At 37.7% G+C, this 127,755-nt stretch overlaps 5 protein-coding genes and 1 long non-coding RNA gene across 11 annotated transcripts in view; 3 read left to right on the top strand and 3 right to left on the bottom strand.

Annotated features, from left to right (window-relative positions):
* Window positions 1-16,649: 16,649 nt before the first annotated feature.
* On the bottom strand, window positions 16,650-30,840 carry spns3 (SPNS lysolipid transporter 3, sphingosine-1-phosphate (putative)). 2 transcript variants are annotated; one of them, XM_058775176.1, is made up of 14 exons: window positions 30,802-30,840; window positions 27,966-28,080; window positions 26,340-26,563; window positions 26,182-26,247; window positions 25,188-25,324; window positions 24,834-24,985; window positions 24,238-24,304; window positions 23,546-23,688; window positions 22,800-22,952; window positions 22,280-22,469; window positions 21,707-21,772; window positions 21,319-21,417; window positions 20,935-21,106; window positions 16,650-17,368 (listed from the first exon to the last, which is right to left on the bottom strand). In XM_058775176.1, the coding sequence occupies exons 3-14, from the start codon at window positions 26,545-26,547 to the stop codon at window positions 17,325-17,327; spliced, it is 1,497 nt and encodes a 498-aa protein (XP_058631159.1). In that variant the 5' UTR covers window positions 26,548-26,563; window positions 27,966-28,080; window positions 30,802-30,840; the 3' UTR covers window positions 16,650-17,324. The 2 variants fall into 2 exon arrangements, with proteins under 2 accessions (XP_058631159.1, XP_058631160.1); XM_058775177.1 differs by lacking the exons at window positions 27,966-28,080; window positions 30,802-30,840 and having other exon boundaries at window positions 25,188-25,311; window positions 26,340-26,410.
* On the top strand, window positions 30,248-36,933 carry ube2g1a (ubiquitin-conjugating enzyme E2G 1a (UBC7 homolog, yeast)). Its single transcript, XM_058775179.1, has 6 exons — window positions 30,248-30,450; window positions 32,627-32,729; window positions 33,020-33,117; window positions 33,505-33,683; window positions 33,896-34,019; window positions 35,251-36,933. Exons 1-5 carry the CDS (start codon window positions 30,405-30,407, stop codon window positions 33,980-33,982), a joined length of 513 nt encoding a protein of 170 aa, XP_058631162.1. The 5' UTR covers window positions 30,248-30,404; the 3' UTR covers window positions 33,983-34,019; window positions 35,251-36,933.
* A 591-nt stretch (window positions 36,934-37,524) lies between these two features.
* ankfy1 (ankyrin repeat and FYVE domain containing 1) lies at window positions 37,525-54,617 on the top strand. 2 transcript variants are annotated; one of them, XM_058775174.1, is made up of 25 exons: window positions 37,525-37,616; window positions 39,571-39,775; window positions 40,982-41,100; window positions 41,264-41,399; window positions 43,975-44,098; window positions 44,700-44,849; window positions 45,279-45,444; window positions 45,625-45,829; window positions 45,929-45,997; window positions 46,440-46,639; window positions 46,733-46,830; window positions 47,780-47,990; window positions 48,073-48,171; window positions 48,259-48,412; window positions 50,187-50,355; window positions 50,457-50,575; window positions 51,092-51,248; window positions 51,395-51,595; window positions 51,686-51,862; window positions 51,966-52,113; window positions 52,257-52,347; window positions 52,463-52,587; window positions 52,696-52,842; window positions 52,936-53,026; window positions 53,161-54,617. In XM_058775174.1, the coding sequence occupies exons 1-25, from the start codon at window positions 37,607-37,609 to the stop codon at window positions 53,291-53,293; spliced, it is 3,504 nt and encodes a 1,167-aa protein (XP_058631157.1). In that variant the 5' UTR covers window positions 37,525-37,606; the 3' UTR covers window positions 53,294-54,617. The 2 variants fall into 2 exon arrangements, with proteins under 2 accessions (XP_058631157.1, XP_058631158.1); XM_058775175.1 differs by lacking the exon at window positions 37,525-37,616 and adding an exon at window positions 38,429-39,085.
* Window positions 54,618-54,764: 147 nt separating this feature from the next.
* Window positions 54,765-58,071, bottom strand: LOC131540407 (neuferricin). Its single transcript, XM_058775178.1, has 4 exons — window positions 57,644-58,071; window positions 57,422-57,562; window positions 55,318-55,504; window positions 54,765-55,219 (listed from the first exon to the last, which is right to left on the bottom strand). The coding sequence occupies exons 1-4, from the start codon at window positions 57,939-57,941 to the stop codon at window positions 55,042-55,044; spliced, it is 804 nt and encodes a 267-aa protein (XP_058631161.1). The 5' UTR covers window positions 57,942-58,071; the 3' UTR covers window positions 54,765-55,041.
* A 1,111-nt stretch (window positions 58,072-59,182) lies between these two features.
* On the top strand, window positions 59,183-99,236 carry zzef1 (zinc finger, ZZ-type with EF hand domain 1). 2 transcript variants are annotated; one of them, XM_058775841.1, is made up of 54 exons: window positions 59,183-59,934; window positions 61,241-61,385; window positions 61,537-61,731; window positions 62,690-62,873; window positions 62,991-63,190; window positions 64,009-64,219; window positions 64,612-64,728; window positions 64,989-65,167; window positions 65,300-65,398; window positions 65,611-65,702; window positions 65,874-66,019; window positions 66,301-66,406; window positions 66,871-67,089; window positions 67,244-67,314; window positions 68,162-68,355; window positions 69,530-69,663; window positions 69,747-69,817; window positions 69,913-70,027; window positions 70,265-70,424; window positions 70,919-71,040; window positions 71,126-71,248; window positions 71,448-71,617; window positions 71,768-71,849; window positions 72,015-72,216; window positions 72,687-72,829; window positions 72,922-73,165; window positions 73,830-73,909; window positions 73,993-74,083; window positions 74,175-74,682; window positions 76,244-76,408; window positions 76,713-76,832; window positions 76,992-77,153; window positions 77,709-77,838; window positions 78,294-78,432; window positions 78,632-78,797; window positions 79,250-79,512; window positions 79,636-79,805; window positions 79,959-80,097; window positions 80,295-80,467; window positions 80,853-81,133; window positions 81,610-81,784; window positions 81,923-82,055; window positions 82,658-82,890; window positions 84,915-85,232; window positions 85,379-85,479; window positions 85,742-85,877; window positions 85,961-86,320; window positions 86,547-86,690; window positions 86,780-86,948; window positions 87,440-87,538; window positions 88,966-89,131; window positions 89,818-89,968; window positions 94,034-94,105; window positions 95,973-99,236. In XM_058775841.1, the coding sequence occupies exons 1-54, from the start codon at window positions 59,446-59,448 to the stop codon at window positions 96,051-96,053; spliced, it is 9,138 nt and encodes a 3,045-aa protein (XP_058631824.1). In that variant the 5' UTR covers window positions 59,183-59,445; the 3' UTR covers window positions 96,054-99,236. The 2 variants fall into 2 exon arrangements, with proteins under 2 accessions (XP_058631824.1, XP_058631823.1); XM_058775840.1 differs by having other exon boundaries at window positions 59,185-59,934; window positions 67,223-67,314; window positions 95,973-99,235.
* A 13,179-nt stretch (window positions 99,237-112,415) lies between these two features.
* LOC131540380 (uncharacterized) overlaps window positions 112,416-127,755 on the bottom strand; it is a 16,558-nt gene continuing 1,218 nt past the window's right edge. Inside the window, exons 2-5 of one of the 3 annotated variants that reach the window (XR_009271266.1) lie at window positions 125,227-125,361; window positions 120,601-120,704; window positions 115,758-116,216; window positions 112,416-113,307 (exon numbers count right to left, since the gene is read on the bottom strand). This is a non-coding gene — a long non-coding RNA (uncharacterized LOC131540380). Of the gene's footprint in view, window positions 116,217-120,600; window positions 120,705-125,226; window positions 125,362-127,755 lie in introns of all 3 variants that reach the window. The other 2 variants (XR_009271265.1, XR_009271264.1) reach the window with 2 other exon arrangements.

Here is a 127,755-nt window from a genome sequence, read left to right as displayed (position 1 = left end):
AGACTCGAGACGGGCTGTGACGGAGGCTTTTGGGAGGTCTGACCCTCCCTACTAACCTTAAGCCCCCCACAGAATGACAGAACAAATTTGAAAAGTACATTAAATAGGTTTAATATTATAACCTATTATCACCTGTCGCCAAATAGAGAAATGTTGTTCGCCTAGGAGGGTAACCACAGCAGCAGAACACCGCTAGAGGACTATTCGTTAGGATCAGTACAGTACCAAAATATGTACCGTGATGTTTATCAATTTATTGTAGATTTACAGATAACACGTTTAGCACGTGAGATGTATAATGAGTTGTATAATTTAAGAGTACTGTATACATAAAATAATTACAGTGTGAGCTTCGATGTCCTGGATATAGCCTATCAAAATGAGTGATGCTGACGTTAATGATATGAAACTAACTATTCATATGACATCATCGAAGACTGAAAAAGTACTTGGTTCGTGCACGTGAAATTGCTTCTTTAATACAAAACACATAAGCTACTGAAATACCCGTTAGTTTATGAGTGCAATGAAGTCAAATCCCACAGTGCTTGATTACACTGTGGTTCAAAGTATTTAGGATACAATATTTTAGTAATTCGTGTGAAAGAGCTGGCGTGGTTTAACGCTGTACACTCTTAAAAATAAAGGTGCTTAAAAGGTTCTTCACAGCGATGCTATAGAAGAACCATTTTTGGTTCCACAAAGAGCCATTCAGTCAAAGGTTCTATAAAGAACCATCTCTTTCTTACCTTTTTATAATCTGAAGAACCTTCTTTCGCCACAAAGAACCTTTTGTGAAACAGAAAGGTTCTTCAGATATTAAAGGTTCTTTATGGAACCATTTAGACAAAAATGATCTTCTAATCTATGGCATCGTGAAGCACCTTTATTTTTAAGAGTGTACTTAAATAGTACGACGAAGCAGTCACCTCATCTGAAAGCGATACGTGGTCTTCAGCACTCTGGACAGCTCATTATCTCTATCTGCAGCCACACAGAATTACAGAATAAACACCGTTTCACCTGTGACTTATAAAACTCAATGCATTTGCTTATTAATATCTTGCAGATTATTTACTGGGAAACGTGACATTGCAGTTTGTGGTTGGATATTTGATTGAGGTAAACATGCGGTTACTGTTTTATTTAGGCTACTTCCATATAGCCTATGTTGGATTAATTCTTTAAGGATAGGCTACTATTGATCACTTTTTGGCTCATCTTATTGTCCGCTTTTCACCGAAACCCATCAATTAGCGAAGATTGAATCAAATCGCGTCATTAAGTACATCTTAGTTTTCCTCTCCTTTTGTTAAAGCGATGATCATTTATTTGACAGCGCGAAACACATTGTGAAACTCTGGAGGACAGACAGCAAACGTGTCTGACGCCTATCTTTAAAATAAACAGTTTTCACAAGACTCTGAATGTCCTTTGGGAAATGTCAAAAGTGAGAGGGATTTTACTGTAGTTAAGATTTATCTTGAGTCTTTTAGGAAGTGCGCGGGTCATCCTCATGAGAGAAGGCTGAAAGATGCTAGACAAATTATTGTCGAGGAAAGTTATTCGTTTGTTATTTTTCCCTTCATCTTAATTCCTAGAGGGTATGCTACTTATCAGAACAAATCAAACTAAACTAGCGAATATGATGCTTTTTCTGCCCTGCCACTTGAGTGCTTTTCAACACGAACTTGTCTTAATACTTTAACAAAATTAAGACAGTAAAGGTAAGAAAAATATTTTCTTAAAACGTTTTAAAAAGACTTGCTAATTAATTAATTCATCTATATAAAATGTAGTTCATAGCGCTTTAAGAAACAGAAGTCAAAAATATTTATGGCTTTTCTGAGCTGAATTAATCTACATAATTATTCTAAGTATATCCACCCCCATTAAGGTACTAAGAACTGATATGTACACTTTAGGTACCAATATAAATAGGTAGCCTATCTTTAAAGGTGCCATAGAATGCATTGATACAGTATTTTAAATTGTTCTCTGATATCTACATATCCAGAAATGCTTTTACATGTCCATTTACAACCCTAGGATCTGCTCTGATTGGCTGTTTCACAGTGCGGCTCAATGTTGAGCTCTGCTCTGATTGGCTGTTTCACAGTGCGGCTCATTTCAGTAGCTCACACGGCAGGAAGGAAACACAGGAAAATATATATATTTCAATACTTTCTCTCGCAGTTATATCATTGGGTAATTACACTGTATATAAAATGAGAGCATCAGGGAGCCACTATTAATATGCGGGGCATTGAAACTGCTTTCGAATGCACTATTGCTTTTTAGTTTCACTTTCACTGTCGAGATTTGCAATTGCGCATGCTCTGTGTAAACTACAGCTGCACATTTTACAAGATCAGATGCTTGTCAGTGGTGCTCAGGATGCAAATCATTCGCCATCATCCTCAGTCATCTCTCCTTACTCTGTTTATGTGGTAAGTGAAATCTTATGCACTGTAATGTAACAGGCTACCTCTAGCAAGAATCTAACCATATCCATATTTTATTAGAATGCGTTATTTGTTTTCCATGCCTTTCTGAATACAGACACCAACCCATCCCTGCATATCATCCCCTGCACAGCCCGGAACATAACATTTATTTCCATGATCTGCCATTTTTCGCTATTATCCTCGCTTGTTTCTTCACAATACCTGCAGAACTTCTAATGATTCGGCTGTGCAGGTTCGGCTGGCGGCTGGCATAGAACATGGGCGGGTATATGCAAATGTTGGGGGCGTAACTATTAGTGATCCCGACTGTAACGTCACAGTCAGTGTTATGTTCTGATTCGCCTATTTTCAGTGGTCTTTTGCATTTACGAGATTTACATAAGAAGGAGGAAACAATGGTGTTTGAGGCTCGCGGTATGTCATTTCCATGTACAGAACTCTTATTATTCAACTATTCCAAGGTAAATACAGTTTTCCATTCTATGGCACCTTTAAGGTAATAAATGTACCATTAGAAGTAAATATGGTTCAAAGATATTCCATAAAAGTCGTCATGACTTTATTAAGAAAACTAGCATAATTGTATCAACTGCCTACATAAGATTTCTTAAAAATGAAATGTTCTATTCAAATTTACATGGTTTTAAACAGATCAAACTGATCAAATCTTAACACCACAACATAAGTTAAGAAATGTGACAACAAAATCAAAAGTAATGTTGATTGATGCGAACATAATTATTCATGTCCACAGACACAAAAGTTTGTTTTTCTTGTGATACTTCCGTTTTTGATACTTTCTAACACAGAGTCAGTATTCTATCAGTACACTGCCTGCAGTTTAAATGACCTTGTGGTATTCAGTAACCTTCCCGAGTGATCTGCATGCCAGCAAATCTCACATCCTATTTACTGGTCACAGGCTGTGCAGTAAGGAACCAAGCATCTTTATCTGTCTCCTGCTGTATATCAGCTGCTCTCTAGCCAAGGCTGGATCACAGATAACTAAAACAAACCAAATACCTAAAGATTGTCATCCATAAATCCTTAATTCCTTCTGGTTGGCTGGTTGGTTCTACACTGCATAGGCTATCGGTATCAGTATATGTATGCCTAAACTGATAAATTAAAGAAACACAATCAGAGGAAAATAATAGGTATTTGTGTTGGAATGTGCATTTGTATTCTGTTTTTGTTGTTCATATCATTTACTATCACTAAAGGAAGCCTCCGTAACTCCTGTCCCTCAAATAATGATGTGATAAGCACTATGAAATGGAAGGTGAAAGGGACTAGTCCTGTTTGACTTCCACAATATCATTTATCTTCCTTCACATTCCTCACTGTTAAGCAGCTGCACTTCTGACTTACGGATCAAAGTACAGAGAAAAGTGTACGCTTGAAAAACATGTTTAAAGACATTTCTTTCATAATACACTAAAAATTTCACTCAATCACTGTTTTTAGATAAAGATGATAGAAGCCAGCTGTTGTAGACTGATTTCGTCAAAACAGAGACAAAGTCTTGTTAGGCAGACTTTTGAAGGTGATGAACCCACTTTTTTCTCTAGGTTTTGCATGCTTGAGGATGGAGTGAGTATCAGTCTCATCAGACTGAGGAGATCACACTTCAGCTGTTTAGTTTGAATTTCCCTAACACAGGAACAAACAGAACAAGCTTGAAATAGCAGTGCAATGCATGCAATGTTATGATCAACTGCAGAGGGAGAAAGATAAACAGAGAGAAGAAAAACTGATTGTGGAGTAGAATAGAATATTAAGCAAGAGCACTTAAGAGCAATACACTAAATAACAGTGCTGTGGCAAGCAGTCAGAAAGGAAAAATAAATGAATAAATGAACATGGAGAAAGAGGAGGACACTGAAAGAGTGGGACTAAGAGAGACAGATGGGGAAGTGTTATGACCTGCTGGTCTATGTTGTAGGAAAGCTGTTAGAAACCAAGCAAGAAGGACTGCCAGAGAAGATGTGGGGAGAGAGCGGCGAGGTCAAAACAATAGTTTTAATTAATGTAAATGTAACCCCCCTAAACAAACATTACTGAATAAAGATTCCTTGTGTAACTGTAGAAATAAAGCTTCTTGACTGTATTATGTTGAAATTTGGTTATGAAAAGCACTGTAATGGGCATAACAACGCTGTAATGCATTCATCTCAAAGGAAAACACAATCTTTTGTGTTTACACTTCAGAAAAGCATATAACCATTCCTAATCCCCCTTTTTCTTTCCTTTTCAGAGGGTTACACATCTGTGCACTGCAGAGGACATGCGTTTTGGGTTGTAATGTAAGGCAATGGGCATTTAAATAGTGGGTAAGCAAAGTATTTGAATATTTTAAAACCAGTAAATTGCTATAATCATTCCGAATTTATAAAACAACACACAAAATTCAAAACGGAATAAAGATTGCAGGTGTACAGCCAACTTCCTGTCACCACACTGAATGAAATTATATTGCTCAAATAAACACATATGGTCACCACTATTTCAGTCAATTAAATGCAAACTACAACAAATATGTGGAAAATATGTGTTTTTATCAGTCTGGGTGTCCTGGAACAAAAATAAAGGCAATGCTTCACCACTTTTGTTGTAAAAAAAAAAATGACAATGACAGATACGAAATTATGGCTTTCAAAATGGCTTTTAAAGAACTATTCATAGCATACTGAAAACTGAAAATTCGTATTGATCTGTTCGTCATGGAATTACAGCCAGGGCATAATTTGTATTTGTCACAGACTTAGCTTACATTAACGCAAGTTAATAGGAATCCCAGAATATTCCAGTTGGTCACAGTAAATCAAATGATTGTTTTATGCTTGTATCAGTAAGTTAAATGTGATATGCTCCTCACAGCAGTCATCAAAAAATTGCAAAATGGCACAAAGCCAGATTGTGGTTTTGATGGTGTATATCTACATCTGCCAGAACCACAGAATGCTATGTGTCATTGTACAGGAAGTGTTTATACAATCAAACCTCCCTGAATTTAGGTTGTGGTACTGGTGCTTTCACCGTCTGCATAAAGGGCTGTTAGATTTCATGGTCACACTTTATTTTAAGGTCCAATTCCCGCTATTAACTAACCATTAACTACGACTTTTGCCTCAATAAACTCCTAATTTGCTGCTTAGTAATAGCTAGTAAGGTAGTTGTTAAGTTTAGGTATTGGGTAGGATTGTATATAGAATATGCGCATGCAGAATTTGTGCTTTATAAGTACTAATAAACAGCCAATATGCTAATAATAGGCATGCTAATAAGCAACTAGGTAATAGTGAGATTTGGTCCCTATAATAAAGTGTTACCGATTTCACAATATAGCTGCAATAACATTATTAGTATCAGCAGTAAAAATATCTCCAGTTGAGAACTTATAGTAGCACTAAAGTCTCCCAAAATCATAAAAATTGTCAGAAAGGGCCTCTGGTCATTTATAATGACAAAATGAAAAAAGGAAAAAGTTTAACTTGTGAAGTATTAATAAAAGTATTAGTATAAGATTTAAATTAGCCTCAAAGGAAATGAGCTAAATGTTCTCCCCATTAAGTTAAATTGCACAATTACTGCTGTGAGAAGATAAATGGGCTCCTGATAGCAATTAATACTACTCAACCTCATATTTCATTTTTTCCAACACAGAGATTTGGCCTTTGGTAGATCAATCATTTAAGGAATAATGTCAGAGTAGATTCTTTAATCCATTTCATTTAAAAGCACTGTAGTTTTAACATAGAATAGATGAAAGTTAATAGAGAGCACTCTTCTGTAATGCTGGGTCGAGTTGTGCAAAGCCCTGGCTGATGATGCTTGTTGGTGACTGTAGCCATGGCGAGAGCGACGGGAGCGACGGGGTCACACCAATGCAGTGAATAAGAGGATTCTGGCAGCCTGGAGACTACAGGCTTTTTAGCTGTCACAGGGCGTTATGGACCCAAGTGGTGAATGGCCTCTGACTCAGCTAACAGGGCCTGTGCATAAAACCAGGGAGAGAGAGAGAGAGAGAGAGAGAGACTGATTACCAGAAAAGGGAAATAAAAGGAATAGGTCACACCAGTGAAGGCAGAATGTGTTTACTTAAAGCTTTTATTCTACATGACCATGTGATCTAGCCCCCTCATATACAATTCTCTTTTGTTTTCATAAGTATTAGTATTACTTATTCACCATGTCATGTTTATTTGTTTGATCTTCTCTCTCTGTATCTTTTTCTCTCGTTGGCCATGTTTTCCCTCCTCTACTCTATCTGGTTCTGTTTATTATTTTCATTCTGATTCCGTGTTGACAGATCAAACTCAAGATCACAGAAAACTATCTAGTTTTCCTAGTCTGTTTTATGTCTTTGGTTGTTTTCGCCTACATTCCCTCTTTCTTACCCATTAAACTTTTATTTATTCCCTAACTTGCTTTATTGTTAGCTGTTTTGCATTATGAAAGCAGCCAAGACACAGCAGTAGATAATTCTATCTATCTTCAAAGTCGATCCCTCACAGCCTTGTTTTCTTCTGTGTTAAATTCAATATGGCATCTGAACTGATTAAGGACAGCATTGCCACGACAAGCCACAAATAAATGCCACAATTAACCAATCAAAAATCAAGTATTCCAAAGAATACCAAAGAATACAAAGAAGTCTTTCTGGGAGATGAGGTTTTTTGCACTCAAAAAAAAACAAAAAAACAGGTTACCTCTATTGAATTAATAAACAGAGACTTTAAAGCATGTCTATCTGGCTCCATACTGTCTCTGTGGACATCCTTTGCTTAGTTGGCCATCTTATTGATGCCTTCCTTCCTGTGTGGTGGAGCCACAGAGCTGTATGACAGATAATACATTATCATTTCTCCGGCCACAATGTGTTTTGAATGATAAATTGGGGCTCCTTTTAAACACATCCATGTATGAACCTGATAATGAGGCCCCTGGTGTGTTCCATCTACCACATTTAGATGGAAAAGCTCACTTGTGGGCAAATAAAATTCTATTACAATTAACAGTGTTTTAGCAGTTCTGATAACACTCTTACAACTGAAAACTTTTTATAGACATTTTTTATTCTCTCTTTATATACAGTCTTGACTGTATTACTGTCCCGCAGATGATCTTCAATTAGGAGCACATGTATTGGCTGAGGTTTCGGGAAGCACCTGCTCTGGTGGAAAGCATTCCATGAATTCCAATTTGAAGAGATCGAGAACATCCCTTTCAAAGCCAGTCGCTATAAGAGCTCATTCCAACTTGATGGATATACAGTCTCATTAGCCAATTTATTTAGTACTTGCCACGATACCCTACTGAAATTCTGTTCTACAAAGCTGAAGCCCACGTTTCATCTCTGGTTTTGCTGGCTCTGTGCTGTTACATTCTATCCAGAAGCACACACAGCTTTTGAGGAGTAGAATATATTGCGCCAACTGGAGTTATAGTTATGGTAAGATAGTTTGTATAGCCTAGTATTAGATTAAAACAAATGGGTTCAATCGAGATCATACTGACTCTAATTGGATTTAATACAATTCACCACAAAACAAAAAAGAATCAACTAAAAACAGTAAAACTGATATCATTACTTTTTACACATTACAAGAAATACATAAACATAAGAGCATGTGAAAACATTTAAAACTGTACTTAACTATTTTATAAAACAAATTTTGTTTTCAGAACTGTTAATATTATAAACAGTACTGTAACTATTTTTTATATCATTTTTTAAACAGAAGAAGTGTGGAAAAACCATACTTCTGTGTGCTTTCCTGAAGGTTAGTAAGGTGCTAACAATGCCAAGATCATGGGTTTGATTCCCAGTGAACTGAACATACATTAACTGATAAAAACTGTATACCTTTGGGAAAAAAAACCTTTTGTCAAAAGCATGAATGTAAATACCCTCAGCGAATAGTTGAGAAGCTGAAATAACAAAATACAGCCTTTATATTTTGTGTCTGTGCTGCTGCCTTTAACCGTGAAAAGTATGCAAGTCGAACTGACCAGCAAACATCATAATTGCAATAGAAATAATGTACACACAGTGCAAAAAACATCTGTGTGTAACACTTTGCAGGCATGTTCTTGACCCTAAATAAGAAAAAGTAACACAACTTCAAGAAGATCATCACAGGTTACCTAGAACTCTTCAAATCAGAATGAATCAAATTGACTAGCAACTAAATACGAGGGCAAAGGAACACATATTAAGTCCCAATTATCTCTGATCATCTATCTGGATGGTTCTTTAACTATACACTAGTTTGTACACTCAAACTGCTCAAACAGATAGAACCTGTCCTGTTCATGGCCTAAAAGAGGTCAGTATCATTACCGAGGCAGCTGATGTTCAATGACTTGTAGCTCTGTACTGCTGTAGCTCCATGCTCAACCGCTTCTTGTTCGTCATTCTGAGTGACTCCAGGACACGTAAACACAAGAAACCCCAAGCTGTTTTTCATTCCCACTACATCGTCACATTGTGGAGAGTTATTCTTGCCATTGACCATACAGATGAACGCGGTCACACAGATAAGTGACTGAATACAATATTCCGGCCAGCCTGGCCATTTTCAGACCACAAGGACGCAGAGTGGCAAATGAAAATAGAACTTTTGGCTGTAGGCTTCATAGCGTCAGTGTGATGTGGATTGAATATGCGAGGTCCCTTTGTCTCTTTTGCTTTCATTGCCCTGATCTCTTTTCAAGGGTTATGCAAAAATGAAAATTCTGTCATCATTTAATCATCCTTGTGTAGTTCCAAATGTGTACGATGTTCTATCTTTCCACACATATTTTGAAGAATGTTTCAACCCCCCCCAAATTTGTAAACAACATGAGAGTGAATAAATCATTTTCATTGTTGGCCTAACTATCCCTTTATCAAACTAATAATGCTTCTATCTTTTCTGTCCATAAAAATAAGCATGAGCATGTTTGAAGTCTGTTGAGTAGCTTGCAGCTATTTCCGCCTTTATAGCTGAAATATATAGAGCATACAAATATACGATCATGTCATTTGCAAGCTTCAGACAAAGGCTGGCATGGACAAACACATATGCACACACATGCATTTTTGTTATTGTTTTTGGAGCCAAGGAGACGTCTGGAGTGTGCCATGCAGGAAGGTAAAGACCATGTCACTGGTGACCTCCGTGACCTTTGACCCCCTCATCCCTGCTGTTTTAGGATGTAAGTGTGACCACATCAAGGGGGCACAATAGACAAGAATGTCAAACCACCAACATGCATCACAAAACAGCAGGATACTCACATAAAACACATTCATAGTCAAAGCAAATATGGACACACTCATACAAAAATGCATAAAAATGTAAAGATTCACACACGCACATATACGACTATTCAGAAGTTTGGGGTCAGTACGATATTTTTTTACAGTTACTTTTTTAGGATGCCTATAACATATTGGCTGTTTATTACTTATAAAGCACATATTCTGCATGACCATATTCTACATCTCTAATCCTACCCAATACTTAAACTTCACAACTACCTTACTAACTATTAATAAACAGCAAATTAGGAGTCTACAGATACAAAAGTCGTAGTTAATGGTTTGATAATAATGAGAATTGGACCTTAAAATAAAGTGTGACCCTTTTTTTGAAAGAAAGAAAGAAAGAAAGAAAACTTTTATTCAGGAAGGATGCACTAAGCAAAAGTGATAGTAAATACAGTTACAATGTTACAAAACATTTATATTTCAAATGCTGTTCTTTTGAAATTGCTATTCATCAAAAATCCAAGACAAAATGTATCCGTTTCCACAGAAAATATTAAGCTGCACAACTGCTTTCAACACTGAAGAAATGTTTCTTAAGCACCAAATCAGCATGTAAGAATGATTTCTATAGGATCATGTGATACTGAAGACTGGAGTAATGGCTAAATTACATTTTAAAATATATTAAAATAGAAACAGTTATTTTAAATTGTAATAATATTTTACAATATTACACAATATTAGCACATCTTACAACTTTATGAGAGTAAAAACATTGTAGTGCACCCTCAAAAATTAGTTTATATTGAGTACTGCGTGTTTTTTGCTTTCTTACTCACTACCATCACATTCTGTCTTAAAACACACATGAAAAACATGCAAACATTTACAAACTCTCATTGAATGTTTTCTCTGCTGCAAATCTGCTTAGTTCAGATATATCAGAGCTGACATCTCTCTCCCCAGACTCCCGTCTGGAGTATCCGCATTTTGTACTTGAACAAAGACACTAAATTTAGCCTGCAGAAGGCAAGAGATGCATAGATGATAGGAATAGAGAGTCTTTTATCACCGAGTTTAATAATGCATCAAGCATCTCCATCCTAGACAAGTCTCATTGCAGCTAGGCTGCTCAGTCATGGTAATGTGTCCGTCATTCCTTCCAGACTGCTTCAGCCTGCGTTTGCAGACAGAGACACTGTGACTGTCCTCCTCTAACCCTGCTCACCGCCACAATCACACTCGCAGCCTGTGCGATGAATTCTGATCTCTACCTCCAGATTTCAGTGAACCACAGATAGATAGATAGATAGTGACAAGCATATTTTATATTCCCTGTCTGTATCCTCATACTTTCTTCTCAGTTTTTGTTTCATGGTGCCTAGTAGAGGCACTGAGGGGTGCTATTTGAAGTCGTAATCCCTTGGACGAACAAGAGGGGGATGATCGATAAGGCTGTAATGAAAGTGTGTGCGCGCACAGGGAGTGCTTTGTGTGTGTTTGGGAAAGGATATTTCTAGATGCACACATGCTGGCAATGTGCGTGAGTGCAAGTCCCCTCTGTGTGACAAAGACTGCAGATACTGATTTAGAAATTGAAACAAATTGAGTCAGTGACTTAGTTCAGCATAAAACTATTTCAGTGTGATGTATAGTAAACTTTTCAAGATACTGTGTATTTCAGCCTCTGTAGTGCACACTTGGGCAATGCAGTTAGTTTTGGAATGGGGGCCCAGTGTAATCTGATCTCAATGCATCTCTTTGCAGTGCAGTTGTGTTCAATATTTTTAGTCGCTAAGTCCTTTGTAATTACCCTCCTGCATTTATGTGTTTGCTTTCTGGATGGTGGCAGAAACACACAGGGAAAAAGAAGAGGAACGCAGAAAAGCAACTTGCATGCAGGAATGCTAAATACATGGGAAAGCACACACCACAGATACACTGTGTGATTAAGAACCTGACCTCAGTTTTGGTCTCATTCTTTTGGGTTTCAGCTTTTTTTAATGTGCTCTGAGCTAAATGTGGGGGGACATGAAGACTGGCATTTGAAAAACTAAAGACTGACGAGATACAGCGTTCACACAAAATGTAAATAGGCTATAAATGAATTTGTATCACTTACATTGTAGTTGTTAGATAATTAAATGTAGTGGCATCCTACCTATCATTGTAGATGGTTGGATTGGAGGTTGGCAGGTTTTGAGGCAAACAATTATTGTTTCCAGTGCTTCCAGTGCCGCCTTTCGACGATGCTTAAAGGAATCACATTTGACCTTTTTCATAGTTGTGGATGTGAATTTGCAGTTGTAATTGAATGCAATCCAATAAAATGTTGTCAGGAACCGAACTTCTACTGAGACATCAGCATGAAGACAGAAACAGTATGCAAAAACAAACATAACACCATAAGTATAGTCTAAATGAAGTTTAAATGACTCAAACACACACGTCTGATTCACAAACAAATTAATCATTATGATCCGTTCCTTTTCGGTGAATCAAAAACATACAGATCAACCGATGATGTCTAAATTTCAAACAAATGACTCTTTTGAGCAGGTTAATGAATAGTTCAACAACATGAGTAACAGACCTGTTTAATTCTTCACTTAAGTCAGTCGATCAGAGCGCTGACAGAATCAACACCTGACTCACTTCATTATTTTCAGTGAAGTCTGTATCAAAATTAAGCATGTTTTGTGTCAGTGAACTTGCCAATTGATTGTCAATATTATAAGTAGATTTTTATAAGTCGATTAATCGCGATTAATCACATCCAATTTGTGTTTGCATAATATGTGTTTGTACTGTGTATATTTATATTTATATGTATATATATATATAAATGTGTGTGTATTTAGATATACATATACACAGTACGCACACATATATTATGTAAACACAAACTTTTATTTTGGATGTGATTGATCGCGATTAATTGATTTGACGGCACTAATTTTTGTTTTTTAACAATAAATGAAGATATATTGCATAGATATTTCCATGTATACTTTTTCTGCCAAACCTTGTACTGTATTGTATTTACTTCCAAGCTGTTTATTCACATATATAATTAAACAGTACCCCAAAAAGTTGGGATGTAACGATTCCCTTTTGCACGTTTTGTCAAAGCAATCAGTGAAGTAAACAGGAACAACCCTTCGTTCTGAGAACAGTTTTGTAAGCTGCTTCACTGCAGTGATAATAGGAATCCAAATGCTGAGGGCTGATCTCAGAGCCATGCTCTTTAGTGAATCCTGGCAGGAGTATTAGAGATCTGCAGTTCATTAGCAGACTGTAATCAACCCAATCAACACATTCACAACAGGTCAGTAGCAGAAGGGAAACTAACACGTGCATGCAGCAGAGGTAATAAATAGCTCACTACAAAACACTGAATATATTACACTGACTGGACTATTCATACTGTATGTCTATATAGTACAACTTCAAATCCAAGGCATCATTGTGCCAATGAATCACTCAAACATGACCACAAATGTGCATTCAAATGTAACTAGGGTTAGTTTTCATGTCATGTTGACCATTTGAATCTGTGTAATGCTTGTTTTTTATTGCATGTGCATAAAGAAATACAAACTTTTCTTGTGTTTCAGCCCATGTGTGTGTCCTCCTGAACGATTTACACAAGTTATAAAAATAGATACTGAAATTGGCATTGGCATAACTCCATCCATGTCCTCTGCTCTGAACAGACAGGACAGTGCGATGAGTCAGTATTATGAAGTCACATTAGTAATCAGATGCATGTAGGGCCCACTGTGATGTCATGGACCCCTCAGGTCATGTGTGATAAGACAGGGAGTGGCCTCTTACTCCCAGACACGAGAGACACTGATAACAAGTCTTTCATCTTGTGCCATCTGGGGCCTAGCTAGACACAGTATAGCTTCAAACTTATGTAACTCTCTGAATGAACCGATTCACTACAATCAATCTGAATTTTCCAACGATGCATATGAGTTGACTTGAATTTTACAACGCTACAAATGAGAGAGCTGACCATTAAGTACACGGCAATTCACTAGAATGAATCCTTCTTAATAATGCTAAGAGAGAGAGAAGAGACGACATAAGATAAGTGAGTTTTATTCCCTAAGCTTAGACATTTAAAGCAGCGACATAGCTTTTGCTACACCACCACTCATTGGAAAAAGTAGCTGATTAATGGAATAGTGGAAAAGTTTACTGAAAAACGTCGCTGATTTACATTTATGTGTAGTCATTTGGCTGATGCTTTTATCCGACAACAGAAACAATCAGTTAGAATACAAATAGAATAGAGAGTGCAAGTGTTAGAAGGTCAAATTTTTAAAATAAATAAATAAAAAAGAAAACAAGTAGATAAAATAGAAATAGAATAGAGAGTGCTAGTGTTAATTTTAGCTAGTTATTCCCCAACACCATGACCCAGCATGATGCTGTAGAGCAGCACAGCAAAATGCAATTCAACAATAATTGCAGCATTGTAAAGCAGAACTTGAGTTGTGCAGGCCATAGCATCATCATAATTCAACATATGCAAAAGCTAAGGGCATTTGAATACACAGCACAGCAAATTACACAGGAAAATATAGCACATCTCAAGTTCACCCGAAGAGTTACTGCAGGGCACTTTGTTCTTTTGTATTGTTCGGATGACAGATAAAGCAAAGCGCATCAATAATTGACTGTTTATGAAAGTATGAGTCTGTTTGTGCATAGAACATTGTGTGTTTAAACTGCATGCTTTCTTCTCATGCTCACGTGTATGCTTATGAATCACTGTACATGTACACTTTCTCTCTCTCTCTCTCTCTCTCTCTCTCTCCTCTTGGCTCACTGTAACTCTTCTCATTGATCGCCTTGTAAATTTATTAGCCATTGTGACAGCATCCTGCTAGGTTCAGCAGGCTATCAGGGGAAACACGCAACTGCTCAGATAAAGGGAGGGCACACAATACCTATTGTGTCCTAATTGCGGGTCAAACTATTACCCGAATGGAATGTTTTCAGGTATGCGTGTATGTTTGTGTCTATGTACGTGTGTCCATGTTTTCTCAGCGTGGTTAGGCATGTACCTCCTTATTCAAGCTGAAGTATGAAGATTGTCGCTAAAAAGGCTTACAAATTCCGACCGCAAGGTCAGAAAAACAAGAAAGCGCGGATGAGAAGAACAAAACAGGCTAGAGGAAATGGATTCTAGCCAAAGGCAAACAAACGAGCGACAATGGCTTTAAATGAATTACCTTGACCTTCTGCGGTCAATAACACTCCGAGTTTTAGTTCAGTGTTATGAGGAAAGTATTTGAAAGGGTGTGCACTGGACTACTAGCTACATAAATGGAAAACAATATTATCTGTCCTTTCAATACTGCCAAACAGCAAGAATATCTTGACATTTATTAAGCTCACGACTAATTTTAAACCCTGGGAATGAGCTTCGAGTGGAGTTTGTCCCAGGTCTATTTGTATGAGTGATGACAAAATGACTGCCTATCGGAATCAAGCGGCTCCGTTTAGGTTTGGAGGTCTGTGTTCGGGTATCTGCATTATTTTTATACGTTTTATGGTTTATATGATATGTGTGTGAGGGTTTGGATGTGTTAGGTCTTGTTTGTATGTGAGCTCACGTGTAATGACACTGACACTGGGTTTAGCTGGATGATTGACAGTTCCCTTTTTCAAAACAGGCAGCGTGTCTTACAGGCATCGAATAAACAGATGCACAGACTGAGACATAAATAGGATTGGCCGATTTATTTCCTAACCCTAAGGGACAGCAAGTGCTAAGGTTCATGCATCTTGTTAAATATCAGCAACAGTTATTCAGCTCCATTAAAGCAATAATCAATAAATGAACTTTCCGGACTGTATTGATAGAATATGTCGTGATAAGTGTACAGGTAGATCATAATGCTGCACTACAGGACTTGGCTAATACCTGCAATAGATTTTTAATTACCTTCATCAGGTGGGCTAATGAGCCTTAGGATCTCTTAGGACCACCAAAACAATTACCACAGGTTCAACAGTAATGGCACATCATGCACTTTGGTGACTCTTGGCGCAAATACAATGGTTTTTTGGGGGTTTAGGTAAGTTTGATAAACTATTTGTCTAGCATTACATTCACCTCGCATAAAAAGAATCTAGTTTTAATTTGCTTGTTTCACCTTAGAGGTCCTTTCTCTTTGTCTTCTTTGCTATTAATTGTAGTAAAAGCATGTTTAATCATTAACTAAATATAATTACAAAAAGCATTTAGGTCGGCATCGAAGGCTCTGTGTGCAGCGTCCCGAGTTCAAATCCCGGCTCCTGGATCTTTCCAGATCTCGCCCGCCCCCTCTCTCTCCCCAGCATCACTGTCTACACAAACTAGGCTACTTTAAAAAAAAAAAAAAAAAAAAAAAAGCATTTAGCCGTGTCCTACACTTATGCAACCTATTACTGTATGATCACAGAAATGTAACAATTTTTAAAACTGATACAACTAAGAAGTGTTTTTTTATTGTTAAAAAAATGACAGTTGGCAACCCATTCTGCCATATTTTTTGTTGTGTTTAAACTGCTATTTTGTAAACAAACTATTCATTTGTATTTACAATGTATCATACATTTTGAATTTTGAACAGGTTTTTAATACTGAAACGCAATAGAAAATGAATAGAATTATTATTCTGAGGTGCCTTATCCGAAAATAGAAATAACCATATTTAGAAACTGTAACTATCACATTTGACACTTCCTCCTCTGTAATAGAGAATTCAGGATATGGCTCAGTAATACTCCATACGTTCAGGTCTAAATGTTTTGCGGTGGTTTAAACGTAAGTGTATTCTGCCACCTACTGTTTCTTAGGGGTATGACAGGATTTAACAGCTAGTGTATATGGAAATTATATTGCAGGCAAGCCATGAAAATAAAAAGCATATGCATTTATTTAAATGCTTTTTGTACAAAAAAGGAAAAAGGTCAATAGTACAATGAAATAAAACAGTACAATAAAAATAATAATGACATTTAAATAGCCTATTAATTTGCCACACCTTTCAAGTCTCAGATTGTACACTGGAGATCTAATTTGGTACATACAGTATTTCAAGCTTTCAGTTTTAGTCCAGAAGAGGATGTTCTCCCCTTGTTCCCCTGAGGCTCTCATTAGTAGCACACAGCTGCCAAGAGAAAAAAGCAGGACGAAAGCTTCTAATGACAAGTACATGGTATCCTGAGCTTTGTCAACATTTTGTTTAACATAAATGGGTAAAAATGATAAAACTATATCTAAAAAAAAATTACATCAGGCAGTTTATTTTCCCACAAGAGAAATGTGTAAGCAAGACAATGTTAAGTCACAAGTGTAAGTAAGGCATTACAATTACAAAAATGTTTCAAACATAAAAATGCAATGCCTGAAATGTTTTTTTTTTCATAGTAAGATTGCAGTCCAGTGCTTATGTGTTGTAAACCTGTACATGTTTCTCATGTAATCAAAGATTCTAAAATATGTCCATTAATCTGTGTCTCATTTCATGCAATCACAAGTGTCTGCTTGATGAAGCAAAGCTCATCCAAGGTCTTGGTTGGTGTTTAAAAGGTCACACTGACTCTGTGGATGTCTCTGGTGGTTCAGGAGCTTGTCCTGAATTGAAGAAGACGGAAAGGAAGAAAATTATTCAAATATATGTATTTATGTACCGCTATGGAGTAACACCCAAAACCAGCTCCAAAATTGCATTCTTGACAGCCTTTTACATTTCCAAACGGGTGCTTTGGACTGTGATATTATTAGATTTCGGCCCTCAATAAATCAGAAATTTGACAAGTACAGAAAGAGCTGCAGTAAACACTATCTTCTTTTCTTTCTAAACAAAGAACCAGCCGATATGAAGACAGAGGAAGCCACTGGTGGCACTGGTTTACATCTAATCTCTTTTTCCTTCTTTATAGATATAAGAGAGGAGAAGAAATCTTCAGGATTTATAAGTTTAAAACAAAGAAACGTTATGCCATAAAATTAATAAGGAATAGTTTAGATTCTACACACAAGATTCTCTATGGATAATCTGAAATCATGTTTGTGCTGCTGTCATTAAAGGGATAGTTCACCCAAAATGAAAATTCTGTCATCATTTACTCACCCTCAAGTAGTTCCAAACCTGTATGAATTTCTTTGTTCTGCCGAACACAAAGGAAGATATTCTGAAGAAAGTTTGTAACCAGGCTGTTTTGGGGAACCATTGACTTCCATAGTAGGTACTATGGAAGTCAATCAGTCCTTCCAGTTTTTCGCGATTCCGCGATCGCTGAATACAATGCAAAATAAACAAAATGTCGCATTTTTTTGTGATCCTGCATAATTCGTCATTTAACCGCAAAATAATCGCAAAATGTTGTTGTTCACGTGATGACATCTGTGTATGTGAGCGGTCTGTCAAGAAACAATGGCGGCAAATTTGTCTCACCTGCCTCCTCACATCAGGGCCAAGGACCAGGCTAAGCAATACCCCGATATACTGCACGAGCAGGGCGGCGTTTCCGTATGGCAGAGTATGCAGTTGCCATACCCTAGCCCAGTCAGGTGTGCCGTGGAAAATTATCCAAACTTCATATCTCTATTATAATTCGTTATTATTATTTTAAATCAGAGGGTTTTAAAAATGTTTAACCAATGATAAGCATTAAAAAGAGCTTGTCAGTAAAACCTCGTAATGCCATTGGATCATCTCTCAGCGAAACCTTGTAACTTCACCCCGCCTCAGATTGACGCGCCGCGCACAGCCTGGAAACAGATCTCCGCTTTTTCGCAATGAAAGGGTGAATAAATAATTGATGTTTGAATAGTACAGCGTTTTCCTTACTCAAACACAATGTCTGTAAAGGCTAATGTTTTTGTGTGCTTGAAGAGCGGAGAAGAAGTAGGTTATTTGCCGTCTATCCAATATACTTTTGTACGTTTTAAATATCCTGTGCATAAGCGCTTAATTTGAGATTTTGACCAAGTGTATTAAACAACAAGAAAAACTAAGCGCCCATATAGCTACAATAAACGTTATATAACCTGTAAAAGTTGATGAAAGCATATATTGCGATGCACTTACTGCCTCAGATAACAGTTAATAATGTCTAATGACACTCCATCTCCGTCATTCGCTGGTCAAAAACTTTGTTAACTCCATTTGAACTTGAATTTCATATAATGTTAAGTGCATTAAGTGCACACTGATCAGTAAAGTCTGATACAATACCAACGCTGACTACGCAGTGTTGTTTAATTATTAATTTGTTCCTTCTATTTTTATATATCAATATATATATATATATCAATATATCAGAATTTATTAAGAGACCAAAATACCAAATGTATGAATTGGATTTACAAGCAGTATGTACAGCTACAATACTTCTTTGTTAATGTTTACATAGGTAAGGTGGAAAAAGGGTCCTAAGGTTGTTTTAAAAGTTCAAATGTTTCAGAATTGACTAAGAGACCAAAATAAACCAGCTTTATGCATTTTGTTTGTTATTTGTGAATATTGCTCATCTAACATAATACATAATCTGCACGTTTAATAAACTCCAGCTGGTTCAAAATCGCATGGGATTAATCGTGCAGCCCTGTGGGGACACTTAATTTCCAGTGATATCCTCGAATTGATTGCACAAATACTATTAGAACTGAACTGAGCTGGGGTGCGTTTCCAATAGAGTTCAATGGAACTAACGACCATAGTTAGCTAAAGATGCTTTTGGGAAACGCACCCCTGGATGATGACATCACTGAATTCAATAATGAAATACCTTTAACTGAAAATTGAGTGTTTACTATTGTCCTTCTGCACTACTGACACACTGTTTTCCTATTTGATACTGTAAAGCTGCTTTGACACAATCTGTATTGTTAAAAGCACTATATAAATAAAGGTGACTTCACTTGAGTTAATTTGGTAAATGTGATATAATTTAAAAGAAAAAAAAAATCTCAAATTTGTCACAAATTTATGGAAATTACCACCACAAAATCAGTCATTTTGATCGCAAAAATCACACAAAAAAATCGTGAAATCCTGGAGGGACTGGTCAATGGTGCCCCAGAACTGCTCTGTTTCCCACATTCTTCAGAATATCTTCCTTTGTGTTCAGCAAAACAAAGAAATTCATACAGGTTTGGAACTACTTGAGGGTGAGTAAATTATGACAGAATTTTCATTTTTAGGTGAACTATCCCTTTAATACCGCCATAATTTCAATATCAAGACATTCTTAAAATGATGAATGTTTTATTGTTGATTGATAAATCATTTATATACTGTACCAATTTATATACTGTACAATACATACACAAGATTTTTTTTAAATATTTTTTAAAAGATGTCTCTTATGCTTACCAAAGCTGCAAAAATAGAGTAAAAACAGAAATATTGTGAAATATTGTTACACTTGTAGTTCATTATATTTGGTCGAAGAATTATATATTTTATATGATATATTTTAAAATGTAATTTATTTCTGTGATCTCAATGCTGAATTTTGTTAAGCAGGCTTAATAAAGATAATTTCCTAATTAATTTCTTAAAAAGTATTAATTTCCAGTTTAATTTTATATATATATATATATATATATTTTTTTTTTTTTTTTTTTTTTTCGCACACATTTCTCTCATAATCATGCCCTGCTCATATAACGCCCATTAGTGGAAAAGGTCCAGCAGGACAAGAGGCCTTTGTCCCAGCCTTGTATAAAAATCCCATCACATGTTGCACTACAGATTTGGTCTCAGCGAAATCTTTTATACTTTGTCACTAGATAACAGACAATATTATCTGTGCCAAGTGTGTAAGGTAACAGAGGTCATAAGGTGTGTTTAGAATAAATTACAATTAATTTCACATTTAAATAAAAAAAAATGTAATACATTTTATTAATTTAATCATTTAATAGCTTGACATAACCAGTGTTTGATGTCAACAATTATTCAGTAACTATGAATGGCTATGTTAAAATAAATGTCTCTTATTTAATATTGTTATGTTTTTCAAATTTGCCTACTACTAGGTTTGTGCTGTGCATGCATTAAATGCCTTATTTTATTTTATTTTTTTAACAAATGTAAAATCAAACCAGTTGATTATGTCCAAGAACATGCAAGTAGACACCAAGAAGAAAGATAGAGTGGACAGTCTGTAATTACAATAGCCTGTTATTACCTGAAGCCAGCAGTTCTGCTGCTTTCCTGTCCTCTTTGATATACAGAGAGGTCATTAGGAAAAACAGGCCTCCCAGGACCCCAATGAATGGACACACAAGAACGCTATATTCCAGTCTACGGAAATCCCAGCTGGGAGATTCTGGATTGTACTTAAGCAGAGCATCTGAAATCTGAACAAAACACACAAAAAGATAACAGTCCTTTTGTCTTTTAAATTACACACTGAAAAAATTTAACTATGCCAAGACAATTGCTGTTTCACAAGGTGCAATTTTGTATCCAGAAGTGTCGTGTGTTCTAAAGCACTTCTGGAGAGTGACGGCATAGCCTTTGACCCCACTGCTATTTTATATGAAAGTACTGTGGATTCAAATATGCTTACCGCACCAATAAGGTATGGACTTCCTGCATCTCCAAGGAGATGACAGACCATAATCTGTAAGGCCTCAGCTGTCGCTCTTCTAGTTGGCACAACAACATACTAAAAAAAATAAGAATAAGATTTAAAAGATGTCTTTTATAAACAACATTTTTCAACAGTTGTAATCTAATAATCTCACACTTGAAAATGAAGAACAATTAATTAAACAACACACCAGTGTTCTCAACATTTCTAAAGTTCTTAAGCATAATGGTGTTACTTTTTCATCTTTTCTTACATTGGCTTTATTGAATCACTTAGCAGGTCTCCACATGCTGTGCTAATTTAAAAGAGTGTGCGTTTCATTTCACCACTTTTTAAGTTGTATTGAGAAGCGTAAACCTCTCACCAGCAGAATGTCCGCCAGAATAGCCCAGTTGAGGGACAGCAAAGTCTCTCCAATAGCAATGAATGTCTGTATTATGACAAAAATCAAACAGAGACAAATATTTAGAGACTATATCACACCCTGGTGGTTACATTGTTCTATGACAGCAAATAATTTGTGTTATACTGTAAACATTCAATCTATGTGCCTGAGTGCATTGTTTAAGTTTAGGTCAATTAAAAGAGTATATTAATAGTTCACCCAAAAATGTACATTCTGTGTTCGTTTAATCACCCTCATGATGTTGCAACCCTGACTTCTTCTTTTTGTGTGTGTGTGTGCATGCAATTAAAGTCAGTAGTGCGCAATGTTGTTTTAAACCCCGTTGACTTTCATTGTATGGACAAAAACAGTTTTTGAAATGTTCAAATTAACTTCTTGCATTTTGTTTTCCACAGAAAAAAAAAAAAAACAGTCAGTCATACAGATTAGAATTTGTATTTCTGGGTGAACTATTTCTTTAACATTCATGCAAATACTGAAAGTCACAAACTAATCCAGCTAATTGCAGGAACGTGGCTGATCTTTGCTTACGTATGTGGCCGGGATGCTGGTGGCCGCCAGGACGATGGCAATAAAAAAGAAGGGGGAGGAACTGAGCATGCCTACAGCACAGATGAGAGGGTCTGCATTGGGTACTCTGTCTCTCAGCTGCTTTGATATGTAGGTGCCCAGAAACACTCCAACAATCCCTGTCACCACTGTGATAGCTCCAAAGATGTAACTTTCACAAGAGAAAGAAGAAGCAGTGTGTTGATCAATTTCAGTCTCAGATTCTCACAGAACCTACCAGACCAGTCTGACTTGTCAAACTCATTAATACTCTCAACTCAGTTTGGGGAAATAACTGAGAAACATAATAAACAGAATTATTGACAAGATTGCAAGGGTAAAAACAGCTGCACCGAGAGGATGTCTTATCTAACCAAGGAACAAGCTGATATGAACACTATCACAGAGGAAGTCTCTGCTGTTTAGTCTACTGCTAACCTCACTGCTTTTCTTTAAGATCTGCCCAATTATATAAAGTCAAAAGGAAAGAGACTTGCTGTACCTGTCTAAAGGGTCACAGGGCTCTTCATTGCATGGTGGTCTGAGACCCTGTGTAACCTGTGCACGAGACAGGAAGGTGGGGGTCCAGAAAGCCAGAGCCCCTGTGACAAAAGCCATAGCAGTCACGCCAAGAGAAGACCAGACAAAACTCCGACTGGAAAGGAGGCACATATCCAAAAATGAAAATGTTGTCACCCTAATTTAACCAAACCTGTATGAGTTTCTTTCTTATGTTGAACATAAAAGAAGATATTTTGAAGAATTCTGCTAATCAAACAGTTGATGCACTGTAAAAAAAAAAAAAAAAAAAGGTTGAGCGAACTTAAAACAACAAGTTGAGAAAACTCAAAAATCTGCTGAAGTTTGTTGCCTTAAAATTTTAAGTTGGCTCAACTTTTTTTTTTTACAGTGTGGTCTTTCATAGTATTTCTTTGCCTACTATAGAAGTACCTGGGGTTTTTCAGAATTCTTCAAAATATCTTCAACATAAGAAAGTACATTTTTGGGTGAACTATTCCTTTAAGGGAGAATAAAGACAGTTACGGTTTACCAGTCATTGTGTGTTTTTAGCATTTAAATTATTATTATTTTTTTTTTTAATTAAATAATTTTAGGTCACCCCGTGTCCACATGTTGACCACTGCCCTAGAGCATTTCATGAGACAAACATTATGAAAAGTGTTATGAGCACGTGCCAGATCGAATGAAATGTAAATTTATGTAACTTGAATTTCTACAATGACTTACTTCTTCAGGAGGTACTTGATGTCCTCAATATAAGAGGTGTTTTCCATGGTTGCTCCACTTTGGTTGTCAGAGGCTCCACGAGGAGGATTAGGAATCAGAAACACCAGAAGTAGCAGACCAAGCCCTCCCAGCGCTGGATTGACCTACATCAGAACCAATACTCATACAACCCACTTAACACTCTTTTATAAATGTAGCATTATAAATGTCTTGATTATATTAAATCAATATATGCTTACATTGCAAAGCCACTAAAATAATCAGTAATGATGTACAGAATCTTGTCAATTACATTTTACCTTTTAACTGAATGAATCAATAAATCAACCTAAAACTGCATTTTTGTTTAATACACTTCATTTTCTGATTTTTGAGATCAAATAATTGCTCGATCCTCTGCAATACTGCTTTGAACCCCCAGTATAAGAGCAATGTTTAAGTGAGAACAGAGCATATAAACTGCTTTAACTCTGATTCACTTTAAAGTGATTCTTCTAGCTTGAATGGAGTAGTTATGCAATAGTTAGAAGGAAATCCACTTATACCCTTAAAATATAATGCAGTACAGAGCTTACATTTAAATTGACTGAATTATAACAAAATATTAAATCTAACACAGTAAAGCTGTAACAGTGCTTTCTGTAAAATGTTGTCACTCTCAATATATATTTAAAAAACATATATTCTCTTACCCTCAGGGCCCAACGCCAATCCCCTGTTGCATTAGCTATAGTTGCCCCCAAAATATATCCAAGACCACTGAATGAAGATAAAGGAACACATACAGTCAGAAAGAGTAAAAAAAGTATTGTTAATGTAGGAAAAATGGGATACAATACCACACAAGCAAGAGTGCTGTGATTGTGACTTTATACAACAGTTCAAAAAACAAGAGGTTAATATTAAGTAACCTACACTGACACAATTTTGCCATTTATTTAGTCTATTTTTTGATATGGCAAAGAAATTAGTTCCAAACAAAACTACAGAATTATCATTCCACATCTCAGAGCAACAGTAATTTGAACAAATCAGCTGAGTAAATGAAACACTTGTTTCATTCCTAAATGAGTTTTTGAATGAATCGTTTGAATAAATGAGTCAATTACATACTCATAAAGGTGTTCATTTGCTCAAGTAACCTACAGAAAAGGTCACTGAAAAATCCCCACCACTAAAGCACAGACTCACAGTCTGTCTGGAACACGCAAACACAGACAAGCAGAGTCCTACAAACAGTGAAAAATCTGAATAAGTTTGTATATATATTTTGCAGTAAGGCCTTCACCTTCCAACTGGTATGAAGATGTAGAAGAAGGAGATCATGAGAGTTCTCTTGGTGCCAGTGAACAAGTCACCAATGATAGTAGGAGCTATGGTGGAGTAACTGGCTTCTCCTGTCCCAACTAAGGCCCTCGTCAGGACCAGAACCCAGAAGTGCTGTGGTAAGAGTAAAAACAGGTACTGTATGTAACTTAAAACAAAATTAATTCCTGTTCTTAAAATTGTAACACTCTTAAAATGATAGTAAAATAAATATATTGGTCAAAAGTATAGGCACAAGTTGAAACATATACATATTATTAACATTGTGGGACTTTACAAAGATTACACTGGAAATCCATCATTTAAAGTAGTCTACCGTTTTTTCGACAAAAGAGCTGCCCAATGTTGTGACGATCCACACAATCAGCCCAGCGATCATGATAAGCTTCCTGTCATAGCGATCTCCGAGGTAACCAAAAACTGGTGCCAAGAACATAAAGCTACAGATAAAAACTGTAAATATGTTAATACAGGGTTGATGGCAAAGATACACTACAGTTCAAAGATTTGGTGCTTTTTTTTAAATGTTTTTGAAAGATGTCTCTTATGCTCATCAAGGTTATCAGTAATATTTTGAAATAGGATTACAATTTGAAATAACTTATATAATATATTTTAACATGTAATTTATTCCTATGATGGCAAAGCTGAATTTTCAGCAGCCATTACTCCAGTCTTCAGTGTCACATGATTATTTAGAAATCATTCTAATATGCTGATTCGGTGCTCAAGAAAACATGTATTATTATCACCAATGTTGAAAACAGTTGTAATATTTTATTATTTTATTGTGGAAACTGTGACACTTTTTACCAGGACACTTTGATGAATAAAAAAAGTTTTTTGAAAAATATTTATTTTTTACTGTCACTTCTGTGATAAATTTAATGCATCCTTGAAGTAAAAAAAAAAAAAAAAAAAAAAAAAATATATATATATATATATATATACATACACACACACACACACACACACACACACACACACACTGTATATATATATATATATATATATTATTTTATTGACTGTCAGTAAGCTGAACAGTTAACCAGCTAGCAGTTTAGTGATTAGGGCATGAAACTGCATATGTGAAACTGAAAACCAGATCAGAGTTAAATTAGATGATTTAGACTTATTGGTTCTTTCAAGTAATGCATGCTCCAAAACCAATTGAATCATTTACACATGACAGAAAAAGACCTATTAGTTCATCTCCAGTGAGGAAGTACTCTTGTAAAATCCTGTTCTGCAATGTTGTCATTCTTTTTACTGTGTTGTCAGTGCAATATACTACAATCTCAAACTGATACCTGTCTGCAGGAGGCCAGATGTGCTGTCAGGGATTCCAAAGTAATTCTGGATGCTAAGCAGCACACCTGGAATAGAACCAGAACAACGGCTATAACTTTTTAAAGTGACTTTCTGTGAACCATTCCACTTGATATGGCTTTGATGACGTTGTGCTCACCTGCTATAGTATAACGGTCCATATAGTTGAGGAGATTAATATAGCAGAGCACTGCCACTGCGATGTAGGAGCGTTTCTGAGAGATGACGGTTGTTTGCATTGAGGATGCATCACCATCTGGTTGCTCAGAGCTCATGGAGCCGTAACGTACAGTTGTGTTTGAGCGGAGGCTCAAGCGGGTTCTTGGTCTGTGTTGGTTGGAGGTCATGATCTATTTTTTGCCTCTAAAAAAAGAACAATAACTTGTAAGCAATTCACAGATGGTAAAGTGCCCAAACATTGTGATTTTCAAGACTTCTTGCACTGATGAATGCTTTATAAACTGTGGCATAAACCTCACATGGCTTTCATGTGATTCCAGGACACTGGACAACATTTAGGTATCACAGCAACTAGGAAAAGCACAGGCCTGGGTTGTAATCACAATCAATGAACACAGCTAGTGACAAATGCCTTATATGGAGATAAACACTCAACAGTATTTTATCAAATAATTTGTTTTGCTGGATTGGGAAAACATATCTTGTATTAATGCAAATGATGTGGAACCAAGTGTCTGACGTTGATGTCTAGAAGACGTTTGCGCTTACCCAGTGAAGCTATTTCTTTAATAACAGTGTCGCTAACCAATTAGCTTGCTACCATTTTAAGTTTTGGTTTGACTAAATTTGACTGATTTTATAGGCCATAGTTACGTAAAACTGTGATTAGACTTCCTGAATAAATGGGTCAGGAAACCAAGGCCATGATGAAAAATTAGATTTTGAGTTATAATGGATAATGGTGAACAGAAACTTTTATGTCATGATTTAACATATACAACCAAATGCAGAGGAAAAAACAGATTCCTAACCTGTTTCTACACAATTTTCTTGAATACTGTGAAAATACTGTAAGAAGCATCAGTGCTAAAGGGACTGCCACAACATTTCCTGTAGATATGGTTTTAGCTACTTGTCATTTTATTCATGACCTCTTAAACAAGCAAATTTAGTTTCTGTATGACAGAAGAGAAGAAACTCTTTGAGAATGGAAGGTAGACTACAAGATGTTATCTCAAAGTTGGTTGTGATCTTACTAGTTGTACTCAGCAACCTGTCTTGTAACACTCACAACCCACAAGCTGATGCTATTTCAGAAACAGCACCTTTACCACAGGAAGATCATCTTGTATCTTATAATATATATATATATATATATATATATATATATATATATATATATATATATATGGCCAACATCTTTAACCTGAAATAATATTAATATGTTTTATTGTGTTATATTAATAAGTTATATTGTCTGTGAAGAAAGGTATATTAAGCTTCCTTTTAGTGGTAGTCTGAACAGACGATACTTCCAAATGGGTATCATCAGATGAGTTCGGGTCAGGACTAAGTTCCTCAGCGGACTGCCAACAATGCCACTGTTGTGATGATTAGTTGCATGACTGCAACAAGACAATGCCATATGATTGTTCAGCTGTGAATCTAGAATTTATCCAGTCTTTTAGACATCGAGGTTATGCTATATTTCAGTTTTCAATTAACATTTTTTTCAGATTGAACATTTCATTAGAAGATCATTTTACCTTGACAGTCTCAATAATTTAAACATAAAGTTACTTACACTTTAGTTGATGTGCCCCAATGCCCAGTGCCCAGTCTAATCCATGTTTTCTTCCTTTATCTTTCTTTTTTTGCTGTGTTTGAGATGTCACTTGTAGAAACAGAAAGGCGTTCCGCTGTGAATACAGCACACTGCAGGGTTATGAAGTTAGAATCAAGCCCTGCCCCCTTTCCTCTGGTCACACAGTTCCTTCTTGTGTTGCAATAGACCACAAACCAGTAGATTTTCATCTCCATGCTCACATCATGCTTTCTGCTTCTGTTACCCAGATCTGCCAGGGCTTTTAGCATTATGTTTCACAGCAATGTTCTGAACACCAGGACAAAGGTCTGACAAACAAAGCTGCCAGAAAATAAAAACCATGCAGTGAGGGAATTCTTCAAATGTAACTTAATCTTGTATTGGTTGTTTAACTGAAGTTTATGACCCTTGATTTTTATACAGTAAACAGTTGTTCATACTCTAGCATAGAAAAATTAATCTAGATAAGCCTTAATCATGTTTACTGGTGATATCTTGACAGTGAGCGTATCTATTCAGTAGTGGCTTTGCTTGGACTGTTGATAATTTATGTCCTTTTGTTGTTAAGCTTTTTCACAAGGTTTCATTAGACCAGAATTGTGAAATTTAAGATGTCGTATTCTGCTGTCCAGATTATGAAGACCTTTGTCATTCTTGGGAAATAATCTGACAACAAAGCCACTGTATATACATTGCACCATATGTAACGTAATACTGGCCTACTTATTCTCTTAGACCACTTTCTGAGAGTCGTTGCATGTATTTGTGTACAGTGAGCATAGTGACCTGTCACCCAATCTTTCCTGTATTGCTGATTTCAATGAATGATTAACTGATGTCATCATGAAAAAGTAAAAAAAAGTTGGTTGTGGTATATGCATTCAGCAATGTGGGTTACCATTGTAATAAAGGTTTTGTAAAATTACATATCAGCCAATCAATAATTCATTCAGCAACATCAAGTTGAAACCATGCTGAAACAAACAGTCACTGTTCAGAAAATCTTGTCATTTGTAGTAAATGTCACTTAGTACATCATACCTAAGTTAAAGTTAAGTTAAAAACATAAGTTAAAAACAAAATTGTTTAATTGCATACAAATCTGTTCAAGGGTTGTTGTTCAGCCTCTTGAGAAGCTATATGATTTATCCTATTATAACAACTTGTTAAAGCTAGCTAATAATATAGTAACTGATTCCAATCATGTCCTGCACAATGGTATGTCTTGTTTCCGTCAAATCGGAGGTACAGGGTCCCAAGTTTCAACAGAGTGAGGCTGAAGCATTCACTTGTGCATCAGGCTGTCCTTGAGTTGAATAAGAAACTCAATCAAAAAATCATGGGTATAAGAGGTGAATGTGCTGTAAAGTGTAGGGTGTAGTATATGTAATGAAGGATGTCTTAGCTTCAAACGTATAGTATATGTAATGTAGGATGTAATGTAATACTTATTTAAGTGTAATGTATAATGTGTGAAGTCTGTGTACTGTGTAGATTAAATGTATTTGTTGGTGTTGAATGATACTGTTACGCGAGAAAAATTTCAGACTTGTCTGACAATAAAGTACTATCATCATCATCACCATCATCATCATACCTGCAAGAAATGTAGTATTAAAACATTAAAGGGATAGTTCACCCAAAAATGAAAATCCTGTCATAATTTACTCACCCTCAAGTTGTTTCAACCCTGTATGAGTTTATTTATTCTGTTAAACACAAAAGAAGATAATTTGAAAAAAATTAAAAAGTTGATTTCCATAGTATTTTTTTGACATCAACTGTTTGGTTACCCATGTTCTTTAAAATATCTTCTTTTGAGTTCAACAAGTCATACAGGGTTGGAATATCTTGAGGGAGAGTAAATAATGAAAGAATTTTCACTTTTGGGTGAGCTATCCATTTAAACTAGATTTATTACTCTTTACTGTCACCTAGTGGTTAAATGACACTGTGCTTTACATAAAATCAAAAACTTTTCACTGAAACTGGCACTTGCAAAAACTAAGAATAAATAATAAATGCCTAAACAAACCAGTTACCGCAGTAAGCTATAATGAGCATATAAAAATATGCACACAGTTAATGATTGTCCTTTTATCGTTTTCTGCGTGAATTTGAACAACAATGTTGTAGTTCCTGACTTAACAACATTCTAGAGTGCTTACACATAATCCCGCAGTCAAAGCCATTACTGTTTGTTATAAATAAGTGTATGTGTTTAAGACATGCGCGAATCCTCCGCCCATAAGTACCCCTGGAGCGCTCTCTCCTCGCGACAGAGCGCATGCGTACATCGGAGCAGAATGTTGAGCAAAACGGACTAGAGCAGAAACGGAAAGACGCGCAAGCAAATTCAAACATATTTTTCCTTAGCGAAGTGAACGACTGTCGACCTAGAATATAACTTATAAAAACATGACGGAGCCCCAGTCAGCACTGTTACTCAGGAGACAGCTAGCAGGTAATTTTTGAAAGGCTGTTGGCAAGACCAGGCTAACGAACCGGTGCACGTTTAGCCTGCCAATGCAGTCGAGACGGAGGTGTTAGCCGTTAGCCGCTAGTTTAGCTGCTAACGATCGCTGTATTTATCTTAACGCATTCGTTAGCGAGTTAGCGGCTAAAACACCCGGCTAAAGGCTAACTCTGCCGTCTTTTGTTATTTTTAAATGCCTTTTTGGTACGTCTAACGACTGAATATGAATCTGTGAGCCGTGAAAATGCAATTAAAATGACAATACGCGTGCATTCTTTGATTCCATTAAGTTTGGTGATGTAAATGTATAAAAGTCAGACACTTTCGTCCGTATCACACCGGCGGTGCCGTTCGCAGTCGGCTAGCCCGTGTTTTGACATCTGTGTCCGGACGCAGTTTACACAGGCGCACCAGCAGTCGGTATATCGTCTCATTAACGCAGAGAAACTCTGTCACTGGCCCCGTTTCCGTTCACCGTCTTATCATGATCAGTCGAATCAAAATTGTTATCACAAGGCGCAAAGGTGAGATTTGTAAGCCGAACATTGTGTGCCATGTCCCCGCAGCGGGGTGATCAAATCCCTTTGTTTTTCTAGGCTGGCTAACAGGCTAAGCTAAGAAATTGGTGGCTGCTGTTTGAACACCAGCTCACCGGTACAGCGAGAACTAGAGACCCCCAGTCCAACTGTACTGTCGTAATACATGTACATACGCGTATAACACCAACCTCATACTTTATTTATGGTGATATACTTGACATGCTGTTATTAGAGTCGTTGTTAGTTTGTTTCTCCCGTTCTTTGTCCAGTACACCGAGCAACATGATCCGTGAGTGTCAGCTTTACTGAGCTCAAGCCAGAGGAGGATTTCTCCACTGGGCCCCATTTGCGCAGTGCAGCCAGTGAAGTGAATTAGTTGCAAAGGGGTCAAACTAAGCAGATTACATGAGTTTTCTTGGTTTAAACTCGATGTACATGTCAGACCATGTTTACAAATGTTAGATCAGGTTCATGACAGCTGTCTCTTTGGGGCATGGACAGCTCAAGCAACCCCCCAATCTTACACATGCATAGAGGCAACTCGCCGATTTCTTTCTAAGGGTCGACAGGGTGAGCGGCACCCCGGGCCTGTCATGGCGTCAGGTTCTGCAGTGGCCTTGTGGCTGATTGACTGATTCAGGGGATCAGGGCTGTTTTGGTTGTCTCTTTTCAGCAGGACCAGCATAGTGAACTCATTGGCCTTGTTCTAAACTCAGTGAATCCTCTGAGGGAACAAAAGCCTCACAACATCCATTTATGCTGGATTATAAAGATACAGGCCAGGAAAATGTAGGCACAACTTGTGAGATATTAACTTTGTAAGTCGAAAGTGAAGGCCTGTTCACACCAAGAACGATAACTATATAAGTGTCAGCAATAATGTTTTGTTATTTACAAGTGCACCTTGCATTTATGCCATCTGCCACTTTAAATGCTCAAGCTCTTTAAACTGGGGTTGATTGTGATTGGTTGTCAATGTTTATATTATGCATCAGCTAGAAAAATAGTTTTGAAAATTATTCCAATGATATTGTTTCTCTGTGTCATTGTAGTTGTGATGTAGATTTATTCTCATAGAAAGGCAATGTTTGCTAAAACTTTATAGTTATTGTCCTTGGTGAGACAGGCTCTTTAGAGTAATTGTGCAGCATTGCTTTGCAATAAAAACATGAATTCAGCATTGAAATTAGGTGTGTAGTAAATGTGGTTTAAATTGAGTCATTTATTAAGACCGTGTCTTATCCTGTTGTGTTGCGTAGTAGAGGCGCTTAGTAAGAATACCAGACTCTCTTAATGATTCATGTGCTCATAAAAGTGACACATCTATATGACTGGATTACCCAACTGTCAGCTTGTTTTTGTCTACAAGGTGGTCCAGTGATTTTGTTTTGCTCTCTCTTGTAAGAACACAGAAGTTCAGACATAGTGTCTGAGACTACAGGCACCAATAGGCCAGTGTTCTTTGGCTTCAGGCTCAGATGATCTGATAACAAAAAGGCAAATTGGTTATTTCTTGTCTGAAATGTTGCACAAATGCCCCTTTTGACCTAAAAAATGTCATATTTGTTTTCCCTCTGTCATAGAAAATGGCTAATCAGTATCTTCATGTCCCATTTTCCTGACAGAACTGAATAAAAATCCTGTGGAAGGTTTCTCAGCCGGTTTGATAGATGATAATGACCTCTACAGATGGGAAGTGCTAATAATCGGCCCTCCTGATACACTTTAGTAAGTCTTTTTGTTGTCATATTAAAAGCCATGTCACATAATTCTTACTAAACATAAGCTGTTATGAGCATTGAGTTTTTTGTTACTTGGAAAAGTCATACAGGTTTGCAACAACATGCAGTGAGTAAACGATGGCAGAATTTTAATTTCACTTCAGTATTATAGAATCAGTTTCAATATTATGTTATATGCAAAACATTTTAATACATTGCATCCAATGAATGTACCACCACAATGTTACTGCTGAATAACACTTTTAAGCCTGCTGTGTTTGTTTTTTCTGTTTATAGTGAGGGTGGTGTTTTTAAAGCCCATCTTACGTTTCCCAAAGACTATCCTCTCAGGCCTCCTAAAATGAAGTTCATAACAGAAATATGGCATCCAAATGGTAAGTATGGGTTCATCACACCGGGTCCTTTACATTTTTTTCAGATCAGTGTACATCAACCATGTTTGTAAAATGAAATGAAGATTTCCACTGAATTTAAACATCCATTATTCTTTATGCTGCACTCACAAATTTTTCACTAATTGATAATGCAGCTCGGTTACACCAACACCTAGCATTGTGAATTCAGCCTCATAAAATTGTAGCGTAAACCTTTAAAATTATGCACATTCTTTGCAAGTTAACTTAATTTAATAATGCTATCAGCCACCATATTTATGATTTCCAGTCGTCTATTAAATTAAATGTAACCGTAAAAGTGGTTAACTGTAAGGCTCTGAAATAACTGAGATCAAATCTCATGTCTTCTCTCTGTATTGTTTGCAGTTGACAAAAATGGTGATGTTTGTATTTCAATATTGCACGAGCCGGGGGAGGATAAATATGGCTATGAGAAACCAGAAGAGCGCTGGCTCCCCATTCACACCGTAGAGACCATCATGATTAGTGTCATCTCAATGCTAGCTGACCCCAATGGAGATTCCCCTGCCAATGTTGATGCAGCAGTAAGTCTAATGCTAACTTGTTGAACCTACTGAACTTGACTGACTATAGATGTTTATCAGTAGATATTTAATAAGTAATATGCTTCATGTTCCATCGTGTACACTTTAGCTGAATGTGATTCTGTACTTTTCACCTCATAAATGAGAGAAATTATATTTCACCTTTATTTTTACATGTGTATTATAATTTTTTTTTATGTTTAATATTTCAGAAAGAGTGGAGGGAAGACAGACATGGTGAATTCAAAAGAAAAGTTGCCCGCTGTGTAAGAAAGAGCCAAGAGACTGCCTTCGAGTGATATTCATCTAGCAGCTTGTAGCTTCACTATTTTCAGGGTAAGCAAGTGGACTTTTACCATTTCATTTTACAGCCAAAGTCTTGTGACTGTTTTCTTTTTTTCTTTTTTCCCTAACTTGACTGACTGACAGACAACTCCCAAACACAGAGCCAGAAATGCAAAGAACCATTACTGCAGGCTTTAAAGCCACCCCTTAGCTGAATGGGGTTTTACCCCTTGACGAATGGTGGCAGTTATCCACCTTCAGACTGGATGTGGTCACAGAGTAGATCTACAGGCTTTTTATTACCATGTTGATTTACACTGGATTGTTTTTACCTGTGAAAAAAAAAAAAAAAAATCAATTGTAAATGATGCATTAGAATTTCACCATGTGAAAGTTCTAGAAAGTCAGGAGAACATTAGACATTTGTACAGGATTAAAATAACACAATTTTTAAATTGCTTCAATTTACCATACAGGGCTAATCCCCTCAGAATAGTGTTTTTGTCAGTCTGAGTAGAGTTCCGCCATAGTAATCGTGCGAGCTAACCTGTTATAACAAGTTCCCAAAGCCTGTTCTAAATGGAGGTTCAGTGGTAAGATTTTAGGTAACATTAGTGTCTCTGTTGTCTGCTTAGACTGTCTTAGGTAAGCTATAGACCCTATAGGCGCCTCAGGTTTTATGAAATATTTTCACTGTTTGCTTTAAAATGGTGTACATATAGTTTGTGATTGGTAGGAAAAGATGTCTCTCTTTCTCACCAAGGCTGCATTTATTTAATTGAAAATACAGTAAAAACAGTAATATTACAAATTTGGTTTCATTATATTTTTAAATGTAATTTATGACACAGCTGAATTTTCATCAGCCATTATTCCAGTCTTCAGTGTCCTTCAGAAATAATTCTAATATGCCGATCTGGTATTTAAGAAACATTTCTTATTATCAGCATTGAAAAGTCAAAACACTTTTTTTAAAAGATTTTTTAATTAATAGAAAGTTCAAAAGAACAGCGTTATACATTTTAGAGTAATTTTTTTTTTTAATCTATATAGTGCAACCTTGGTAAATAAGAGTGTTAATTTCTTTTTAAAAACACGGTAGTGTTTAAAAAAAAAAGTGTGTTTAAAATGTAAAAAAAACAATGTAAACTGCTGATCTGTATCACCTTTTTAGCCTTCAGGTTTTAAAGGCTTTACATATCTAAAGGTCCAGTTAGTCTGGCAGTTTATGTACTGACATTTGTTGAAACATCTCTAATATCTCTGTATGTGTCTTTCACAGGTCTCCAGTTGAGAAACAACTTGGCACTGTTTTCTTGCACTCTACCACCCTATTGCTGGACTGGTTTTCATTGAATGTTGGCAGTAACAGACTGGCATTAATAGGCTGCAATAGAACATAAGGCCATCACAGATGCTGACAGAACACGCCAAGCAAGTGCCAACAAAAAAAGAGAAAAAAAACCTAAACAATTATGCTCTTTTTTTTTTTTTTTTCCAAGTCTATGAACTGATACAACTTTTCAGGAAGAGATTGTAAAGATGTGTACATAGCACAGACATAAAAACCGGATAATATATAATAACTTGTTCCTATCCATCCAGCAAGACTTAGTACCAAATAAAATAGCAGTTCTGTAGATAGTGTGACATCATGTAAAGTTCTTGAAGACTATAGTTCATCTCCCACCTTCCCCCTCTGGCTGCCTCACATCTAGTGTGCATCAAATCTGTTACAGGTGCAAGTGGCCTCAAATACCCACTTGTCAGTTTGAACAAAAGTCTGCTTTGGCATTTCTCACTCAAAGTCGATCCAGTTTTAGGGTGGGGAAGGCAGGGGTAAGCTATCAATAGGATTCAAAGCATGCTCGTCATGATGGAAGGCTTTCTCAATCGGCACACTTCAGGTAAAATAGCTGTAAAGCACGGTCATATTCTTATTAATTAGGGGTCATGAAGGTATTTCTCTGATTTGGTTTTAAATGGGGTGGGAGGGGAGTGCTCTTATCTTGGCTGAAAGGATGACTGCATTCTGAGTGTCAGGTTCTCATCTTTTCTCTTTTGTCGTCCATTTGAGGCAGGGAGGCAATGGCAAGGAAACCCATCAGATGTGATTTTTCTTTATTCTGCATGTTTTTAAGTTCTCTTTTGTTTTCAAAAGTGCCTCCAGTTTAAACCGCTTGGCTTGTTATGTGCCCTGCATCAAACAGGAGCTAAAGGGAGAAACATGTTTAAGAACTGCTCAACATCCTCTCAAGCTTGTGTGAATGTGAGGTTTTTTTCATAACCCTTGTACCAGCATTCTGAATTATTTTGGTGTAGCAATAACTCTGCTTTGCCCACATAATGTGCGGACATCTTAAAATTGGATATTGGTATGCGATTTCTAGTAAAGATTCTCCCTTGTATCAGAGCAGAATTTTTTTTTATTTTTTTTTATTTTTTGAGCTTGACACCCCTATTGTGTGGTTTCTTTGATAGGTTTCTTAGCCATGCTTTAAATGTAGATTTCTTGCAAACAGTTTCTGGGATTTCAGATGAGGTGTGTGTGTGTGTGTGTGTTTAAGGGCGATTGAGCAGAGGTGTGTGTGTGTGTGTGTGTGCGCACGTGCGCATGCCTGTATCCCACTCTCTCTCCTCCCACAATCTTTAATTCTCTGGTTAATTTTATTCTGGCTCTGACAGACTACTGCAGTTCTTTTGCCTAATGTACAAAGACAAAATACCGATGTATATTTTTCATGTTATGGAAATTGTCACCTCTAGTGAGTTCTTCTAAAATATAATTTTTTTCCAATACTTGTTTGAGTGTGCTGTCTGTGTTTAAAGTGTTGTCACAAACTTGAAAGTGTTACGAAATTTATCCATTCATTAATACCAGCGTAACTATAAATGTATGTGCTTTTTATTAAGATTATTCTTCTCAAAACATGACAATTTTACATAAACCATTGGCTGAAAAGTGTATCTACTGTTCTGTAGTTTTTAAGACATTTTTTGTTCTGTATAGCTTTATTTTTATTTGTTATAGCAATTTTAGTACTAGAAGTTATTTATACGAGTTGGATGCCAAGGCGACATTTGTAATTCCTTTTAGATATTTTATCCTTTGTTTATTATTATTTCAACTAGTTTCAATTTCACAAAAAGGTTTTTAATAGTTTTAGAAAACAATAACAACATTGGCTAGGACAATATTGCTTGGCTGTCACAAAGACATTTGAATTTAAGAAAATGTGCAACAGATACCACCCTCGGTGGTGTAAGTGCCATGAAGTTGTACTGAGACTTTTATACAATCGATTAGGCCCTATTTTTAGAAAGGGTTTTGGAGATGTGAGCCAAAGAGGGCATTTATCTAAATGTAATTCCTTAACCCTAATGTCTCTGGAACAATCATGAGGAACACGTTGGCTTTTGGTCAAAATAAAACTTAAATAAGAGTGCATATTAAAGACCCCATGTACAGTTGGTTTATTTGGCACACAGACTTGCACGTTATGTAAACTGACATTGATAATACACTTTACAAACCTAATATATCTTTGGCCCAGTGCTTCCACACACACGCTCCTCCCAAATCAAAACCTTCCTCCCGCGGTCTCTCGCGGTATTAGGCGACCAGCCACGGATCCAACATGGCGGAAGGTATGAGAATGGTTTCTTTCTTATTTTTCACGCCCTTTCTGTTTAACACATGCAGCGGTTGTACCTTTACACGATGGACAGACCTAATAATGCATTTAGTTGATATCACCACAGCTAGTTGGTAACAAATATTGCGTACCTCTGAAATGAGCCTCATTATTGCTTAGATTGTTTTTTCCAGCTAGCTGGTTGCAAGTCAGGTGGTGGGCTGGGCGGTGGTAATAAAAAATTGCCGGGTGATTTGAGCTCTCGTGTAAAAAAAATATAAGATAAATGCTTTTTCTAAAAGATGTCTTCAGTTGTATTTGTCGCAGAACATCCAACGTTATGATTTTGAAACGGAAATTGTTGATTTTAGAAACATTGTCGTCATGTATTCTGATTTTGCGCTTGCCTTCCAAGTCGTTTTTATTAGAATCTCCCCTTTTATTAGTCTTTTATCCTGTTCTTCGTCATCTCAAATGATAAATTCATCTGAATGTATAAACTGGTTTTTAAATCTGACAATGTATAGCAGTGTATATTTGATATATATTTCAATATATAACTTGACACTGATATATGATAACAGTAGAAAATAAATAAATGTATAGCTCTGCAATGTTGTTGTTATGTACGGATAATTTGCACATATCTTGATTGCATATAGAGAAGTCGCAGCAGACGGTTGCAACCGTTACTTTTATCAGCTCGTATGTGACATCTCCCTTCTTTATCTTTCCACAACATGCTGTAAAATAATAATACATTTAAATGCCATCTTCATCAAATAGCGTAAGAACACACTCCTAATCTTTTTGTCATGTTGTTTACTTGGTTTTTAAAAGACGGCGTGGCTAATAAGAAGTCTAAAGCAGTTGTATTATAATAATGCAACCATGTAACGTTAGTAAAGAGCATATTGGTTGAAGCCATGGTTGGTAATTTTGGTAATACACAATCTCCAGATAGCCGAGAATGATTTATTCTTCGTCTGAATTCATTGTGTAATTCATGTAAATACTTGTTGGTATTGCAAGCAGGTTATTGCTTCACAAAGTTCCCTGTCATCTGATTGGCTGATGAGCTTTTTAAATACTTTATGGGACCTATTTGGATGGTTCTGAGTTGTTGATTGCTTAGGACACTGGATTCTTGAATCTAGGCTAAAGGCAAATGGCTCACATATTAAACTGAGAACATGCTAATCCTTTGCTTACAGGCCACAGGCTTAATTGGTTGCGATGACTAGGGTAGACTTTTCTTTTCGCAAAAATTACAGCTTTCATATATTACATTTACACCAGGTGCTGCTTGCTGTTTTTAGCAACATTCGAAGATTTTCCTAAATGTCAAATGGTAACACATTATTAGACCGGCTTTCTCAGCACCTAAGCTTGTAATGTAGTGCAAAGTGTAACCTCAGCATTCTGGAGAGACACACAGAAATAAATTCAAGGAAAGAGGAAGGAAGCGGCCCGTGTTGGAATGTAGGTTAAGCTGCAAAATCCTCTAGTTACAGATCCAAGGCAATTACCACACTGCGGATGGCGAGTTTAAAGTTGTTGTTTTGTGGTTTGAGCGGAATGATATGGATCCTGAGGTTGTATATGAACGCTAGTGTTTGTTGTTCATGAATTAGACCATGATGAAAGTGTTTTTACTTTTCAAAAAGCAGAAAGACGGTTTTACTCGCATATCGTTGGTTCACTTCACCTCCCTTGAGCGTGTTTGGGAAGTCTGTCTGTGTCAGCGGTTTTCATTTGAAATCTGTGTTTTGTCCCTCTCTTTCTCTTCTTCATGGCATTTCCACTTCCCTTTTGCTTTACCCATCACATTTCTTTTCACTTTAACTGTTTATTACCCATACATTTTCTCCTTATACCCCATGTGCTTATTCCTTGTGTTCCACTACTACTTGTCATCTCTCCCCTTCTTGCCCCTCATCTCTCCATCATTTTCATCGTACCTGCAGAGGAGGTGCAGAAATTGCAGAAGCACCTTGCTCTGCTGAGGCAGGAGTATGTGAAGATGCAGCAGAAGCTGGTCGAGACAGAGAGGCGGTGCTCTGTGTTGGCTGCCCAGGCCTCTCTCCCCGGCTCCACCTCCCAGGCCAATGACTCCTTCATCAGCCGCCTGCTGGCCATTGTGGCTGACCTTTATCAGCAAGAGCAGTACAGGTGAGCACTGGATGTGAACTGTCACTTACTGTTAGATGAGGTCGTATTTAACCTCGGAGGCAAAACAAATAGGAAATAAAAAAGATGCACAATATTAAACATTTTTATCATTTTTTTGCATTTTGATATTTTTTCATAATAATGAAACCTATTTTTTTCCACTGTATGGGAAAAATTACATTTACTGTGATAAAATATAATTAATTTCTTATTAAAATTAGCATGGATTATAAATGCCAAATGATGTATACTTGCAATACTTGTTACCATATGTGACCCTAGACCGCAAAACCAGTTTCAAGTGTGAATTTTTCGAAATTGAGATTTATACATCATCTGAAAGCTGAATAAATAAGCTTTCCATTGGTGTATGGTTTGTTAGGATCGGACAATATTTGGCCGAGATACAATTATTGGAAAATCTGGAATCTGAGGGTGCAAAATATCAAAATAATATCAAAATATTGAGAAAATCACCTTTAAAGTTGTCCAAATGAATTCTTACCAATACATATTACTAATCAACAACGATGTTTTGATATATTTACAGTAGTAAATTTACAAAATATCTTCATGGAATATGATCGTTACTTAATACCCTAATGATTTTTGGCATAAAAGAATAATCTATAATTTTGACCCATACAGTGTATTTTTGGCTATTACTACAAATATACCCCAGCGACTTAAGACTGGTTTTGTGGTCCAGGTTCACATATATGGTTTACAGATGCTTTCTCTTTATAGACAGGCTTTATTATTTTATGTAAAACTTTTTTTTCTTAGTTTTTTGTGGTGAAATATGACCTAGATTCACACAGTTATTGAAATATGAAAGTTTATCTGTGTCTTTGACTTGATTTGAATTTTTGCTGCCACTAGTGTATTAAAGTTTTGATTTGCAGTTTCGTTTAGCTTCTATGTGCATTAAAGCTGGCTGAAAGGGTTTTAATATGTATGCTGAGTCTGTAAAGTTAGGATGTTGTATTGCAGTTGTATTTCTTTATATTGCACCATGTTCTTACGAAGTTACAGAATGATCCGTCTGAGATTTGAGCCCAGACTGTAGTCTCAGATCTGACCTCACAGACCATTGCATAATACATAAGCTGTAATGCGTCAAATTATATGGTAGCTGCTGACTGTATATTTCACAGGGATGCTGTGTAAAGTCAGTATGACAATATCAATGTTATATTCTCCTAGTGATCTGAAGGTGAAGATTGGACAGCAGAGGTTCAGTGCTCATAAATTCGTGCTGGCTGCTCGGAGTGAAATCTGGAGCTTAGCCAACATGGCCTCCACCTCAGAACTGGACCTCTCAGGTAACAGTGGCTTCTCTGTTTCCTACAGCCCACACTAGAAAAGTAGGATGTCTATATTTTTTTCCTTATTGTTCAAATGCAGTATGCATGCAGCAGTGTCAAATCCTTCAAAACTGAACCTGCTGTTGGATTCTTTCCTGTGCTTTCCCATGTGACCTCCTAGATGCCAAACCAGAGGTTGCCATGGCAATGCTGCGCTGGGCCTACACGGATGATCTGGAGTTGAGTGGAGATGATGGCTTCCTCATCAACCTGATGAAGCTGGCCAACCGCTTCCAGCTCCATCTTCTGCGAGAAAGGTGGGAACAGTGTCTTTAGAATAACAGATGCAAATGACTGGATAGATTTATGACTCATGTTGCATCTTTCTTTACATCTCATTGTGATTCACCAGCAGAAAGGTTACCATGTAACTGCTGTTATCGATCGCTCAACATATTAGAATTTCAACTACAAGTATATAAAGCACCCCTCAGCATGGATTGATGTAAACGCAAAGGCTTTTGGTAATGAATCTTATGCTTATGATTTCCGCAATGTGGAAAACGCAGACAGAATCGCGGAATCCAGACGTGAAAAACGGAATTTACTGTACAACACGGAATGTCACAGAATTTGACAAATTTTGGATAGATACATCAAAAGTAGGTCAGTACACTTAAATCAAAATGGGATATGGACTAGTGTCTGTGAATATTAAGCCGCAAAAATACCATTTAAATATGAATCCTGTATATTCTGCGTGTCTCAGTGTGAATGGATGGCATGGTTTCGTTTACTAACGTTAGAGACATACTGAAGCGCGCATGGCACTCGCGGTGATTTCAGCCTCTGCTGTCTCAATATATGAGTACATGAACATAATTTCTAGAACTCCTCTGAGAGTCACTTAATGAGCATTTTACCATTTCTTTTGAGTGAAACTATCTTCATATCATATACAAACAGAAACTTAAAGGTCTTCACAGCAACCCGTCAAAATACCAGTTTGGTTTAACTTGAAAAAATTGTGACAGAAATGTTACTTAATGTAATGATAGTATTACTTCTAATAATAAAATTATTATTAAAACATTATTTTTCAAGGAATGTTTACCAGAATTTATTTCTGAAAAGATAAAAAAATTAAATAAAATCAATTAATTAGAGATGCTTTTGATTATTAATATTTAATGAAACCATTAAAATTAATGGAAAACAGAATTTGGTAAAAATAAAACTCAATTTGACGAAAAAACTAAAACGTATTTCATAGGGCCTTAAAAAAAATTTTTTTACAATGTAAAAAATTGTTGGTTTCATGATTTTCAAATAATTAGACATGCTTTTTGGTGAATAAAATTTAATTTAACCATTAAAACAGAGTTTGGAAAAAATAAAATGGATTTCATAGAATCAGAATCAGAGTGAGCTTAATTGCCAGGTGTGTTTACACATACGAGGAATTTGTTTTCGTGACAGAAGCTTCCACAGTGCAACAGAATGACAGTGACAGCACAAAAACACAGATAATGAAAGAATAAAAAATAGAACAAGTAAATAATATACAAATTGACAATTGTATGTACAGGTATATTATAATAGATGGTTTTGTATGTACAGGTATATTATGTGCAGATTAAAATGTAGACTAAGTATGTGTGTGTGTTAGATAAATAAGTGGATTAGTGTATAAATAGTGTGTGTTCATGAGATGGATTTCCTGAGGGAAGAAACTGTTCCTGTGCTGGTCGTTCTGGTGCTCAGAGCTCTGTAGCGTCGACCAGACGGCAGCAGTTCAAAGAGGGAGTGTGCTGGATGTGAGGGGTCCAGAGTGATTTTGCCAGCCCTTTTGCTCACTCTGGATGAGTACAGTTCTGGGAGAGTAGGGAGGGTTGTACCAATGATTCGCTCAGCAGTCCGGACCCTCTGTAGTCTTCTGAGGTCAGATTTGGTAGCTGAGCTGAACCAGACAGTTATAAAAGTGCAGAGGACGGATTCAACGATGGCGGAGTAGAACTGTTTCAGCAGCTCCTGTGGCAGGTTGAACTTCCTCAGCTGGCGAAGGAAGTACAACCTCTGCTGGGCCTTTTTAATAATGGAGTCAATGTGAGTTTCCCACATAGTATCATCTCCACTGTTTTGAGCATGTTGAGCTCCAGGTTGTTAAGACTGCACCAGATGTCCCTACATAGGGTCCTACACTTGATTACTAATGTCATTACTAAATGCCATCATTTTTAGTTACTCTGGTCCTTCACCGAATCATATTCATCAAATTAAATCTCCCTGAAAGCATGCGCTCTTTTACCTGGCATTTGCCTGAAAGAGGCTTATAGTTAAACAGTGATGCCCCGTCATCAAAGTGCCCTTGAATCAAGTACATAATCCTCTCCCATCAATAGGTATGCTTAAGTTGCTTTAGATAAAAGCAGTTGCTAAGTGGCAAGCAGACGGGCTACATGCTTTTATGCTAATGAAATTATCAACTTTTATTCCTGAGTACTGCAAATACAGAACAACTTTGATTCTTTGATAAATTTTAGTAACATTTTGTACTGTCGCTTTTGATCATTCCACATACTTGCTGAATACATGTATACATTTCTTAAAATAAAACTTTACTGACCCCAAACTTTTGAATGTTATATATATATATATATATATATATATATATAAGTGTGATGTTAAAATCAGAAGGTGAAAAAGGAATAATGTATTAACCCATATAAATGATAAAATGTCATGCGATAATCATTCTGTTTTTAAAATAAAGAGAAATTTTTCTGAAATTTTACATTTAATCAGCATATCTAAATAATTTCAAATTGAGTTGTTGATGTTGAAGAATAAGCAGTGAGCTCTATGAACACATACGTTGTTTTTCAAATGCAGATGTGAGAAAGGAGTGATGTCATCAGTGAACGTGAGGAACTGTATCAGGTTCTACCAGACAGCCGAAGAGCTGGACGCCACAACATTGATGAACTATTGCGGAGAAATCATCGCCAGTCACTGGGTGAGTCAGAAGAATCAAGTCATCATCCTCGTCCTTGAAAAACCCATCAGATGTGGAATTCATTCTATAGATACGCATAGCTTTGATGTTCATTGCATTTGCCAGTAATACACTACAGTTCTAGGCATCACTCTATCAGCAATACTAAGATAAATATTGTTTAATAACCTGACAGATTCACTGTGGAAAAATAGCCTTCCACCATGGCTCTCTGTTTAAAAGCAGCAGGATGTTTGGAGTCTCTTTTATGACTCCTTGTAAATCCCCACAAGGCATAATGATTGATTCTCAAGGTTATGTTTATGACCAGGATGTTAAAGGAAACACTATGGTGGGTTTACAGATGCTCTCTCCACTGAGTGAAACCGAACACATCGATATTGGCTAAGCAGACCTTGAACAAGACCTTGATATAGACCAGAGGGAGACTGAGATTTGCATAATTATTAAAGAAGACACCTGCTGTTTTAAAGGAGGAAATTATTCCGCAATGCTTTTTTTCTTTTGAGTGTGTGTTAATGTAGAATGGAGAGTTTCCAAATGAATAGATGTTTAAATATTACAAATTTCATATTTTCTTTTTCTTTACCCGCTCAAACAGGATGATCTTCGGAAAGAGGACTTCAGTACCATGGATGCTCAGCTGCTCTATAAGATGATCAAATCTAAGACCGAGTACCCCCTTCACAAAGCAATTAAAGTAGAACGAGAAGATGTGGTCTTCCTTTATCTAATTGAGATGGATGCCCAGGTAAAAAGCTAGCACTGAATCAAAGACGTTTTACTGCTATTTATACAGTGATTGAAAATAAATCATATTTGGTGATGTTTTTGTATGGTTAATGCTTTACCTTCGTGGTCATTGCATGGATAAATGTTTCTGATCAGACTTTATTTTAAGGTCCAGTTCTAACTATTAACCAAATATTAGCTAGCCTATGACTTTTGCCTCAATAAACTCCTAATTTGCTGTTTATCAATAGTTAGTAAGGTAGTTGAGAATTTTAGTTATGGGTTAGGATTAAAGGATCTGAAAAATGGTCATGCAGAAAAAGGCATTAATATGTGCTTTTTAAGGATCGATGAACAGCCAATATGCTAGTAATATGAATGCCAGTTAATAGTGAGAATTTGTCCTTAAAATAAAGTCGACCCATGTTTCTTTTATTTAATTCCTAAGTTACCTGGAAAGCTGAATGAGCTGGACAATAATGGAGACTTGGCGCTGGATCTGGCTCTGTCCAAGAAGTTGGAGAGCATCGCCACCACACTGGTCAACAATAAGGCAGATGTTGACATGGTGGACCAGAGCGGCTGGAGTCTTCTTCACAAGGCCATCCAGAGAGGTGATGAGTGCTTGTATTTGGCCAGAGGGAATAATCGAATGCGTCACTTTTTTACAACAAATTTGAAATTGGCACAAAGCCACCTTCGCTTACAAAGGACTGCTGCAAAAACTTTGAGAACCATCAAGAATCATTTGTACTCTCCCCATCTTGTGTGTTTCTCTTTCCCTGTCTTTTTAGGAGATGAATTTGCCTCCACTTTTCTGATCCGTCACTCCGCACAGGTGAACGCTGCCACAGTGGGGGCAGTGGAGACACCGCTGCACCTGGTCTGCTCTTTCAGCCCAAAGAAACATAGTGGTGAAGTTATGGCTGGCATGGCCCACATCGCTGAGGCTCTGCTCAAAGCTGGTGCCAACCCGAACATGCAAAACAGCAAAGGACGGTGGGTAACATTACGTCTTCTGCAGTAATGTCTATGTTTATTGGTGTACAACTTATTCAGTGTATTCATTACTTAATATTTTCATTGTCCAATTCTTAGGACGCCATTACACGAGGCTGTGGTTTCAGGAAATGAACTGGTCTTTAATCAGCTGCTGCAATGCAAACAGTAAGCTTAAACATGCTTTATCTTTTTCAAAACGAATGATCTGAAATGATTATTGAAGTTAATGGAATGGTATACTACATGTATCTGTATGCATGTAATACACAAAACTATCTAAAACTTGTTTTAAAATGTACAAATGCAACATAGTACAGTGTATCCCATGTTGCGTTATTTAACCTTCCATTGTGATTAAGGAACTGAATGTAATATCAAAATGCGATTTGCAATTTGATTATCTTGACTTGGACTACCAAGAGTTTAATAAAAAAAAAAACATTATGTATTCTTCATGTGGTCTGTTAAAAAAATAAAAAAAGAGCTAGTGTATACCTTTTAGTATGCTAGCGTTCCGAACATACAGTTGCTTCTATTCCTTTAGTGTAATGCTGTCCTTTTCCTGTTTCCCTGGTGTCACACTGTAATCCCTCCTCTTCGTGCTTAGATTGGACCTTGAGCTGAAAGACCACGAGGGCAGCACTGCACTGTGGCTGGCTCTGCAGTACATCACTGTGGCCTCTGACCCCTCCGTCAACCCTTTTGAGGATGAAGCTCCGGTTGTGAATGGAACTTCATTTGACGAGAACAGTTTTGCAGCGCAGCTCATACAGAGAGGAAGCAATCCTGACGCACCAGACTCCAATGGTACCACACATCTTGCACTTTATAAAATGTCTATCTGTGTCATTTTAGTCATTACCCCTTTCATACCTGTTAATCACGACATCTCGTCCTCAGGTAACTGCCTCATGCAGAGAGCAGCTATCGCAGGAAGTGAAGCAGCCGCTATCTTCCTGGCCACACATGGAGCTAAAGTCAATCACACCAACAAATGGGTGAGTCTGTCAGCTTTGATTAGAAATCCACTGCCATTCACATGTTTGAACATACATACTCATTTACAGAATTTAGAATAGTAGTGTAGTCATCAAATCAGTTAAATATATATATATATATATATATATATATATATATATATATATGGGTAGTTGACACATAAAAATTGGACTGTGTCCTATGGTGTGACATAGCAAAAATGTAGAAAAAAAAAAACTTGAACATGAGAAAAATGTATCTTCATTCTTAAAGTTACAAATAGCATGAGAGAGGTTTATCTTCAATGTTAGAGTTTTTTTTATTTATTTGTTTTCCATTTTTCCATCACACCATAGGACAAATTGATACGTCAACTACCCATATACATTACTGTAAGATAATTTTTTTAAAGAAATTATTTGATGCATTGCTCAAAAATGTACCAAAAAGTGACAGTAAAGACATTTGTGATATTATAAAAGATGTCTAATTCAAATAAATGCTCTTATTTTGAGCTTCAGATTGTTCAACAGTTTTCAGCATTGATAATAATCAGAAATGTTTCTTGAGCAGCAAATCAGCATATTTGAGTGATTTCTGAATGATCACTGAAGACTGGAGTAATGAAGCTGAAAATCCAGCTTTGCCATTATAGGAATAAATTACATTTTAAAATATATTAAAATATAATGCAGTTATTTAAAATTGTAATAATATTTTACAATATAACAGTTTTACTTTTTTTTTTTTTTTTTTTTTTAATCATTGCATGTATATTGATAAATGCAGCCATGGTGAGCATTATTTTAAAGACATTTGAACATATTATAAACCTCTGAAATTTATGAATTACATGTAATAACATATGAGTTGTAGTAAAGAGGTGGATTATTATAAATTATATATTTATTATTATTTTTATATTTCTTGTTTCCCCTTCTGATATTTTATGATCAAATTTTTTTTTAGGGTGAGACTCCCCTCCACACGGCTTGCCGCTGTGGCTTGGCAGGGCTGACAGCAGAGTTGCTCCAGCAGGGGGCAAATCCTAACCTGCAGACTGAGAGCGCCCTGCCTGACGGAGTTGAGAAAAGCCAAGGAGTCTCCCTGCAGAGTCCGCTCCACCTGGCCATCATTCATAACCACCCAGATGTAGTGTCTGTCATACTAGAGCAGAAAGGTGTGTTTGATTTCATTGTTGATCTATGCAGCTGTGCCATCTCTCGTCACTCATAAATGTATTTTTGCTCCATCTCTCATAGCTAATGCACTACATGCCACGAACAACCTGCAGATCATCCCTGACTTCAGTTTGAAAGACTCTTTGGATCAGACCGTTCTGGGTCTTGCACTCTGGACCGGTGGGTTCTGTTAAAATCTCCTTCTGCGAGTTCACTATTCATGCAGATCTTTCAGTTTTTCATGTATGATCTTATTTACATCACTAGGTATGCACACTATTGCCGCACAGCTGCTGGGTTCTGGAGCAGCTATTAATGACACCATGTCTGATGGACAAACACTACTGCACATGGCCATTAAGAGACAGGACAGCAAGAGCGCCCTCTTCCTGCTGGAGCACCAGGCCGACATCAACGTCAGGTACTACACCTACCTGATAGAGATATAAAACGTTGGTTCGCATACAGTGGGGAAAAAAATAATTTGATCCCCTGCTGATTTTGTACGTTTGCCCACTGACAAAGAAATGATCAGTCTATAATTTTAATGGTAGGTTTATTTGAACAGTGAGAGACAGATTAACTATAAAAAAAATCCAGAAAAACACATTTCAAAAAAGTTATAAATGGATTTTTAATGAGTCAAATAAGTATTTGACCCCTTCGCAAAACATGACTTAGTACTTGGTGGCAAAACCCTTGTTGGCAATCACAGAGGTCAGATGTTTCTTGTAGTTGGCCACCAGGTTTGCACACATCTCAGGAGGGATTTTGTCCCACTCCTCTTTGCAGATCCTCTTCAAGTCATTAAGGTTTCGAGGCTGACGTTTGGCAACTTTAACCTTCAGCTCCCTCCACAGATTTTCTATGGGATTAAGGTCTGGAGACTGGTTAGGTCACTCCAGGACCTTAATGTGCTTCTTCTTGAGCCACTCCTTTGTTGCCTTGGCAGTGTGTTTTGGGACCCATCCACGACCCATTTTCAATGCCCTGGCCCTGACGGTACATGACCCGTCCATCGTCCCTTTGATGCGGTGCAGTTGTCCTGCCCCCTTAGCAGAAAAACACCCCCAAAGCATAATGTTTTACACCTCCATGTTTGACGGTGGAGATGGTGTTCTTGGGGTCATAGGCAGCATTCCTCCTCCTCCAAACACGGCGAGTTGAGTTGATGCCAAAGAGCTCGATTTTGGTCTCATCAGACCACAACACTTTCACCCAGTTCTCCTCTGAATCATTGGCAAACTTCAGACGGGCTGTACATGTGCTTTCTTGAGCAGGGGGACCTTGTGGACGCTGCAGGATTTCAGTCCTTCACGGCGTAGTGTGTTACCAATTGTTTTCTTGGTGACTATATTCCCAGCTGCCTTGAGATCATTTACAAGATCCTCCCGTGTAGTTCTGGGCTGATTCCTCACCGTTCTCATGATCATTGAAACTCCACGACGTGAGATCTTGCATGGAGCCCCAGACCGAGGGAGATTGATAGTTATTTTGTATTTCTTCCATTTACGAATAAATCACACCAACTGTTGTCACCTTCTCACCAAACTGCTTGGAGATGTTCTTGTAGCCCATTCCAGCCTTGTGTAGATCTACAATCTTGTCCCTGACATCCTTGGACAGCTCTTCGGTCTTGGCCATGGTGGAGTGTTTGGAATCTGATTGATTGATTGCTTCTATGGACAGGTTGTCTTTTATACAGGTAACAAACTGAGATTAGGAGCACTCCCTTTAAGAGAGTGCTCCTAATCTCGGCTCCTTACCTGTATAAAAGAGACCTGGGAGCCAGAAATCTTGCTGATTGATAGGGGATCAAATACTTATTTGACTCATTAAAATGCAAATCAATTTATAACTTTTTTGAAATGCGTTTTTCTGGATTTCTTTGTTGTTATTCTGTCTCTGTGTTCAAATAAACCTACCATAAAAATTATAGACTGATCATTTCTTTGTCAGTGGGCAAACATACAAAATCAGCAGGGGATCATATAATTTATTTTCCCCACTGTACATCCCCTAGACATGTTGAGCTATGGTGTTAATGTCAGCAGTGAGGGTTTGAGTCCTGCCTGTTGTGTGTCTCAGTCCCATCCCCTCTCTGCTATTGCTGAAAGAGTAGACAAATGTAATAGCTGATAATTTATGAAAACATGAAAATAAATCCTCAAACTACAAATCGTGCTTTGTTTCAGGACCCAGGAGGGGCAGACAGCTTTACAGTTGGCCATCAGTAACCAGCTTCCTTTAGTAGTGGACGCCATCTGCACAAGAGGAGCAGACATGTCAGTGGTGGATGAGAAGGGTGATCCTCCACTCTGGCTGGCTCTAGAAAACGGTTTGGAGGACATTGCTTCCACACTGGTGAGAACTTTATTCTATTTACCAATTGGGATCATTAAACTGGGATTGCTAAACATTTTAATCAAGTTGATTTGACTTGATTTTTAAAATGTATTTATTAGGTCAGGCATGGGTGTGATGCAACCTGTTGGAGTTCAGGGCCTGGAGGATGTCAGCAGAATCTTCTCCACAGAGCCATCGATGAGAACAACGAGATCACTGCTTGCTTCCTTATACGCAGGTTTGCAAAACCTTATTTTATTTTGCTTCTGAGCAGAAATTGCATTGTAAAAACACTAACTGATTGGTGACGCTTCATTCCTGTAGAGTGCTGCAGAGATAGACATATTTTTGTAGGCCAAAACCTAGAAATGAGTTAGCACTTTAGCATTTCCAGTTGTTTTGTTTTTTGATTAAATTACTGAAAAAAAGTTATTTTCACATTTTATTTTACAACATCATAACCTCTTAAAATGGCTAAATGGGACTACGCTGGTGGTTGATTACATTAAACAATGCTTTTACAGCCTTGTTGTGTTTGGAACTGCACTCTTGTAAACTACTCAAACTTTCAGGCAAAATGATTTTAATAAAGACCAAAAGAGTCAAGTCATGTGATTGTGGTGTAGTTTGTTTATAAGTGATATAATCACTTCCATAAATAAATGAACATAACTGAATACTAATTGAACAGACATTCCAAAATGTGGATTTTCTATATAATTTCCATATTGTTGATCTCAACATGTGTTTTCAGTGGCTGTGACGTGAACAGCCCGAGGAGGCCTGGTCCTAACGGTGAGGGAGATGAAGAGGCGAGGGATGGACAGAGCCCACTGCATCTGGCTGCGTCCTGGGGACTGGAGGAAGTGGCGCAGTGCCTTTTGGAGTTTGGAGCCAATGTGAACGCACAGGTTCATACAGCTGCATACATTCACTCTAGTTCTTCTCTCCTTTTCTTTAGATGACAGAACGCAATTTAACACGTGCTTTATGCAGATATGTGTCATGTACACACACAGTGCCTTGATAGCTGCAGTATCCATTTCTCTGTATGCAGGATTCAGAGGGTCGTGCTCCCATCCATGTCGCCATCAGCAACCAGCAAGGCATCATCATCCAACTGCTCATCTCCCACCCTGAAATCCGGTTGAATATTCGAGACAGACAAGGCATGACGCCGTTTGCCTGTGCCATGACTCATAAGAACAACAAGGCTGCCGAAGCCATCCTCAAGAGAGAGCCTGGCGCTGCTGAACAGGTGTGCAGGCCTGATTATACCTACGTACAAAGATGAAATATATGTGTGATGGCACAAGCCACTGGATCAATGTTCTCTGTTTTTGTCTAGGTGGATAACAAAGGTCGCAACTTCCTGCATGTCGCTGTGCAGAACTCAGACATAGAGAGTGTGCTCTTCCTTATTAGCGTACAGGCCAACGTGAACTCCAGAGTGCAGGACAGTGCCAAACTCTCTCCTCTACACCTGGCCGTACAGGCGGGATCAGAGATCATTGTCAGAAATCTGGTAAAGCAAAGATTAATTAATTAATTTGATTTGATTTAATTTTTTCCAAGTCAAAAACTAAAACATATATTTGTGTTTTCTCTGATGTATGTGTGGATTGCAGCTCTTGGCTGGTGCTACAGTAAACGAGTTGACCAAGCATCGTCAGACAGCGCTGCATCTCGCCGCACAACAGGATCTTTCCACAATCTGCTCTGTCCTGATTGAGAATGGCGTTGATTTCGCTGCAGTAGATGAGAATGGAAACAATGGTAAACTATTGCAGTAATAGGCCTCAGTAAATCATTAAAATATTAGCACAAAAAGTATAATAATATAATATAAAATAATAATAATAATATTATTATATTATTCCTGTATCAATGAATTCCATTGTATCATTTCCTTCTAATAGCACTTCATCTGGCCGTGATGCAGGGGCGTCTGAATAATGTGCGTGCTCTACTCACCGAGTCCAACATAGATGCAGAAGCCTATAATCTCAGGTTTGACTCAGATTGTCTCACTCCACAAATATATAAAAATAAAAAACAACAAAATGTGCAATTTTCATTGACATTCACTAACTTTAATAGTTTTGCCCTGTTTTCTTCTCCCTAGAGGTCAATCTCCCATGCACGTCCTTGGTCAGTACGGGAAGGAGAATGCGGCTGCAATCTTTGAGCTGTTTTTGGAGTGCATGCCTGAGTATCCCCTGGATAAACCAGACAATGAGGGGAACACAGGTTGGTAAAGTACAACCAGTTTGATTATACGGAAATGGGTAATTTCCCATAATAGCAATCATGCCATTTTAATTGGATCAATGATAGTTGATGCTTTTCTCCTTCCAGTGCTTCTGTTGGCGTATATGAAAGGAAATGCTAACCTGTGTCGTGCCATTGTGAGGGCTGGAGCCCGACTCGGCGTTAATAACAACCAGGGCGTCAACATCTTCAACTATCAAGTTGCCACTAAGCAGCTTCTGTTCCGTCTGCTAGGTAAGAGATACAGGTTTAGTGTTTCTAAGACATTACAATGCTGGTAGTTGTTATATCTAACTAGTCCTATGTATCACATTTTGAATGGTTCAGATATGCTATCCAAAGAGCCCCCATGGTGTGATGGTTCAAACTGCTATGAATGTATGACCAAATTTGGAGTCACCACCAGGAAACATCACTGGTATGTAGGCAACATACAGTGTTCAGTCTTTTTGCTTTTATAAAGAACACACCCTTCTTTTTCTTCAAATCATAACTTCCTTTGTTCTGCCACCTAATAACTCATTCTTCATTGTCTTTTTCTTTCTCTCTTAGCCGCCATTGTGGGCGTCTTCTCTGCCATAAGTGCTCTATAAAAGAGATCCCCATCATCAAATTTGACCTGAACAAACCTGTGCGTGTATGCGACATCTGCTTCGATGTGCTGACATTGGGCGGCGTTTCCTAACACACGAGAGCAATGTGAAGGACAGGCACCAGCCAAGTTGAGCATGAACCCACGGGCTGGGCCTCAGTGGATGACAAAATGGAGTAAGACACAAAGACAGGAAGAGCTGTTGAACAAAACCATTCCATTATTGTCAAAGGAAAAAATACAACCATAACAATCTGTGTTTGTTCTAGCAGTACTTCTTAGAACCAAACTATTTTATGTTGAGGATCCAGATTAAAACTAGTGGAGTGCTGATGCAAATGAAAATTGTAGTTCCGAGTTCAGCTTGTGTGAGATCGGAGAAGGGCAACTACTATTAAAAAGAACCATAGGGGTTTTATACAGGGCTAATGTGCTATATGGACACTATATGATTATTATTAGTACTTCATTTTCCATCACAATGACAAGACTAGTACATGATTCCCACGTGAAATCATGCTGTACTCTAATTGACTTTTTTTTACAGATTGATTAACCCCAGTTTGAAGTAGATACTGCGTCTTGTGAACATTTCGAGGAAGTGTGTTTAGTGTTGAATGCTGCTGGATATGAAGGGATCTGTTAAAGGTAGCCATGTTTTAAGTAGTGTGAAGCCTTAATCATACTGTGCAGGGTCTTTCAGGTGTTGTTTTGAGGTTTTGAACACATTTTAACCTCTCTGGAAGGACATTTCTCTTTCTCTGGAGTTCAAATCAAAACACTAAGAGAGAGATGGAGAAATATTCCTTGCTAGGTTAATGTTATGTTATTAGTAACATGGTCACTTAATCATTTATGAATCTGCATATTCAGTGGACTTTATTTTAACCGATCCTTTAGTTTACATCATACTAAAATCTGAGAAACACTTCAGATTTGGAAGTGTTCTGATGTGAATTTCAAATTGTTTCTTGTGATTCTATTAAGCCAGACAGGTGCAGAAATACAAGTGCAGAATTCTGACATGCTTACTATGCATATGCATGACATCCTTTGTAGCCTGTTTGTAGTCATCGTTGCATCATAATCACACTTTATTCATTTCTGATCACCAAAGGATACATTCCAGTTAATGTTTGCCCTGCAAGCTAGCGCTGGGGGAGCTGCTCGCTTGGTCATTGTTTTCAAAAGTCTTCTCGGTGGCGTAACGCGTCACATTATGTTGACCTATCATATTTTAAATGCTTTTTCATGTCCATGCTTAACAGGTGCACTTTATCAAAGTTCTTTTTTTTACATTTCTGATCATATTTCAAAGCTGATTGAGTTTTTGGTTTGTTTGTGGGGGGGAGGGCCAAGTCCACAGTCTGTTATTGGTATTGTTAAATTGTACAGATAAATGTATAATATTTTTGACCACTACAACTGTTTTGTACTTAATGCAGGTTGTGCTTTTTTGTCTATGTGACAAACCTACAGTTTGGCCTCTGTTTAATTTTTCTGCACATTGTATGGTATCTGTATGCTCAGATATTTAGCCTGTCGCCGCCTCTAGTATCCTTTTCAAGAAAGGGAGGACAACTTTACATAAAGGATGATTGAAAAAAATCCACAAAATTGTCTTTTATTGAGCAATCTTGATTTTCTGGCATAAGTATATGCCACAAACTGCAATGAAATTTAAGTTTTAATTAATTAAATTAGAAACATAACTATATAAATAACAAGCAGCATCAGTCACTTGGAATGTGCCTGCTACAATAAGCTCATCAAAAACATTTCTATGAAAAATTTGTCAAATGAAATACAGTGACTCTTATAGTGTGATGAATACTTGTAGCTCAGTCTTTAGTGATACGACAGGACTCTGCATGAGGAGGACAGTCTTTGTACTCCCTGAGGTTTCGGTTCTCAGCGTGAACAGGATCTGACAGTTGGATGCACACACATCTGGAATGGCCAGACCTAGGGGAGAAAAGCATTCTGGGTACTCCAACCCAGTCCCTGTGAATGCCTCCACTACAAAAAAAATAAATAAAAGTTAAAGTTGTTACATTTTTAGGAAACATACCAAATGTTGGCCAAAGCATTGATAGATTAAAAAGTCTAAAAATTACCTCATTGTAGAGCACCATACCCGTCCGCCACTGGCTTCGCTCCACTCCGAGTTACAGGCTGGGTACAGCTGCATCTCACTCTGAGCCTGGGCCTTTTTCTTCAGCCCCTCAGACAAGAAAGCCTCAACATGTAACAAAGCGTCAGTGGGTTGCCCGGTTTCTGTGTAGAATCGGCCTATCAGTTTACCTGCAGCACAAGGGCCATACAGACAGACACCTTAAAGAGACAGTTCACCCTGAAATTAAAAATCTGTCATCATTTGCTCTAAAATATCATAATTATAAATAATAATATTTACATGCATAAAGACAATAATACAAAAATATTATAAGAAGGTTACAATAAACTAAAGTGCATTCTATTACAATTATTACATCACTGAAGGGTCTTACAAGCTATATACAGGTGCTGGTCATATAATTAGAATATCATCAAAAAGTTGATTTATTTCACTAATTCCATTCAGAAAGTGAAACTTGTATATTATATTCATTCATTACACACAGACTGATATATTTCAAATGTTTATTTCTTTTCATTTTGATGATTATAACTGACAACTAAGGAAAATCTCAAATTCAGTATCTCAGAAAATTAGAATATTACTTAAGACCAATACAAAGAAAGGATTTTTAGAAATCTTGGCCAACTGAAAAGTATGAAAATTAAAAGTATGAGCATGTACAGCACTCAATACTTAGTTGGGGCTCCTTTTGCCTGAATTACTGCAGCAATGCGGCGTGGCATGGAGTCGATCAGTCTGTGGCGCTGCTCAGGTGTTATGAGAGCCCAGGTTGCTCTGATAGTGGCCTTCAGCTCTTCTGCATTGTTGGGTCTGGCATATCGCATCTTCCTCTTCACAATACCCCACAGATTTTCTATGGGGTTAAGGTCAGGCGAGTTTGCTGGCCAGATAAGAACAGGGATACCGTAGTCCTTAAACCAGATATTGGTTGCTTTGGCACTGTGTGCAGGTGCCAAGTCCTGTTGGAAAATGAAATCTGCATCTCCATAAAGTTGGTCAGCAGAAGGAAGCATGAAGTGCTCTAAAATCTCCTGGTAGATGGCTGCGTTGACTGTGGACATCAGAAAACACAATGGACCAACACCAGCAGATGACATGGCAGCCCAAATCATCACTGACTGTGGAAACTTCACACTGGACTTCAAGCAACATGGATTCTGTGCCTCTCCACTCTTCCTTCAGACTCTGGGACCTTGATTTCCAAATGAAATGCAAAATTTACTTTCATCTGAAAAGAGGACTTTGGACCACTGAGCAACAGTCCCGTTCTTTTTCTCCACAGCCCAGTTAAGACGCTTCTGACGTTGTCTCTGGTTCAGAAGTGGCTTGGTAGCCCTTTTCCTGAAGACGTCTGAGCATGGTGACTCTTGATGCACTGACTCCAGCTTCAGTCCACTCCTTGTGAAGCTCTCACAAGTGTTTGAATCGGCTTTGCTTGACTGTATTCTCAAGCTTGTGGTCATCCCTGTTGCTTGTGCACCTTTTCCTACCCAAATTCTTCCTTCCAGTCAACTTTGCATTTAATATGCTTTGATACAGCACTCTGTAAACAGCCACACCTTTCAGTAATGACCCTCTGTGACTTACCCTCTTTGTGGAGGGCGTCAATGTTCGTCTTCTGGATCATTGCCAAGTCAGCAGTCTTCCCCATTAATGTAGTTTCAAAGAACAAGAGATACCGGAATTTATACTGTAGGGATGGTCATTTATTCAAACTCAAATGTAAATATTCTAATTTTCTGAGATACTGAATTTGGGATTTTCCTTAGTTGTCAGTTATAATCATCAAAGTTAAAAGAAATAAACATTTGAAATATACCAGTCTGTGTGTAATGAACGAATATAATATACAAGTTTCACTTTTTGAATGGAATTAGTGAAATAAATCAACTTTTTGATGATATTCTAATTATATGACCAGCACCTGTAGGTTATTTAAATAATTCAAATATATCAACACCTTTCCTAAAAATAAAATGTATTTTCTTTCAAGTTTGTTTATGAATATAACATTATGTAAGAAATAATAATAAAATAGTTGGAAACTCGCTATGAAAATGGTCATCGAATGTACCCACCTACTGGAGTGTAGTCCTTCTGATAAAATGACAGCCAGTCATAAAGAGCCACAATCTGGGAGTCAGTGAAATCCGAGACATCGCTACTTAAGCCAACCTCTGTGAAATCGCCTGTAATAAACGCCCTTGATGCGTCTTTCGCTGCTCAAACAACACACAGATTTCAGCAATGTCTATGCGTTAGCATCACTCAGTGGCCTGTAAATTGCATAGTGAACTAACCTGTAAAGAAATGATAACCGCCGCCAGGGCCGTAATGTTTCCGCCCCTTTTCAACGTTAAACACCTGTCCTAAGATCGCCAGGTACAACCCTTTACTGTTCTCTTCTCCGTTGTATAAAGACAGCTCATCTTCGGTCAGCATGCGCTCCGGAGCAGATGCTGGCCCATCACTGACCTGCTGCCGCAGCCACGACTCCAGCACATTCGCAACACTGCCGTAGATCGGGAATGTGAGCCACTCCGGCACCGTCCATACAGCCAGGACCATTGAAATAAAAGCTACTAAATATTTCAGCATCGTGCATACAGTGTATAAAGACGAGGAAGAAATGTCAAGCAGTCAGCATTTAAAATAAGAAGCATTCCGTACCGCACAACACATCGGTATTAACAATATCACATTTGTCATCATGTTTCCGGGTATGTGACTGCGCATGCGCAAATCTATTGGGGCAATATAAGCTTTTTTATATATTTATAGCTGAAAGGTTTTTTGATTCAGTGAACTTTAATTAACACTATAGTCTAGGTAACAACCGAAAGAATAAAATGTGAATTAAAATGTACACGCAGACAAATTAAAAAAATAAAGTAGGCCTACACAGAATTCATATAAATATGATTTGGCTCGTGATGGCCTTTTAATTGAAAGAAACTCTAAACTGTCAAAGTATAGCCTGGTTACTCTCAGAATAAGACTATGAAATTAGTCTATTAGTAAATGTATGAGATTTTGTATGATAAATCTTAAAATTATTTATTTTTTATTTGCCAGTTGAAATTTCAAGTGTTTGAAATAAAGTTTTATTTTTTTTACATTCAGTACCACACGAACAAGAGCTATACATAGTCACATTATTAACAACAAAAATCGCCAAAAATTCAGTGCTATTTAAAACATTACTTGCTTACAGTTTTTATTTATTTATTTTTTCCTTATTTATTTGTTTGCTTGTTTTCAATTTGGTTAGGTTTACGTATAATCCTAAGTTATAAGAGGTAAGAAATTTGGTTTTCAAAAAGCCCAATATTTTATGTGGAATTTTTCTAATAAAATAAGCAATTGTAATATTGTCATTGCATTATTCTTCATATTCCAAAATGTGATTCTTAAAAAAATAAAAAAAATAAAAAAATCACATCAAATACAAAAATCACACATTTACATTTAGTCATTTTGCAGACGCTTTTATCCTAAGCGACTTACAATTGGGGAATCACACACCCCAGTTTCCTTTTATTATATTTTTATAAATCCCCCCTCCAAAAAAAAAAACTTAAATACAATCTAAATACAATTATAAAACAAATGCATTTTCCAGTCAACAGAATATGCATATGAAATGTTCAGCTTTCCAAAACATGCATAATAAATCCTGTAGTATATCCTTTTAACTTTGTTACTAAAACAACATTTGTTTAGCATTTTTTGACATTAAGATTTAGCTTTCCAGGTGACCTACAAACTGACATAATCACTGAACATCAGCTTCGAATATGAGCATTTATTTATTTATTAAAAATGACAAAAATATAATTCAAAAGAATGATCTGCCAATACTGGAGGTAGTACGCTAGGGGGCGTGTTTACAGCGCAGCGGGCGTCGCTGAGCTCACGGAAGGGACCAAAGTTTTTTGCTGACAAACATGACGTCAGCTGGCGGAGCCCGTCAATGCGGTAGTGACAGCGGAGGAGCGCACTGACTAGAAAAGCACACTGGATTAATCAACCCTGACACTAAAACTCAGCTTCAAACCTGGGCTGAAGGCGATCGGAAGAGAGCCCGAGGCCGCAGAACACCATGGGGAACGCGGAGGGAGGCTGTGGCGCGGGGAGCGGCGACGATGAGGACGTAGAAACGGAGAGTCCCGTGTTCGCTGAGGGCAGCCCGGCCTCTGCGGCCACAGGCAACAGGGCCGGCAGCGGAGGAGGTGGTGGCGGCGGCGGCGGCGGAGGTGGTGGTGGTGGTGGAGGAGGAGGAGTAGCAGCAGCAGCAGCGGCGGCAGGCTCCGGTCCGGGGAGAAGCGGAAGAGGTTCGGCGAACCCGCCGGCCCCGAGCTATGGACTCCCCACTCCTGAAGCTCTGCTGGAGCAGGTGAAGCTGCGAGAGGCAGCGGCCCGTATGAGCGACTCATGGGTCGCCATTTCGGAGTCGGTGCTGGCGCGAAACGAGAGTGCTCTGGTGCGCTGGCTGGAGGAGCGGCTGAGCCGCGGAGAGGAGTCCGTCACTCTGGAGCAGTTCTGCGAGATGCTGGAGAGCAGAGACGCGCCCAGAGATGAGTGCGAGGAGGTGATCAGACAAGTCACTCAGATGAGCTATGACCTGCTGTAGCACAGTGGTTCATACCAAGTCTTAGCTGATAACTGAGAGTTTGCAGGTTCAAGACCAAAGAAGGGTGGTTCATGAACTCTCACTATAGTTCACTTCAGCAAAACGTCCCTGTCACCTAAATAACTTATAAGTAAATAAGTAGTAGCTGTGACAAACAACTCAAAGTTGTGTAATTGACTACATAGCTTTCTCTATACTCTTGAGTGGTTACATTTCTATCTTTGTATCACACATTTGATAAAGGCTGTTTATTGGCTGGTTTACTTTCAAACATTTCAGCACATCATAGGACTGTCGTATTAGATTTGCATTGTCTTTCTTTTTTATTGGTAGATACAGGCTTTGATTACACTGACTAATATTGACCGCCGAGTAGTCCGACTCATCTAGTGCCAGTATAGATTAGGTCGTGCTGTGCTGTACTTGTCAATAAAAGGGTTGTAAAAAATGCTGTAGCAAATGAAATTTGGCAATAACAAATTACCTTTTCACACAGATTTCTACAGTTAACGTATTGATTGCCAATTTGTATAAGCAAACTAAGTGTTTTTCTATTTTACGTATACATATTGGCAGTAAATAGTCAGAAACTCAGCTGTAGAAATCTTTTTTACATTTTAGATTTGGGATTTACAGATTTCATTTTTGTTAAAGCTAGATATAAACCGTAGAGAACTTTAGTGTGCATCCATAATCACAGGGCCCGGTACAATGTCCCCACTCCCCCCAACCCTGATTAAATTTAAAACCTATCCAGAGTAATTGATATATTGGTTGATACATTTTTTTTTTTTTTTTTTTTCTGGGATTGCCTCACTGCACACTTTCAGAATCCTGACAAATTAAAGTTGTTCAGTCACATTACTGTGATTGTATCCATAGTGTGGTACTTTTATACATATATCTTGGTGCTTAATGATTGCTTAATGCATGTACTATGTTATTTACATGGTATTCTAAGACATATTAAAAAACATTGTTGTACTATGGTATATTTTGTTAGTGTGGTGCTTTCTGGAAGTGGCTATACTGATTTAAACATGACTCGCATTCATTTGCTTTACAAATGATTCACATGCTGGCTCGAGTGTGTTTTATATAGGTGAAATGGACAACTGGTTTGAGAGAGCTAGAGAGACTAGTTGTTCTTGTCCTCCTTTTATTTTCTGTTTGCCTTCTCTTTTGTGTGATACCTCAGCCTAATATTTGTGTCACAGAACGTACAGACAGAAAAAAATTAATCTCTTCCATTTGTGCTCTTTAGGCCTTTGGTCAGTTTGATGCTGAGGGTGATGGGATTGTTGATGTGGAGAACATGCTCATGGCACTGAAAAACTCCAATGGAGCCAACCTGCAGGGAGAACTCAGTCATGTGATCAGGCAGCTTCAGGCGTGCTCTTTGACACCAGGTGGGGAAGCAGACGTGAACGTTCTTGTTTATTTGAATGCAATGGTGACACAAGCTCAGATGTCCAAAGTTGACCATGCCAGGTAACTACGCAAATGATTCTCATTGTTTGACCCAGTTGTTGTCCTCTTTTACCCTTCATGCTCATCCAGGGTTTGTGGATATCTTCTCCAAGTCCAAGGACCGTCTCAAAGCACATGCTTCCAAAATCCTGAAATTCTTGCACCGGAATCGCATCCCCAGCAGCGCTATCCCATTCCCTGTGCTGGAAGGCTACAACAGCATCTGCACCATGAGGTCATCTGTAGTGCAGGACTTCCTGGATTACCTGCTACAGAAGGAGAAAGGTAAATGGCGGTTAGTGGGCAGAGTGGTAATAACAATTATATAGTGCTGCAGGGATGAGATATATTTGTAAGCCAACCCAGAAGTGAGAATCACCCTGGTTCCTGTGGACGCTGCTGTGATGTAAGTCAAAAACGGTAAATACCCAGTACATGTCAAAGCAGTTGTAATAAAAGCAGTTACTCACACCTGTGTGTTGCGCCAGTACTGTCGGATCTAATATAGTCGGCGCAGCATTGTCTTTTAGTTTCAATCTTTCTGAAAATCCTGCATCAAATTGTGTCTTTTTTGTAAACAAATCCGCTGTAAAATGAAATTAACAAAGGACCGAGTTCTTCCTGATGCGGTCTGGAACTTCATTAAAAATAATGTTCATCCACTCGTTCCTAACATTGGGATCAGAAGGAAGGCAATGCGAAGACTGTGTTTTTCCATAGTTTGGCACTGCACAGCGTCTTGTATTCAAAGCATCTTTATAGTTTGGTTTCTACGTAGATGTGCATTTACCCCTTTCGTTATTTACCTACTATATGTGCAAATCGGTGGGCGGGGCTAAACGGGTAGTGATGTAGAAGCAGGCGTTGATCTTCTTCTTTGGAGGCAGTGTTTAGCCACACTTGGCACATTCTACAAGCTGTCGTTTTGGTAGATTGGCTTCATTATAAGCTGTGTTTAGATAAACAACAAAGTTTTGAGTTCTGAAACTTACAGAATGTTTTTATAGTACAGTGACCTCTTATGTCAGAATTTCAGGCATTTAATCAAAAACCCATTCAGAACACATGCAAAAATGCTAACTCATTTGCTAGTTATAGAGCTCATTCTTGCAGCACTCTATTGGAAAGAATACTTAATTTAGCAATTTTGCTTTCGTGCTGCTAGAGGTACAGTTTACTGTGGATAAAATATGGGAACATTTTTCTTCATCTACTTTGCATATTCTACTGACTCTTCTCTCAGATCTAGACATCCAATACAGAGCTGAGCTCAATCATGACCCAGATGTGGATAAAGTTAAGGTGGTCACCCAGTGCTACAGCTTCATCGAGGCTTCGTCCAATAGTGCAGATATCAACAAGCTGACCAATGGTGAGACCGTGTCTTTCTGGCAGTCGGACGGTAGCGCTCGCTCACACTGGATAAGGCAAGCTGCCCATTTCATTGGTGCATTTTCATGGATTTAAAATATAGCTGTTGATGTAACACATTTTATTACCTTCGCTAAATAACTAGTTAAATATTACCCCCTTCACTTTCACAGGTTAAAGCTGAAGCCAGACATAGTTTTGAGACGCCTGGCCATTGCGGTAGCATCTAATGACCACAGCTACATGCCGCAGCTGGTGTCTATAGCTGTAGGAAAGAACCGGCGCTCCCTGCAGGAGATCAGAGATGTGAGGATCCCCAGTAATGTCACGGGTTACGTACCACTACTGGATAACGCCAACATCAGCCATCCTTGTGAGCATACACTTGTATAACAGAATCTTCTGTTTGAAGTTTAAATTTGTACACTACTATTCAAAAGTTTGGGTTTTTGAAAGAAGTCTCTTATGGTCAGTAAAACCAGTAATGTAGAGAAATATTACTACAATTTAAAAAAAATGATTTTCTATTTTAATATATTTTATAATGTAATTTATTCCTGTGAGGGAAAAGCTGATTTTTCAGCAGCCATTACTTCAGTCTTCAGAATCACATGGTCCTTCAGAAATCATACTAATATGCAGATTTGTTGCTCAACAAACATTTCTTATTATCAGCGTTGAAATATGTTGTTCTGCTTAATATTTTTGTGGAAACTGTAATACATTTTTTCAAGATTCTTTAATGAATAGAAAATTCAAAAGAACCCAATTTATTTGAAATAGAAATCTTTTGGGACATTATAAATGTCTTTACCGTCACTTTTGATAAATTTAATGCATTCTTATTGAATGAAAGTATTAATTCAATTCAATTCATTTCAAGTTTATTTGTATAGTGCTTTTTACGATACAAATCGTTGCAAAGCAGCTTTACAGAAAATTAAGTTTCTACAATATATTTATATATTGTAGAAACTTAATATATTTAACTATTAACATCTTTAAAAAAATCTTACTATCCCCCAAACTTTTGAACGATAGTATATATGTACACAGAAGTTGCATGCTGTGAGTGGAATATAAAGAGAGACTGTGATTTCTGTTTGTTCCAAGTATATACTACTCTAGTCCTATCAACATGAACGTTAGTAGTCAAAAAGCCCTTACGCTGATCTTCCTTTTGTCTCTCAGATATTCAGATAAACATTAAGCGCTGCCTTAGCGATGGCTGTGACACACGTATTCATGGTCTGAAGACAATGGGCTACCAGATTACCAAGAGTAAAGAAGTTTCAGTATCCGACGCCTCGGCTATATGGTATCTGTCTCTCCTCACATCTCTGGTCACCGCTTCCATGGAAACCAACCCTGTGCTCGCGCAGACCGTCCTACAGAGCACACAGTAAGTCAGGAGAAATGACTAATGAATATTGCTTCTCATAAAAGCATTGCAGTAATATTTGTTGCGTTATTGTCACAAATTTGATGGTAGCTGTATGTTTCGTTCTCTGTTTTGCCTAGTGCATTTTGATTTGAAAATTTGAATTTAATTTGTTGAGGCATGTAGTTAACACTACTATTACCAATTACCAGTACCAATTGGTACTTTTATTCACCAGTGATGCATTAAATTGATCAAAAGTGACTTTTGATAATGTAAAGATTTTGATAATGTTATAAAAGATTTCTATTTCAAGCAAATGTTCTTCTTTTGAAATTTTTGTTCATCGAGAAACATTTAATTTGGTCAGAGCAGTGTATTTTACTGTGTTTTTTATGCTTTTTGTTTTCTAGGAAAGCCTTACAGCACATGCCGCCCCTGTCCTTAACACCGTCTTCAATGGAGTTCCCCAAATTCCTCTCTGCAAACATTCTGGAAGAGGTGGACGGCTTTTTACTGCGCATAGCAGAGTAAGAATCAAGCTCAGCTCAACTCAGCATGTTTAAATCTGTTATTAATAGGTCAAAACAATGCTGACGTGGAGGGCAATAGTGGCAAAGCCCTTTCGGTTTTAATTATACAATACGAGTTAGCCAGATAATAATGGAAAACATTCACTTCTATCAGTGAATAATTACAGCTGTTTCATTTGAACGTAATTGGACACTCTGCCCTTCTCTGCTGAGCTTAACAGAAGTGCTTTGCTTTCAACCGTGCTGTCTCTCTCTAGCTGCTGTGTGTCTCCTGACGCTGAGCTGACTCTGTTAGCGTTTGCTCTGGCTCGAGCCAGCGTGGCTAAAGTCCTCATCTCTTTGTCTGGTATCTGTGAGCATCTGGACTCAGAGTACAGAGCTTCCTCACTGCTGGCCTCGATGGCGTCTGTCCGGTTAAGACTACTCTACCGTAATGGTAATGCACAGTGGTTCCAAAGGATTTTTAAAAATGTAATAACTAATCAATTTTAATCAAATGAAAAAAAGTTAACGGTAACAACACTAATCTAGATGTTTTTTTATTTTATTACTGTTCATGTAAATTTAGGTAAACCCATCCAGCTCCATCTGCAAGCATGTGATGTGAAGAGTAAAGAGGAGAAGTCTGGCCCAGAAAACATGCTGACGGAGCCCAACACTGGAGATGGTATGGTCTTTTGGATGGGTATTTTGATCGAGTGCTTCACAGTCAGATAAATCACCAAAGTGCTGGGGTGAATAGCAGCTGTGTGCTTTAAAAGAATAGCTTTCTCTGTGGAGAAAAGCTGTATGGTTGAGCTCTTTTTTTAGGTCATCTGTATTGCTTAGAAAGAAACGAATGCAAAGTTGACCCTTTTAATGCTTCCTTTGTACCTGCAGGTTTTCTGACAGAGAATGGAAAGAGGAAAGCCAGTGTGATTCTGTCCACCGAAAACCAGAGCTGCTTCCAGGTCACACAGATCAAGATAAAAGTGAGAGAAGCTTTAGTACACACTTGAGAATTGTGCTTTATACTTCTTAACCATGAAATTAGAGTGTGTTCTGTCAGTATGGTAGTCAAATAAATGTTCAGTTGGAAACATACAAACTGATTTGATCTACACATTCTAGTTTTAAAGCTCTGCTGTGTTCCTACGCTTCAGGTGCGTAAAGGAGCTATTGGTGCTAAATGTGGCTTGGTCTTTGCCTACAATGATAGCGAGGCATTTGATGCAGATAAACACTTCAAAAGATTCAAAAAGTATGACAGCTGGGACTACAAAGACTATAAAGAATTTGTCCAAGACAGGTATGTCACAGTGATTTGTTGTTGATTTGTTTATCTAGACTTAATATAACATTGTTGTTCATAAAAGACAGCCAATATTGATCACATGAACTTTAAATGGTGCTTGTTTGAATAATGACGTGAGAATGCATTGTTTTGCCCAGTGTATGCGAGAGTGTATTTTGGTCTGTAAATTCAGTGAGAATGTTTCTGTGAGTCAATTGACCTCTTGCTGTTATCTGCCTCTGTTCCTCACACACTGTCACGTGTATTACATTCACAAACAAACACACACACTCCAGCACAAGGATACCAGAGACCAGTGAGGACGAGCCCATTGGCTGGTTTGAGGTGGAAGAGGACTGGAATGACGTGGAGATCAAGCTGCAACAATGCAGAGTGTCAAAAGTATGGATTCTTTTTCTTTCTTTTGATAGTCTGCTCCTGACATCAATCGAAAATCAAAAACACAAAAATCGTGGTTATGGTAACACACAATTGACAGTGAACAATAAAATACAGACGTATTTTAAATATAGACGTGAGACAAATTTTTAACTTTTTTGTCATGACAAAATAACACAGTAGCTTTCCCACAATAAGTGCAAAAGTACCAGAAAGGTAAGTGACGTAAATGTGCAAAAAAACTTAAATCCATTACAGTATGTTATTAACTCTGGGAGTTTGTCTGAGTGAAATGTAGGGCAGAGACTTGGTTTAATCCATCAGTTGTTGATTCGATGGAGACGGATCTTAATGTGAGCTTGCAGTTGATCATTTCAAGTGCAAGTCTATCATTTTGATATTTGAATGAAATATTATGAATTCTGAAAATTAATTAACATCTATTCTTTTTGTCTTTCTGTATGTAGTTTCTGATGGTGAAGTTCCTGTGCGCTAGGCAGGACACGGCAGAGAGGTTGGGGGTTCAGCAGATGAGTTTCAGTGGTTATTTGTGTCCAGACTCCGAGCGGCTGGAGGATGTGGAGGATCTGAGCGCTCAGGCCGAGGGGAGCGTTTCAGGCCTGGTTACAGGTCTCGCACTCATGAAGAAAACCCTTTATTTCATCCAGCAGCTCACCAGAGATATGGTACACCCACCACATGTCCTCTTGCGAGTGACCTAATTTATTCAAATATAACTGAAATTCGTAATGCATTTTTTCAATGAACTTTGCATGCCTCTCTAAAGAGAGCTGTATAAACCCTGAGCCTATGTTACAGGATGTGTCTCTGTCCAAGCAGAAGTCCCTACTGGACTTCAGTGACCTCAACCTGCTGCTGTTCTGGGACTTCTACCACAAACTCAGATCTATGTGAGTGAAGCTGTAATGAGAATTTATGTTTCTATTAATATGTGCATGGATTTTATTTGAATAGGATATTATTATAAATAGGATATCATTTTTACTGCACATACGGTGGGGTTACAGAGAGTATATGTTAAAAATCATTTTACATTGTGGCATAGACTTTCTGACTTTCTATTTCTAGGCCACTAAGCTGATAAGTTCACTGATCATGTGACTCTCTCTACAGATGGTCAGATGTTCTTGCTTCCTGTAGATAGATTTTTCTGAAGTCCACTTGACATAACATTTTAAGCCATGATGGCAAAGTTCTATGGTGTCACATGCTATACTTTGTAAAACAAAATATTTTAGAAATGATAAATTAGAGATTACATGGATTATTTGTACTTTTCAAAATACAGGTGTCCATTTAAAGGATCATTTAAATTGAACTAATGAAGGCAAAGGTGTTTAAAACTAGACAGTAAAGAATACTTTTTAAAATAAAGACTAGACACAAAGTTCAGACTTTGACATTAGAGTAGTGTGGCCTTGTCCATGTAAAATCATGCTACTGTTTAAAAGTTTGGGGGTCAAAAGAAGTCCCTTATTCTTACCAAGGCTGCATTCATTTGATCATAAGTAAAGTAACAATGTGAAATATCTTTACAATTTAAAATAACTGTATTCTATTTTTAATATTCTTCAAAATGTAATTTATTTCAGCAGCCTTCATTGTCACATGATGCTTCAGAAACCATTCTAATGTAATGAGTTGGTGAAACTTTTCTTATGAACTAGGGCAGGCAAAATGTGTTTAAAAATTATATTTTCCAATGTCTGCCATGTATGTGTGTGCATACACTTTCAGTGAAGGAGAGGAGGCCATAAAGACAAGAGTTCTCCTGCTTCAGCTGCTCCAGAACTGCTTCTCAATGCTGCCCAGCCTGACAGAGTCCCAGTCAGACATCACAGCCTCAGCTTCAGCATCAGCATCACCCTCAGCCAGCACAGACGTGGATCCTGCAGAAGCCGTTGGAGAGCTCTACAGTCACTTGTGTCAAGGTAAGACTCGCATACTGCTCTTTATGGCTCAACAGCATTGATTTGTGTTTGTGGAGAACTGCGGGAAACCAGCTGTGAGAACAAGCAGTGAAATACAGAACATGAAACATAAATAATGATCTGTTGGAGCAGCGTTTAATCTGAAGTTGAAGTTTTTAGCTGCTGTCAACGTGCTTCCATTGTAGCAAATATTACTGATCAAAAGTTTGGAGTTTTATTTCATTTATTTGAATACAGTAAAATCTGTAATATTGTGAAGCGTTACTATTTAAAATAACAGTTTTTATATTTTAATATATTTATAAATATAATTATTTTCTGTGGCAAAGCTGAATTTTCCTTCAGAAGTCATTCTATTGTTCTGTATTGGTGCTTAAGAAACATTTATTTTTATTAATGTTGAAAACAGATGTGCTGCTTCTTTAATATGTATATTTTATTTATTTATTTTATTTTTTTGCAGAAATTGTGACTTTTTTTCAGGACACTTACATGAATATAAAGTTCAAAAGAACAGAATTCGGTCACATGTTATATAAGGTGGCCTTAACTACTATGTACTTACATCAAAAAATAAGTACATTGTACTTATTGTGTTCATATTGTATTGCAAAACACATTTGCTGCTATTGAGGTGGGATGGGGGTAAGGTTAGGGACAGGTTTGGTGATTGTGGGTAGATTTAAGGGTGGGTTAAGGTGTAAGGGATGGGTTGACAGTGTAATTCTAAATGTAATTACAGAAATTAATTACAGATGTAAGTACGTATAGGTATTTTTAAAATATAAGTACAATGTAAAAACATGTATGTACACAATAAGTGCACTGTATCAAATGATTAATTTAAATGTAAGTACATAGTAGTTAAGGCCACCTAATATAAAGTGGGACCCAGAATTTATTTGAAGAATTAATTAAATTTCTTATTGTCACTTGATCAGTTTAATTTGTCTTCTATAAATAAACATATTATTTTAAAAAAACAACATACTAACCGCAAACTGAACGGTAGAGTAGTTTCTAGTTTCCAAAAAATATCAGTTAAAATTGATGGCTGAAAACACGCTGTGACATCTTTAAAACATTCAGTTAAATTGGTTAAAAGCCATATAATAATGCCATAGTATTTTGATTGGTGATTGAGAGAATAACCCACAGTTTTTGTGCTGTGCAGTGGTGGACGGCCCTGAGGGACAGACTGCAGTGGAGAAAGCTCTGAGAAAAGAAGCTGTGAAAGCCATCCTCAGTGGAGCTGCCATTTTCTTCCCTGACAAACCGAGCCGGAGGGACAAACTCTTCCACATGATGGTAAGACTATGAGGGTGTACTTGCCATGGCTGAATATTGTTGTTGAATTGCTATTGTATGAGAATTATTATTATTTTTTTTAGAAAAACATAACTGAGGAAAATCAGCCAGAGTCTGTTAAACTGACATTTGAGTCTCTCTGCAGTTACTTCAGGTATCAAACTCATCTCTTTAAACTAGCACTTTTTTTTTTGGTCCGGTAAAAATGTATAGCTTACTTCCTGCTCTCACATATTGTCTCGTTTGCAGCGATCAGGACCCGAAAGGTCTCCTCTTGCTGCCCCCTAAAGGAGCCCCATCTGACTTTGACATCTCACCTGTCCTGACCGTCATGGACACGCTGCTCATTGTGGCCACTAGAGAGGTATGTCTGCCCCATGCTGACAGCCAACCTCGTCTGGTCACTCCTGCTCACATATATAAGCTCCTGCAAATAGCTGACACATACTTTAGATGTTTACATTGTGCATTAACATGTGTTAGTTGACACCTCGTATTGGAATGCATTGCAGGACAACTCACTAATAGTTTTCCTTTGTCTAGCTCTACAAGGAGAAATGTGATGTTGACCCGTGTAAAATGCCCCTCTCCCTTTGTTCAGTGTGAGGTGTTGATGTTGGATTCCAGAGGAGGGTCCATTTGGAGGGTCCTGCTGTCTCTGTTCTGGGCTTTACAGGGCAGCCTGCTGTCCTGGTGCTTCCTACAGCTCAAAGGAGGAACGGCCACCTCTACTGATCTGGCCAGGGAAATCCTGCTGAAATGTTAGTGTGCTTTTCCTGGTTTTCCAGTCTGCTTTTATAGAGCCCTTCAAAATACTGAGACCACTTGTGAAAATGCTGAGACTATATATATTAAATATTTATATTTCAATGCCTTTTTATACAAATTGCATTATGAGCATAACAGTTACAAAGCTGATTTTCCGTGGTCTCTGTCCTTTTGCAGTCTCTATAAAGATGTAGTCCAATTCCATGTGTTTTTACCTTCAGATATTTAAGTTCCATAAAACAGCAAATGATTGTACACTCCAGTAATACAATAATTGAACATTCCAGTAACACTTTTTAGTCTAGAACTAAATACTGTGTTGTTGGCTTTATTTGACTCTGAGAGAATATTAATATTTTTACTACTGTTGTTTTTTAATAATAAAAAAAAATAATAATTCCAAACCCCAAACTTTTGAACGGTAGTCATTATTTGCTGTAGTCTATCATGGTGTGAATACATTTGTGTTGTTTCTCTTGGATATTAGATGTGGAACAGTTCCTGTCAGGTACCACAGACATACTGATTCCTCTTATTAAGCGCTTCTCTGGAGCTGACATCATAGAGAAACTCAGTGGATCCATTCTTGCCATGGCAACAAGACAGCTGGTAGCAGACCGCTTTATCCCACTGTATTTTATTATTCATTCTGTTTGTATGTATGTATTAAGTGTGGATTGTGTGCTGTTGTTAGACAATCTTCCTGCTGGAGTTGTGCGCTCTGGATATTCCGCACTGTGTGCTGCTCAAGAGATTCTATCCTCTGGTAGACCTGCTCAAGAAGCTGTCTAGTGACACAGAGGACATCTTCTCAAAGGTCAGTTCACTCTGTGTCTTAAAGCATTTTGATACGTTCAAGTTAAAATAAATAGAAGACTGAAAACTAATGAAAAGGAGCATTTCACTTGGTTTTTTCTACATGCAAATTAAAAAGTAAGAGGACCAAGCCACTAATAACTGAATGACAGTTTGTAAGAATAATGCATTTATCAGTTTGTATCCCTGTGTGTTTGTAGGTTGATATGGAGGGCTGTCAACAGACTCAGCAGCCTGTTGTATTAAGGACATGGCATATGGAGTCACCTCATAACTATGAGAACAGCAGACATGAGACCACCGTCTTTGTCTGTCCTGGTGCCACATCCTTCGAGGTGGAGTTTGATGAACGCTGTGAAACAGAGAAAAGGTGTGAAGAGCTTATTCTACAATTCTACTGCCACCTTCTGGTGAAAACGGGAATCAAACTCACACTTTTTCTGTTATAGATGCATGTGGCTTGAGTTCAAGTTTGCATTGTATTTACACTAATTAGGTGTGGTTTTTTTGGGGGGGGTAGGTATGACTATCTGGAATTCACTGATGCTAGGGGAGGAAAAGTGCGATATGATATGAAGGTCGGCACGGAGAAATGGCCAAAGGTACAAAAACGGTTTACTAGTTGTCTGCCAAATGTGTTCATTATGTAATTATATTTTTAAAAAAATTGTTGAAAGCAGTGCAATTAATTTTAGCCTTTGCTCGAATGTGATTCCATTATTTTTAATCTGTATCTTTTATATCTTTTTTTTTTCTTTTTTCTTCAGAAAGTGACGTTTAAAGCTGGTCCCCAGCTGCAGTTTCTGTTCCACTCAGACAGCAGTAATAATGAATGGGGTTACAAGTTCACAGTGACAGCATATGGTCTGCCGGACGTCACTGTGTCCTGGACCTCAGACCTGCAGCTCCTCGTGTCCAGGCTAATGGGCCGTCTGGCCTCCCGCACCATGGCTTTGAAATCACCTTACGGTGTGATAATTGTGTACTTTTGATTATTTCTCTGTTAAATTATTTGGTTACACTTTACTTGAAGGGGTGTGCATAAGACTGACATGACACCTTCATAATCATGACATGACGCATGTCATGAATATGAAGGGTTTTTATGCATGTTTATGACAACTGTCATTAAGTGTCATTTGACGTGTCATGTCATGATTATGAAGGTGTCATGCCAGTCTTATGCACACCCCTTCAAGTAAAGTGTTAACAATTATTTTAAAAAGGCTAATTTTATTCCTTTGTATTTAATTTATAAATGTGTGCGAGCACATAAATGTGTTCTCCTTCAAATAAACAAATAGGAAAAAGGTTGTAGAAAAAAAAGGGGAATGTATAGAGTATAAATTTCACAATATAAATTGCAGTTAGTTGAAAAAGTGTGAAAACACACTGACTTACGATGATGTTTTTGTGTTATGTTTGCCTTCCTCTTGAAGAGATCCGTGGTGTAAAAGAGTTGCCTGCAGGCTTGATGAACCATGTCCTGTCCTGTCCTCTATGGAAGCCTATGTTCAGACATGGTTTGAGTGGACTTCCTGGAGAAAAAAAGTTAGGCCTGGCCAGACCGGACACCAACCAGGTGAGAGTACTTGGATTATGACTTTATGTGTGCATTTCAGTCCAAAAAAAGTCTAATCATGTTTGTGCATCTTGTGCTATTTTGTTCTGCAGGAAGAGCCAGCTCCTTTGGGAGATGAAATGGTGGAATTCCTTAAGGACTTTGCCTGCTGGGATCCTTCGCAGGATTCTTCTGATGGCAGGACGGAGTTAATGAGGGCCCTTTTGATGACCTGCAAGAAGCAGCCAATCAGGAACGAGATTGCTGCAGGCTCAAAAGTGGACCAGGCTGTGAACGCCACCTGGGCGGCCATGGTGTATCACACACCAGCACTTCACCACAATCTTAGGAGCTTTGGTAATTAAAGACATTTTAAGAGTTTCATACAAGTTCAAGAGCGCAATCACTATAGAGAAATGTTGCAGACACAATCTTGAAACATTTCTAAAACGAAACATACATTTTTATGTCAAACTGTTGGATTATTTTTTTATTTATATTTGGAAGCCTATAACCAGCTTTCTTTTTAAAAGTTCAGTTATTTAAAAAAAAATCAAATCTAACTAATTATTTATTAACATGTGTATGTGTGTGTGTGTGTGTATATATATATATATATATATATATATATATATATATATATATATATATATATATATATAAATATATATATATATAAATATATATATATATATATATATATATATATATATATATATATATATATATAGGTACAATAGAACAGAAAAAATGACAAACAGTGGTTAATGACAAACTGTGCAGAATCTTATATTTCTTGTTGATTTTACTTCATAATACTTCATATTGCTTCATAATGTGAAGATTCTAAAACTCCAGGGCCATGTTAAACCATCAAAACCTTGTTCCCTTGGTACAGACAGTATTTGATCTGTTCCTGTAAGATGTTTGTATGAGCAGGACAGTTTGTTGGTCATACATGTCAATCCCAGTCCCAGTGTCCTTTTGATCATGTTTCCATTTCTTATCTCCTCTGCATTAGTTGCTAAAAACGGCCAGAGCAGTCTTAGCGAGGACCTTCTGCAGGTCTACACCCTCGCCGATGGCATCAGAACGTGGATGGTTAGTATAGCTTATAATTTTTGGATTTAAAATAACGTAATATTCCTTTTTATTTACTTCTCCCTTTTGATCTGTTTTGGCAGTTGGAAATGAAACAGCGCTACCTTATGGGTAAAATGAATGGAGTAGAGGAAAAAGAAGACAGACAGAATGAGGTTACAATGGAGTCACTTGGTAAATATTGATGCTATAAATATGCCTTTGATGCACAGTTTCTTAAACTAATTCTTCTGCATTCTCACTATCTTTTTCACTCTCTTAACAGCTGAAATTTGCATCAGTAGAAGTTTGTTCCTCTTCCGATTCAGCCCGAGTGGAGGAACCTCTGCACTTCTGGAACAAGAGCCTTCCAGACCAGAAGATGGCGCTTGTGCTGCTCCTCTTCTTCGATCTGTTTCCACCTCAGAGGGAGACTTCCAGCCCAGTCCCTCTGTTCCCTCCATCTCCCAGACTCCTGAGGGAGCAGAAGCAGCGATGCCCCTAGGGGCCAGTCAGCGTGACCAGACGTTCTCCACACCAGTGGATGCTGGACCTTCCAGCAGCATCAGTTCTCAGGGTGCCATGGGCTCCTCGGAAAGTCTTCAGTCTCAAACAGGAGAGCCTCTGTCCCCGTTAGTCTTCCCACGTAAAGCACCTTTCAGTCGGGGCCGCTTGAGGCTCCTTTCCTTACGATCTATGGAGGAGCCTCGCATGGCACCACCTGTTAAAGAGCGCTTCCCCATCCTCAAATACATCCTCAGCTTTATGAAGGACATGGTCATTAATGAGAGCAGGTATGTTCACCGCATGATGGGAATGGCTAGATGTATGATGCTATGATTCAACAGATTTTGATGTATAAGCTTAAAGGGATAGTTCACCCTCATGTTGTTCCAGAGCTTTATAAATTTCTTTCTTCTGCTGAACACAAAAGAAGATATTTTGAAGAATGATGGTAACTAAACCACTGCTGGCCCCCTTTGACTTCCATAGTGTTTTTTCCCCTTATTATGGAAGTCATTGGGGACCAGCAACAGTTTTGTTACCAGCAAAATCTTTTTTAAGAAGCTTATAAGGCTTAAAGGGATAGTTCACCCAAAAATGAAAATTCTTTGTTCTGCTGAACACAAAGGAAGATATTCTGAAGAATGTGGGAAACAGAGTAGTTCTGGGGCACCATTGACTTCCATAGTATTTTTTTCCTACTATGGAAGTCAGTGGTGCCCCAAAACAGCCTGGTTACAAACTTTCTTCAAAATATCTTCCTTTGTGTTCGGCAGAACAAAGATTCATACAGGTTTGGAACTACTTGAGGGTGAGTAAACGATGACAGAATTTTCATTTTTGGGCGGACTGTCCCTTTAAAGCTATAGTTCAGTTTACTCTCATTCATGTTGTTCTAAACACTGTAACACAAAAGTAGATACGGTGTTGTTCTGGTGTCCTGTTGGCTCTTCCACACAATAAAGGTGAATAGTGACCAGGGCCTCCAAAAGTAATGACCATTATTATAAAAGTAGCCCTTACAACTTGTTTGCTTCTGAAACAATAAAATAGCTTTGTTGCTGAAATATTATGTATATTTTTGAATAATATGCATGTTTGATCCATGTGTCAAAATCTGTTGAATTTTGGAAGCATTTTCTGTACATTTGAGACTTCTAGTGAAAATGCTTCTCTTGTTTTGCATAATTGCAAATTAATGAATTTGATCAGTATTATTACATTTAATGCAAATAATCACTACCTTTCAAAAGTCTGGGGTCTGTCATTTTTTTTAAGCTAAGGCTGTATTTATTTAACCAAAAAAACAGTAAAAATATTGACATTGCAAAAGATTTAAAATGGTTGTTTTGTATTTGAATTCACACTAATTTTCAAATGTAATTTATTCCTTTGATGGTAAATCTGAATTTTCAGCAGCCATTACATCAGTCTTCAGTGTCACATGATCCTTAAGATTTAATTTGGTGCTCAAAAAAACATTTTTTCTTATTATCATTATTGAAGGCAGTTGTGCTGGCTAATAGTATTGATTTCTTTAAAAAAAATGTCTCAATGTCCCCAAACCTTTGACCAGGGTGTATATGTTTTTACATTTAATATATGTATATAATCTGAGTGAAAATATGATTATTTAGCTTTGGACAATATCACAAATTTGCTTATTTGATGGGTGACTTAGTGCTGAATCTTAAATATTTCTTATTTTGTTTCATGTTTCTTTTTGAAAAGAAAAAAATCTGTCTATTTCTAGGTTTATTTGTTTATTTCCAGATTTTAATGTGTACTTGTACATATATGGTGATTTGTCTCTGACCAGCGGCAATGAAGTGTGTTTCTGTGTGTGTTCAGTGTTCTTCATACTCTGGCTCTGAAGAAGGCCCAGGCTCTGAGTGTGTGTGAGGTGCTGGAGCTCGTCCAGCAGTGTATACTCACCCTGGGGAAACCGCACCTCTTCCAGGCACCCTGTATTTTGTTTCTCCAGGAACTCTTGGCGTGTCAGAAAGATTTCACCAAGTATGTTATCTAAAACAGTGGTTCCCGAACCTATGCTGGGGACCCCCAACCACTGCACATTTTGTATGTCTCCCTCCCTCATAGGCCACACCCAATTCAAGCCTTGCAGACTCTACTAATGAAGAGTTGAATCAGGTGTGTTAAATGAGGGAGACATAGAAATTATGCAGTGGTTGGGAGTCCACAGGACAGGTTTGAGAGCCACTGATCTAAAAAAAATCATTTCATTTCATTTCTGATGGTACTAATATCTGACTACTGTCCTAATATCATTATTTTAACTCAACCTATCTTTCTTTCTCAGTTACTTTTCTCAGTTAGTGGGCAGCGGGCAGGAGATGAGGGAGCTGGTCAGACACTCGTATCATCTGCTGGTTCTCATGCTAGTAGAGGCCGTGCAGAGCTTCAATGCACTGAACGAGAAGTGGGTTCTCTCTGTGCTGTTTTTAAATATTGAATGTGAATTGTGAATTCATTGTGTGCTTTAGAAGTTATTAATAATAGATATGCTACGCAAGGACTGCCAATGCATTCTGTATGTCCTTTATGTCTTATGTCCGTTGTGTGTTCTGTATGTCCTTAGGGCCCTGCTGCCCGCCCTGTCATGTGTGCAGACATGTCTGCTGCATTTGCTGGATATGAGCTGGGAAGCAGAAGATTTGTCGCTGTTTCTGAACATCAAACTGCCTGATCTTCTGCTCACCATGTCCCAAGAAAACATCAGTGTGCATGATATTGCCATCAGGTATGAGACATGGATCAGAACACATATGCTGTGCTAGGAATGTAGGGACTTCAGCCTTAAAAAAAAAAAAAAAAAGAAAAGAAAAATCAACCCCCTGCCCTGGTTGAGAAACGCTGTTTTATTTAAATAGGATGTTTAAAAAAAGATACATGAATTGTATAACTAAGTTGTTTTTTAATAGCTCATATTGAATGTGGCTGACAGTGTCCCAATACAAATTTAAGGAAAGGTCTGTTGTAATAAATTTTATTTCACTTTATTCTTAAAATTCCCACACTTTCTATCGCAAATGTGAAATATCATACAGACCTCAGTATGAAAGGAGGGTTAAAATGAGGAGAAAGGAGGTTTCAGTGTCATTATCATTTGACTTATGATGTAAAGTTGTTGATGACATCTTGAGGGCAGATTTGGTGAGCTTTGTTGTTGTGATTCTTGTGATATTGACACTCTTAATCTACACTTAATCCTGATCTCACAAACTAAACTTAAAAGTATCCAGTGTTTTATTTGGCTTCTCATCTGTCATTTTCTCCATGTGACATGATGCTGTAGCCAGTGGACGGAGGAGGATGAGATCGCTGACTACGAGAGGAACTCTGAATGGATGGATGAGTGTTTGGATGGCATGTTTGAAAAATGGTTTGACAAGATCAGCCAGGCCTCAGTGGAGGACAAGAGAAAGGTACAGATATCAAATCAAATAAATGCTTTCCTGGGAAACAAAACTGTTGCTCACAAAAGGCTAATTACAATTTTTTTTTTTCTATAATGGAGACAGTTAAATAATAAGCCTTTGGGTGGAGTTATAGCATTATTATGCGTGTAATGTTTATTGAATGTATTCCTGCAAACCTTTTTATGTCACGATTCAATGTTTAATCTGTGCAAACACAGGCAAATGTCAGCACCCATCAATGCCTAAATATCAGGTAGAACAAATATTTGGATTGAATTGCCAAGTTATTTTTTTTTAGTCAGGCTAGGTTAACTGTGAACAGTGTCTTTTGCTCTCTGCAAAAGCACAGACAGATTTTACATATTCAGACACAAGTTACTGCAAGTAGCCCTCAAAATAATGTTATTTGCAAAGAACCCCATATGAAACTAAACATATTGTGCATTTTTTGATCATTGCAGATGCACATGTTCATTGCACGCTACTGCGACCTGCTGAATGTGGAGATTTCGTGTGATGGCTGCGAACGGATCGCACCGTGGCATCGCTACCGGTGCCTGCAGTGTACAGATATGGACCTGTGCAAGACCTGCTTCCTCAGTGAGTCACACCATCATAGTCAACAGTGGCTTACACTATAATGAAGGAAAAACTAAATGTTAATCAAACATTATTTCCCTTTTTTTTTGCATTCACGTTAAATTAGACTCTACACAAATAATTTATTGCAGCAGTATATTTCTCGCACACTTGATAAGTTGGAGTGCGTGTATTGAACAGCTCTGTTCTCCTGGTTCAGGTGGTGCTAAACCAGAAGGCCATGAGGATGACCATGAGATGGTGAATATGGAGTATGCTTGTGACCACTGCCAGGGCCTTATCGTGGGCAGCAGGATTAACTGTAATGTCTGTGAGGACTTCGATCTCTGCTTTGGGTGTTATAATGCCAAAAAATACCCAGACAGGTAATACATGTGAGAAGATCACTAAATGCAACTAAACAATGAACATGAAAATATAAAATATTTGCAAACGATTTTTCAAACCAAAACTAATCCACATCAAGTCAGATACAACATTTTAATCAATTTATGACAAGAAAAACTGGATACCTCAATTGAATGAGTGAATTTCTGATCTGATCATTTAAAGATGGAAATCCTTCTCTTTTAAATGTGTATATATATATATATATAATACTTTGTTGTTGTTTTTCATATTTATTTAGCATTTTAATCATTTTTTTTCAGTATAATTTTATAAATGTTTCTTCTTTTTTTTTTTTACTTGTATGCTTTTATATATATAATTTTTTTTTTCACACACACACACAATTATTATTTTTTTTATTTTGTTGTTGTTGTTGTTTATTATTATTATTATTATTATTATTATTAAAAAATTCCTCTCCCTCCAGCCATCTGCCCACCCACCGTATCACAGTGTACCCTATGGTCACCATTCGCATCAGTGACCGCCACAGACTCATTCAGCCCTATATACATAACTACTCCTGGCTTCTTTTTGCTGCACTTGCCCTGTTCACCTCCGAACTGATCAGTGAGAGAGTGCAGGATGGAGAGCCTTTGAATGATGTCAACCTTGGTCACGCTAGGGCACTGCAAACCCACTGCTCTGACATCATCAATGATTGCCTGCTGAAGGGACAGACTGGGAAAGGTAATCAATATATCTGAATGCACATGATCTATTAAGAATTAAGTTGTGTGTGTGTGTGTTAATTAGAAATGGAAGTCTTGGTTGATGGGTCTGTATAATCAGGGTTGCTCTTGTTTCTTCTAGGTTTGCGAGCCTCTGCCCTGCTGTCCCTGCTTTCTTCAAATGAATCAGCCACAGAGAGTGAACTGTGTCCTGCGACGGCTGGTTCTTTTCAGGACATCAGCAGCACAGACACCTCCTCGCTTCCCAGCAGCACTACAGCTATCTGCTCCCCACTGCTACCTACAGACAGAGTCAGTACTTTACTGAAGCTTTTGGCCTTTTTATTTTTTTAAGTCTGTGACTAAAATGCCCAGGTTATAACTAACAACAGTGTGATGAACATGCTGTTAAACTTTTTTTAAACAAGTCCTCATAATCCTCTTGTTTTTATTCCTCTTCAAAAGAAACCACAAAAGCAGGAGCCAGATACAGAAGGGGATGAGAAGAGGAGGAAGCTTGTCTCTCAGGATACGTCAGACTCATCCAGTGCAAGTCAGACACCCTCTGTGTCTAGTGAAGACACACTGTCCCCTGGAGTCAGAGGTGAGCCTGTCTCTTAGTACCCTTCAATAATCAAGGAGATCTATAATATCTTTATGTAGTCAAAGTTATTTGTTGCTTTTGAATGTCTCATGGGATTTAATTGAAGACAACAGGAGATAGGTGTAAATGGGGACAAAAACGGCAAAGTACATGTTAAAATGTGTTTTATCTCCTTTTTTTCTTTCATTTTGCCTCAGTTTCAGAGTCAAGTGGAGACACTATCACATCTCCCACCTCAGAGAACATGGATGCATATAAGGACCAGGAGGAAAAGACAGCCCGGGGGCCGCTACAGGAACATGTGTTTGCCGAATGCTCCAGAGAGAGAATTCTGGGATTGTTGGCAGCCATGTTGCCTGCGACCAAACAGGTAACAACAAAGAGTCCAGTTTAATTTGTAGTGCAGGGTTGCCAGGTTTTCACAACAAAACCCGCCCAATTGCTACTCTAAACTAGCCTAAAACTAGCCCAATGGCATGTTTTTTGGCGAGGTTCCCCTGGTAAAATTCACATTGCAGGGACTAAATATCACGTTATTTGGGTTGTTTCAACCCACGGACATGAAAAACAACCCGCGGCAACAGTTTTGAAGTAGCCACAGACTTGGCAACACTGTTGTAGTGGTAGGATTTTGGTTTCAGAAAATGTTTAATTTGTAACCTGAAATGAAGCCAGTTCAGCTACCTATTTTTTTGTCTCACGTTCACATCCAAGAAACACAGAATATGCTAATATACACATTTAATCCTCCACAGGGCAGCTCGCTGTCTTTGTCCAGCCTGAGTCCCATCCTGCCACTGCTGTTCAGAGTGGTCATCTCGAACGCCGGCTGTCTGAATGAAACATACCACCTGACACTAGGCCTTCTGGGACAGCTTCTGTTAAGGATCTCTCCTGCGGAGGCTGATGCAGCTGTTGCAGAGGCACTGACAGACAAATTTGAGTTGCTTACCCTCGGAGATGGAGCAGCGCTTGATGTTCCTGGCTGGAAGACCACTCAATTGCTCTTCAGTCTGGGAGCAGTGTGTCTAGACAGGTAGTGTGATTGGATTTGTAACATATGGTTAAACATAATGTGTTTTAGAGGCCAAATACATTAACGTTCAGCAGTGTGGGATACATATCATTTTTTTTTTTTTTTTTGAAGAAATTAATACTTTTATTTGACAAGGATGCATTTTTCAGAAGTGACAGTAAAGGCATTTATAATGTTACAGTGTAAGAAATGAATCATGTCTTCCACACAAAATATTAAGCAGCACAGCTGTTTTTAACATTGATGTTTCTGGAGCACCAAATCATCATATTAGAATGATTCTTTTTTTTTTATAGATCATATGATACTGAAGACCTCAAATTTTTAAATGTGGTAGGGACAGTCAAACATTTAGCCTGAACTTTACCTTTACAGCTTTAGCTTTGTTGGACGTTTTTGTATTTTTAATTAACACATTTTCAGTTTTTCACAAAACAGTGAGTCTTTGTCCATCATCTGTGTTTTCATTACAACAGTCGTATCGGTCTGGATTGGGCGTGCTCTGTGGCGGACATCTTGCGAAACCTGAATATTTCTTCTCAGTGGTGTGCTGTTGTGGCAGCTTTCACTGATCACTGCATCCAGCAGTTACCACAGCAACTCAAGAGAACCAATCTCTTCACTTTGTTGGTGCTTGTGGGATTCCCTGAGGTATGAACAAAGATGTTATATGTGCTATCTCTAACACACATAATATAGGCCTGTATGAAGTTATGACATGCCATCTGTAGTCAAGACTCATCTGAGCCATTATGACATTTTGAAAGAGATGCATGTCTTGTTTATTAGGTGCTGTGTATGGGGACTCAGGCTGTCTTCATCGATAATGCCAACGAACAACACAACGTGATTCTGCTCAAACACTTCACTGAAAAGAACAGAGCTGCTGTGGTGGACGTCAAGACTCGCAAGAGGAGAACAGGTGCGAGAAGATCTGTCAACGGGTTCTTCACACTGCTCACACTCATTTCTCAATTGTTCTTAGCTGTAAAAATACCACTGCTGGCAGCCCTGAGCTGCACGAGTCTTTCTAAAGTCACAGACTGTCATTGACATTTAAACCCACCTTCATTTGCAAAGGGTGTGTCGGCTTTACTTACCTTGTTGCCAAGGTTTAACAGATGGTTTTTGTATGAAGGTACCTCTTAAGTAAACTTGCAGGCTTCTAAAACTTTAAAGAGCAAATATTTGATGACCACTATGCTTATTTCTCAATAGTAAAACAATCATATGCTTAAAAAATAATATTGTAAGTATTTGTTGTGATCAAACTGGCTTTTAAATTATAGTTATTTCAGTCAACCACCAAAAATATGTAGGATTAATGGTTATGAGTAGCCCCTCACTAATGCCTTCAGAAATTAAACTGTTGAGGACATTTCAGTAGACGAGATGCTATGTAAACATTCAATTGGGACTTCCTAGCCTCATTTAGTGGCTGCTTTGAGGAAACACCCACAGTCACTCAAATAGTAAAACAAAAAAGTGCATTAATGCATCTCTATTTTCTACTTTTTTTCTCAGTGAAAGACTACCAGTTAGTCCAGGCACATGAGAGCAGCAGCAGGAATGATGCAGAGTCCCATGAGGGGCAAGCTGTGTCCCCGACCTCCGCCCACCTGAGCCGCTACCTGAAGAACTTCACCTCCATTGTGAGTCACCTACTGCAGGTCGGGGTGGAGAGCAGCGCCCAAGATGCTGTGGAGGCCACCTGGGTGCTCTCTCTCGCTCTTAAAGGACTCTACAACACTCTCAAGGTATTCACCTCACACCTGCCCTTGTACAGCAAAAAAGTTTGGCTTTGAAGTTCATAAGTCATAGAACTAAATGATATAGGGACCACAAAAAGTGTAATTATGTGTGTGTAATATATACAGTGCCCTCCAAAAGTATTGGAACAGAAAAGACAAAATTACTCTGTTGGCTGTGGAGTCAAGACACTTACAAATATGATTAAAAGATGAATATGAGACAAAACTACAGAATGTCCGATTTTATTATTGGGTGGTTCAACACACAGATGTTTTTCCAGCTAAGAAGTTCAGCACTTTTGGAGTTTCATCCCTCTATCTGATGTGAGCATAAGTATCGGAACAGTTGCCTCACAGGTCTTTCTAAGTGATCAGCTGTGTCCTGTTGCATTAATTCTTCAGATATTAAAAGCAGGGAATGTGTCGTATCCGTTACATCCATTACTTCTGCATTCTGAATCTTGCATTTGATGATGACGCACACAAACCAGGATGAAGACGAGGGAGCTGACTTTGAGTGAAAAGCAAGCAATTTGGATGCTAAAAGAAAAGAGGAAGTCAGATAGAGCTCTAGCAAAAACAAAGGGCATGGAGAAATCAAGAGTTTGGAAACCACCAGCGACACCAGCAACCAACAACTACCTGATCGGCTGAGAAAACAACAGTAGTTGATGACAGACAAATCATAAAAGCTGTGAAAATGAATCCTAAAAGACGTGTCTGTAAAATCACCAACAACTTCCAGAAAGCTGGGGTGATGCTCTGACAATTTACTGTCCTCAGGAGACTTTGACACAGAATTACAGATGCTACACAGCAAGATACAAACCTCTGACCAGCTCCAAAAATAGAAAGGCAAGATTAGAGTTTGCAAAAAAGCACAAAGGTGAGCACAGAATAACCTTTATCGAAGTGATGGGAAAGCAAAAATGTGTTTTCTCCACAAAAGGGAACTGCAATGATCCCAAGCATACAGCCTCATCTGTAAAGCATGTTGGAGGTGTTGTCATGGCATGGGCATGCATGACTGCCTCTGGAACAGGCCCTCTCAACTTTACTGATGACTTAATGTATGATAACAGTAGCAGAATGAATTTGGAAGGGTACAAAACCATCTTGCCTACCAATATTCAAGAAAATGCCACCAGATTCATTGGGAAGTGCTTCATATTGCATCAGGACAATGACCCAAAACACCCTGCCAGTTCAGTCAAGGAATTTATAAAGGCAAAGAAATGGAAAGTCTTAGATTGCCCAAGTCAATCTCTAGATTTAAATCCGATTGAACATGAATTTCACCAGTCTCGTATTCATCTTTTAATCATATTTGCAAATGTCTTGACTCTACAGCCAACAGAGCAATTTTGTCTTTACTGTTCCAATACTTTTGGTGGGCACTAGTGTGTGTGTTTTAAGTACACATTGTATATACATATATATATATATCATATATTTCATATACATATGTATGTACACACACACACACTACCGTCCAAAAGTTTGGGGTCAATAAGAGCAAGGTCACATTAAATTGATTGATTTAAACTTCTCTGCTCATCAAAGAATCCTGAAAACAATGCATTACGGTTTCCACAAAAATATTAAGCAGCTGTTTTCAACATTGATAATAATAAGATGTTTCTTGAGCAAAATCAGCATATTAGAATTATTTATGAAGGATTAGGCTATGTGACATCCTGAATAAATAAACAAATACATACATGCATGAATACAAATGTATATACGTTATAGTTTATAATAATTTTGAAGGTGCATAGTTGTGAATTGTTTTTTTTAACTACTTTTTGTGACGTGTTGTTTGAAAAGTGTGTTGTGCTATCTTGCTTTGAAATAAATGCTTAGTTTTGATATTTTATGTTATATATTATATTTATTTATGTATTATATTTATCTGATTCAATGAAATGTTTAGATGTTTAATTAAGACTTTCCAAATATGTTTTGGGGCCATTACATAAATTCTCAACTTGAACAAGTCATAATTGTTGATTTTCCTCTATTTCTTGCAGAAGCATGGGGTGGATCAAGCCCAAGAGGCCATCCAGGGCTCTGGCCTGATGCAGCTCCTGGTCCGTAAGTGCAGCAAGGGCACAGGCTTCAGCAAGATGTGGCTTTTGCGAGACCTAGAGATCCTCTCCATCATGCTTTATTCCTCCAAGCGAGAGATCCACTCCATGGCAGAGGACGCAGACACCGAGACAGATGGAGAGAAGGAGAGAGAGAAAGAGCATGACTCCGATCACTCCAGCTGCTGTGCTGATGATGCCGATCCAAACAGACCAGATCCACTCGAAGGACTGGATGAAGAGACAAAGATCTGTTTCCAGGTCAGGCTTCAAACACATCTTCTGTCAGTCGTGGGCCTTTTAAGAACCGGAGAGGGAAAGGGGGCAGATAATTCCCAGTACTGAAATATAGGGACGAGTATATAGAGGAACATTTATTAGAGCTCTCATGTTTGTCTTACTGTTAGATTACCCATGATGCTCTTAATGCCCCACTGCACATCTTGAGAGCCATGTATGAGCTCCAGATGAAGAGAACAGATTCTTTCTTCCTTGAGGTGCAGAAGAGGTGAGTTTCATTTCGAATTATCATTTCATTTTCATAGTCAAGGTTTAGAATTTATTTCTGGGAATGTACATGCTTAATGTACAAATCTTAAGATAGCATCATCGATTTGAATTGATCCTTCTTAATATCTGCAAAGTACTAAAGAGCTTGCATTTTCTGTGTAAACTCATGAACAAAATTGCAAATAAATCTTGTGTACTTCTCAACTGTATAAAATCAATTCAAAGATAATCCTTTTTTTCCCTAACATATCATATCTTAGATTCGATGGTGACGCTATAAAAACCGATGAGACTATTCGTACACTGGCACAGAAGTGGCAACCATCTAAAAGACCTCGTTCTGAGGAAAGAAGTACCAAGGCTGTAGATACTGATATTATCATTGTGCCCTGTGTGGTAAGACTAAGTTTAAAATTAAACGCATTCCATTTTGTGATCTAAAGTTACCATTAATTCGCTCCATTTTCTTTGACACTCAGTCTAAACCCACACGGTGTGATCGAGCCACAGAAGAAACAAATGTCGTCACGCAGAAACTCATCACCAACACAGAGAGCGACCTCCAGCTGAGTTATGCCAAACAGCGGCGCACCAAGAGCTCAGCACTGCTGCATAAAGAGCTGGATGCTCGCAGCAACAAAGCAGTGCGACAGTACCTTTTCAAAGTGAATGAAGCCATTGCTATTCTGTACGCACGTCATGTGTTGGCGACGCTGCTGGCCGACTGGCCGTCTGACACTCCCATCAGAGAGGAAGACCTGGAGCTGAGTGGAGCTTCTCACATGGCCTACATACTGGACATGCTCATGCAACTAGAGGAGAGACCCATGTGGGAGAAGGTGAGAAGGGGAAGGAGTGTGTGGATTTGTAGTCAGGATTTAAAATGAGCTTTTGCCAAACCACCTGGGAACATTTACAGGCCATTCATTCTGGCCATGAAACTTTTTCAAAATACAATAAATATTACATTATTATATACCGTCTAATAAATATTTAATTAGTACATAAATTAAGACCTCAGATTGTTGGTATGCATATAACTCTTCGTCACATGTTGGATCTCAGATCTTGCAGAAGGTTCTGAGGGGCTGCAGCCACAGCATGCTGGGTAATCTGTCGCTGACAGCATGTCAGTTTATGGAGGAGCCAGGAATGGCTGTGCAGGTCCGTGAATCCAAGCACCCCTACGACAACAACACTAACTTTGAGGTATGAATTGCATTTTCTTTTACTCCAAATCGCTGGATCACAGTTGCGTTTTCCTGGTTCACTCAATGTCATTGTTTGTGTTGTCTCAGGATAAGGTGCACATCCCTGGAGCCATCTTCCTGTCTGTGAAGTTTGACTCTCGCTGTCACACAGAGGAGGGATGTGATGAGCTCCTTATGGCCAGCAACAGTGACTTCCTGCAGGACCTGCACACTTTCAGTGGTTCTCACCAGAAATGGACCGACTTTGAGATTCCAGGTGAGAATTTGAGAAAGTGGCATGTTTGAATAATATTTGTTTATAAATATATCATAAAGGACTGGTGTTTGCTTAGTTTGAAATGCAGTTGCAGGAAATGTTGGAGGAAAATCAGTTATTAAATCCAGTACTTCCAAAATTGAATGATTGACTTGTTTTGTACTACTTAAATATTGACTTTGTATTAAGATTGAAAGCATGTTGTTTTTTTTAATCCATTATTATAAATCTGAAGGAGAATAATATAAATATTGTTCTAAAGCAGTGCTATTGTATTAAACGTATTTCACTTGCCCACCGGCACTTCTTTTGTGGCCCACCTCTGGTTTAAGTGAAATGTGTTTGTCAGTGAAATTTTATGTCCAGTTTAGAAATCCAGGTCAATCTGAAGATTTCACACATTTTTCTACACATTCGATGTACATTTTCAATTTGGGGTTGATGATAAATGAGCAGAATGTAAGGGTTGTTTTTTCCTCTTTCTTCTCTAGGGGACACTCTCTACTACAGGTTTATATCAGATATGAGTAACACAGAATGGGGCTACAAGTTCACTGTGACTGGTGGCCATCGAGGGCGCTTCCAGACTGGTATGCAATTTGTCTCTTTTGATGCCTATCACTAATGTCCTCTAGCCACTGTCTAGATGTGCTCTAGATCATGATGATTGTATGTCTAGATATATTAAAAATAAAACACAAAAACTAAAATCAATCATTTTAAATGCTGAGTTTAGGCATTGTACAGTATAAAACGCTAAAACTTAAAACTATTAAAAATCATTTTCAGTAATTGTAATAAAGCCAAATAAAATAAGTTAAAAAAATAAAAAAAGTACTTACTTTAACTAAAACAAATATGCATTAAAATGAATTTAAAAATATAATTTTATAGAAATATAAAAACAATCCAGTATAACTGACAATAGCACATAAGAAATTTAACTTGCACTAAAATTCAAATGAAATGAAAATTTTAAAGTTATAAAAATATTTATAATACAATAAAAGTATATAAATTGTACTAAAATAACACTAAGATGCTTTAGCAGCATATTATATTATTAGTGTTCATCAGTGTTATTTTAATATATAGTTTGTTAATATTTTGAATTAGTTTTTTGTATTTTCTGTTTTCATTTTAGTTTTAGTCATTTTGTTGTTTAGTTTTGACATTTGTAATAGTTTTTATATATATATATATATATATATATATATATATATATATATATATATATATATATATATATATATATATATATATATATATATATATATATATATATATATGTGTATATGTATGTGTGTGTGTATGTATACAGTTTTTATTAAGTTTTAGAACTAGTTGTAGTTAACAATGATAACCCTGTCGCATGTTGGATGATGGCAAAGGTGATCTAAATGTAAAAATAGGCATGAATAAGTACATCGACCTATACTGATAAATTAAAAAAAACTGATATTTTACTGATATATTTCTCTACTGTGAAGTTTATCCATTACAGAATTCTCATCCACAAACCAGTTGCTCTGATTAGGCCATTCACACACAAGCATTTTATAACACAATTTCACGTGCTAGACAAGTGCACTGGTCAGAAATGTCTGCCTTTCATTTGTTTACATAGTAAAGCAGCGAAGTAGATTACTAAAACACATTCTATGTGTAGACGGGCCCTTAGTCTGTAAACTTCTGAGCATACTATACGATTGATCATGTCTGTCAGTACTGGGTGACGAGTAGCTTTGAACTCCTTTCCTGTGTCTCGTTTATCTTTAATCAAAGAATTAATAGACGTGCACCTTCTGCTCTGTTTCTGATGTTATTATTCTGTAATGGAAAATCAAATGGGTTTCTCAGCCAAGGAAGCAGCGCCTCATTTATGGGGTCTGCCAACTCATTTGCTGTTTCACAGATGAGACTTAAGAGGGTAAACAAGAGAAAGAAGCAGCCCCACATGTGAATTTATATTCTTTTCAGTTTGCAAGTTGGCTAATAAATTCACTTTTATGAACAGGTTTTGAGATCCTGAAGCAGATGCTAGCAGATGAGCAGGCATTGACTCACCTCCCGCTGGCTGACATCTGGGAGTGGCAGGTGGGCGTGGCCTGTCGGCAAACAGGAAACCAGCGGCTGAAAGCCATTCACCTGCTGCTGCGGCTCCTGCAGTGTCCGTCTCAATGGTGTGTTCCTCCTTACCTTTCTGAAAAGCTCTGACAGCATTTATTAAACCCAACAAAAGGTAGTCAATTCATCCTGCAGTGCTTTAAAGCCGCCCTACTATTCCAAAGAAATGAGGCAGCAACTTCCTTTCAGAACTTGGCCTGTCAGGTCAGTTCTGCTCTCTGTGGATGGCAGGTGCAACTTGGCCCAGTTTAACAAGCTTCGAGATCTTTCTTCCGCTCTGCAACTTTTGTCTTGTTTCTGAAGAGTGGCGAGTTTAGAAAACCTGAATCAACTTTTCCTCAGAAGCACTTCTTGAACGGTTTATATTAACTTCTGCTCATTCATTTGTGTGCTTTGGCGAGCATTCAGATTTACACAGCGTTTGCATAATGCATCTGATGGTGGCTTGCTGCCTTGATTGTTCCCATGGCAACAAGGTCACATGTCAGGGTGATTTGCATGATTTCCATGGTGTTTGGACACAGTTACATCATCATCAGCAGACAGAGCGTGTGTGAGAGAAATAGAGACATGGACCTGTCGTGCCAGGTTGAGGAATAGCCCATGCAAATGGCCACCTGCCCACCACAAGGAGAACATTAACCAGGCGAATGAGATGGCCTTATAGGTCAAATATGAGTAATGGTAAAGCCATTTAGAGTGCAATGACCTCACGTTTTGATTGTTGTGTGTGTTAACACAGGGGTTGTGACCTTACACTTCTGCGGCCGCTATGGCAGCTCTTCACTACTATGGAGAGTGGTTTGATTCAGGACCCCACCAGCATCACGGTCCTCCTTCCTCTCCATCGCGCTCTCACTGAGCTCTTCTTCATCGCTGAAGCCAAGGCCATGGTGAGTGACCATCATCTTCGTCCTTTCTTTAGCATCTTTTTTAAGAATATTCATGAGAAAGAATAAAAGCAGGAGATCATTAGGCAGAGTAAATAATACATTTCTTTACACTACTGCTCAAAAATATATGGTCAGTAAGATTGAAGTTAATACTTTTATTCAGCAAGGACACATTAAATTGATCAAAAGTGACAAATTTCTTTTTGAAATAAATACTGTTGTTTTGAACTTTCTATTGATCAGAGAAGCCTAAAAAATATCACTGTTTCCACAAAGATATTAAGCAGCACAACCGTTTTCAACATTGATAATAATAAGAAAGGTTCCCTGTGCACCATATCAGCATATTAGAATGATTTCTGAAGAATCGCATGACGCTGAATGCTGGAGTAATTATGCTGACAATTCAGCTTTGCCATAAAATGTAATGTATACGTTTTAAGGCAAGGCAAGTTTATTTATATAGCACATTTCTTACACAATGGTAATTCAAAGTACTTTACATAAAAGGAATTAAAATAATCATTAAAAAAGTAATCACAACAATAAAAACAAGGAATTTAATTTGAAAATGAATTTGAAAAAAAAAAATCGAAAATGATGATATATTAAAATATCATCATGTAATATATTTAAGATAAGCTATTTTTTAAATTGTAATTATATTTCACAATATTGCTGTTTTACTGTATTTTTGGTCAAATAAATGCAGCTTAAGTGGGCATAAGAGATTTTATTGTTTTCTCTGTGAACCATTATGTTTTCATTCATAAGCCAACCGAGGTGTTGAAATCAATAGTAATTTATAGTTTCATTTAAGATGCGTAATGTCGCTTGTCGCATCTGTGAAGACTTCAGAATGATCAATTATTATGATTTCGTAACGCTGCTCCTGTTTAGCGATGGAGGATCCTCAGTTTACACTAAGTTTAACTGGATCTCCTAGATAATCTGTATGTAACGTAGGGCTGGGCGATATATCGAACACGATATTCATGCGCATCTCGTCAGTAAAGCCGGGTCCGTGATTAGCGCTAAATCTCCATCACCTGTTTTCAAATAGAGTGCCATTTAATACACAGAGCCGTAGTTCACTGACAAGCTACGCAATATCGCGTTCATTATCGATAAAACGGTCCAAAATCCATTTTTGACAAATCCTCTTTATTAAGTTTATATTCAGATTCATGGTGTTTTGGTGCAGGGTCCACTTAAACAATGTATGAAAGCCAACATAAAGCCTTCTATATTAGTAATCTTTCTTTGTATTGTCTTGTGAGTGTACAGTTGCCAAAATCACTCAGTCATTTAATTTGTTTAGCTGTTTTTGCAGTGACTTTTAAACAACTGGTTTTAAGTGGATGTGTGTATTCAGTTTCTCTCAAGCGTCATTGCAGAGTAACCACAGATCTTAACGTTTGACAGCCACAAAGTGAGACAAACTTTTCTGGGGGGAAATGTTTCACTTAGAAAGTGTGTTTTGCCATATTTCTTAAAAATAAAGTACACTTCATTTGATATTTTGTCATATAATGCAAAGAAATCCGTGAATACCTAAGAGTGGCTTTAGTTTCCAAAAACCAGGCACTAGAGGGCACTAACACATCTCCTTGATTTCAAAGAAAGCCAAAATAATCTTCAAGGACATATATAGTCACACACAGAGTATAGAGAAACTCACACAGTATGTGATGCATATATTTTTATAAACCGCTATGTCTTGTAAAACCTTGACTATCAGGCCTGAGTGAATGGCTCTCTTTCTTTGAGCCTGTAAATGGGAGGAAGGTTTTATGACAATACTCTTTCATCCTTGAGCCATAATACTTTAACAGGCAAGTTGGACATGAATATGAAGTGGTTTCTGTGTGTGTGTATGTGTTTGAATGGGAAATGTTTAAGTGAGCATTAGTCTCGAGGACTGACAGGCAAATGGATGAAGTGAGTGTTGAGTGGTTACACCAGTAGATGCTCAGCACTGTTTGGCCTCATTATGAAGAGCTTTAATCTCTCCCACAGCCGCTGCACTTCTCAGAACTGACCATAAAGATTTCAGGCCTCTGAGCAGCCAGATGATCATGACTGATCCATTGTTTATTTTCAGCAAGGCAACGCTTGACAGTGGGGTCAGAACGCTGATCTAGTGGGAGATTGTCTGCACGCATTTGCAAGAGAGTCTCAGCATGTCATTGCTCAGCTGTTGCACCGTTTGAGTCGGAAATGAGACGGAAAGAAGAAAAAACAGATAAGAAGTCAGGCTCATTCTGTCTTCCTCTCCTGTAGTGTAGTACGCTCATTTCTGTGGGATGATAAAAGCCCCTCCTTCACAAAGGAAGTGGTTTCAAAAGTGTTCTGACATGACAAAAGCTGCAGGCTCTCCACAGTCTACAGAAAGTGATGTTAAGAAGTGTTTTGAGACGTCTAGATGTTGTTCGTTTTGGTGTAGAAGTGGAGTGCAGTCTGACCAGCTTCTGTTGATCCAAAGCATTGTTGACACTCCAGTCAAAACAACACTTTACTTAAATATAATGTCATTTAAGAATGTCACTTTCTCCCTTCACTGTTCAATGAAAAGAGACATTTGTAGGAAAGCAAGTTGTAAGTTCTTGCAAAACGGCTAATTATTACTCACACACACACACACATATACAGTATGTTTACTGTGTGTGTGTGTGTGTGTGTGTGCGTGCGAAATAAGTGTTGTAAAATAATATTGTAAAATATTATTTAAAATAGCTGCATCTGTTATATTTTAAAATGCAATTCCTGCTGGTGATGGCAAAACTGAATTTTTAGCAGGATTACTCCAGTGTTCTGTCACATGGTCCTTCAGAAATATGTTGAATACGTTTTCAATGCTGAAAACTATTGTGCTGCTTAATATTTTTGTGGAAAATTTGATGAATAGAAAGTAAAAAAAAAAAACATTATTAACATGTTGTGTAACATTATAAATGTGTCACTTTTGATCAATTTAATGTGTCCTTGCTGATTAAAAGTGTATATTTCTTTTTAAAAAATCTTACTGACCCCAAACTTTTGAGTAGTCCACAGTATATAATGTAATTTATTTGCATAATTTGTTTATTTGCAGCCTCTTTCCTTTTAGTAGTGCATTTTAACCAGGGAAAAAAAATATACAAACTACCTTTTATGAGCAAAATTAGGAAGGACAGCAAAATGAAAATTTCAGTGAACACTGATATGATATCTGTGTGCAAACTTCCTTTTAAATGTTTAACAACAGTTATCTTTAGTGCTGTACTTGTTCAGTTTCCCATTTCTGTATGGCTGATCCTTGCCAATCTGTGCATCAGTAATAAGCATTAGCCTCATCAACCTTGTGCGCTGCTTATACTGTACATATTGTCACAATAGAAAGTTTACCTTGATATGAATGTTCACTGATTTTTCAGGGTTTAAGACTGACTACAAACCATTATAAAATAACAAACCATTAACTACGAGTTTTGCCACAATAAACTCTTAATTTGCTGCTTATTAATAATTAGTTAGAAAGTTAAGTACCCACAATACTTTTTGCTATGCCTACTTCACATAACATGTTTAAGTGGGCTTTACGTGTTGTAGGTTCCACCATACTCCCTCAAAAGTTCTCCAGAGATTGTATAACAGTCTCTGCATAACACAGAAATACTTGGAGACTCTGGACTCTTAGACATGATCAATGTGAAATACCTGGAACAGAGCAAATACTCCTACCTCAGGAAATTAGAAAGCAGAGGCAGGGCTGATTTAGATGGTGTCTGGTTTGATTCAGAGTTATGTCATCTACAGCATGGTGCTGTTCCAAACCCCAGATTAACAGCTCATGCTGAGCTACGGGAGCGTGAGCCAGTCTGGTGAATAACAGTATAGTCTAACTGGCCTTGAATTGAGCTGACCTACCATCAGATTGCTTTCCTGACAAGTGCTAGAAAATAAATTCAGCCTTTTTTGCAGCTTGTTTTCTATATCGATGACCTTTTAAAGGGACTAAATGTGTCATATTCATGTTGTAGTTGAATGCTAAAGCTGTCACGTGTCTTTTCATTTGTCCATCAGGAGCAGGACGTTCTGCAGGAGTACCTTCTTGCTCTCACTACCAATGAACAGCTAGTAGTGCGCACTGCACAGGTAAGACTACCACAGTCCCTGTAGTGTTCATGTACAATTTATTTCATTTTATTTTACAATTTAGTATCCTCCAGTGTTTAAATCAAGGGAAGACAGCAAAAAAGTACAAGCTAAAATATGATTGCAATACAAAAAAAAGCTCAAGAATAATGGGAAGAAACTGATTCAGATTATCAATGAAATTCCGAGTCATTTAGTAATGAAGCTGTTGAAAATACCGAACAGCCTTTTTTCCTAGTTCAGACCAAGCTTTATGAACATTCGTGAGCATATCTGAGAAGCTATGCCATAAACGCCACATTTGTAACAGTAAAGTAACAGGTTTACTTAAATAAACATGAAATTTAACTTGTTCATTTAGTAAAAATGAATAGCACCAGAGATAGGCCATTTTATGGAATTTGATTAATTGACAAATATCATGTAATAATATTTATAATCAATGTATATCGATGAATAATTTGACACAAGGGAGGAGAAGGACAGTAGACTTTGGTGTACAGTTAGTAAGGGTTATGCCGTTGAAGATGACACACAATAAATGTATTAAGACAATAAACTGCAGCAGTCATGTTCAAATGAGTACACATATAAATGAGTACACAAATGAGTGTGTATGTGTATGTATATATGTGTGTATGTATGTATGTGTGTATATATATATATATATATATATATATATATATATATATATATATATATATATATATATATATATATATATATACACACATACATACATACACCAGGAGCCACAAAAGGTTTTCAGTGGTGTTGGTTCACTGCTTAAAATGAGATGTGGCAGAGCCTAGTGCATTAACTTGTGCCATAAAGCTGCTAATTCACAAGAAGGACAGGAAACCGCAGCACAGTGGAGAGGTGAATGTTTGTCAAATGGACTACTGCATCCAATGTCCCACCATATGCTGATGAGCTATAATGATACTGTAATGTCTAATGGTGTGTTAAGCTTGTTTTATTAGCAAACCCTGATGACTGACAGGCATTGTACAGTATGGCTACCTGATGAAAAATTAATGAGGGTGTATTTTATTATTACTGTACAGTAGCAATCCCATTTCTCTGCAGTAACATTCATTTTAGTACAGATTAATACTTGCGATTTGGGAAAATACTTTAGTTCTCTAAAAGTAAAAGTGTTTGACCTTTGTTCACATAGATAGATAACAGCATTAGTGACAAAATTGCCTTTGGTGAAATAAATATTTGCGCTCCTCATCACATGACTGCGCTAACCAAATATTATGCTAAAACAGCTGAACATCAGAAAGCATATGTGTCGATTCTTGTACAAGGCGTACGAGTTCCCATCATCCATTTATGTGTGTATGTGCGAGAGTGTGTTTGTGTGTGGGCTGTTGGCAACTCTATTGCATTTAGTCATTAACCCCATTATTGTGTTTGGTGTGGCGCAGCCTCATCTCCGGCACAGGGGCGGCTAAAGGAACACATTGTGTTGTGTGGGACGGGATTAATGCTCTGTATTTATCTTATCCCGAGCACCTTTTTCACTCGCATTAAAAACATGCTTGTAATATTCATCACGGCCAAACAAGTGGTTTGATGTTGTTAACAAAATAGCGTTTTTGTGCCAAAAAAGTTTTTAAATGGGTTGAACAGTGACATATTTGAAGTGTGATAATTGTGTGTTTGTGTGTGGGTGTTTTTGCTGAGCTTTGAGGGCCACAGGTGTGTGAAACGGTTTGATAAATTACCCACAATGTTTTGCTTAATGGTTTTTCTCTCTCTCTGACTTTTTTCTGCCATTGTTGCTCCCCTCTTTCTTTATCCTGCTGTACTCATTCACTTTTCTTTATATCGTTCTCTCCCCTGTTTTATTGCACAGGCGCTGAAGAACATCGCAGCCATCAGCCTGGCCATTAATTACCCAAATAAATCCACTAAGCTGCTCAACCTGTCCCCGTGAAAGAGGGATGAAAGAGAGATCGAGATGAGAGAAGGGAATCTTGCCAGAGGCTCATGGGAATGGCCTTCTGCGCTCGACGGCTGCGGCAGGAGCGGGCCACATATCGTCTTCCAGAAAAACCCACCCCTGTGCTGTTTAATCATAAAGTGGGGGGCACGGCAATCTCGTGTCTCTGAATAATCGCTATTTCTCATCTGGTTTAGGCGAAGGTGTTTTGTTTTTTTGTTTTTTTTCTTTTCCACTTTACCTCCGCTTTAACAATGCGAGTTTAGTGGGCTGTGCCAAATTAGTTTTTTCACCCAGTAAGCACGTTTCTTTCTCCATTCCTTCGTTTTCTTTTTCGCAAAAGCCACCGTGGGCAAGACAATCGATCAAAGTGAAAGCAGGTCACCTTTCCCTGCCTCACACATTCTCCCTGGACACGATGCCTAAAAATATGAAGCTGCCGGCGCAGTCTCATCCTTCAAAGTGGCCCGAGACTACGTATATGATGAATATATATCGATTATATATCCGAAACCGTGGGGCCTTCTCTCTGTTCACCCTCAGTGCAGGCTGATTAGCTGATGTTTGTTCAGAACTAGCAGCTAGCAGTTACACTCGAAAACCACGTGCTTCTTGACAAATGTCAGCTGATGTTTGTGAGTAGGTTAAAAAAACGAGTTTGACGTGCCATGTGAGTCCAGAAGGCGCCGTTTGCCTTACGAGTGCAGCTCAAAGTGATCTCACAACTAATTGTGGGTCAGTTAGCACAGCTATAACACGTCCTAGTGAGAGGAATGTCAACGCTTGAGTCTTACATTGTCATGTCCCAGATTCTCAACTCACTTATAGTGCTGCATACCACCAGGAAATACAGAGCATTATGTACAGAAATATCACTTTATGTTGTGCTGCATGCAACACTGGACTAAACCATGGTGTCCATTACTGTTAGTGACATATCGGTTGGTGTTTTATAGATGTATTCTGTAATATTACTGCAGTTGGAGACATTGTTTGATTGGTGGATTGACACAGAATTGCGGGTTTGGTGGATGGTCTTAAGGTGCAGACCTTGATAATCATAATCTTCATTCATCTAGCGTTTGAGACTCACCAGTAGTTTAACTGTTGTGGCATGGAAGTTGTGTTGCTTTAAAATATATATTTATTATTATTACAGGGACATTATTGGGTGAATCTCGAGTGAAGCGTTTGATTGGCTAATAAGAGAGATTTGTTGCCGTCAGTTAAAGGCTGTTCTTACTTCTAACCGATGTTTATCTAAATAGTAATTTTATTAATTGTCTTTTTTTTTGCCCTGTAGCCAAACATTTCTGTTTTTTAATGAAATATCATAGTCATTGAGTATTTTTTGTTCTTGACAGGGGTATTTAGATCTGTGATGATTTTTAGTTCAGTTTGATTTCATTTTAGGTGGAAAGGAATTGAGACGGATGGTTATTTATGCCAAAGAATCATTATTGTTTGAAAGAGAAACATCTAACGCAAAGAAATTTATATTTATCTTCCTGAACGAGGCTCTAATGTTGGCGTGGTTGGTGGCGGTGTTATAGAAAAGAAGGTTGAAGTGTTGGGCTCCAGTGACGGACACAGATCCTTTAGTCCTCAATGTTTTTGTTTACATGTGTACTAGCATGGAGCACTGGCTACATTTGGTGCCGCTGCTTAGCCTCGGTTCGGGTGGGTTTCAAAATGTCTGCCAGGAAAACTTCCTGTCACTCTAAAGCCTCAGAAATTAACAAACGATGTGCCTATGTTTAAAATGAAGCAATCTTAATTTAATCTTCATATCATTATAAAGGTCCTCTCTTCAACTATATTTTTTAAAGAAAATTATATAGTTTAATTTGGAGCATTTTCTATCTATTTTATTTTTATGAATGTCTTTTTTGTTTCAGACCTCATGGCTTCAATTGCTTTGACTTTGACATGAATGTATATAGTTGTGAATATGGATAATTGCATAAATAATTCATATGAAAATGATTTTTCATGTCACCCCCCACGTTAAAGAAATGCCAGAATAATGTACTATATTGTTGTAAGTTTACACTTGATCCTTTTGAATTGAATTGATTTGCTATGTCACACACACATACACACGCACACACTCAAAACAAACAACAAAACTGCTTTGGGTTGATTGCTCATTTGTTTTTAATTAAAAAAGCAAGATATGCAAATTCATGTGCCTGGAGGTTTCCCTCTTTTTTAAGGAAAGTCATTTATAAGTCAAAACCCCTTAGACGACAATTCAGTCTTTTGGAAATTATTGGCGAGCTGTAGGGATGTAACGATTAACTGTGAGCCGGTTGAAAATCAATTCATATACAGTCATGGCCAAAAATATCGGCACCCTTGGTAAATATGATCAAAGGCGGCTGTGAAAATTAATCTGCATTGTTAATCCTTTTGATCTTTTATTAAAAAAAAAAAATCACAAAAATCTATCTCTTCATTGGATAATAAGAATTTAAAATGGGGGGAAATATCATTATGAAATGTTTTTATCAAATACATGTTGGACACAATTATTGGCACCCCTAGAAATTCGTATGAGTAAAATATCTCTAAAGTATATTCCCATTCATATTCACAATTATGAGCACTCCAGGGTGATTATGAACATGAGATTATCCAGCCATGGCTTCCTGTTTCACAGAAATATAAATAGGAGGGAAAACAAAGCCCAAATTCCCTTAATCATCCATCACAATGAGAAAAACCAAAGAATATATTTCTGATGTGAAGCAAAAGATAATTGAGCTTCACAAATTAGTGAAGTGGCTTTAAGAAAAGAGCTAGAGCAGTCAAAATTCCCATTTCCACCATTAGGGCAATAATTAAGAATTTACAATCAACATAAAATGTTATGAAACTGCCTGGAAGAGGACGTGTGTCTATATCATCCTAATGCACGGTGAGAAGGAGAGTTTGAGTGGCTAAAGACTCTCTAAGGACCACAGCTGGAGAATTGCAGAAAATAGTTGAGTCTCTGGGTCAGAAAACCTTAAAAAAAAAATTGTCAAGCAGCACCTACATCACCACATGTTGTTTGGGAGGGTTTCAAGAACAATTCTCCTAGCTCATCCAAAAACAAACTCCAGCATATTCAGTTATCAGACACGACTGGAACTTCAAATGGGACTGGCTTCTATGGTCAGATGAAACTAAAAAATGAGCTTTTTAGCAGCAAACACTCAATATGGGTTTGGTGAACACAGGGATAAAAAGTACCCCATGTGTACAATGAAATATACTCATTTATAATTTGTCTTAAATCTCATTTTGTAAAAAAAAAAGAAAAGTGAATCGAATCGTGAGTTGAGTGAATCGTTACATCCCTAGTGAGTTGTAAAGGATTCCAATTTTATACCATGTATCAAAACCTAAAGTGAAAAGTAATTTGCACCTATTTATGATTTATTTTACTTATTTTTGAAGTCATAATAATGTGATTAGTTGAATTCTTTTCTCAGTTTTCCTAGTTTTTTTTCAGTTAGTTTTTGTTAATGGTAATAACACTATACATTGAGTTGACAGAAGAACTGAAGAAGAATTATAAATCACATTTTGCATGTGAGTATTAAGTAGGTAGGTAGGTATTAAGACATTTTCCTGTTATTTCAGATTTGATCTACTTTGTTTCATTTTCCCTGTGCCGAAAGAACACATTCATCTCCAACTGCCTTACATTTGGAGCCTGAAGCCTCGAATGTGGCGTGGTACTTAAAGTTACACAAAATTACACACAATCCAGCTTTTATGAAACTTTACTCTAACTTCAATAAAATGTAACGTTTATAAGTCCATTAAAGCAATAGTTTTCCCATTTGAATATTAACACCATTCCCAGCATCCCAATCCAATTGAGTACGTACAGCAGAGGTGTCTGTCTGAGGTGTCACGTCTATATGTTTGTGTTTTGACTTGGCAAACACATGGACACTCCCTTTAGCACTACAAATAGTCCCTCCCATGTCAGCATTTTCTTCCCTCCTAGAATGTAAACCATCTGTTGTTTTATTATAACCGTTTGCCTAAATATAGTCTCTCGCTTTCAAACACGGTCGCCCCATGACACAGCCACACCCTGGCTTTTGAATTAGTTCAACTCATCTTCCCAAATAAATATGAACCGCTTTTGCTTTATCATAATACCACCAGCGTTTCTCTCTGCCTCCCTCTTTCTCTCCCCATTCACAGAAACACTGAATGACGGATGTGTCATTGGTGAAGATGATGATGGTGATTGTGCTGGAGAAGACAGTGATGATTCAGAGGCGCTCTGAGCTGTAACATCCCCCTCATTCTCTGTGAGTCAGCTCTCCTCACACCCCCCACCCACCTTCTCTCCAGCTCCCTGCCTTCCCACGAGCTGGACACCGAAAGTAAGACCCTACAGCTGCGACCGCACAGGGGGGAGATGATGATGATGATGATGATGAAGTCATCCGGTGGAGACAGCAGGTTTGAAGAAGTATAAATAGCCTGTGAAAGCAGAATGGCGCGAAACTCGCTCTTCACACCTACACCTCAGATATGGGAAAAAGGGTGAAGGGGAAAAAAGAGAGTGAGGGGAAAAATGAGGAAAGTGACAAACGGAGTAACTGATAATCTACAGATGCGATGGTTTTTCGAGAAACGGTGGGAGGCTTGGATTCAGGCTTCGCTGAAGATGAGTTCGGATTAATGGTGCTTTCACAGCAGATGATTTGTGTTTAGGCTCAGTGTCACGTTATGTGGGAATAAGGGCTTCCGCTGCATGAATGCAGTAGTACGGAATGCCTGTTATAGGATTGAGCTCTTTGGTTTATAGTACTAATACTTGAAAAGGAATTAGCATTTTCTAGCCAAGGGTTCCCTTTGGAATTTCCCATGGATTTTTAGAATAATCGTTTTTGACGAGGTTTAGGAATTTTTTTCAACAAAATGAAATACACGCATACCTCAAACACACTACAATCTTAAAAATAAATCTATGGTTCCATGAAAACCTTTTGCACCAAAAAAGTTTCCAATAAAATTGTTCTTTTAAGAACTGTTCACTACGGATATTTTCACAGTGGTGGCCAGGTAGAGGCCTGCAACCTGTCTGTGGTAGCTGAGCATTCAGGGTCGGTTGAAATCACGTTCCAGGGGTGTTGTTCCCCCTCGGTTGACATTTCCACCCCTATATGGCATCACTGCAAAAAAATCACTGAAACTTTTCCTTTTTAGAGTGCAGTTGCTTACCAGATACTCATATTCATGCGGTCAGAACTGGTGATTATGACAAGACTACATGCAGGCAGATGCACAAGAACAAAAAGTTGTATTTGTATTTACAATATTGCCATCAGGGATGTTTTATCTGCGCTTTTTATGCATTACACTCTTAGGAAAACAGTGACGGTTTCATAGATGAAGTTGTGCCCACAGGATATGAGGATTAGATTCTTATTACATAAACAGGATTAATTTTGTTCTTTTGGGATACAAAGGCCTTTGACAACTTGAGAGTGTATGCATTTGCTGAGAATGGGTGTGCGATTGGATTTTACAGCCATGGAGGGTAGGGGGTAATGGACCAACATTTCAATATTTTGCTAAGCTGCATATCACTTTTATGTCTTGTTACCATACGCTCAAACTTTTCAAAGTTAGGAGCGAACTGTTGCATTTCTTTGTATCTCATGATTATGCCTTGTCCATTGCCAATGGTTTTGAAATGAAATGCTCCGTAAGCACATATAGGTGTGATGTTTGGGTGTCCACTGTATGTAGAGTAACATGGTTGACCAAGGAAGTGTTGTTTAAATGTTTGATTTTTAGCTATAGATTAACATGAATTTGCAAAGGTTTACCAATGTACTATACTGTATGTTCAAAACGACTCATGATCACTTAGAAACTAGTTGAACTGAAATACTCCTCTTGTACATTAACTGACACTGTTTATTTCTTGTTCCTCACGTGTCTCAGACTATCCTGGCGGTATGTCTTTTTTATGTCCAGTCACGAAATGAAAGCGAGGCGAAGAGCTGTGTGAAATGAATCTCATCGCTCTGAGTGTGCTCTAGAGAAAAGCAATGATCTGCTCTCTGACTTCTGTCAAATGCTGCAGGTTTGATTTTCTTGTATGTGAGAAAGAGGCTGAGAGAAAGGGCTTGTTTTGTGTGTTTGGGGAGGGAATATTTGCATTTGTTTTCATTTCTCTGATGTCAAGCTCCATTGCAAAGCCTATAGGCAGTGCAGGGCCGGGTTGAGAGGAACTGAAGGTGAGCTCTGCTTCACTGGAGCCAGCTGCCCTCAGTGGCTCGTCTCCTGAGACACTCGTGAAGATCTACACACCCCTCATCGTGACGAACTGAGAAATCCTTCTGTCAATGCACTGTGGCTAACTTGAGTGTTTCCTACTTATTTTGCCTTAGGCAAAGATAAAAGACCTCATTGTGAATATCTTTCTCTTTATATGTCTGTATTGTTGCAGTATAAGAGATTTATACTAAATGTTTACCTGTTTCTCTCTGTCGGCTTTGTTCAGAATGAAATACTGCATAAAATGCATTTGCATACACCATTGTTCATAAGTTTGGGGCTGGTAAGAGGTTGCAATGTTTTTGCAATGAGTTTGCAGAGCTGCGTTTATTTGATCAAAAATACAGTATTTTAAAATGTCATTTATCAGAAATCAATCATTACAAATGTCTTTATTTTAATGTATCCTTGCTGAAAAGTTAATTAAAAGTTTTTGAATGTATGAAATTATGAACTTTTGAACGGCAGTGTCATGGTGACCATTTCAGATTGATGCTACATTGCTGTAACTTGAACTCACTACAATGACTGTTGAGTTCAGCAAATGGCATTCAAATATCATCTTTCAAAAAATAATTGTTGATATTTTTCCTGTTCATTAAGAAATACACCATCATATCAAGCATGTTGCATTGTGGGATAGTGTTCCTCACAGCGTGTGGTCGTATAGCACTCATTTGCATAGATATAATCCAGGAATTCTATGCATCCAGAGATTTTGCATACGGTGCACAATAGACATACTGAAAAATAGTATAGTAATAGTATGAGTATGCTGTGTGAACTATTTTTAGTAGTGCCTCTGAATATTATTGAGGACTTCGTAGCTATTTTACCACCTTTCTTCCGTCCTTGGGGTGTTGTCTTTTTACAGCGTTTGTCCTTCAACAGAACATTGCAATGAGGTTACTAGAGCTTCCTCATGCAGCAGTCCTGTGTCGTGCAGTACTTTTTTAAACATTTGTTTTTTAAATGCAAAGATGGAGTTAACAGCAACATTTTAGGTTATAGTAATGTCTTCACAAACCGAATGAGATGCATTCAGCCAACTCCACAAGTTCTGTTCAGATGCCAACTCTAAACCCAGTTTCACATGTGGCAGCCCAAATCTTTCAGAGAATCAAACGCAGCGTTCCACTGCAGCAGAAATGACATCACATCAGATGTCACAGACATCTGAGAGCTTCATTACAGGAATGCCCCATCGCAATACTAATGAGACCTACTTCCTGTTTCCCAAGTGTCACTTCTTCAGAGACCTGCCTGCTAATTGGCTTGTTTAAATAACCCACGAGAGCGAGACCCCACTCAGCCTTTTAACCCAGATTTAATGACATCACAGAGGGACATGTCTGATTGCTCTGAGAGACGCAGGAGACTATTTTAGATTTGATTTCTCCTTTAGTGTATGTTTGATTCTTAATAAGGGCTTTTGTGTCTAACATGGGGGCCCTGTTGTCATAATTCATTTCGTTCCTGTCCTTTATCGTCAAGGAAATGAGCCCTCACAAACCCTGGTCAATAGTAGAAGGTATTATGACCACAGCACAGGTTTTCAGTTGAGGAAGAAACTAATAACATGCAATCTCAAAGCATGCACAGTCTGATGTGTACTGCATGAAATTGATCAGTTCTCCACCTAAAAACAAAGTCTTGTTTACAAGACTGCAAAGTGGGCCAGATAACAATACACTCTCATAAGAGCCAGTAATAATTCATACGAGATGGCAAAACGTATCGTAGCATATGATGTGTGTCGTATGTAAACACACAACAGGTTTTTTTCCTATTACGATTATTGTTAGGTTTGGATTTGCAATTTTTGTAAGCCTCGACTCACAAATTTGCCATCTTGTACAAATGATTAAGTCTTCTCTTGAGAGTGGGTTGGGCAATAAACAGTAATCAGTAATCATTCAAACAAGGTGGCGAAAATGAAAACTTCCAAATTTCATGATTAGGTTATATTTGTACAAACAAATTGTGATTGTACAAATTATTACATCATCTCATTAGAATGGGTCGGTCAATAGTCAAAATGTAAGAGGCAAAGTGGTCTCATTCACAATCTGCGTCCCTCTTTCCATAAGAATGAAGTGTAGCAGGAGTCAGAGAAGAAGAAATATAGAGGAAGAATATGTTGATTAGGGAAGAGAATACTGGAATAGAGGTTAATGAAAGAGAAAGACCCAGTAAGAAGTCCAGAAACATTTCTTGACCTTTTCTTCTCATCTACCCACAAATGCCTGTCCGCTGAAGGTAAAACTGTGGGTGGAGACCTTCTCGGAGAGCTCTGGTTGTTCTTTCACCATTACACGTTCCCTCACTTTTCCTCTGATTTGCAGACTCCCTAGTGTGTGTTGTGTAATGCCACCTACTTCCCTGAACTTAAAACACTTGAGGGCTATACTGCATGAGCTTGATTCATAACCGCATACAAATTCATATAATACGGAAAATACATTATTTTTTATGCTTCATAGGTTTGTAGCTACTATCAATCTTTTTAAAGAATCTTGGTGCTTTCAGAAGCAATGAAATCCGCTGTTGCTATTAAGGAGGCTGAGGAGAAGTTCTGCAATTCTTGCTATTATCTCTTCAGTGAGCTGTGTATTTCTGTTGACTTCACCCACTCATTGGTTTACTGTGCCACGATTTCAGTAGAAAGTGCAATTTCTAACTCACCAAGTTGCCCTTAAAGGGATCATTTACCCCAAAATAAAACAATTATGCCACTTACCAACCCTAATGACTTTCTTAATGAAGAACACAAAATGAGAAGTTTAACAGAATGTCAATGCTGCTCTTTTTCCATACAATAAAAGTGGATGGAGACCAGTTCTGATATTCTGCAAAAATAAATAAATAAAATTATAAAATTAAATAAAAATGAATTTAAATAGAAAGAAAGAACTAATTTTTTCACACACAATCACAAAAATATATATATATATATATATATATATATATATATATATACATACATTTAGGTTGGGAACGGCAGGATGGTGAGTAAATTCTATAAGTATTTGATCTTCCTATGCTTCTCTTACACTCTTATGAACTCTTATGAAATTTTGATGTTTTCTCTATAAAGTATCATTGTGAACAAATGTCATTATAATGCCTCTAGCTGATATCTGGATATGAAACTATAGTGCTCTGACAGTGGTATAATGTGTCATTTGGAAAGACTGGATGATGGTTCAGTGATACTAAAATTACACTCATGTTAATGCCTGGAGCAGGAGCTTGATGTGTAATTGTGATGTTCACATGAGATAGCTTCGCAGCGCTGCAGTCTCTGCAGTGGGGCGGTAACCTCAAAACATCAGGACTACGGAAATTTAGGGCTTCAGGACTGCAGTGATATCACACCAAGCCTAAAACAGACAACATAAAGTGGAGCAGAGAGTATTTTGCCTCAGTTCTTGAGATTTTTCCTGTGTGTGAGTGTTAAATTACACTATTATTATTATTATTATTATTTGTGGAAAACCAGAGTTTTCTGTATATTCTGTGGGGTGTCCATTTTGCTGAAAGTCACACGTATGCAGTGAGCATTTCACATTGGTTATAATTAAACATTTCTGGCTTCAGAGTCATAATGTATCGTTCTTTTAGTAATAGTTATTTAGAATTTGACTACTGATTCCTTATCTGTAAGAAAAGAAAATGGCACTTGACCAATATGAACCTATCATTTAATTTACTTAGTATATGTGAGTTGCCATGCACAACACATTTTACTTAAAGGGATAGTTCACCCAAAAATGAAAATCCCGTCAATATTTACTAATGCTGGTGTTGTTCTAATAGGCCCTAATCAGGTTAGACACCATATTGATTTTAACGTAGAAGCAAACAAGGCTGTGAGGGACAGTCTTTACAATGGCATGCACTGCTGTATAAAGGTTCAAAACCACATTATTTTCAGAACTCACAACTTTCAAAACTATTTTGTGGAGTTTTTGTCTACTGATTGAATGCTAGTGCACTTCTAAGAAAAAAAATGTCAGGCAGGACTTCATGGGGAATTGATTGGATGGTAAAAATGTGTATTACATACCATAACATAGCCAGACGACATTTTCCCCCGCCCCAAGACAAACTATTTTTGATGCTGGAATAATGTGAAGTGATGAATCTTTCACAATAAGACCAGGAACATGCATTTAAGAAAGTAAATTTTGATTTCTTGTTTTATTTTAAAGCATTGTCTCCCTTGTACTCAGGTGATGTTACTGATAATACATTTTAACACACTTAATACATTAAAACATTTCCCCCCGATGTTATATTTTCTCTGATTAGAATGTGGTTCGGTCCTTGTTCTATCACTGAAAGCTTCAGCAGTGCAGGGAGGACAAAAAAGCAGGGGAGGAGAAAGACAACTGGAGGGCTGCTGGGAGCAATGAGTCCAAACAAATGACAACAAGACTGTACATCAAGAAAGCAATTGTAGGAGGGAGGAAAGGAGAATGCAAACTATAAGGGATGGTGGGGAGGAGGTAATACAGGCAATGGAAGATTTTCAGGATGAGTTTGGTGCATTTCTATTATGGTAACTGGTTTTCCGTGGTGGCTACTATCCATGACCTTCAGTAGCTCACAATGTGTTTTTTTTTCCCATCTCACTCAAAGCAGGGAGCATATATTCTCTTCTTCGCTGTGCTGAGGGGTCACCTTCATAAGTTAAAAATTCCTTTGGCAGCAGGCCTCATTTTAAGCATAATGCTCTTCAGCAAAATGTCTCTGAAACAATTTAACGTCAGTTATTTAAAGGGATAGTTCAACCCAAAATGAATTATTTTGGTTTTTTTAAACCTGCGACTTGCTGGTTGTGATCTTTTTGCATTATGTAGAAAAGAGCAGCTTGAACATTCTCCTAAATATCTTCCTTTGTGTTCCACAGTAGAAAGATAGTCATATGTGTTTGAAATGAAGTGAAGGTGAAAATATAAAGGTAAAATATACCTTTTAATAGCATCAGCTCGTGTCAGCTCATTTCACATGCAATAAAATTCAATTTCTGATAGAAACTGGCTTTATTTCACAACAATGTCCTTTGTCTTGCTCCAAAGCATATTCTACTACTACTACTATATTGGTCTTTCTCTTAGAACTGACTTCACCTCATGCTCAGAAGAGAGACACAGGCTAATTAGCACATGCTTCGCAGCAGTGTTACGGATGAACAGGGGGTTTGAAGCTCTCACGCTGCGTGACTAGAACCTGACACTGCACACTCGAGAGGAGATGGCTAAAACTGCTGAAACGTGATGCTCTGTCGACTTCAGTCTCTGTATACTATTCTGTGGTCTTTGTCTCGCTCATAAAGTGCTGACCTTGAAAAATGATGAACAGAACATGATAGTGAAAGGGCTTCATGAAAGTTTAACTCCGGCACCCTTGAACGTGCCAAAAAGTCGGTGGTGCTGTTGTCTTTGTTTTGTGGGGAACATAAGAGCGGGTACTCAGTGGGTTCATGTGCATGTGTTTTAGGAGGAAAGAAGAGCAAAGACCGTCTGTGTGATCTGTCATGGACAGCTGGCCTCAAAGCGGTAAAGGATCTGTCAAGAACACCTGGGCGCTCACAAAGAGAGACGTGTTTAACAAGTTAAATATGCAGCCTCGGTGTCATGCACATGACTGTGACATTGTAAAGGGTAAAAAAGTGCCACTGACTCCTGCTTTTATTGTTTATGAGTCAAAAGAAATGGTTGGCTAAATCAAAAACGTTTTACCTTTACATATGCAGTGGGACAAAAAAGTATTTAGTCAGCCACCAATTGTGCAAGTTCTCCCACTTAAAAAGATGAGAGAGGCCTGTAATTTTCATCATAGGTATACCTCAACTATGAGAGACAAAATTAGAAAAAAAAATCCAGAAAATCACATTGTAGGATTTTTAAAGAATTAATTGGTAAATTCCTCGGTAAAATAAGTATTTGGTCACCTACAAACAAGCAAGATTTCTGGCTCTCGCAGACCTGTAACTTCTTCTTTAAGAGGCTCCTCTGTCCTCCACTCGTTACCTGTATTAATGGCATCTGTTTGAACTCGTTATCAGTATAAAAGACACCTGTCCACAACCTCAAACAGTCCAACTCCAAACTCCACCATGGCCAAGACCAAAGAGCTGTCAAAGGACACCAGAAACAAAATTGTAGACCTGCACCAGGCTGGGAAGACTGAATCTGCAATAGGTAAGCAGCTTGGTGTGAAGAAATCAACTGTGGGAGCAATTATTAGAAAATGGAAGACATACAAGACCACTGATAATCTCCCTCGATCTGGGGCTCCACGCAAGATCTCACCCGTGGGGTCAAAATGATCACAAGAACTGTGAGCAAAAATCCCAGAACCACACGGGGGGACCTAGTGAATGACCTGCAGAGAGCTGGGACCAAAGTAACAAAGGCCTCAAATCCTGCAGTGCCAGACGTGTCCCCTGCTTAAGCCAGTGCATGTCCGGGCCCGTCTGAAGTTTGCTAGAGAGCATTTGGATGATCCAGAAGAGGATTGGGAGAATGTCATATGGTCAGATGAAACCAAAATAGAACTTTTGGTAAAACTCAACTTGTCGTGTTTGGAGGAGAAAGAATGCTGAGTTGCATCCAAAGAACACCATACCTACTGTGAAGCATGGGGTGGAAACATCATGCTTTGGGGCTTTTTCTGTAAAGGGACCAGGACGACTGATCCGTGTAAACGAAAGAATGAATGGGGCCATGTATCGTGAGATTTTGAGTGAAAACCTCCTTCCATCAGCAAGGGCATTGAAGATGAAACGTGGCTGGGTCTTTCAGCATGACAATGATCCCAAACACACCGCCTGGCAACGAAGGAGTGGCTTCGTAAGAAGCATTTCAAGGTCCTGGAGTGGCCTAGCCAGTCTCAGATCTCAACCCCATCGAAAATCTTTGAGTCCGTGTTGCCCAGCGACAGCCCCAAAACATTACTGCTCTAGAGGAGATCTGCATGGAGGAATGGGCCAAAATACCAGCAACAGTGTGTGAAAACCTTGTGAAGACTTACAGAAAACGTTTGACCTCTGTCATTGCCAACAAAGGGTATATAACAAAGTATTGAGATGAAATTTTGTTATTGACCAAATACTTATTTTCCACCATAATTTGCAAATAAATTCTTTAAAAATCCTACAATGTGATTTTCTGGATTTTTTTTTTCTCATTTTGTCTCTCATAGTTGAGGTATAACTATGATGAAAATTACAGGCCTCTCTCATCTTTTTAAGTGGGAGAACTTGCACAATTGGTGGCTGACTAAATACTTTTTTGCCCCACTGTACACTTTATAATAAGAAACAATACAGATAAGTCTGTAAAGCTCAGTTGTTTCTCAAGGCCAGTGGAGCTCATCTAATGCCTACGACTTGTGAGTGAATTAGCCATTAGCTAGGTTTTTCCAGCTCACTGCTCTTCCCTGCGGTACAGTGTTGGTTAAGTACAGCAGTTCCGCTGAGTGCTAGTTATGAAATTAAAGCAATTAGCTGCTATATTGACCTGTTTGTTTGAAACCGTCGTGCACATGTGGGCTGTGTGAGGGCGAAATGGACCTTGCCGAAAACAGCTGAATGAACCGAATCAGGACGATGAATCATTTTGTAACTTTCACATCTCTGTCCATGAACTGCTTGCTGGAGAGTTCATCATACTTTGATAAGGTATTATGACGTGTCTGTAATGTCTCTTGGAAAATAGCTTTTAAAGTGTTTGTGTCTTTATAATCCATCAAAAGAAGTGAGGTTATCCCTCATACACCCCCTTTTTCCACAGAGATCTCATGACAGAGCCGGTGTCACAAAGTTTACTCTGCCTGTTGAATCAAATCTGCCTTGGATCCCAAATTGATTTAATTGACTTTTATTAGATTGGCCTTCTATTTTAGCGTGTACCCTGTTCACTTATACATTTATAATATTATACATTTTATAATATACAGTGATGTAAATTTTACACATATTATATATTTTTATTTGATCAGACTGCTGCTGAATTAGTTTTTCATGCCTGAAATCATGTTGATGGAAATAGAGTCAATAGGCAACAAAGTCTTTAAGAAAGGACTCCAAAACTATACCTACCTAAGAAAGTTTATTGCAAAAGTCTTTTCGCTGCCATTAGAGATTTTACTTTTTTTTTTATTCTATTTTATTATTTTTATTGTAGTAGTTTTAATTTTTCACAATCCCAGGTTAAAGCTGCAGTTCGTAACTTTTTTTGGTTAAAAATGATCTGAAATCAATATTTGAGCAAGTACATAACCAGCCAGTGTTCAAAACTATCGCCTCACTTTAGCCCGATTCACAACGTTTAGCTTATAATAATGTTTTCTAATCTGAGTGGTACGGGTAGGTTTCTGCGGGAAATTTGAGCATGGCACTGTATCATTACGTCACGTCTGTAAACATAAAGAAGTTAGTAGGCTATCACATGTGAGGATCCTGTAGGTTGGCGGATCGTTTATAGCCTTTTCTCACAGCAGCTAGAATAATTAAATGCATCATTTTGATGGCGGATTGTGATCCAAGAAAGGATTATGTGTTTGTGAATGAAATTAAATTATATTTCAGGTTTAAATGTGCTTCTGATTACAGATAGCCTGGGATTACACAAGATTTGTATTTTAAGGAAAACCAATTCGAAGGGAGAATAATTTGCTTTTTGGGTTAAAAGAATTTCTTAATATGAAATTCTAATGGCTTGACAATTAGATATTAGACTGTACAGAAATTGAAATCTACAGGCTAAAACACACTATACTCATAGTCACCATTGGTAGCGTGATTTATGGTAATGCTTTTTTCCTCAGCTGGTCAGAACAAACATGGCAGACTCATTACTTACTTGTTCAGATGGCAATATATAGTGAAAATTCTTATTTGGGTCAAATATTCCAAGACATAGGCTAGAATCTGTGATTGCGAAGTACAGTAAACACACACACCGGTGCGGATTCATCCGCGCTGGAGCTGTGCCGACTCACAACCCACACAAGCCAGATAATTCTGCAAGCAGCTTGCAATTCCAGGTTTTCAAACATAGCTGGCGACAAAGAGGCAAAACTTACGGACTGCAGCTTTAACCTGGAACACTTTGTGAAGTTGAATTTTGCATGTGTGTTTGGGGCCATGTAACTGCTGGATTTAATTGTTAAAATACCATCAAACCAAACTTTGTTGAACTAAACTCATGTTTGTTGACAATATAGGAATTTGGGGGCAAATAATTACATTCATGCATTTGCTTCTATCCAAACTGACAGTGAATTTAAGGTTTACGTGTTGCCATCATGTGTATTTTTTAAGAATTGAACTCACAACCCTGGAGTTGCTAGCGGCATGCTGTACTAGTTGAGCTACAGGAGCAGATGACTGTTTTAAAACTTCATTTCCCAGCATGCTTGATAATTCTCACTCTCAAGCTTGTCTCTAACCATTGATCTGTGTGGCCTTCTGCTCTCTCCTACTACCAAATAAGCCTATTTGCATGCCTGAGATCTTTTGCATTGCAAATCAGCATTATCTCTCCATCTTCTTCTCAGTTCTGCATGCATCTATCCATCATTTCAACAGTATTCTCACATTTCTTCTTGGGATGTCCACAAAAAACAGTATTTTGTCTCACACTTGCAACTCAAAATTAATAATATCAATCACCTAAACTATGTGCTTTATCTTTGGTCAAGCCTGCCAGTGCCTCATTCCCTTTTTCATTCTCTCTCCCTCTCATAATCAGGCCATCGTTTTATTTAAAGCCTCCAACTGCCTTTGTGTTCCACAGGGATATTTCGGCACAGCTTATCTGATATAAAGAGAAAGAACAAACATAGCCAGCACAGCATTTTATGCAATGAAGGAAGGAAAGTTTAAAGTAATAGTATGCATCATGTTTTGGCCACCAACATGCTATTTCCAGAACAAAATGTATATTGTACTAATAATCGAATGCGACTAGAAATAAGTTTTTATTAGTATATTTAACAGGAATTTCTGCATAAATTGTCTACAAAATTTGATATGGTCAAGAAATTCACAACAGACAAACACAGTCTGCTAAATAAATAACACAAAAGCAATGATGCTTTTTCGTGTCTTTTATTAAACACACAGCATAAACTGTGCAGGGTGGAAAAAGTATGTGAACTCTTGGATTTAATAACTGGCTGACCCTTGTTTGGCAGCAATAACCTCCAGCAAATGTTTCCTGTAATTACAGATCGGACCTGCACAACGGTCAGAAGGACATTTTCACCAGTGCTCTTTATAAAACTGTTTGAGTTCAGCAATATTTTTCGGATGTCTGGTGTGAAGCGCTCTCTTGAGATCATGGGCCACATCAGAAGGCGTATTTTCTTCTGCTGATGCCATTCTGTTGTTGATTACTCCTGTTGCATCATCCAACTTCTGTTGAGCTTCAATTGGCAAACAGATGGGCTAACATTCCTCTGCAAACGTCCTTAAAAAAAGTTGAGAATTTATTTTTCTGCAAGCTATACAAGCCCTGAGGCACCAAAGCAGCTCCAAACCATGATGGCCGCTGGGATGAAGTTTTGATGTTATGTTTGCCCATTTTTCTCCTGTTTTTTCCAGGCCACAGATAATGTTGCCAGTAGCGCTATGGAACATCCAGGTGCTCTTTTGCAACTTCAGATGTGCATAAATGTTTTGTTTTTGAATAGCAGCAGCATTCTCCATGGTATCCTCTCGTGAACTCCATTCTTATTTAGTTATCATAGTATCATAGAAACATCAACTGAGATGTTAGCATGCTTCTGATTCTTCTGTACTGTACAGTAAGTCTCTAGCTGACACTCTGATTTTTCTTAATACCATCGAGTATTTTGCATCTGTGCTCTTGCAGTCATCTTTGCAAGACGCCCACTCTTGGGATGAGTAGCAACAGTGCTGAATATTCTCCATCTATAGACAGATCAACATTAAAGCTTTAAAGATATTTGTTCCATTTTTAACCTTTCTAACTTTATGCAAGTCAACAGTTTTTGGTTTTATTCTTACGATTATTCACTTAATCTTAATTTGAGGTCTTCTGTTAGCAAGTTTTATTTAAACTTAAAATTTAGTACAGTATGTCTTTGACCAACATCTCAAATTTCCTTTTAGTAAATGTGTTTACATGCACTTTTTACATACTCTGTTTTAGGAAATGCTTTGGTCTGCTCTAAATTTTACCAGTTTGCTTTTTACATTATCTGATTGACAGACCTAGACGACGTAACTGTAGTCAGCTTTGTCAACTCATACTAACAGCCGTTTATGACCATTATTTATATACAGTATAGCACACCTTTAAGCTAAATTTTTAAACATTCACTATGTACACTGCAGTCTCTGGGTTCACCATGTCTTGGATACTAATATTTTAAGAATTCAGAAAAGATTAATCAAGTCTGGCCAATTATGATTCTGGTATTGAGATCATGATTTTTCAGTAATACAGCACCATTTGTTGTTTGCTTTTGGGATCTAAAAGAGAGTTTGGTAGTAACAATATTCTACAATAGACAGAGGTAATGTGCAATGTATTTCATCTTTCAAATTATGCAGTGTGTCATGTATACTTGGCCACACAAATGAAAACTGTATCTCGACTAAGCAATAACCTGCTGTCGCTTCATTATAACTGCGCTTGTAAATGTTTTTTATTGATTGGACTCCAATTATCTTTTGGAAGACTCCTTAGCTTAAAGATTCCCATATCTTTTCCACCTTTCACTGCGAATGTTCACACTCAATAAAGACATGAAAATGTATTACTGTTTGTGTGTTATTCATTTAACCAGGCTATCGTTCGGCTATTGTTGTGACAAAGGGTTCACTTACTTTTGGGTGGACATCTGATGTTTGGATGATGTGTTTGTAGCAATCATATGAATGATTTGTGTGTGTGTGTGTGTGTGTGTGTGTGTTGTACAGGAGGTGGCTCACTCGTGAACTGACATCGTGACTACTTGTTATCCCATCAGTAGGTTTGACTAAGTGTTGGGTTTGTGTGAGCTGCAACATTATTATGACTGTAGGCATGTAAGTAGTCAACAGCGCTAATTGTTTGGACATATCTGGTGCCTTTATTTATACGTTTGAGGGATCTGAAGGGATTGAGAGGTCAGCGGCTGTGTGTGGGTTTTAATTGCGTTTGCATGTATTTGTGTGTGTGGGAGAGAGGGCGACTGTGGGCATGTGCTTTGCATGTGTCGAGTGAGTTGTTTGTGTATGAGTTGGTTTGTTTGTGTGTGTGTGTGTGAGGTGTAAGATGGAAGAAAGCAGGCTGAGTCACTGGTGCTGCATTGGTAATGGGTGCTGCTTAAAGAAAAAGAGGGAGGGAAGCCCACCCACTACCTCAGTATCACAAGCAGCAACAAACATGACGAGAAACCAGCTGGGTATGCAAGAGAGGAGAGGGAGAGGGTGACGTGATGTTGCAGGGTGAGGGTGTTTGGATGGAGTGACCAAATGAAGCATGAAGATGACGCACTGTTTGATGGCTATTTCAATGAACAACTGTGATGATGATTGATTGCCCCCCTTATCGCTGAGCTGTGTGTGTATGTGTGCATCTGAACTCATTTGAAGTGTAAAAGAACCAAAAGTCTTATTTCTCTCTCTTTTTCTCCCCTCCTTCTCTTCCTAGGAAATAAAAAACAGTCGGTAGCACAGCACATTTTGTGAGAAATGCTTCACTTCCCCCTCAATGCCGAAGGCCATTCATGAGCCGTGGCAGCTCTCTGTATGAAATTTCATTTTTAGAAAGCTCTATTTGCATTCATGATTGCGCAACGATGTTGTTACAGCAACTTATTAACTCTTTTTTTTTTTATTGTGATCAATTAGAATAGTTTATTTATACAAACCATTTAGTATAGTTTCATTGTATCTTTTTTCCAAAACATAAGATTAACTGATTGACTGAACTTTGTCCAATTTAGTATATGCATCTAAGTTGCAAATTTAATTTATGCAGAAACAAATGATTCAACTGAGGGTAAAATTAACGCAAAATAGAAATGGGAGTTATAGCAACTGTTTCTCAACTGTTTTAAACATAGTAAATCCTTTGTGCTTTAGAGAGCACAGACAAAATGCTCTGACAAACTTGTTATCTTTGTAACTATCAAGCAGCAAATGGGTTATCTTTAGTGACCGCATGCCAATCATTTTGATGAGCAAACTTTTGAGATGTTACACTTTCTCAGAAAAAAAGGTACAAAAGTAAATATGAGTGGTACCTTTCCAAACATACTCTTTTGTACCTTTTAGGTACTAATATGTACCTTTAAGTTACCAATATGGACCTTTTAAGTACAAAGGTATATTGTTTGAAAAGGCACCACCCCAATGAAAATATTTTTTACCATATTTGATCTGATGACATTTTCTTCTGTGAGTGAATTATTCAGTCACATGACTGACACATTGAGGTTGATGTTCATCTAGGAATTCATGTATTTTCATTGTAATTTATGCTTGCATATTTTTACCTGGAATAAAACAAACAAACAAAAAACATTTTAAACAAGACCTTTTTTTTTTATGTGCATTTTTTTGTTGTTGTTTTTTTTAATCCATCTTTTTATGTGATAACCCAAACTTCACATAAAAATATCTGGATGGAAACCCTGCTATGCCCTGGATGTCCTTTCATATCGATTATGAATTTCACTTACCTAACGGCCATATCTCTCTACATATGGCTGAGCCTGCAAAACACATAATTAGGCCTATTTCCCTTGAATACCTCCATGTCATGCCGCACTGAGCACCTGCCACTGATGCCAAAAGCTGAACGCTGAGAGCAGCACACTGAGAGTACGCTGTAAAACAGATAGGAAAAAGGACAACAATTACATGATTCATAGCACAGAATGGGGGACATAACACATCCTGAAATACCTTTGTTGTGTACTTGAAGTTGATTAGATTTGTACCCTAGATGGTGAATGGTTGTGAGCTGTGATTGGCATCTCAGGAGAAACTATCTTTTAAACCAGCTTATTGAATTCAAAGCTGAAGAAAACTGTGTTAACAGTGTTAGCTGTGGGTTTAGTGGGTTGTAAATGCATCTGTTGTCAGTTGATGGGGTAATCCTTTGAGCCTTGTCAGATTGTAATGAATGTTAAAATTCTTGAACTAAGAGCACTGCAGGCTCATGACTGAAAAAAACAAAACAAAACCAGGTTTCCTAACATGCTGTACTATAGCTGACTCATACGAACATATTCTCTTTTGCAGTAAAGAGTGCAGCTGTAATCATGACTAGTGCAGACTGCTGTCCAAATTTCACAAATAACAGTAGTGTAAGATGACTAAGCTATCTTATATAATTCGATTTTAAATATACAGTAAACAGATTGATGTTATTGCCCTTCTGTGAGTTTTTTAATGTAATGTCTATTTTCACTTTGTGTCTATTTCATTTTATTGACTTCATAAAGTCTTATTAATGAACTTAAGACTTAAGACTTTATAAGACTTCTGACAAGTCTAGTTTACTTATTATGGATATTGCATCCAATCTTACACTATATTTAAATTTAACTCTAAATTTACACCTTAATTTGAACTCTTTAGAAATACTGAGTCATACTGTAGAAAAACCAAAACCATAAGGAATATCAGACAATGATACGAATATTCCCAGCTGTCATCTTCAGCTTCATACTTCTGCATGCTAATCTTTGTTTGATTTTCCATCTTGAATCCTGTTTGCAGAGGGTCACATCCTCTCTGGGAGGAGCTCTTTACCATGTTGCGCAAACTAATGTCTGTAGACCTGAAAGTCAGCGGTCTGGATCATGCATGTTTGACAAAGCACTGTGCTTCGTTTCTAATGTACATTCCATCGATGCCTTAGTGCCTTTGTGATATATACGGTATGTGCATACAGTATACAGTGCACAGCATAAATGAGTACACCCCTTCTGAATAAATATAAATGATGTATTTTCTTAATGATCACTAATATAATTCATGGAAAGATGGTAAAATTGAAATGTATTAAACATATACTTAATAAAAACAACAAAATATGCCAGTATTTTCTGTAAGATATGCCAATTTTGTTTAAATGAAGGATTGCAGTAGTGTGTGAATTCATGACAGCATCGACAAAGCACAACTCCCACACACCTTCAGCACTCATTCATCCCTATATTAAAGTTTTACGACCACTGAACATCACTGTGGGTACCAAGCACGTCTTACTGTACTCCTCCTCTAGCAACACCAGAACATTTTGGATGCTTTTGGACCTCTTGAAACCAGAGTATGGATTCCCAGAAGTCTCTATTTTGTAAATATGGGCCTTGGAAGAGGTTAAATGAGTTTATTTTGCTTTGGCTACAGTAGGTGAGTCTAGTGGTGACAATAACCATGCATGTCACTTCTGCAGGCTGCGTCATACTCTGTGAGATAAAGTGTCACTCTTTTCATAGCTCTTGCCACCTCTGAGACACTTGCATGTTATTTCTCCTGCTCTTTTTCTAGCAAACATTCACTCATCACTAAATGAAAACTCAAAGTGAAGACCTGATATTTTCAGGAGCCTTGTCACAAGTCCATTGTTTTTGAATGTCGGTGCTACTTCTGCTATATTTTCACACTTAAAACAATAATTTGGTATTCCTCTTGTAACATTGTCCTCTTTTATGCTTAGAAATAAGTCACCTGGCAGTTCTCTCCCAAGTGGTTCCACTGCTGCCAGCATTAAGTCTGAGTATGATTCAATGGGCTATATAACACTTTTAATTGTCAGGAAATTACTTGTCTAAAATTTTTGGTTCAGTATACTTACCTGTTGATCAAAAATATCCTTAAACCTATACACATTTATTTATTTATTTATTTATTAGTTTTATTTAGTAACTTTGGAGAGTGCAACAGCATTTTATCACTTTGATAAGAAAATCTTATTTTTCTGAATGATTTTGACATTCTTCTTGGGTAATTGATCAAGCAAGCTTGTTGGAACATTATATCTCCAAAGAACCCTAACATGTCATCTAAGTAAAGAGTAATTGCTGAATTTGTTAAGTTTTAGAGGGGGTGTACTCATTTATGCTGTGCACTGTACATAGTTTCATGTGTGCTTTTTTTGATGATTTATTATTAATGATATATTAAGTTGGCTCTATTCATTATCATGCCGCTCATAACTTCAAGAATATATAAATAGGCGCATAACCCATTTTGCTTATTGAAATTCATTCTTCCCATGCAATAAGTCCCTATTCTTTATCCATAGTTATTTCCAGTGGGGAACTTTGAGCTTCTGTCTAGTTTCATTATGGAAAGCAAGCCAAGCATATCTGCCCTCTTCCATAACTCTAGTGTGAACCTTGGACCAACTCGTTCATAATTTAAAAATACATTTAATGTTGGCATTGATTGATCACTCATTCATTCATTCACTGACTTCTGCACAGCCTGCATAAAGATGGCACTTTATGGTGATGACAGGAGAATTGTGTGACAGTTATAAAGGTTGCATCATCAGTCTGGATAGATCACAGCTCATATCGGCAGAGTGGAAAAATCATTCATCTGTACCTTCTTCACAGAGAAGATATTTCTGCTGTTTGTGTGTTTCTCTGAAAGAAGCGATTCAAAGGCATGGTGTGTGACAGAAAATTTTCTACACTTCCTGTTGATAAGGTATGGAGGGCTGTTTATTTGACATTTCCTCTCTGCAGCATTTATAACATATACTGCCAGACTACAGATAAATGAAGAGAGCAGTCTGGGCCTTCTGCTTCACATTCCTAATTCTGTTTTAATAATGGGAATTAGATTGAGTACAGCTAGTATTACTTTCCTGTATGGCATTTCTTTCCAGTTTGTGAGTTCCATCTTTGGTAAACTAATCTCAAATGATTTTGTTCTCATGATCATAATGGAAACAACCAAATTAAGATGAAATTATATTAATCTAAGGTCAGTTCCAACATTGAGTCATCTCATCCTTTTAGGAACATGCCATTTCATTTGAAATTATGTTTACTACAGAGTTATATTGGAGACAGCCAGAAATGCTGTTAGTTATATTTGATGCATTTATATGAAACATCATAATGTGAAATGCCAGTGATACTGGGAGACTGATCAAAACTAGCTGGAAATTTACTTAAGGGATTCAGTTTCTCATTTTATGAAAACACTGTAGCACATCTTACATTTTGAAATCCCTTCATGTTTCTTTTAATCAATCTCTCATCCCAGTGCAGGCATCGGTCAGACACCATTTTTTTTTAAAAGGTCAAACGGGCAGCAAAATGACGCATCCCAGAGGACCAGATCTGCGGCTGAATAGATCTCGCATCTGCACAAGATGTTCCATATCTAACTCTCTAGATCAATTTCAAACCATTCTTTATTTTTAGCATAAAGCCTTAAGTTATATAGTCATTACCCAACACTCTCAGAAATAAAGGTACAAAAGCTGTCACTGGGGCGGTACCTTTTCAAAAGGTGCATTTGTACCTAAAGGGTCCATTTTGGTACCTTAAAGGTACATATTAGTACTTAAAGTGTACATATTTGAACCTAATAGGTACAAAAGTGTACCTTTTGAAAAGGTACCGCCCCAGTGACAGCTTTGTACCTTTATTTCTGAGAATGTATGAACTGAGAAACGTGGATTATAGTGCACTATATAAAAAGTGACAATGTGTAGAAATTTTGGGAATTATCAAATATCTATGCGACAGTTTCAGGTCAGTGAGATTTAAAAAAAAAAAAAATTATTATTAATATTTTCATTCAGAAATATTGTTATTTATGTTCATATTTTAATTCAATAACATTTTTATTCAACCTTTGATTCATCGAAGAATCCTTAAAAAAGGTATCACCATTTCTACAAAAATATTAAGCAGCACAACTGTTTTCAACTAATAAGAAATGTTTCTTGAGCACCAAATCAGCTTATCATAATGTATAATATCAGCACTAAATTAGCTTATTATTTTCATCAAATAAATGCAGTCTTGGTGAGAATTATGTGAGAAACAAAATCTTACCAACCCTAAACTGTAGAATGGTAGTGTATGTGCTATGGGAAAAAAACATACTTTTTCCCCCCCATAAAGTCCATACTTGGACTTTACAGTCTGTTTTATTCAGTGGAATGTAAATGCTCTTTACACATGACCCCAATACTTAATCCTTGTCACCAAGACAGCCGCAAGGCAGAGTTCATACCTCTTTAGTTGTTAGCTGGATGTTTAGTTTGGACTGTGCAGATGATCGTGCTACCATGAGAGTAGAGAAAGTTCTTTCATTGTGGTATACAAGCAGAGCATTACCTTAAACACAGAGAAAGACAAATTAGAGTTCTGTCAGAATAGAGGAAAAAGGAGGAATAGAGTGAAAAATATCCAATAATACCGTCCAAATTGACACATTGATGCACCTTATTTGCTCCTGCCTTTAAATGATTCTCTCCTAAAGCTGCACAGCAGATTTGTTTTAACAGAATGTTTATGATGCACAGTTCATGTTCATGTTTTTAAGAGTTCAGCTTTTACAAAAGAGCAGCTGAATGGTGGAAAACACATTTCCAAAATACTATTTTAAAGCTGTCATAAGTATTTTCCACATAACACTCTTGAAAATAAAGGTGCTTCACAATGCCATAGAAGAACCTTTTTGTCTAAATGGTTCCATAAAGAACCTTTAACATCTGTTTCACAAAAGGTTCTTTGTGGTGAAAGAAGGTTCTTCAGATTATAAAAAGGTAAGAAAAGAGATCTTTGGTTCTTTGTGGAAACAAAAATGGTTCTTCTATGGCATCGCTGTGAAGAACCTTTTGAAGCACCTTTATTTTTAAGAGTGTAGAGGGAGAAAGTCATGGTTTACTTTAAAAAGGAAATCCTTAATGCTATAGATTGTTTTTCATTGCATGGACAAAAACAACTATTAACAACAACACTGAGACTTTTTAATATTCTTTTTAGTTGTACAGCAGAAAGAAAGTGATACATGTTTGGAAATGTTGTGTGAGTTTTTATTTTTGGCTGAACTTTCCCTTGGAAGGTGAAAAACTCTTTTCTCAGTCAGCCTACTGTGAATAAGTGCTGTACACAATGTGCTGCTATCTGACTGATTTATAAATAGATGAGCTGCATCATTAAAGGGGGTCATATGTTGACCAACTAATATTTCCTTGATCTTTTGAGATAAAAGAGTTGTTTTATGAAAACATACAGCACTGTGACTTTTTGCTAATTTGCTGTTAATCCTAAACACACAGCAGCAAGAAATGGCCAGTTTAATTCTAGCGAGATAGAGTGGAAAGTGGTCATGAAATCTAAATAATGACTGTTTTGGTGCAAAAAAAAAAGTTACTAACAATGTAAGTGGACCTCAGGGAGTAAATTAAATGGAAAACAGTATAATATGACCCCTTTAAAGACCCTTTTCTTCTGTAGTTACAAGGGGAGAGGGAAAAGAATAACAAAATCATAGTGTCGTGACCTGGATATAATAAAATCGATATAATATTGTAATGCCAGATACCTCCCTAGTGGTTACTATGCTGACAGTAAGGGAGAAAAAAAGACATTCAGTGAAGCAACTGCCGGTTCCTTATTACAAATGATATGACTGAAGAAACACTCGTAACCTACAGAGAAAAAGAAGGAGAGAAAGTGGAAATGGAAAAAGTATAAAGGAAACGAGTGACACAAGAGTACATCAAATTTAAAGAGGAAATGCAGTGATCCCTGAACCGAACAAACTGGCAACAAGTTGTCAGGTGTGTATACTCTGCTCAAAAGCCTGAATGTGATACACTAATCACTTGGACATGATCTCTCCTTTGGGTACTTCATCAAGGGGGAACTTCAAGATCAGTCGCCCATGTGAGCGTGCTCGGCTCATAGGGCAAGTAATCAAAGGAAGGTAGAGTGTAATTAGAGAATCAGATCTGTTTCCTATAAGTCCCAGTCTCTGGAGCTTTGACAGACAAGCTGATGATTTTTGCATTGGGCTATATAGCTTTGCTTTTTTCTTTTCTAGAGCTTTCAAATGAAAATAAATTTCAGAAGTCAGAAAAAAATATGACTGACCATGAGCATATTTCTCGGTTTTATTTCTGTCTGTTATATACTGTACTTTCTTTCTTTTGTTTTAGTTCCACAAAGTGTCCCTGGCTTTATGAAAAGTTCTATAGACACAAAAATTATTATTATTATGGCCTTTTAAACTTATGATTAACTTTTAAATAATATAATATAATGCTTATTTGTTGTGTTTCACTTGTTTGTCTAATTAGACAAACAATTTTAAAGTGTGACTTTTATATGGCATTTGTTAATCTCATTGAATTTGCCCACTAAGCAAGGTGATAAACAGCAAGGCTTCTTGGCATCTTTAAAAGAGATTTTTATCTATATGTAGTACCAGCCATTTTAATAAACAATTGAGACTGATGATGAATTGTATCTTTTGCTACATGGACATGCAATAATACTTAAGTATTATTCAGTGCTGTATTTGTTTAAGTTGAATTCATTTTAGTTGGTCAGTTGGTGTGCTGCATTCCATGTCTCTCTGCCTGTTTCTGAAAGGTCCTTCTTTGCCTTTCTTCTTTCTTTTTCTTTGGCAGCGCAGTGGGACTTTGTTTATACCAAAAAATAAAATAAATAAAAACTGGCCAGCTTAAGCAGCTTTGGCTTTGTAAATCAAGACCAGCCTGCTCTCAAAATCGATATCTACCTAAGCCTTTTCTTTACCACCGGGCCATTCTGTCAGTAGGAGCTGAGCTATCAATGACAACAGCTCCAATTCAATCTCTCTCTCTGCACTTCTCATTCACACATTCTCTTTGCATCCCTGATTTTGCCTTGCCTAAATTTTATTTTCTCTCAGCTGCCCTTTTTCCACTTCATCTGTGTCTCTTTCAATTTGGATTCTTCCTTCTCTCTCCCTATCTTTTTTTGTTTTACTGAGTCTGACTGTCTATTCCTTTTCTCCCTTTGTCTATTGGTTAGTTTCCCAATGCGCACCAGATTAACAACAGTACTGGTGTGTTTACCTTTATTATAAAAAAGACTCCAGTACAATGAATGGACAGGTTGAACTACAGCTGTTTAGCATAACAGCGTTGATCCAAATCTTCTTTTTTTTGTCACAGTGACAAAGTAAATAAGATCAAGTTAGTAGTTTAGACCTGTGCACGCTAATTAAGACTATAATAGAGCATAAAACAGAGCAGTACAAGCTGTATTTAGTTGTTGTTGCTGACTGACAACCCAGAATGCCTTGGAAAGCAAACCCACCATGACCATGATGAAATAAATGACCAGTTGAATGAACAATTTGTTTAAAAAGATCACAGACCTTAGGCTGAGAATGACTGAAGACATTTCTGACAAGGAGAGTAGTCTGGAACTGTTTAAAGTCGGCATGAAACGTAAAATGTCTTTTCTTCCTTATTGTGACGTACAGTAATAAATTCAAATGCAAACATGTAGCTGCTTCTCGCACATGTAAAAATGGACTTGATTGGATCGTTGTTATTTGATAAGTTACATTTACATGTTGCTGGAGGGAAGGAATTATTGCCCTGATATAGTTAGATAATTTATAAGCATTATTTCACACAATAAGTACAGATGAGATCAACCAATACAGAACATCATGTTCTGGAGTACAGTATCGCTCACTGAAGGTTGTTCATTGTTTTTCCTCTGAGAGGATAATTACTTTGATTCAGAATAACTCTCAAGTTGCTGCATGCATGCTTCCTTCTGCAACATGCTACGAACCTCTTGATGCGAGTAATTAACGCTGATTTAATTTACATTTCTAGATTTGTTTGGTGCTGAGTTTATCATGATGTTGTTTTCATGTTTAATGGAGGTGCTTTTTGGTGGTTAGTGTTTATCATGTTTCAGTGCATTATGAAATAATATATTTCAGTAATGTTTGCCTACACAATACATCACCCTTCCCTCTTTTGCTCTTGCTGTGTTGCAAATACTTTACATCACTCTGTGGTTTATATTTGCATGGAACATTAGTGCACGTGCTGAAGCACTGACAGCCTTTATTACAATGCTTCATGTCTGACGAACCCTTCACAGAGTGAGGGATAACTCTGAAGCGGCTGAGATATGTTGCGAATGTTGGGAGTAAAAATTACTGGAACTACAGAAAACCACAATGTAAAATATATTAACTGTAAAAAAATAAATAAATAAAAAATAAAATTCAGCAAACTTCTGACATTTGGAGGATAACACATTTTTGATGCATTGAATGCTCATTCATTTTGTATGTAAATATTCATAATTTCCTCTACTGGAAGTATCAGCAGCTTCTAGGAAAGCATGTCACTTGCAATAGAATGAAATAAATAAGATCATAATGAGATGAGGGCACAAGTTATGTTTAGTGATGTCACTTGAATAGGCCACCTGGCTGACTGGCATTTTAACAGTCAACAACTTTCACTGCATAGTAATTGGTTCATTATAGACTGTTTGATTCCATTAGGTGGTGACTGATAGATGAAGATTGGCAAAGATGTGACTCTTTTGTGCAAGCATAATATGGAGCAAGAAAAAAGGTTTAAGTGTTCTGACATTGTTTTAATTTTCATATTTGAACATAAACCACACTTAGAAATATTTGAAAAGGTCAGGCAATGTCAAAATATAAGACGCGTTCCTTCTCACCCCTTTATACGATATCTTTTTATTTCTTTTATTTGAATTAAATTCTGAGTCAAAAAGATTCCTTGGTTTTGTGATCTGATTGGCTTAAATGGATATTAGATTAGAATGGATAGCACATAATTGTTACACTGCAATTCAGACAAACCTCTTTTCTTCCTCCTCCCCTTTTCCCTCTCTCATCTGTTATTCCCGTCAGGCAGACTGGCAGACGGTGCACCGGCATCCCCTGGTACCATCCTGTGAAATGACTACTGCGTCACAGATGTAATGTGCTTCGAGTCTGTGTGTGTAACAGAAAGAGAGAAAGGAAGATGAAGTACATTGTATTTGATTGGGATGGAGTGTAGGAGATGCTAGCATGGGCACAATCTCTCTCTTTCTCTCTCTCTCTCATTTTCTTTCTTTCTCTGTGTCAGGTGCAGCTGCTGCAGTCTGGGGATTAGTCTCACTCCAGATCTCCTTGAGTCAAAGTCAATGAAGGTACCGCAGTACAGACTGCCTGTAGCAGATATCACAGCGCCTCTCTCTCATCACGACACAGCTAAGAATTAAAATAATGGCAGTTATTACTTATTGTTACTTTTATTTTATAACGATATTTTGGCATTATTACATATGTTTACTATTGATGGCAAATTGGTGGATTCCTTTCTTTACACATGAAAGAGAATGAGAAAAAAGAGAGACGAGAGGATACCTTTTTGGGGCAACATATGTCTACAATGGTATACAAAAAAGAAAATTAAACCTATTTAGGAACTGATTTCCATAATGCAAAGTGATGGTGAGACCAGCCAGGCTTGAAGGCAAATGCAGCTGGGAGGCTCAGAAACCCAAGTGGAAAATTTGGTGTCTGAAACTGTAACTCGCACAGACATCCATTGTATGCCAGTGTGGTAAAAGAGTCAGGGAAAAGGGGGAAGGACTTCCTTTCCGTAAGGACTTTGGCATTCACGGGTCTCCCTTTTTTTTTTCTTCTTTAGGGGGAGGGTGGCTTGGGTTTGATGTCAAAAATAAAATAGTCACACTGGTTTTATGTGGTGAGATTGTGTGGCCAATAAATTTGCAGTCAATGTGTATCACAAATGATATATATATATATATATATATGTATATATATATTTTTTTAAATGGCAAGGGAGAGAACTGTCCCATTGCAACTGTCAACATAATGAGATATCTGCAGCTTCATGCTGAGTCACTTTAGATGGGACACCTGAAAAAGATGCATCACGCCCGATGCTAAATCTGTATATACTGTAATGAAAATAGGAAGTGGCAAATGATGCGAATGATGTCCTATTAACATTCCTTCCATCAAGGCAATCTGATCCATCAGTTTGCATTAGCTTGCTGCCTTAAGCCACTGGCTTAACCCAAGGAGACCTCTATCCAACTCTATGTGAAGTCAAGAAGGGAGTCAATATCTGAATTGATCAAATGCAGAAAGTGGTCTGAATACTGATCATCAGTGCGGTACGCTGATGAAGTAAAGCAGGCTGTTTTCAAGTTCAATTTATGAAGTGTAACTTCTAAGAACATCATTATTGAGAACAGGGCTGTTGCCCTTTGGTTCTGAACATAATGATGAAGGTTATGTTTTTCAGCGGTGAAAGCTGGTCCTAGATCCGCACACAAAGCTTATGTCTAAACAGAGCTCCTGTACTTGGGTGGAAGCTGATTATGACCTGGATAGGTGGAAAGAGACCTGGGCCATTTTCAGATAAATATAGTCCTCAAAAGCACATTGTGTTCTAGAGGCAATGGGTTTAAAGTAGGGTATCCACAGTGTTCTCTGTGAGGGCTTTGTTATGAGAGCATTACTCTGCAGAAACTTAACTACTGGACAGAGCTACATGCGGATTAATATTTCTATTGTGTACTTCATTTTACAGTTTATAATTTAAATTCACAATTTTTCAGTAAATCTGTCTGTTGTTACAAACACAAATACATGCTACAAATGAATAATAGACATATACAAATAATTTATCTTTAAACTTTATTGGTAATTACGGTTTGGCGTTTACTGATATGTTTTGTAGAACATGCCATACAGCATATTTTTGTACTGGATTTAACCAGCGAATGTTTTTAATGTGCGATATTTCCGAGCACATTGGACAAGTGAATCACTTTGCAAAACAATTGATTCAAAGTTTCCAGAAGAGTCGCTTCTCCAATCACTACTGTACATAAGAAATTGTGGTGGACAATCTGTCACAATAAAAACAATAAAGTTGTGAAGCTGGCATAATTTCATTCTAACTTGTTACCTTACAGTAGTTAACAATGGAAGGGGGGGGGAGTCATGGCCGAGTTCGAGTCTCAGGCCGGCAGGAATTGTAGGTGGGGCGAGTAAATGTACAGCGCTCTCTCCACCTCAATACCACGACTGAGGTGCCCTTGAGCAAGGCACCGACTGCTCCCCGGGCGCCGCAGCACTTGGGTCACCATACTTGGCCGTATGTCACGTCACGTCACAATGCTTGTACTGACCCATTTTTTCCCCAAACCAGTTAAGCACATAGCCCACCCTGTAGCCAATTTTATTGGTCCTGTGCTGATTGCCTTCACAATGTTAAAACACTAAACCCTAAGTCAGTGGTGCTCAACCAGGGGGCTGGGGCCCACTACGTGGCCTCAAAATGACTTAAAATGTTTTTTTGTTTTT

The sequence above is a fragment of the Onychostoma macrolepis genome, chromosome 05, assembly GCF_012432095.1.
Source record: "Onychostoma macrolepis isolate SWU-2019 chromosome 05, ASM1243209v1, whole genome shotgun sequence".
NCBI classification, from domain to species: domain Eukaryota; kingdom Metazoa; phylum Chordata; class Actinopteri; order Cypriniformes; family Cyprinidae; genus Onychostoma; species Onychostoma macrolepis.
This window is presented reverse-complemented; position numbering and strand designations above follow the sequence as displayed.

Bases quoted from the DNA above. Each gene is read 5' to 3' on its own strand.
- ankfy1 (XM_058775174.1), top strand. The intron at 45,998-46,439 runs GTAAGCTTAAAC...CTTCGTGCTTAG, and splicing joins CAGCTGCTGCAATGCAAACA to ATTGGACCTTGAGCTGAAAG. The intron at 48,172-48,258 runs GTGGGTTCTGTT...TTACATCACTAG, and splicing joins GGGTCTTGCACTCTGGACCG to GTATGCACACTATTGCCGCA.
- LOC131540407 (XM_058775178.1), bottom strand. From the start codon at position 57,941: ATGCTGAAATATTTAGTAGCTTTTATTTCAATGGTCCTGGCTGTATGG. The intron at 57,563-57,643 runs GTTAGTTCACTA...TTGTTTGAGCAG, and splicing joins CGGTTATCATTTCTTTACAG to CGAAAGACGCATCAAGGGCG. The intron at 55,220-55,317 runs GTAATTTTTAGA...TTTTTTTTGTAG, and splicing joins GTATGGTGCTCTACAATGAG to TGGAGGCATTCACAGGGACT.
- zzef1 (XM_058775840.1), top strand. From the start codon at position 59,446: ATGGGGAACGCGGAGGGAGGCTGTGGCGCGGGGAGCGGCGACGATGAG. The intron at 62,874-62,990 runs GCAAGCTGCCCA...TCACTTTCACAG, and splicing joins GCTCGCTCACACTGGATAAG to GTTAAAGCTGAAGCCAGACA. The intron at 76,409-76,712 runs GTATGTTATCTA...TTTCTTTCTCAG, and splicing joins TGTCAGAAAGATTTCACCAA to TTACTTTTCTCAGTTAGTGG.
- ube2g1a (XM_058775179.1), top strand. From the start codon at position 30,405: ATGACGGAGCCCCAGTCAGCACTGTTACTCAGGAGACAGCTAGCAG. The intron at 33,118-33,504 runs GTAAGTATGGGT...TATTGTTTGCAG, and splicing joins AGAAATATGGCATCCAAATG to TTGACAAAAATGGTGATGTT. The intron at 33,684-33,895 runs GTAAGTCTAATG...TTAATATTTCAG, and splicing joins CTGCCAATGTTGATGCAGCA to AAAGAGTGGAGGGAAGACAG.
- spns3 (XM_058775176.1), bottom strand. From the start codon at position 26,547: ATGACCTCCAACCAACACAGACCAAGAACCCGCTTGAGCCTCCGCTCA. The intron at 24,305-24,833 runs GTGAAGGCCTTA...ATCTTCATTCAG, and splicing joins ATCTTCATACCAGTTGGAAG to TGGTCTTGGATATATTTTGG. The intron at 22,953-23,545 runs GTAAGTCATTGT...CCTCCTTTCCAG, and splicing joins ATCAAGTACCTCCTGAAGAA to TCGGAGTTTTGTCTGGTCTT.